General features: G+C 58.3%; 3 protein-coding genes across 10 annotated transcripts; 2 read left to right on the top strand and 1 right to left on the bottom strand.

Annotated features, from left to right (window-relative positions):
• Positions 1–439: 439 nt before the first annotated feature.
• LOC144930134 (uncharacterized) lies at positions 440–9,075 on the bottom strand. The gene is made up of 4 exons (XM_078851220.1): positions 8,847–9,075; positions 5,550–5,651; positions 1,156–1,281; positions 440–978 (listed from the first exon to the last, which is right to left on the bottom strand). Exons 1-4 carry the CDS (start codon positions 9,000–9,002, stop codon positions 838–840), a joined length of 525 nt encoding a protein of 174 aa, XP_078707346.1. The 5' UTR covers positions 9,003–9,075; the 3' UTR covers positions 440–837.
• A 671-nt stretch (positions 9,076–9,746) lies between these two features.
• On the top strand, positions 9,747–19,798 carry CHKB (choline kinase beta). 2 transcript variants are annotated; one of them, XM_073329048.1, is made up of 11 exons: positions 9,747–9,995; positions 12,239–12,347; positions 13,513–13,626; positions 13,979–14,112; positions 14,692–14,796; positions 15,213–15,271; positions 15,623–15,710; positions 16,022–16,130; positions 17,358–17,464; positions 17,799–17,880; positions 18,506–19,798. In XM_073329048.1, the coding sequence occupies exons 1-11, from the start codon at positions 9,814–9,816 to the stop codon at positions 18,629–18,631; spliced, it is 1,215 nt and encodes a 404-aa protein (XP_073185149.1). In that variant the 5' UTR covers positions 9,747–9,813; the 3' UTR covers positions 18,632–19,798. The 2 variants fall into 2 exon arrangements, with proteins under 2 accessions (XP_073185149.1, XP_073185150.1); XM_073329049.1 differs by having other exon boundaries at positions 9,799–9,995; positions 18,529–19,798.
• A 13,786-nt stretch (positions 19,799–33,584) lies between these two features.
• CPT1B (carnitine palmitoyltransferase 1B) lies at positions 33,585–71,870 on the top strand. Of its 7 annotated transcripts, none has more exons than XM_073329046.2 (19): positions 33,589–33,738; positions 38,987–39,146; positions 40,015–40,154; positions 40,539–40,710; positions 41,129–41,230; positions 49,221–49,358; positions 50,364–50,441; positions 50,702–50,809; positions 50,939–51,023; positions 51,435–51,630; positions 51,907–52,092; positions 54,304–54,409; positions 58,408–58,524; positions 61,504–61,668; positions 62,223–62,357; positions 63,057–63,206; positions 67,862–67,975; positions 70,002–70,094; positions 71,500–71,863. In XM_073329046.2, exons 2-19 carry the CDS (start codon positions 39,006–39,008, stop codon positions 71,587–71,589), a joined length of 2,316 nt encoding a protein of 771 aa, XP_073185147.1. In that variant the 5' UTR covers positions 33,589–33,738; positions 38,987–39,005; the 3' UTR covers positions 71,590–71,863. The 7 variants fall into 7 exon arrangements, with proteins under 7 accessions (XP_073185145.1, XP_078707345.1, XP_073185144.1 ...); XM_073329045.2 differs by having other exon boundaries at positions 33,590–33,738; positions 63,054–63,206; positions 71,500–71,839; XM_073329043.2 differs by having other exon boundaries at positions 33,587–33,738; positions 51,435–52,092; positions 71,500–71,870.
• The last annotated feature ends 50,026 nt before the right edge of the window (positions 71,871–121,896 follow it).

The following is a 121,896-nucleotide window of genomic DNA, read 5'->3' as shown; positions in this document are numbered from 1 at the left end:
TGCCAGAGCATGGCATGGGGGCAAGGCATCTTGCTCCTTGTGCCTCCAGCCCCACTCCCCCTTCCCTACCCCTCTCCTGCAGCTGCTGTCACCCTGTGAGGCTTTGGGGGCAACCTGGGGACTCTACTCCCTGCCCGCTCTGCATGCAGCCCCCCATGGACTCAATGGCTGAGGAAGGGCCCTGGATGCAGAGCGGAGGGTCCCCCTCAGGGGCCTGAGAATGTATATGCTGGTTTGTACTTTACAGACTCTCTCGGATCCAGACTCCCTCTGCCAGGGTCCTTTTTGAGTGAGGCAGGGTGGACACTTGCTTGAGGCCACAAAGGGAGGCAAGGGCAGGCACAGAACCCAGGTGTCCTGGCTCTCAGTGGCAGGACTCCTACCCCAGCAGCCACCAGGCTCCCCACTGGTTATTTCAGCTCAAGCAAGAAGACAGATCTGTTGTACCAGGGTGGTTTATTAAGGACAGGGAGCCCCTCCTCAGGCCCCTTGTCCCAGGTAAGGTGGACATGGGGTCCACCTTGCTGAAGGAGACTGCCCCCATAACACCACCTCACTCAGACAGGCTGAGCAGGGGAGGGGAGTCCCCTCTAACCCCGCTGCAGGGGTGGGGAAGAGCAGTATCTGTGGTCCGGCCACAAGAACGAGCAGAGGGAGATGAGGGCAGAGGACTCTTGCTTCACCCCTTGGAGGCCGCATTCTTTCCCAGTCTCGGGGGCGGAAGGTTTACCTCCCTGTGCCCCAGGGGCAGGAATCCCCATCAGGTTGCATGTAGCTGATGAGTGGGGTATAGGCTAGGAAGTGGGGGGCAAAGACGATGAGCAGGGGCGCAGGTTCCTAGGTGGGACTCCCTCCTGCTAGGAGAAGGTCTAGGTAGGCCCCAGGGACCAGATCCTCCTCCTGGACTCCCAGCTCCTCCATCAGCCTCCGGGCCACCCGCTCGCCGTCCTCGGGGCTCTGCTGCTCACTCAGCACCACCTGCAGAGGGCACACAGGGCTCGGGTCAGAGCAGGGTGGCAGGGAAAGCCCCTGGAGGGAGAGTAGCACTCCACCCCAGACACAGCTGCATTCCGATAGCAGGCGAGGTGACCCCTTCACAGCCTGTGGGGTGAAATGCAGGATCCAGTGCCTGGCCTGGCCCTCACTGTCGCTCACCTCCAGCTCCAGGAAATCACCCAGCCCTTCTACACGGTCCAAGTGCACACGGGTCTGTCCCACCATGTAGAGACGACGCTCCTTCTTCACCACGCCCTGTACTCCAAGCGCCTCTGACAACACAGCCTGCAGAGACATCAGGGCCGGGACAGCTCAGCCAGCTGCCCCCTCCCCCCAGTTCTCTCTCCCCCGGTCCATGAACTGATGTCCCTATGACACTGCCTGGGGCCACCACGGGGTCAGCACGAAGGGACTGGGCCCTGGCCATCCCTCCGACCTGCCTGGGTCCCAGCCTCACCTACCAGGGAGCGTTGGACTCATCTGTTGGTCCAAGGGGCCATGGCCAGGGCCCTCGGGGTTTTCCCTGCAGCACTGTGATTCCAGGCAGGGCTGGCAGGAATCCATCTCCTCTGTGATCTGGAGCATCCCAGCAGAGGTGTGGCAGCTCTTACCACGGGGTTGGCTGCGTGGACGGGGGCAGCCAGAGTTATGGGGAGGGACTCTTACCACCAGACCCAATGGTCCAGTGGGAGGGTCTGTCCAGCACCATGCCTGCAAAGGGAAATGGTGTCCCACTGATCTACTACAATTCTCCGGACATCTCAGTGAAGTGGGGGGCGAAGCAGCACCGGCTGACATAACTGGGTTAGATTCCCAAAAGCCTTTGACAAGATCCCTCCAAAGAGGCTCATTACGTGGTGGGAAGCAAAGCTACTGTCACGGATCAGAACTGGCCCAGAGAGAGAGAAACAAAGAGCAGTGTGAAACAGGTCATTTTCATCCCGTCAGAAGATGGGAAGAGGGGCCTCACGGGTCTGTACTAGGTCCCATGTTTATTTATTACCAATCTGGAAAGGGAGTGAGCAGTGAGGTGGCAAAGTTTGCAGAGGACACAACATTCGGGACCAGAGAGGACTGTGAAAAACCAAACCCAAGCAAGCCAGGGAAAGGGCAACACTGTGGTTGATGAAATTCAGGGTCAGTAAGTGCAAAGTAATGCACATTGGAGGGGAAATTTAAACTACTCACATACCTTACAGGAATCTAATTCAACTGTACCAGCTCAAGAAAGGGGCCTAAGCATCAGTGTAGACAGTTCAATAGAGACCTCTGCTCAATCTGTGGTCAAAAAAGCACACAAGCTGTGGGGATGCACTTGGCATGGGATGAAAAGGGAGACGGAGTTCAGTCTGGTGCCTGCCTATAAATCAGGAGTGCAGCCTCATCTGGATACTGCATGCAGGACGCGCCTGCCCAGATGACACAGAAAGGACCATAGCGATCATCTAGTGTGAGCTCCTGTATAACACAGGCCATGGAACTTCCCCACATAATTCCTGTTTGAACTAGAGCAGATCTGTTAGAAAACATCCAATCACACAATGTAGGGCTGGAAAGGACCTCGAGAGGCCATCTTGTCCAGCCCCCCGCACCAAGGCAAGACCAAGTGACCCTAGAGCCCCCTGACAGGTGTTTGTTCAGCTTGTTCTTAAAACCCTCCAGTGACAGGGATTCCACAGCCTCCCTTGGGAGCCTGTTCCAGAGCTTCACTGCCCTGAGAGTCACAGAGTTTCTGCTAATATCTGACCTAACTCTCCCTTGCTGCACATTAAGCCCATTGCTGCTTGTCCTGCCTTCAGCAGATATGGAGACAATTGATCATCATTCTCTTTATACCAGCACTTGACATTTTTGTAGGCTGTCCTCAGGTCCCCTCTCAGTCTCTTTTCTCAGGACTAAACGTCCCCAGTTTGACCTTTCCCCATGGCTCAGGTTCTCTAAACCTTTCATCATTTCTGTTGCTCTCCTCTGGACTCTCTCCTGTTGGTCCCCATCTTTCCTAAAGTGTGGGGCCCAGCCCTGGACACCGTATCCAGCTGAGGCCTCCCCAGTGCCAAGCAGAGCGGGACAGTTACCTCCTGTGACTGACGTACCACCCTCCTGTTAATACGGCCCCGGGTGATATTATCCCTCTTCGCAACCACATCACATTGTTGACTTGTATTCAACCTGCGATCCACTCGAACCCCCAGCTCCTGGGCAGCAGTGCTCACACCTACCCATCATTCCCCATTTTGTGGCTGAACATTTGACTTTTCCTTCCTGAGCATAGTGCTTTGCACTTGTCTTTACTGAATTTCATCCTGGTAATTTCAGACCAGTTCTCCAACTTTGCAAGGTCATTTTGAATTCTAATCCAGCCCTCCAAAATGTTAGCAACCTCTGCCAGGTTGATGTCATCCCCAAATTTTATGAGCATCCTTTCCATCTTATTATTCAAGTCATTTATGAAGATATTGAATAGTACTGAACCCAGAATAGATAATCTCGATTTAAAAACTGCCAGTGATGGAGAATCCACTACCACCTTTGGTAAATTGTTCCAATGGTTAATGACCCTCACTGTTAAAAAGCTATGCCTCATTCCCAGTCTTTGTCTAGCTTCAACTTCTAGCCACTCAATCATGTCAGAGCTTTTTCTTCTAGACTGAACAGCCCATGAGCCCCACGTATGTAATTTACAGACTGTGATCAAGTTACCCCTTAACCTTCTCTTTATTACGATAAACACCTGTCAGGAATCGGGGCCTGCATCAGCTCCGATCTCCAGGCAACCGAATGAGCACAGCTGGCCTGATGGGCAGGAAGCGTCAGCAGACTAGCTCTCTAGCCCAGCAGCAGTTCAGTGACTGCTCAAAGATTCGCCCATGACTGTGATAGCCCCTATGATTGCTGGTTCACAGCACTGCCTCACTCCCGGTAACCTGTCTCTGAACCTGGGCTCTGACATCTGACCCCCGACTCTGGCTCTAATCATCAGGCCTCACTGGCCATAACCAGGTCTCTGAGTCTATCACTCTAAGGCAGGTTTTCTAATCCTTTAATCGTTCTCGTGGCTCTTCTCTGAACCCTCTCCAATGATCAACATCCTTCTTGAAGTGTGGGCACCAGAACAGGATTCCAGCAGCAGTTGCACCAGTGCCAAATATAGAGGTAAAATAACCGCTCTGCTCCTGCTTGAGATTCCCCTGGTTATGCACCCCAGAACCCCACTAGCTCTTCTGGATCCTGCATTGCACTGGGACCCCATGTTGAGCAGATTATCCACCACGATCCTAAATCCCTGCTTCCCAGGACAGAGTCCCCCATCCTGTAAGCGTGGCCTGCGTTGTTTGTCCGAGATGTACACGCTTACATTTAGCTGTATTAAAATGCATACTGCTTGCTTGTGCCCAGTGTACCAAGCAATCCAGACTGGTTTCAGTGACCTGTCCTCTTCATTATTGATCACCCCCCAATTTTTGTGTCATCTGCAATCTCTTTCAGCGATGATTTTATGTTTTCTTCCAGGTCACTGCTAAAAATGTTAAATAGCATAAGGCCAACTACCGATCCCTGCAGGACCCCACCAGAAACAGTCCCACTCAATGAGCCCTCATTTACAATTACACATTGAGACCTGTCAGCCAGTTTTTAATCCATTTCATGTTACTGGGCATTGCAGAACTAGAGGGGTTCACAGAAGAGAGACAAGGATGATCAAGGACTTCAACAAACTCTCACATGAAGCAAGATTGAACAGATTGGGATTGTTACCTGGGAGAAGGGACATGGTTAAAAAAAAAAAGGTCTCGAGAAGGGAGATTGTGAGTTTCCGTTCTCTGTCTCAGCACAAGAACAAGGGGTTGAGCACTGAAACTGGAAGATGGCAAATTCAAAATGGATAAAAAGAAATACTTTTCCTGCCACACAAATACAACACATGCAACTAGATTGTGGAACTCACGGCCACTGGAAGTTGGTGAGGCCAAGAGCTTCGCAAAAGTCAAAGAAGGATTGGACACAGATACGGGTAACAAGACTGTCCACTTAAAATAGTTAATGCCACAAACAATTCCGGATCGGACACTGAACATCCTATTTCAGGGCTTTAGTCAAACTAATGATTAGAGAGCAGGGTTAGATTTAATGTGAGGGCAAACTATCCCACATCTGCTACTGCAAGGTTCTTAGCCCTAGACTACATTTCAACAGTTCACATAGGTACGGCACTCTCACCCGAGTACCACAGCTAGGCTAACAGCTAAATCGACGGGAGAATTCTTCCATCGACTTAGTTGCTGTCACTTGGAGAGGTGGCCGACAGCAGGGGACTAACCCTTCCGTCACTCTAGTCTGCGTCTGTGTGTGGATGTGGTCATGCTGCTGTAGCGTTCCTAGTGTAGACATGGCCTTACTCCTTGCTTTGTGGGGTCTGGCACTGGCCACTGTTAGAAACAAACACTGGACCAGAGAAGCCTGGGGGCTTCTCCAGCCTGCTCAGACCGATGTTCCTGGGAGAAGGGCTGTGTGCACCTGTGTGCAGACGATCTCAGGCGGGGAAAGGCTCTTACCACCAGGCCTGCAGGGTCGGCTGTGGGGGAGATGGAGTAATGAGAAAGTTTGGGACCTTCAGAGTCAGGACGCTCATAAAATATCAGCTGCCCCTGGCCATCCTGAAAAGGAAACGGAGAAGGGCGTCAGCGCGGGAGGTGGCTGCTTGGTTCCCCGGCCGGCAGGCCAACAACCCACAAACTCGAGCGAGTTCAGGAGAGGCCCAGAAACGCTCTGGGGACGGAGGGAGCGACTAAGGAAGAGACGAAAGGCAGATCTGTCTGTTTGGCTCAGACATGCTGGTGGGGACCTAAGAACACCCTTGCAGTTATACAAGGGTGTGAGCCCCATCGAGCGAGCTCCAGGCCGTGTAACCAGGGGAATCGGCAGGGTAAGGCTAGAGAGTCGAGTCTGTAGGAAATGGATCTACATTAGGAGAGGTTTGCTAGTAAGTTCCTGGTTGTACAGGTGTAGCGCCCTTGGCAAACCCCGCTCCTAGTGCGGCCCAGCATACACCGGCACACGAGCGCCGCCCGCTTCCAGCCGCAAAACAAGCTAGGGAGAGAGAAGGCCCTTGATGCCAGGATAACTACAGCAGGGCTTGGGCCGATACAAAGACGCCCTCACCTCCCCGGGGCATTACATCAAGTGTGCAGCACCCAGCCAGCCCCACACTCCGCACGCCCCGCAGAACACGACAGCAGGGACCGGGGATGCATGGGAAAGGAGCTGCCAACCCCCTGGGATGGGACAGCAGGGGCCGGGAGAGGCTGTCCTCCCCGGCCACCCTGCGGGATGCGCCGAGCAGAACCCGCAGCCTGCAGAGCCAGCTCCGGGGCTGGGGATTGGGATGCAGGACGGGACAGGCTCAGGGCTGGGGGGCAGGCTCTGGGAGGGAGTTGGGGGGCAGGAGGGGACAGGCTCAGGGCTAGGGGTGGGGCTCTGGGAGGGAGTTGGGGGGCAGGAGGGGGCAGGGCTGGGAGTGGGGCTCTGAGAGGGAGATTGGGGGCAGGTTCAGGGCTGGGGCTCTGGGAGGGAGTTGAGGGCAGGAGGGAGGTGGGGGTCAGGCTCTGGGAGGGAGTTGGGGGGCAGGAAGGGGCAGGCTGGGGCTCTGGGAGGGAGTTGGGGGGCAGGAGGGGGCAGGGCTGGGGTGGGCCTCTGGGAGGCAGTTGGGGGGCAGGAGGGAGGTGGGGATCAGGCTCTGGGAGGGAGTTGGGGGGCAGGAGGGGACAGGCTGGGGGTGGGGCTCTGGGAGGGAGGTGGGGGGCAGGAGGGGACAGGCTCAGGGCTGGGGCTCTGGGAGTTTGGGGGCAGGAGGGCACAGGCTGGGGGTGGGGCTCTGGGAGGGAGTTGGGGGGCAGGAAGGGGCAGGCTGGGGCTCTGGGAGGCAGTTGGGGGGCAGGAAGGGGCAGGGCTCTGGGAGGCAGTTGGGGGGCAGGAGGGAGGTGCGGATCGGGCTCTGGGAGGGAGTTGGGGGGCAGGAGGGCAGGCTGGGGGTGGGGCTCTGGGAGGGAGGTGGGGGGCAGGAGGGCGCAGGGCTGGGGTGGGGCTCTGGGAGGGAGGTGGGGGGCAGGAGGGCGCAGGGCTGGGGTGGGGCTCTGGGAGGGAGGTGGGGGGCAGGAGGGCAGGCTGGGGGTGGGGCTCTGGGAGGGGGGTGGGGGGCAGCAGGGCAGGCTGGGGGTGGGGCACTGGGAGGGAGGTGGGGGGCAGGAGGGGGCAGGCTGGGGGTGGGGCTCTGGGAGGGAGGTGGGGGGCAGGAGGGGGCAGGCTGGGGGTGGGGAGTTGGGGGGCAGGAGGGCAGGCTGGGGGTGGGGCACTGGGAGGGAGGTGGGGGGCAGGAGGGGGCAGGCTGGGGGTGGGGCTCTGGGAGGGAGGTGGGGGGCAGGAGGGGGCAGGCTGGGGGTGGGGCTCTGGGAGGGAGTTGGGGGGCAGGAGGGCAGGCTGGGGGTGGGGAGTTGGGGGGCAGGAGGGCAGGCTGGGGGTGGGGCTCTGGGAGGGAGGTGGGGGGCAGGAGGGGGCAGGCTGGGGGTGGGGAGTTGGGGGGCAGGAGGGGGCAGGCTGGGGGTCGGGCTCTGGGAGGGAGGTGGGGGGCAGGAGGGCAGGCTGGGGCTGGGGCTCTGGGAGGGAGTTGGGGGGCAGGAGGGCAGGCTGGGGGTGGGGAGTTGGGGGGCAGGAGGGCAGGCTGGGGGTGGGGCACTGGGAGGGAGGTGGGGGGCAGGAGGGCAGGCTGGGGGTGGGGCACTGGGAGGGAGGTGGGGGGCAGGAGGGGGCAGGCTGGGGGTGGGGGCCAGGAGGGAGCTGGGGGGGCAGGAGGGGGCAGGCTGGGGGTGGGGCACTGGGAGGGAGGTGGGGGGCAGGAGGGGGCAGGCTGGGGGTGGGGAGTTGGGGGGCAGGAGGGCAGGCTGGGGGTGGGGCTCTGGGAGGGAGTTGGGGGGCAGGAGGGGGCAGGCTGGGGGTGGGGCTCTGGGAGGGAGTTGGGGGGCAGGAGGGCAGGCTGGGGGTGGGGCTCTGGGAGGGAGTTGGGGGGCAGGAGGGGGCAGGCTGGGGGTGGGGCTCTGGGAGGGAGTTGGGGGGCAGGAGGGGGCAGGCTGGGGGTGGGGCTCTGGGAGGGAGTTGGGGGGCAGGAGGGGGCAGGCTGGGGGGGGCTCTGGGAGGGAGGTGGGGGGCAGGAGGGGGCAGGCTGGGGGTGGGGCTCTGGGAGGGAGTTGGGGGGCAGGAGGGGGCAGGCTGGGGGTGGGGCTCTGGGAGGGAGTTGGGGGGCAGGAGGGGGCAGGCTGGGGGTGGGGCTCTGGGAGGGAGTTGGGGGGCAGGAGGGGGCAGGCTGGGGGGGGCTCTGGGAGGGAGGTGGGGGGCAGGAGGGGGCAGGCTGGGGGTGGGGCTCTGGGAGGGAGTTGGGGGGCAGGAGGGCAGGCTGGGGGTGGGGCTCTGGGAGGGAGTTGGGGGGCAGGAGGGGGCAGGCTGGGGGGGGCTCTGGGAGGGAGTTGGGGGGCAGGAGGGGGCAGGGTGGGGCTGGGGAGTTGGGGGGCAGGAGGGGGCAGGCTGGGGGTGGGGCTCTGGGAGGGAGTTGGGGGGCAGGAGGGGGCAGGCTGGGGGTGGGGCTCTGGGAGGGAGTTGGGGGGCAGGAGGGGGCAGGCTGGGGGGGGCTCTGGGAGGGAGGTGGGGGGCAGGAGGGGGGCACGTCTCTGGGGCCCCTTGGGGGAGGGCGGGGGCTCCACGCGCTGCCGGGTCCCGCCGCGGCCGGCCAATGGGAGCTGCGGAGGCGGCGCGCGGGGCGGGCGCGCGCGCTGACCGTTACCCCCCCCCCCCCCGGCTCGCACCCCGCAGTCGCGCAGCTTGAGGCGGCCGCGCGGCGCGCGCAGGAAGGTGTCGGTCTGGGTGAGCGCGCGGCCCGCGCCCCCGCTGAGCCGCTCGGCGACGCGCTCCGCGCGCGCCAGGTCCCGCGCGCGCGCCTTGAGCTCCACGTTCCGCGGCATCCTGCGGCGCCTCGCCCCTCCCGCGGCGCACTGGCTGCGCTGCCCTGGCCACGGCACTCTCGGTCCTGATTGGCTGTCACTGGGGCAAAGGCTCCGCGGCGATTGGCTGATTTAGGCTTCCCCTTCCGGGCTGGTCTCGCCAATCACAACGGTGAGTCCGCGAGCCTCGCTGACACCAGACCAATCGCGCTGCCAGCGGCGCCGCGAGGACAGGGCGCTGATTGGCGGAACGTGCGACCCGTGAAGGCGGCAGGCGGCGCGGCGATTGGCGGAGGCCGGCGGGGGCGGGCGGCGATTGGCGGAGGCGGAGCCGGGCCGGCGGCGATTGGCGGAGGCCGGCGGGGGCGGGCGGCGATTGGCGGAGGCAGAGCCGGGCCGGCGGCGATTGGCGGAGGCCGGCGGGGGCGGGCGGCGATTGGCGGAGGCGGAGCCGGGCCGGCGGGGCCGGCGGCGATTGGCGGAGGCCGGCGGGGGCGGGCGGCGATTGGCGGAGGCGGAGCCGGGCCGGCGGGGGCCGGCGGCGATTGGCGGAAGCCGGCGGGGGCCGGCGGCGATTGGCGGAGGCGGAGCCGGGCCGGCGGCGATTGGCGGAGGCCGGCGGGGGCGGGCGGCGATTGGCGGAGGCGGAGCCGGGCCGGCGAGGGCCGGCGGCGATTGGCGGAGGCGGAGCCGGGCCGGCGGCGATTGGCGGAAGCCGGCGGGGGCGGGCGGCGATTGGCGGAGGCGGAGCCGGGCCGGCGGCGATTGGCGGAAGCCGGCGGGGGCGGGCGGCGATTGGCGGAGCCGGGCCGGCGGCGAGCTGGAGCTGGCGATGGAGGCGGCGGCCCCCGGCGCGCGCTGCCCGGGCGATGGCGAGTGCGCGGGGCCCGGCCCCCCCCGCGGCCCCGCCGTGCCCGGCCACACCCGGCTCCGCGCCTTCCTGTGGTGCCGCGAGTTCCTGGCCGGCGCCTGGAAGCTGCTCGAGCCCGAGGAGCTCGGCATCAGCCCGGTCAGGTACCGGGGCGGGGCGGGGGTCCGGTCCGGGAGCCGGACCGGGCGGGGGGCGGGTGGGGGCAGGGCCTGGGCTGGGCGGGGCCGGGAGCGGGACCGGGTGGGGGCGGGGCCTGGGCTGGGCGGGGCCGGGAGCCGGACCGGGCGGGGCCTGGGCTGGGCGGGGCCGGGAGCGGGACCGGGTGGGGGCGGGGCCTGGGCTGGGCGGGGCCGGACCGGGCGGGGGGCGGGTGGGGGCGGGGCCTGGGCTGGGCGGGGCCGGACCGGGCGGGGGGCGGGTGGGGGCGGGGCCTGGGCTGGGCGGGGCCGGGAGCGGGACCGGGCGGGGGGCGGGTGGGGGCGGGGCCTGGGCTGAGCGGGGCCGGGAGTCGGGCCGGGCGGGGCCGGGAGCGGGACCGGGTGGGGGTGGGGGCGGGGCCGGGAGCCGACCGGACGGGTGGCGGGTGGGGGCGGGGCCTGGGCTGAGCGGGGGCGGGGCCGGGGCGGGGCCTGGCCTGGGGGGTGGTGCGCAGGAAGCGGGGTCCGGGTTGCGTCCGAGGCAGGGATCAGCCGGGTAACGGGTCTCCGAGCCAGCACTGCCGGGTAGTCATTAGGGTCCAGAGTTAACGCCGCTCTCCGAGCTCCGGGCGGGCGGGGGCCGCTTAGGGCCGAGCTGGGGGGCGCAGGAGCCGGGAGCCGGACCGGGCGGGGTGGCTGGTGGGGGGCTGGCCTGGAAGGGTTGGGCTGGGGGGGGGGTGGAGTGCAGGGAACGGGGTGCTTGGAAGCGGGGTCCGGGGTGCGTCCGAGGCAGGGATCAGCCGGGTAACGGGTCTCCGAGCCAGCACTGCCGGGTAGTCATTAGGGTCCAGAGTTAACGCCGCTCTCCGAGCTCCGGGGCGGGCGGGGGCCGCTTAGGGCCGAGCTGGGGGGCTCAGGAGCCGGGAGCCGGACCGGGCGGGGTGGCTGGTGGGGGGCTGGCCTGGAAGGGTTGGGCTGGGGGGGGTGGAGTGCAGGGAACGGGGTGCTTGGAAGCAGGGTCCGGGGTGCGTCCGAGGCAGGGATCAGCCGGGTAACGGGTCTCCGAGCCAGCACTGCCGGGTAGTCATTAGGGTCCAGAGTTAACGCCGGTCTCCGAGCTCCGGGGCGGGCTCGGGCAGACCCTGGGTCGCGCTGGCAGGTGGGCGACAGGCCTGCAGTGTTTCCAGTGACCGCGCAGCGTCTGGAGCCTGGTTGTGGGGCGAGGGGCCCACCTCTCGGGTGGGCTGTTGCTGCAGCGCCCCCAGGAAAGCTGCCTTGGCGCAGACCCCTAATGTAGATGTGCTTCACCCCCATAAAACCTGGCTTCTCATCGCCCCGGGGCTCCACTGGCGAGGGGGGAACTCACGGGCCACACGGGCCCTGTCCTTAGTTGGGCCTGGGGGTGCCTCTGCCGGGCGGAGACCTGTGCAGGGCACCCTCCCGCTCGCGGCCCTGGCTGGGTGCGGGGCAGCCGGAGCTGAGCGTCTCCGAGCGCCCGCCTGCGAGCTTTGCCCCCGCTCGGTGCCCGAGTCCCTGCTGCCAGCCCAGCCCAGCCACACGGCTCGGAGGGGCGCGAAGGTCCCAGTGCGGCTCCTGCTACCCCCCCACACCCCGGCTCCGCAGCCGTGCCCAGGCCGCGAGAGCCCTGCCCGGTCAGGGGCCAGCCTGCTGCTGCTTCCTCTGCCCCCCCGCCTCGCAGGGGCTCCTCTCTCGCATGCCCGGGGCTCCTGGGTCATCCCCTGAACGTGCCCTCGGGCCTGGTCTGGCGTAGCGCGCGCAGCTAGGCTTTGGGAAGCAGACCCGTGCCTGCCGCCCGGGGTGAGGCTGGTACAAGCCGGAGAGGAATGGAAGGGGGGTACTCCCTGTCCCCTCGCTCTGGGGCAGGCCCAGGGCCATGCTGGAGTTCCCAGCAGGGTCCTGTCCCGGGCACGGCCGCGGTCCTGTGGGGGCCTGTGCCCAGGTCTCTCCCCATGCAGGCGTAGGAGCCTGGGGCTCTGGGGCACACGCAGCCGGCCCCTCGGCCAGGGCGTGCTCAGGGGTGCTGGAGGGGCCCGGTTCACGCCCACGGCAGGATCTGGGCAGGAGCTCGCTTGTGTGGGCTGAGGCTGAACTGGCCAGGGAGGGATCCGCAAACCTTCCGGGCTGTGCCCCGTCTCCTGGCCTGCCCAGTGCTGCCCCCCAGCGCCTGGGCTGCGTCCCAGTGCACTGGGCCCCGTGGCCTCTGATCTGGGCTCTGCTTCCCTTTGCAGTGGGGGGCTCAGTAACCTGCTGTACAAATGCAGCCTCCCGGACCACATCCTGAGTGTGGGCGATGAGCCCCGGCAGGTGCTGCTGCGCGTCTACGGGGCCATTCTGCAGGTGAGGCTCCCCCGCCTGGCAGCAGGGCACAGGGGTGGGGGCGACCAGGGACCCACCGAACGGCTTCCTGCGCTGCATGCGATGGCCTGGCAGGGGTCAGTGTGTGGGTGAACTGGCCCCACCCCACCTCGTCAGCGACCGGCTCCCTGGCAGCCACGCACTGGGCCAGCTGTGCCCCCTGTCACCGGCCAGCTGTCGGGGTTATGCAGGCCTCTTCAGGGAGTGTAATCGACCCCCCCGTGGTGAGGGCCCAGGTCAGCCCTGCCCCCTCCCAGCTGTGCCAGTGCCCCGCAGCCCCCTGCCCCCCAGCTCTGCCAGTGCCCCATAGTCCCCACCTGCAGCCCCCTGCTATCCCAGCTCCGCCCCCCAGCTCTGCCAGTGACCCACAGTCCCCACTCATAGCCCCCTGCTATCCCAGCCCTGCCCCCCAGCTCTACCAGCGCCCGTAGTCCCCACCTGCAGCCCCCTGCTCTCCCAGCTCTGCCAGTGACCCACAGTCCCCACTCATAGCCCCCTTCTATCCCAGCCCTGCCCCCCAGCTCTACCAGCGCCCGTAGTCCCCACCTGCAACCCCCTGCTCTCCCAGCCCGCAGCCCCCTGCTTACCCAGCCCTGCCCCCAGCTCTGCCAGTACCCCAAAGTCCCCCCCCGCAGCCCTCTGCTATCCCAGCCCTGCCTCCGCTCTGCCAGTACCCTGGAGTCCCCACCCGCAGCCCCCTGCTCTCCCAGCCCTGCAGCACCCTCCGGGCTAGAGAAATGGCTCTGTCCAGCTTAGCTGCTGCTGGGTGCTGACTCTGGGGAGCTTTTTGCACAGGACAGCGAAGGGTTCAAGGCTGAGGGGGTTAATGCCATCCTCCCTTCTCTGGTGGGCTTCTCAGACCCTCGAGGGGCCCCTCCCATGGGTGGTGGGGGTTCCTTTGTGAGGTTCCCCATGACTGTGCACTGGGGTGGGCTGTGGATTGTGGGTTTGCTGCCTCCCCACCCTGGCATCAAGCAGCATCTTGGGGTCACTCCCCCCCATATTGTGCAGGGTTGGGGGGATCCCAGGGTCACTGCCCCACACCCTGCACAATCTGAGGGGGAGGGGCACTCAGGGTCACGGCCCTTTCCCCGACTGCACAGATTTGGGGGTGGCTGCCCCTCACCCATGCCTTCTGTCTCTGCAGGGCGTGGACTCGCTGGTTCTGGAGAGCGTGATGTTTGCCATCCTGGCAGAGCGGGCACTGGGGCCGCGGCTCTACGGGGTCTTTCCCCAGGGGCGGCTGGAGCAGTACATTCCGGTACGGGCCTCGCTGGGTGGCCTACCCTCTACCCTTCCCCCATGCAGGATGCCTGGCCCCCAACGGGCTGGCCAGAGTACCTCCCTGCCTGAGTTCAAGGGCTGGTGGGGCCCAGATGGCTGCTGTGCATGGCAGGTGCCTGGGGGTGCCCCGGCTCTGTGCCCCTCCTGGCCAGCTTGCTCCTTTGTGCTGTCGCTTGGCTCAGACCTGTGGGCTCCCGGGGGCGCTGAGAGGGCTCTGTCCCTCCGCTGGCGCTGGAGGCCCCGTGCCAGGCCAAGCGAGCCCCGGGGTCCCTGCCGCCCCCATCCCATTCCCTGGAGGCAGGTGTCTCATGCCTGCCGCGTGTCCCCAGAGCCGGCGTCTGTGCACAGAGGACCTGCAGGACCCCAACATCTCCAGGGAGATAGCGATGAAGATGTCCCGCTTCCACGGCATGGTGATGCCCTTCAACAAGGAGCCCAAGTGGCTGTTTGGGACCATGGAACGGTAACACCTGCCCTCGCACTGCTCTGGGCTACTCTGGCCTGCGGGCTGCAGGGGGGCAGCACCAGCTGTGTCCCCCTGGGGGGGCCCTTCCCCTGCAGGAATGGGGGCCTGGATTGTGCCTGGGAAGGAGTCACCTCCCATCACTTCGCAGCAATAGTTCTGAGGGGAGTGCACCCCCACCCCGATGCAGTGCTGCAGGGTCTCTGCCCATAGGTGTCCTCTGCCGTGGGGCCAGGAGGGAGAATAATGGGCCCTGTCTTGCTGTGAGTGGAGGGGTCCCTCCCCATCTCACTGCTGGGGTGGGGGACTGAGTGACAGGGTCCCTCCCCATCTCACTGCTGGGGTGGGGGACTGAGTGACGGGGTCCCTCCCCATCTCGCTGCTGCGGTGGGGGGACTGAGTGACGGGGTCCCTCCCCACCTCACTGCTCCCAGGGGAGGCAAGTGGGGGTCTCCTGGAGGAGGGGAGTGAGTGTTGGGGGATTCCCATCTCCCTGCTCCTGGGGAGGGGGTCTCCCTTGCTCCCAGGGGAGGAGGCCGGGGCCTTGGCCTGTGGCGGTGACAGGACCCTGCGCTCTAGGTACCTGAAGCAGATTGCCGAGCTCACCTTCCCTCAGGAAGCCCAGCGGAAGTTGTTCAGCCAGCTCAGAGCCTATGACCTGCAGAAGGAAGTGAGGAGCCTCAGGTGAGCGCAGGGCCCGAGGGGCCGCCATGGACACGTGGGGGCGGGGAGGGCGAACTGCCTTAGAGCCTGGGCAGAAAGGTGCCCCTCCCCCCCCAGCGCCGCAGGGGTGCCCCTCGCTGCTGCTTCCTGCTAGCTCTGCACTGCAACAGGCCCATGCGCTCACCCCCCGTCTCCCATCCGGCTCCGGCTCCCCCGCAGCCGGCTCCGGCTCCCCTCCCCGTGTCCGCGGTCAGCGCCAGTTTTCCTACCCAGAGGTGGGCGGGTCTCTGCTCGGCACCGCGAGTGGCAGAAGCTAGAAGCGTCAGAGCCTGCTCTCCTTGGGGCTCCCTCTCGCAGTGCACCCTGCTGGAGAGGCCTGGGGGAGTGGGAACGATGAAGCAGGCTGTCTACTGATGTCTCTCTCCCCTGAATTCCAGGGAGCTGCTGGAGTCCACGCCCTCCCCTGTGGTCTTCTGCCACAATGATGTGCAGGAAGGTGAGTGGCAGGGGGGTGAAATGCCCCCATTGTCTGTTGGCGGTCGCCATTGCCAGCCAGAATAGCCCAGCCTTGGGCCCACTGGGGCCTGAGCCACCACTACAGCGTGGCTCCCCTCCCCACAGCCTCTCTGGGGTTAGGTCGGGGGACCTCGCTGGCCTGAGCGCAGCTTGTCCCGGGGAGCAGCCTGAGCCCTGCCTGGGGGCCAGTCCTGCTTCGGCTCCGGGGCAGGGCTACATGGGACCTGAGGGGCTCCCCCAGCTCCGACTCCTCCACCCTGCCTGTGTCGCTTCCCCCAGCCCCTGCAGGCTCCCCAAGGTAGCTGCTCTCACCTGTCCTGCCCCTTTCCAGGGAACATCCTGCTGCTGGCTGGGCGCGAGTCACACCCCAGCGACAAGCTGATGCTGATTGACTTTGAATACAGCAGCTACAACTACAGGTGGGTGATGGGAGGTGGGGTCGGCCGTGGGGAGCAGAGCTAATGGGGGGCAGGGTGGGGTGTGGTGCCGAGCCGTAAGCTGGTGTGTATAGGACATCCACTGCCCAGCCCGGTGCTCTCCCTGGGCTGTGCGACCCACGCGGGGCTGTCAGGCCGGCTCTGAGGATGGCTGTCCAGCCTGGTGCTCTCCCTGGGCCATGCGAGGCTGTCGGGGCAGCTCTGCTGCGGATGCCCAGTGGGGTGAGGTCGGGGCCGCGAGGAGGCTGGAACCCTGTGAGCATGGAAGCTCCTAACCCCCCCTCTCCCTGCAGGGGCTTTGACATTGGCAATCACTTCTGTGAGTGGGTGTACGACTACACCCATGACACGTGGCCCTTCTACCAGGCCTCCATGGAGAACTACCCCACGCGTCAGCAGCAGGTAACGGCCGCCTGGCTGGGGGAGCCCCTGGGGAGGCCGGAGGGCGGGCGGGCAGGCAGGCAGTGAATCCAATCCTTGCCAGGCTGCTGCCCTGTGGGGTGAGGTGCTTGCGTTCTGGTTGGTGGGGCTGTAGCTGTTGGGATTGTTGCTGGGTGTTGGGCCCCTTTCTGAGCCCCCTGCCCCAGGAGCTCCCCTACTCCTCATGGGGAATTCTGTGCCAAAAACTTAAATTCTGTGCAGAATATTTTAAAATTCTGCATATTTTGTTTGTCAAAGTAACATAGTATAATCACGCCAGTTTCAGTTAATTTGGTAACTGATTTCAGAATACCTGTCAGCAATTGTCTGTAACAGTACAGACAACAAAAAACCTTCAGGAAATGTTTCTTGACAAATAGATCCTCACTAGGCATGTTAATACAGACCTTTGAGTAATTCATTTCTACTGTAATACAGAACCGGATTCCCACCCCCCTCAGAAGCAGTGCAAAGGCTGGGGAGAGACGGGGAACGGAGGAGCTGAGGGAGAAGGCAGGAGCCTGGGAATGAACCTGGAGGGTTGGTGGGTGTGGCTGGGAGAAGTATGGAACAGGGTTGTTTTGGGGCGGGGGGGGGCGAGATTGTTAGTAAGTTGGGGAGCCTCCCCCATGCAGGCCCTGGCTGACCCCTAGCCTCTTCCATTCAGCCAGGAACATCTGCCCCCGTCCCCTGTGGCCCTGTACTCCGCTCCCATTCAGCCCCTGGGTCAGTGCTGCCACCCCACCAGCTCCCGTGCCCCCACCCTAGTCTGTGCCCTCCACTAGCCCTTCTGAATCTATGTGGCCGCCCGCAGCCCTGTGTGCCCCGTGCTGCCCCCCTCCCAATATCCCATGCCTCCTCGCCTGGCCCCATGGGCAGGGCGCTGTGAGGAATGCAGCCTCTTCACCTCCCTCTCTGTAGCGGGCTGCTCCGGCCCTGGCTCAGCCGCCCTCTCTTCTGGGTCCACAACAGTTTCTGGTGCATAAAAGGGGTAACTGCAGCACCTCCCTAGCAGAATTTATAATTCTGTGGGGAGGAAAAAAAAAATCTGTGGGGGACATGAATTCTGTGCATGCGCAGTGGTGCAGAATTCCCCCAGGAGCATCCAACTCACTCTGGGCCTCGCCCAGAGGGGCAGGGAGGCAGAGCCTTGGTTTCCCCATCCTGCGTTTGGGGCCTGAGGCTGAGACTTGCTCGTCCTGCCCGCAGTTGCACTTCATCCGGCACTACCTGTGGGAGGACTCGGTGCGGTGCGGGGACACCACGCAAGAGGAGCAGGCCCGCATCGAGGAGGAGATGCTCACCGAGATCAGCCGGTGCGTGAATGACGGGGGGCGGCAAGGGGAGACCCCCACCCCTGTTTCCCCCACAGAGAGCGGGTGTAGGGGGCTGGCATGGGGGGACCCCCACCCTGCTGCCCTCCCCAAAGACAGATCTTCTCTTTAAAGAGCCCTTCAGTGCAGTCAGGCATCTGTTGCAGGCTCCTTCTCCCAGCCTTGCTGCCCAGCCTGGGGGTGCCTGAGGGGCTCTGAAAGGGGAGCCAGGTGCCCTGGGGACTGGGGAGGCTGTGCAGGCTTGGGGTGGAATCTGGGACATGGCACAGTTGGGGTCTCTCACAGCGTCTCCCCAACGGCTGCTCTCTCCCCTCAGGTTTGCTCTGGCCTCTCACTTCTTTTGGGGCCTCTGGTCCATCCTGCAGGCGAAGATCTCCACCATTGAGTTCGGCTACCTGGTGAGCACAGGGCACGGGCGACCCTGCCCCTTGGCTCCCACAGGGCACTGCCCAGGGCTGCCTGCTGAGACAGGGCATAGGTCAGGGGGCGCAGCCTGGCAGCCTGGATTCAGCGTCCTGAGGGGCGTCTCTCCTAAACTGTCCCTTTGCAGAGGACGGGAGGGACCTGCCCAGCTGAGCACTGTGGGTACCTGCTGCCTCCCTGTGCCCAGCCCTCAGTGCGACTGCACATGGGGTCCTTATGTTCTGGCTCTGCCCCCATGGCTGGGGGTCTGTGTGGGGTGATTGGGTTCCCCTGCCCCCGCAGCTGGGGGGCTCCGTGGGATGTGAAGTTACAGGGCTCCCCTGCCCCCATGGCTGGGGGGCTCTGTGGGGATCCCTGTTCTGGCCCTGCCCCCACGTCTGGGGGGCTCCATGGGATGATTGGTCTCCCCTTCCCTCATGGCTGGGGGGCTCTGAGGGGTGTGAAGTTACTGGCCTCTCCTGTCCCCATGGCTGGGGGACTCTGAGGGGATCCCTGTTTTGGCCCTTCCCCCACAGCTTGGGGGCTCCATGGGATAACTGGTCTCCCCTGTCCCCACGGCTGGGGGGCTCTGAGAAGATCCCTGTTCTTGCTCTGCACCAGCCTGATGCTGTCTCCCTGCCCAGGATTACGCGCGGTGCCGTTTCGAGGCCTACTTCCAGCAGAAGGCGCAGTGCCTGTGACCAGCCCGGCTCTGCCTGCCCCGTGCTTGCCTGCCTCCTGCCTTAGGACCCCGGCCTCGCCGTGCTGCAGACATGTGGGGCCTGGCTGGAGCAGCGGAGTGGCCCCTCCCCGGCCAAGGGACAGCAGCTGGCAAGGACCCCAAGGGACCAACGCCCCCAGACCAGCCTCCCTTGCCCCCCGGGTGGGGGCGGGGGGGATGCCCTGGCTGGCTAGTGAGCAGCGGTGGGTGCTGGGGGTCTGGCTCACTCCAGGGCAGGGATCTCCTTGCAGGGTGTTTGGGGGCAAGGCTGGGCTGTCGGGGCAGGGAAACGGTTAATGTTCCGGTTTGGGGAGTGAAGGCATGGGCTGCCCTCCCCCAGTGTGTGTTAGGATCCCCACCCTCTCCAGGGTGGGTTGTGTGGGGCCGGCTCCCCCTGTACCGCCTCTCCGCACTGCCCATTGTCAGATGGTTCTGTGTGGCCATGGGGGTCCCACTGAGCAGGGCGGCTGCAGCCTCGGTCCCCTCCCTGGGGCAGGAGGGGCTCAGCTCCCCTGGGTTCCCTTCGAGTGCACTGGGGGCTGCGCTGGGCATGTGCAGGGGTCTCCGCTCTGGGAGATGGGGCCTGGGAGCTGAATGTGCTGCACGGGCATTTGCCTCTGCCCCACGGTTCTGTCCTTGCGTCTCTGCCTCCCCTGGCCTGGGGCGCTACCCAGCTCTGCTGCCCCACCCTTCTGCCCCAGTGCCCTTCCTGCACCCCATACACCCGCTTCCTGCAGGTGTGGGGGGCTTGGGGCTCCGTGAGTGTGGGCTGCATGGGGGAGACCTGGATGCTCTGCCCCTGCCCCCGGGAGAGCCCCTCCTGCTGGCCCCTTTTCTGGAGAAGCAGGGGGAGTGTGTAGGTGTGTGGCCAGCCCGGGATGCTGCCCCCGCAGGCAGTGCTGGCCTATCTCCAGCGCCGCTCACGGGATGAAGGTGGCAGCTGCTGGCAATGGGGGATGGGCTCTAGCAGGGCCCCCTGCTCCGGCTGGGGGAGTTGGTGGGGGCCACCTCCTGCAGCCCCGCCCCAAAGCGCCTCCCCGCCTGGGCCCTGTGACCGGGGCTCTGCACTCGCTTTCTCTGCCAGCCCCCAGCATCTGCTGCCCCCTGGGAGCCGAGCCCCCGGGCGGGGCCCGCCGCTGCCTAGCGAGAGACTGTGAACTCTGCACTCAGACCAATAAATGCCTGGCACTGTCTGCCTGTGTGTGTGTGTCTGTCCCCCTCCTGCCCTGGGCACTCAGCGTCTCTGCCTGGGTCTGTCTGTCTGTCTGCAGAGCTGCGAGGGTCCCCAGGGCAGTGGGCACTGAGGCCTTGGCCTGCTTGAGGTGATGGGATCTGTGCTCCGTGGGGGGGCACGGACGCTGGCAGGGGGAGGGGAGGCTGGTGCCATCAGGCCCTTAGCATGCTTGGGAGAGGCGCAGCCCCGCCCTAATGCCCCGGCCCCGGTGGGGGCAGCGCCCTGGCCCTGGCAGTGTGGAAGTGGGGAGCGCGTTTGGAGGCGTCGCGGCCCCCGTCAGCCACGGGGCCGTGCTGGTGCTCCCCGGCTACCCGCCGGAGCGGCGTGTCCGTGTTCTGTCGCGCTGCCCCCGCCTGCCTGGGGCAGGCTCCGCAGCCATGTCCTTCTGTCCTCCCAGGCCTAGCCCTGCTGCTCCAGGCTGCATCTGTACAGCAAGGCCAAAGGCTGGGGTGCCTCCGCAGTCCGCTCTGCCTGGCCCCGTTCCCTCCCCCAGGGCTCTGCCTGGCCCCAGTGCCCTGCCTGCAGGAGCCGCTTCTGGCCGGGGCAGCCTCACCGAGCTGGCTGGAGCCTGGGCGCGCCCCTTCCTCTGCTCCTCTGCTTGGCCGGGGCCCTGCTGCTTCCGCCCTCAGCTTGGCCGAGCTGGCCCCGGGCGCCGATGGGCTGGGTCCTAGGCGGGCTCAGCTTTCCCGCTCGCTGGCTGGCAGCAGGTTACAAATAGCTCTGCCCTCCTGCCTGCTCTGAGATTCCTGTGGCGGCCCCGGCCCGGGCCTGCGGTGCCCAGAACTCCCCGCGCGGCCGGCGGCCCCAGGACGGGCCTGCAGGAGCTGCCATGGGCCAGGCCCCGCGGGGCTCTCTGTGCTACTCTGCGCAGCCGGAGGTGGGGGGGCGAAGGCTTCTGGGCTGCAGCCTGGCACGCCGTGACTCGCTCCCCGAGGGGTGCGGCTGGCTGGGCTCTGAGCTGCCTCCTGAGCTTCCTTTGCACTCTGACCAGCTTCTTCCTGCTGCCCAGCAAGGGGCCGGGCAGCCGGGCACCACGGGCAGAGCCCTGGGAGAGCAGCCCTGAGCAGAGGGTCTATAGGAGCCAAGGGGCAGGGCTGCCCCTCATTACCATCCAGACAGATCCCTGTGCTTTCCAGGTATGCTGCTGAAAACGCCACCTTCCTGGAGGGCTGTGCCCGTCGCTGCCAGAGCCTGCTCCCCCATGGGGCCCTGTGGAGCCGGGGTGGGGGCACCCCCCTAAATGCCACTGCACAGGCTGCGTGTTACTGCTTGGGGGCCTGGGCGTCCTGCTGGGCTGGGTGCAGTCCGGGGCCAGGGCCCCGTCACCCGTGAGCCGAGCCCTGCCCTGTGGGTGCATGCAGCCCGCCATCTGTCTGCGCCTGGTGGAGCAGAGCGTGCCGCGAGCCCCTCCCCATTGACGCGAAGGGGCTGGGTCTCCCCCCAGGGCTCTGTGCCCAGCAGCTTGCAGCCCAAAGCACCCCTTGGGTCCCCTCTGCCCCTGTCCCTCGGTGAGCCAAGGTGCCCTCAGGCTGCAGGTCCCAGCCTCCAGCCCCAGGGATTCCTGCTGGCTGTCGCCCCCATGGGCCAGGCCTGGGTCTCCACTGGTGCGGGCCGGGTCACTTCTGCAGCCCCACAGGCCTGTGGCCGTGGCTCATTCCAGCCCGGGCCTGGCTGGGACCACGGAGGCCTGTCTCTGGCCAGACGAGCAGCACGGGTGGGTCTGCAGACCCTGCCCCGGAGATGCCCCCCTTGCGGGAGGTGGCAGCTGCCCAGCAGCGCTGTGGGGCGAGGCCTGGGCTGCGCTCAGTGGCTGCGTCCAGTGCAGTGTCGGGTTGGGGCCCTGGTCTGGGGTGATGAGACCAGGGCTAAGGGCCCTGTGGCACGGAGTCCCCAGGCGATGCTCTGGAACTGCTCCCCATGAAGCCAGGCAGGACTCTGGGGCAGTCGCCTTTCTGTGAGCAGCCTGTCTTCAGGACACACAGCTCACCCAGCTTCCACCTTCCTGGGTCTGACCTCGGAGCATTCAGCATCCTCTGCCCCTCCGTGCGCTTCCCCCCAGCGAGTCTGCTCAGGCGGGGCTCCTGGGGAAGCCAGAGGGTCCTGGCCCCCAACTTCGCAGTCAGACGTGACTCTCAGCCAGCCAGTAAAACAGAAGGTTTATTAGACGACAGGAACATGGTCTAAAACAGAGCTTGCAGGTGCAGAGAACAGGACCCCTCAGCTGGGTCCATTTTGGGGGGCAGGGAGCCAGACAACCCCGTCTGCCCTTCACTCCATGTCCCGGCCAGCCCAAACTGAAACTCCCTCCAGCCCCCCCTCCTCTGGGCTTTGTTCCTTTCCAGGGCCAGGAGGTCACCGGATTCCTTTGTTCTCCAACCCTTTAGCTCTCACCTTGCAGGAGGGAAGGGCCCAGGCCATCAGGTGCCAGGAAACAGGGTGTCGGCCATTCTCTGTGTCCAGACCCCTGCACACACCTGCTCTCTAGGGCTCTGCAATGATCATACACCCTTACCCCACCCTCTAGATTCTTAAGAACTGCATAGGGGAAACTGAGGCACCCCCACAGTATTCAGAGGAAACATTAAGAACAGTCCCACTTCGTCACACCCTGGTATCCCCGAGCTACCCCCTCCCACCTGGGAGCAGCTCCCCGTGCCCAGAGCCTGCAGAGCCGGGGGCAGGGATGAGGGGAGACCCAGCCCAGCAGACAGGTTCCCTGCAGGAGGAGGCTGGGGCAGGCCGAGCCCTACGGGGGGCCTGGCACCAGCTGGGGATAACATGGCCAGGAATCTCTACATGTGTTGCCCCGAGGGAGCTGTCGTCCCCCTGCCCTGGGCCCTGACTCCTCCCTGCCCGAGCTGGGCCAGGCCCTGCTTAGCAGCCCCGGGTCTCTTGGTGCCCGCAGGTGACGCTGGCCTGGCCGGCTGGCGTGTATTCCGGGGTGCTGGCACGATCCCAGATGCAGGAGGCTACGGAGGGGCGGCTGGTGCTGGAGCACGTCCCATCGGGCGCCTTCCGCGCCATCCTGGAGTTTGTCTTCCTGGGGCACTTCGGGCTGGGTGAGGAGGAGCTGCTGCCCGCCGTCCAGGCTGCCAGCTACTTGCTGGTGCCCTCCTTCCTGGAGCCGTGCTGGCTGGCCCTGCGCCCCTCCTGCGCCCGGCAACTGCCTGTCCCACCTGCGCTTTGCCGAGGCCACCGGCTGCCCGGAGATGCCGGCCGTGCTATGCCAGTTCCTGAGCGCCCAGCTCCTGGAGCTGGTGCCCGTCACGGGCAGCTGGCCCCGCCGCTGCAGGAGGAGCGGCATGGCTCCGGACGCGGGGCCCCCAGCAGCTGCGTGTGCTCCGCAAGGAGAACCTGAGGACCCCGGCCACCCCCGACATGGAGCCCCTGCGCGGCCTCTCCTGCCTCCCCCCCGGGCCAGGGGGCACCTGGCGCCGGGCCACCGGGCTGCCCTTCCGGGCCCACAAGTGGAGCTTCGGCACTGCCCAGCTGCTGAACCACCTGTTCCTCATCGGCGGCTACCGGGAGCGCCGCGGGGCCCGCGGGTTCGCCTTCCGCATGGCGGCCTTCCGCTACAACCCGCTGGCTGGCTGCTGGCAGCCCACCGCCCCGCTGCTGCAGGCCACTGCCCCCTGCCCTGGTACCTGCCCCCCCCCCGCTATCGCTCCTTGACCCACTGCTTCCAGCCCACCGCCCCGCTGCTGCAGGCCACTGCCCCCTGCCCTGGTACCTGCCCCGCCCCCGCTATCGCTCCTTGACCCACTGCTTCCAGCCCACCGCCCCGCTGCTGCAGGCCACTGCCCCCTGCCCTGGTACCTGCCCCCCGCTATCGCTCCTTGACCCACTGCTTCCGACCCACTGCTTCCAGCCCACCACCCCGCTGCTGCAGGCCAGTGTCCCCTGCCCTGGTACCTGCCCCCCCCCGCTATCGCTCCTTGACCCACTGCTTCCAGCCCACCGCCCCGCTGCTGCAGGCCAGTGTCCCCTGCCCTGGTACCTGCCCCCCCCCCGCTATCACTCCTTGACCCACTGCTTCCAGCCCACCGCCCCGCTGCTGCAGGCCACTGCCCCCTGCCCTGGTACCTGCCCCCGGCTATCGCTCCTTGACCCACTGCTTCCAGCCCACCGCCCCGCTGCTGCAGGCCACTGCCCCCTGCCCTGGTACCTGCCCCCCGCTATCGCTCCTTGACCCACTGCTTCCAGCCCACCGCCCCGCTGCTGCAGGCCAGTGTCCCCTGCCCTGGTACCTGCCCCCCGCTATCGCTCCTTGACCCACTGCTTCCGACCCACTGCTTCCAGCCCACCGCCCCGCTGCTGCAGGCCAGTGTCCCCTGCCCTGGTACCTGCCCCCCCCCCCCCGCTATCACTCCTTGACCCACTGCTTCCAGCCCACCGCCCCGCTGCTGCAGGCCACTGCCCCCTGCCCTGGTACCTGCCCCCCGCTATCGCTCCTTGACCCACTGCTTCCAGCCCACCGCCCCGCTGCTGCAGGCCACTGCCCCCTGCCCTGGTACCTGCCCCCCGCTATCGCTCCTTGACCCACTGCTTCCAGCCCACCCGCCCCGCTGCTGCAGGCCACTGCCCCCTGCCCTGGTACCTGCCCCCCGCTATCGCTCCTTGACCCACTGCTTCCAGCCCACCGCCCCGCTGCTGCAGGCCAGTGTCCCCTGCCCTGGTACCTGCCCCCCCCCGCTATCGCTCCTTGACCCACTGCTTCCAGCCCACCGCCCCGCTGCTGCAGGCCAGTGTCCCCTGCCCTGGTACCTGCCCCCCCCCCGCTATCGCTCCTTGACCCACTGCTTCCAGCCCACCGCCCCGCTGCTGCAGGCCAGTGTCCCCTGCCCTGGTACCTGCCCCCCGCTATCGCTCCTTGACCCACTGCTTCCAGCCCACCGCCCCGCTGCTGCAGGCCAGTGTCCCCTGCCCTGGTACCTGCCCCCCCCCCCCGCTATCGCTCCTTGACCCACTGCTTCCAGCCCACCGCCCCGCTGCTGCAGGCCAGTGTCCCCTGCCCTGGTACCTGCCCCCCGCTATCGCTCCTTGACCCACTGCTTCCAGCCCACCGCCCCGCTGCTGCAGGCCACTGCCCCCTGCCCTGGTACCTGCCCGCCCCCCCCGCTATCGCTCCTTGACCCACTGCTTCCAGCCCACCGCCCCACTGCTGCAGGCCAGTGTCCCCTGCCCTGGTACCTGCCCCCCCACCCGCTATCGCTCCTTGACCCACTGCTTCCAGCCCACCGCCCCGCTGCTGCAGGCCACTGCCCCCTGCCCTGGTACCTGCCCCCCCCCGCTATCGCTCCTTGACCCACTGCTTCCGACCCACTGCTTCCAGCCCACCGCCCCGCTGCTGCAGGCCACTGCCCCCTGCCCTGGTACCTGCCCCGCCCCGCTATCGCTCCTTGACCCACTGCTTCCAGCCCACCGCCCCGCTGCTGCAGGCCACTGCCCCCTGCCCTGGTACCTGCCCCCCGCCCCCCGCTATTGCTCCTTGACCCACTGCTTCCAGCCCACCGCCCCGCTGCTGCAGGCCAGTGTCCCCTGCCCTGGTACCTGCCCCCCCCGCTATCGCTCCTTGACCCACTGCTTCCAGCCCACCGCCCCGCTGCTGCAGGCCACTGCCCCCTGCCCTGGTACCTGCCCCCCGCCCCCCGCTATCGCTCCTTGACCCACTGCTTCCAGCCCACCGCCCCGCTGCTGCAGGCCACTGCCCCTGCCCTGGTACCTGCCCCCCGCCCCCCGCTATCGCTCCTTGACCCACCGCTTCCAGCCCACCACCCCGCTGCTGCAGGCCACTGCCCCCTGCCCTGGTACCCCTGTGCCTGGTACCCCTGTGCCCCTGTGCCCTGGTACCCCTGTGCCCCTGTGCCCTGTGCCCTGCCCTGGTACCCCCCTGCCCTGGTACCTCCCTGCTGCACCCGCTGGCTCCCTCCTGAGGGCCCCTGGCACACGCCGCTGGATGGGATGTGGGACCCGCTGCCCCAGGCGCCGAGCCTCCCAGGGCCAGGCTCCCGCCCCCAGCTCTCAGCCTGGAGCCCCGGCTATGCGCTGCCCCCCCGCGTGGCGTGGGGCGGGGCTCGGGCGGCTGCCCCCAGGCTCCGGGGTGCGAGGCTCCGGGCGGGGTCAGCTCTGAATCCCCCCGCTCGCCTCGCAGCGCCGGTGGGGCAGCGGATTTACGCCATCGGGGGCTGGTACCTGGGCACGCTGCTGGCGCCGGACGGCGGCACGGCCCCCGGCGCGACTCCTGGGCCTTGGCCTCCTCACTGCCCCTCACCGGCTTCGCCTTCGCCCTCTCGCTGTCCCGCGACCTGCCGCCCTGCGCGGCTCGCGCCGGGAGCGTCTACGCCCTGGGCCGCGTGCAGGGGATGGGCGAGACGCTGCTGCTGCGTTACGACGTCAGGGCAGGGGAGCACTGCCCGGGGAGAGAGCCCCGGCCCCCACGCAGCCCCATCTCCAGCCGCCCGCTCCTCCCTGCGGCTGGGCTGTGATCAGAGACGCTGCGGGCGGACGGACGGGAGTCCCCGGCCCGCGCCCCCCGTCTGCTGGGCCGTCTCAGGGAGCCTTCCAGCTCCCAGGCTGATGGGCCTCGCGGTGTGGGGAGGGAAGGGGGAGGAGACTGGGGGGCACAAGGGGGGCTGGGGCAAACATGGGGGTGAGGATGGGTTGGGCATGGGGAGTGGATTGGGATGAAAGTAGGGGGAGTTGAGAGGGGGATGGGCTGGGGTAGGGTGAGGTCCGGGCAGGGTGAGGACAGGTGGGGGCGTGGGCAGGGGTGAGGTGGGCAGGGTGAGGATGGGCATGGGGGTGGGCGGGGTGAGGCTAGAGGGGTGGGCAGGTGAGGACAGGCATGGGGGTGGGCAGGGGTGGGGTGAGGGGGTGGGCAGAGTGAGGACGGGTGTGGAGGTGGCCTGGGGTGAGGGTGGGCAGGGAGAGGACGGGCATGGGGATGAGGCGATAGGGGTGGGCAGCTGAGGGTGGGTGTGGGTGTGGGCCGAGGTGAGCTGAGGTCCGGGCTGGGTGAAGGTGGGCAGGCAGAGGATGAGATGCGGGGGTGTAACGGTGCTGCCCGTGGGAGCCCGCTGAGGTCAGGGTGAACTGCAAACAGACCGGGGCAGACAAACCCCAAACGCTGGTGGCTATTCCACTACAGAGTTTGTGTGTGTGTGGGCGGGGGGGTGAGAAAACTTGGATTTATGCTGGAAATGGCCCACCTTGATTATCATGCACATTGTAGGGAGAGTGGTCACTTTGGATGAACTATTACCAGCAGGAGAGTGAGTTTGTGTGTGTGGTTTTTGGAGGGGGGTGAGGGGGTGAGAAAACCTGGATTTGTGCTGGAAATGACCCACCTTGATTGTCATGCACATTGTAAAGAGAGTTGTCACTTTGGATGGGCTATCACCAGCAGGAGAGTGAGTTTGTGTGGGGGGGGGTGGAGGGTGAGAAAACCTGGATTTGTGCTGGAAATGGCCCAACTTGATGATCACTTTAGATAAGCTATTACCAGCAGGACAGTGGGGTGGGAGGAGGTATTGGTTCATATTCTCTGTGTATATATAAAGCCTGCTGCAGTTTCCACAGTATGCATCCGATGAAGTGAGCTGTAGCTCACGAAAGCTCATGCTCAAATAAATTGGTTAGTCTCTAAGGTGCCACAAGTCCTCCTTTTCTTTTTGCGAATACAGACTAACACGGCTGCTACTCTGAAACCTATTCCACTACTGAGATTTGCCCAGCCAACCCAAACCAGCTTCTATAGCCCCTCCCTGGTTACTCAGCCGTCCAAATAATGCTGTTCCCTTAAAGTGACCAGCCTCCGGCCTCCCTCCAGACACACCTGTCAGATACGATGATGATCACTGAAAATCTTCTCTCATCATATTCAAGAAAAGGTGCTTCCAGTCCCAAAGGTCTGGGCCTTGGGTCAAATTATAACTTAGATCTTACCCAAATACACAGTTACGGCCAATTCTTATCAACTGAACTAAAATGTATTTGTCACGGAGTCCCCGGGCGATGCTCTGGAGCTGCTCCCCATGAAGCCAGGCAGGACTCTGGGGAAGTCTCCTCTCGGGGAGCAGCCTGTCTGCAGGACACACAGCTCACCCAGCTTCCACCTTCCTGGGTCTGACCTCGGAGCATTCAGCCTCCTCTGCCCCTCCGTGCGCTTCCCACAGCGAGTCCGCCCAGGCCGGGTCCTGGGGAAGCCAGAGGGTCCTGCCCCACAACTCCGCAGTCAGACGGGACCCTCAGCCAGCCAGGAAAGCAGAAGGTTTATTAGACGACAGGAACATGGTCTAACACAGAGCTTGTAGGTGCAGAGAACAGGACCCCGCAGCTGGGTCCATTTGGGGGCCAGTGAGCCAGACAACCACATCTGCCCTTCACTCCATGTCTCAGCCAGCCCCAAACTGACTCACCCTCCAACCCCTCCTCCTCTGGGCTTTGTCCCTTTCCCCGGGCCAGGAGGTCACCTGATTCCTTTGTTCTCCAACCCTTTAGCTGTCATCTTGCAGGGGGGAAGGGCCCAGGCCATCAGTTGCCAGGAGACAGGGTGTCAGCCATTCTCTGTGTAGATGCCATCACACTGGCCCTCTGCTCTGCAACAATCACCCCCCCTTATCCAAGCCCCTAGATACTTAAGAACTGCATAGGGGAAACTGAGGCACCCACACAGTATTCAGCGAGAACCTTAAGAACAGCTCCACTTTGTCACACATAGTAATAGACAAGACTTGTTTGCTTACATCACAAGACCTGAGCAAACAGCTCCCCTTCTATCTCTAACAATGCAGGCTGCATTTCAGAGCTCTATTCATTTACAGATCTTCCTAACAAGTCTTTAAAGGTTTCAGAGGGGTAGCCATGTTAGTCTGTATCAGCAAAAACAAGGGGAAGTCCTTGTGGCACCTTAGAGACTAACAAATTTATTTGGGCATAAACTTTCATGGGCTAGAACCCACTTCATCAGATGCATGGAGTGGAAAATATGATACCAATGTGATCTATGCCATCATGTGCCAGCAATGCCCCTCTGCCATGTACATTGGCCAGCCTGGACAGTCTCTACTCAAAAGAATAAATGGACACAAATCTGACATCAGGAATTTATAATATTCATAAACCAGTCGGAGAACACTTCAACCTCCCTGGACACTCAATAACAGACCTAAAAGTGGCAATTCTTCAACAACAAAACTTCAAAAACAGACTGCACCATGAAGCTGCAGAACTGGGATTAATTTGCAAACTGGACACCATCAGATTAGGCCTGAATAAAGACTGGGAGTGGCTGGATCATTATAAAACCTAAACCAAATTTCCCCCTATTGTTACTCCCACCTTGTCAACTCTCATTACCATTGCAGAAGTTATTTTCCCTCCCTTGGTATCTTGCTGTCAATTGAATTGTCTCGTTGGCCTGACCTCACATGAGATAAGGCAACTCTCAGCCTTTCGTGTATTTATACCTGCTCCTGTATTTTCACTCCATGCATCTGATGAAGTGGGTTCTAGCCCACAAAAGCTTATGCCCAAATAAATGTGTTAGTCTCTAAGTCTTTACAGTTTGTCCATGGGTCAGGTCAGTCTGTGAGTTAATTAACTCTTTCTGGCCTGGTGTCACCTTTCAGTGAGATATCACATTGCACTCACAATGTCACAGGGGGTGCCTGGGGTGAGGGACCTGGGGTGAAGGTGGGTCTGGGCCAGGTGGGATGAGGGTGATGGGTCGAGTGAGGACGAGTGTGGGGGTGGGCGGGATAAGGGTGAGTCCAGGCCGGGTGGGGCAAGGCCCAGGCAAGATGAGGACAGGTGTGTGTGTGGGGTGGGCTCGGATGAGGATGAGGGGTGGGGATATGCTGGAGTAAGGTTAGGGGTGGGTAGGGGTGAGGGGGTGGGCAGATGAGGACGGTCATGGGCCTGGGCTAGGGTGAGGCGAGGACGGGGCTTGGTGAAGGTGAGGAGGGGTGTTGGGTGGGCAGGGTGAGATGCACAGGGTGAGGATAGACGCGGTGAGGACAGGTGGGGGGAGTGGGGTGAGGGTGGGCAGGGGAGTGGGCAGAGTGAGGGCAGGCAGAGTGAGGATGGGGGTGGGCAGGGTGAGGACGGGGGGACTGGGGTGAGGGCAGGCAGGGGAGTGGGCGGGGTGAGGATGGGTGTGGGGGTGGGTGGGGTGAGGATGGGGGAATGGGCGGGGTGAGGATGGGGGTGGGGGTGGGCGGGATGAGGGTGGGGGGACTGGGGTGAGGGTGGGTGTGGGGGTGGGCGGCATGAGGGGGACTGGGCTGAGAGCAGGCAGGGGAGTGGGCGGGGTGAGGGTGGGTCCGGGCCGGGTGGGGCAGGGGCTGGTCCGGTGCGGGGGTGTGAGGATGTGACGCAGCAGGGAGGGGGGAGTGTTGACCTGGGAATGTGCCCTGGGGATGGGAGACCTGAGAGCCTGTCACCTGAGCCGGGACGGGGAGGGGGAGGTGACACCTCTGCCCGGGAAACTGGACAAAGGCTGCAGGAGGGAGCCTGCTGGGGGGGTTTAGTTTCAGTTTGGGGCTGGGTGGAGGAACGCAGGGAACCCCAGGGCTGGGGTCTAAGCTCCCTGCTCCCCCAGAAGGACGTGACTGAGGGGTCCTGGTTGTACCCACAAGCTCTGTTTTGGACTGTGTTCCTGTTCTCCAATAAACCTTCTGTGTTACTGGCTGGCGGAGAGTCTCAGTGGATCCCAGGAAGGGGGGTGCAGGGCCTGGGCTCCCCCACACTCCGTGACAGGGGGCGACGCCCGACTCCCCCACGCTCTCTCGTTGCAGACACGTGGCAGGAGCTGTTCCCAACGCTGACGCGAGCCGACGCCAACCTGCCCGGCCTCTATTTCCTGGGGGGCTCGGAGCCCCTCTACGTGGTGGGGGGCAACGCCCAGGAGAACGTGGTGATTTCCTTCAGCCCGGGGGCCCGGCGCTGGGGCCTGGCGTGGAGCCTGCCCAAGTGCAGCCGCCTCTACATGGTGGCGCCGGAGCTGGGCTCGCTGGCCCGCTGCCCGCTGCCCGCCCCGCCCTTCCCCCTCTCCTACGAGGCCCTCTTCTTCCTGCACTTCCCTCTGCCCCCACCCCCGGGTGGGGAGCTGGGCACTGAGCGGGGGCAGGTGGGCGCCAGAGGGCCCAGGAGCCAGCTGGGGCAGTGAGGGGACCCCCCGCCCCCGGCTGGCAGGACCCCGTCATGGGGAGCCCGGGGTTCACCCCCTGCCACGAGCGGTGTGCAGCGTGGGCCGGGGGGGCTCGTCTGCCTACTGATGACTCGCTGCCTCGTTAAGGTCACTGTGAGACCCGGACCGGTGCCACGTGGGGGCTGTGGCTGGTTCCCGGCGCTGTGCGGGGCTCTCGGGACACATGGCGTTTACACCTGCCGCAGGTTCTCCCCGGGCAAAGGCTGGACCGAGGCTGACGCGGCAGCCCGGGGGGACCCTTTGTCTGGATCGGAGGCTGCAGCAGGAAGGGGGGTCCCCGTAGCCGTCCTGGAGCCTGCCGAGCTGGGGCTGGGCGCCTGTCACAAGCCTCCAGGTCCCTGGGGTGCTGAACGGTGGGGGAGGAACTCGCAGGGGGCCCCCCGCGGGCACTGCCCATTCCCGGAGGTGGGGGGGGGCTGAGCCTGGTGCCTCGTTTGTCGCTGCCGTTTCCCACCCCCCCCGGCTCCCAGCCCCCTCCCGCCTTATTTGTCCCGTTGCCCTTTTACCCGTGTACCGGCTGCTATTTCCGGGGCTGGCTCTGAGCCCAGGGCCAGCTGCCGGGTGGGCACCGGGCATGGCCAGGGGCACCATGGGGTGCGCCTCGGGCAGGGGGGTGTCCCAGGCCACACCCAACAGCGTCCCTGGCTCAGCGCCATCTCCCTCCTCCTGCCCAAAGCCAGGGCACGGCACCGGGTGCTGGGGCAGGCCTGGCCCCTCCCCACTTCCTGGCTGGTGCCCCCTTCCCGTGGCCCAGCCTGGCAGGGGAGGGGGTGGGCTCTGATTAGACCCAGATTTGGGGACCCCCCTGCACCAGGGGTTGCTGAGTGTCTTGGTGAGTTTGTCGCCTTCCTTCGTGCGGGGAGGGAAGGGAACAGGCCTGGCCCACTCAGCCCTTGTGCCCGTGCCTGGAGCACGCCTGGGCACGCTCACACACATGCAGACACACACACACCCTCCTGGCATCCCCCCCGCCCCCCCCGAGGCCGTGTCCCCCGGGGCCGTGCCCCACTCAGCTGCCCTCCCGGGCTGCAGCCTGGGCAGAGCCCTGCCGGGCGCAGGGAGGCCTGGGCCGGGGACTCTCCTCCAGGTGCCCTTGTGGCGGTGGAGGGAGGGGGCCGCGTGCTGGCGGCTGGCTCCAGGCCGCTGGCAGGGAGCTGGCTCGGTGGGGCTCTGGCCCGGGGGAAGGACACAGGGCCAGGGGGGTTGGCAGGGGCTGGGGCACCTTGAGGCCAGGGCGGCTCGTCCACTTCAGCCCAGCGCTGGAGCAGCCGAGCTCCCCTGCACACCAGCGAAGGGGCAGGCCCCTGGCTGCCCCCTGGCTGGGTGGGCGTCCAGCCCGGCCCCAGCCTCCTGCCCCCCGTGACATCGTCCCCTCCAGTACCGGGGTTGGGGGGGCACAGGCAGGGCTGGTTTTGGGCCACGTGAGGTGCGTGCAGGGGGCATCGTCAGACTCCCCATCCCAGGGCGGCTGGGGGCTGGGAACAAGGCAGAGCCAGTGGCCCTGTGTCAGGACAGCGGCTCCCCTTCGGCCAATGCGGGGGGTCACGGTGGGGGGCTGTCCGGGGCCAGGCAAAACGGCGAGAGGGAGAGGCCCAGGTAGGTTTGGGCCCTGGGAGAAGCTGAAGGCAGAACAGCAAGGGGGACAGGGGGGCTGGTGAGGTCTGAAGGCCAGGGTGCAGTGGAGCAAACTGGACCCATAAGAGCCATGGGGGGGAGGGGATTGGGGAGGGAGGAGGCTCCCCGGTAAAGGGGCTCTCCCGGGCGAGAGGCTGGGGGCTCCTCGCTGGGCAGAGTGGGGTAACACTGGGGAGGCTCTGCTGGTACAAGGACAGGGCAGGAGTGCCAGGGAGTCCGGGTGCTGGTGTGTGAGATGTTGTGGCGGGGGGGGGGGTGTTGTGCGCCGGGATGTTGGGTGATTTTGCAGGAGAGAAAGAACCGATGTGTGGGACGGTCCGCGCAATGCCTGATAATAAACCATCCCCATGGAGGGTATTGGTGAGGCAAGACAGTGTGTGTGGAGTTATTGGGGACTCAGAAAGGGGAAACTGAGGCAGGCATGCCTGCCATGCTGCGGCCTGCTGCAGGAGGGTGCCCTGGGCAGTGGCTGCCCTCTGACACCCACCCACCTAGGTCCCCACCTCCCCCCGTGCAGGGCAGGGAAGGGCAGCATGGCCAGGCCCAGTTGTGCCCCTGCCTGGCTTGGGTGCTGCCCTGGGGCTGGAGTAGCTGTCTCTGGTGAGAAGCCGCCATTCTCCGGGAAGAGCAGCCGGTGCTAGAGCCAGGAGGGGTCAGGACAGGCAGCCACGTGCTATAGCTGGCAGCTGCCTGGAGGGGCAGAGAAGGGGCATGGGGGGCTAGGCGGGAGTGGGGGCATCGTGGGCAGGGGTGGAGTGAGACACTTCTGTCCTTGGCCCTTTGCTAGCCAGGGCCTCAGGCAGGCTGCAGGCAGGCAGGGGCGCGGGTGAGAGGGGGAGGCGGGGGTGGCCCGCGGGGGCAGGGTCCGATTTCAGGATGCCATGTAGGGCCGCAGGGAGGCCGGATGCCAGGTGTCCTGTTACAGGCAGCGTGGAGCGGGGCAGGCAGGGGACGCAGAGCAGCGGGTTTGAAGGACGCAGGAAGCACCGTTCCTAGGGGCTCTGCCAAGGGCGGACGTGGCGCTGACGCCCGGAGTCTCGGCACCTTCTGAGCAGGTACCAGCGTCTGCGGCTCGGCTCCCCAGGCAGGGCAGGGCCTGGGGCTGGGGCTGGGGCTGCCCACCCAGGATGGGCCTTGCAGGGCCAAGGCTGCGCTTTGCCTCAGTTGGCCGCCAGCCAAGTCCCCAGCCTGTCCAGCTGACTGCCTCCCAGTGCCCTGGCTAGGGTGCCCGTAGGCTGGCCTGCAGCTGCTGGCCATCCTGGGCGTAGTTCGGGCCGTGCTGACCCCTGTGCTCCACATGTCTGTAGCGTGTTGCCCCCTGCCCTCCGTGTGTCCTTGGCATGTTGGGGATGCGCTGTCCCTTTGTGTGGTACGTGCTCCTGCTGGGTTTGGGGTGCAGATGGTGGGTTTGGATGAACACTCCCCTGTGGACCATGGCTGGGCTTGGCTGTGGGGGTGGGGTGTCCACAGCACATGTAGGGGTGCACTGTCCCTTTGTATAGGCCTTTGGGGGACCTGGGGCTACGGGGTCTGGGGTACCCTGCCCATTTGCAGCCTGTGTTCCCTGGTGTTTGGGGTACACCATCCCTGTGTCGGGGTGTCACGGGGTCCCTGGGCGATGCTCTGGAACTGCTCCCCATGAAGCCAGGCAGGACTCTGGGGAAGTCTCCTCTCTGGGAGCAGCCTGTCTGCAGGACACACAGCTCACACAGCTTCCACCTTCCTGGCTCTGACCTCGGAGCATTCAGCATCCTCTGCCCCTCCGTGCGCTTCCCCCAGTGAGTCCGCCCAGGCGGGGTCTTGGGGAAGCCAGAGGGTCCTGCCCCCCTCTGAACTTCACTCCTTGTCCCCAGCCAGCCCCAAACTGAAACTCTCTCCAGCCCCTCCTCCTCTGGGCTTTGTCCCTTTCCCGGGCCAGGAGGGCACCTGATCCCTTTGTTCTCCAACCCTTTAGCTCTCACCTTGAGGGGGGAAGGCCCAGGCCATCAGTGGCCAGGAAACAGGGTGTCGGCCATTCTCTGTGTCCAGACCCCTGCACACACCTGCCCTGTAGGTCTCTGCAACCATCATACACCCTTACCCCACCACCTAGATACTTAAGAACTGCCTAGGGGAAACTGAGGCACCCCCACACTATTCAGAGGAAACATTAAGAACAGTCCCGCTTCATCACACGGGGGTCTCTTAACACGCTGGGTTTGGGGACACGCTCGAGGTGCTGGCTCCGCAGGGGGTGCACTGGCCCTTGCTAGCTGGGCCTTGCCTTGTTGGGGTCCCTTCGCCTCTTGTGCTTTGAGTGCAAAAACGCTGTTCCTCTCCTTGACCTTACCTAGCATTTAGCACTCGCTAATGTGGGTTCGCTCATCCCAGATCCTGGCTGCATGCGTCAGCCCAGGGGGTGTCTGTATCCGTCCGTGTGTCTGTCTGCAGCCGGGTGTGCCAGCCCAGGGCGTGTCCGTGTGTCTGTCTGCAGCCGGGTGTGCCAGCCCAGCGCGTGTCCGTGTGTCTGTCTGCAGCCGGGTGTGCCAGCCCAGGGCGTGTCCGTGTGTCTGTCTGCAGCCGGGTGTGCCAGCCCAGGGCGTGTCCGTGTGTCTGTCTGCAGCCGGGTGTGCCAGCCCAGGGCGTGTCCGTGTGTCTGTCTGCAGCCGGGTGTGCCAGCCCAGGGCGTGTCCGTGTGTCTGTCTGCAGCCGGGTGTGCCAGCCCAGCGCGTGTCCGTGTGTCTGTCTGCAGCCGGGTGTGCCAGCCCAGGGCGTGTCCGTGTGTCTGTCTGCAGCCGGGTGTGCCAGCCCAGGGCGTGTCCGTGTGTCTGTCTGCAGCCGGGTGTGCCAGCCCACAGGGGAGTTGGTGCCCGCGGCTGGCCGTGTCTGTCTGTGCCTCTCTCTGCTGCTCCGAGGAAGCTGGGTAGCTCTGACCCTTCCCTCACTTGGCCCATTCCCAGCTGCATGTGATGGAAACAAACCCTGGGAGCCGTGGCCAAGCTGCCCGTCGGCGTGACGGCACCACTGGCCCCCAGCCCAGGGAATGTCACAGCTGCCGCAGGACGGCGTGCGATTGGCTGGCAGGGCCTAGTGGGGGGTGGGGGGGCCACACGGGTACTGTGGGGAGCCGTGTGAGGGCAGCAGGGCCTAGAGTGGGGTGTCTCAGCGGCCTGCACTCCGTGCTATGCCCCAGCCTTCAAACAGTGTGTAGGAGGGACCCCTTCCCTGCGCCAGCCCCACAAGGGGTCCCACAGCCTCGCCGCCCCCGAGGCCGAGCCGCTGGGTTCCAGCCCCCCGACTTCACCCCGTGAGCTCTGCCCAGAGAGTCCTGCTGAGCCAGACGCTGGGTCAGAGCCCGTGACTCTGCAAGGTCCCGGCACCTCAGCCGGTGTCTGCAGTGCGTCCAGGCAGCCGGGTTTGGGACTCATCTGGACACCGCGTCCGGAAGTCCTGAGGTCAGCAGCTGTGGAGGAAATGAAGGGGACGACAGAGATCAGCCTGGCCAGTGCCAGGCCCCCTTGAGCCAGGTGCTGCAGGAACCAGCGGGGGCTTCTTTTTCTCTGCCCTCTCCCTTTGTCTTGCCCTCAGGCGTCCCGGATTCACAGGGTCGGGGTTACAGCTCCAGCTCTGGCCCAGTCTCTAGGAGGGGCCCATCCGTGGGCCAGACCCCCGAGGGGTCTCACACTTCCTCCAGGGTCAGCCACGCGGCCTCACCGCCTCCGGAGACGGGGCCTCTGGGCCTGCAGCCGCCCATTGCACGCCATGAGCTCCGGCTGAGCCAGACCCTGAGGGAGGCTTGGCCAGGCTGCCGGGCCTAACGCACCTCGCCCAGCATCTGCCGTGACGCCCGCCCAGCGCGGGCCGAGCAGCCGGGTTGCCAGCTGGGCACTGTGCGGGACAGAACGCCGGGTACAGCCTCGTCGGCTCTGCCCGCCCAGCTCCGGGTGGCGCTCCCTGTCTGATCTCCATGGGCAGACTCCAGGCCAGCACCCCGACTCCTCCCAGCAGCCGGCTCTGGCCCCCACCTCCCAGCCCTTTGGTCTCAGATGGGATGGTTGTCCGCGGGTTGGGGGGGGGGATCCACATCCCTCTGGGCCCTTGGGCGCTGGGGGTCTCTGTCTCTGGAAGGCCCTGGGTCGCGGCGGCTCTGGTCAGCACGGCCGACCGGGCCGTTAAAAGTCCCATCGGCAGTGCTGCCCGGCTAAGGCAGGCTAGTCCCTACCTGGCCCGGAAGTGGCCAGCAGCAGGTCTGGCTCCTAGGCGAGGGGGCCACGGGGCTCTGCACTGCCCCAATCCCAAGCACCGACTCCACACTCCCATTGGTCGGTTCTCGGCCAATGGGAACTGGGGGGGCGTGGTGCCTGCGGGCAAGAGCCATGCTGAACTGCTTGAGTGCCTCTGCCGAGGAGCCGGACCTGCTGCTGGCTGCTTCTGGGGCGCAGCGCGGTCCGCAGCGCCAGGACAGGTGGGAAGCCTGCCTTAGCACCCCCGCTGCACCGCTGAGAGGGAGCTGCCCGAGGTAAGCCTGCGCCCCAAGCCCCTGTCCCAGCCCTGAGCCTCCCCAAACCCGGCGCCTCCTTCTGCACCCGAATGGCCCATTCGTAGTGCCCCTGAGAAAACACAGCATGGCTCCTGTTTGCCCCACTTGCACCCTTCGAATCTCCACCCGCTGGGTACCAGTACCAGGGCCACAGGGGCAGCGTCAGCCGACTGGGTCGTCTGAAGGGTACAGGCAGTTCCCACGGCAGGGGGATGGCCCCCACGGGGGTGGAGGGCAGGGCTGAGACCAGGGGCTGGGGGGTGGCCCCCTGGAGGGGGGAAGGCAGGGCCTAGAGTTGGGGCTGAGGGCCAGTCCCCTGTGGGGCAATGGGGCCTGGGGTGGAGGAGCAGTGGGGCTGAGAGTTGGGGACTGGTCCCATGTAGGGGGTCGGGGCTGGGGAAATGGCCCCATGGGGGGGCAGCAGGGCCTAGAGCTGGGGGTCAGTCCCCTGTGGGCGCAATGGGCCCTGGGGGTGGGGGGGCAGTGGGGCTGAGAGCTGGGGCTGAGGGCCGCCCCCTGAGGGAGGGGTGCCTGGGAGTGATTCCCTGTGGGAGGACAGCAGGGCCTACAACCTGGGCTGGGGGGAGTCTCCTGTGGGGGCAGTGGGGCTGGGGTTCCCCTCTCTAGGAAGTCCTCTGTGGGGGAAGCCCCTGGAGGGCTCCAGTTCATGCCAAGGCTGGGGCTCAGGAGTCCACTGTGGGGGAGGCAGGGGTTGGGGCTGGGGAAGGGGGTGCCCTCTCTGGGTCTGGAGGGTTCCCCTGTGGGAGAGGCAGGGCCTACAGTTGGGGCTGGGGTAGGAGGTGGGGCTGGGACAGCGGGTGCCCCCTCTGGGGCGGGAGTGGGGCAGGGGCAGGGGGTGCCCTCTCTGGGGCGGGAGTGGGGCAGGGGCAGGGAGTGCCCCCTCTGGGGCGGGAGTGGGGCAGGGGCAGGGGGTGCCCCCTCTGGGGCGGGAGTGGGGCAGGGGCAGGGGGTGCCCCCTCTGGGGCGGGAGTGGGGCAGGGACAGGGGGTGCCCCCTCTGGGGCGGGAGTGGGGCAGGGAGTGCCCTCTCTGGGGCGGGAGTGGGGCAGGGCACTGTCTGGGCTCTGCCGGAGCCGGCGGTGGGGCCGGGGCTGGGGGTTCTCTGGCAGTTGGGGCGGGGGGGCGGAATCGATCCCCAGGACGTCCGGCGCCAGGGTCAGGAGGCCGGCGCCCTGGGGCTGCCCCGCGCGGCCTGGGCCCCCCGTGTTGGGTGCTGCCCAAAGGCAGCCGGAGAAGCTCACGCTCCATCTCCACCCGTCCCTGTCGCTCTCGGGGGTCAGGGCCGGAGCCGTCGCTGCCGGGGGGCAGGGGTTCCTCGGGGCATCGGGCCCCGGCAGCAAGCTGGTCCCTGGCGGGTTGCAGCACCGGGAGCCGAAGAGAGCGGGGCCAGGCCTCCTGGGCTCTGTTTCCAGCCCCCGGGGAGAGCCGGGGCTTGTTCCTGCGTGTGCAGGGTCCGGAGGGGCCCCGCAACCGCCCCGTGGCCCAGTCTCGGGGTCCCCTTCCCTCCGCGCCCTCCAGGGCTGCCTCTGTCTGCCCCGGCCCGGGCCCTGGGCTGGGGTCGGGCGCTCCCCGTGGGGCGGGGAGGTCCTGTTTCCCGGGCAGGGGGTGGCTGTTGGGTCCTGCTCAGGGGGAAGACGGGGGCAGCGCTGCTTTGCGGGCCGCGTGCAGGGGTGTCAGGAGGAGCCGATGCCGGGGAGAAGGGGGGGGCGAGTGCCCGTGCTCAGCGGGGACCCCAATGCCTGCTCTCTGCCCCTCCCCCGGCAGGCAGCGCAGGGCCCCCAAGATGGCGGAAGCGCACCAGGCCGTGGCCTTCCAGTTCACGGTGACCCCCGAGGGCGTCGACGTCCGGCTCAGCCGGGAGGCCCTCAAGCAGATCTACCTGTCTGGGGTCGCCGCCTGGAAGAAACGCTTTGCCCGCATCAGGGTGAGCTGGGCCCCAGAGGGTGGTGGTGCGGGGGTGCACTGGGGGAGGGTGCCAAGGGGCACTGGGGGGGTGCCAAGGGGCACTGGGAGGGGGCTAGGGGGAGTGCCGGGGGGTGCAGTGTGCGTGTGTGGCTGCACTGTTGGGATGGCCGTGCCCAAGGGGTCTGGGGGATGCAGTGCCGGGGGGCAGGTCTGGGAGGGCACTGGGGCGGGGGGCGGTGCTCGAGTGTTGGTGCAGAGGTGGTACTGGGAGCTGTCAGACTGGGGGGTTTGGTGCCTGAGGGTGGCGCTGGGGGCCCCAGGTTGTGTGGCCCCAGAGGGTGGGGGGGCTGGGGGGTGCAGTGCTGGGGTGGTTACAGGGGGCACTGGGAGGGGAGTGTGATGCTGGGGGGGTTTGGAGGGGCCCCGGGGTCGGTGGCAGCAGAGGGTGGGGGGCTGGGGGGTGCAGTGCTGGGGTGGTTACAGGGTGTGCTGATGGGAGGCCCTGAGGGCTTGTGTTGCTAGTTGGGGGTGCCACGGGGTGGGGGTTGGTGGTGCCATGGGAAAGGGTGGGGCCAGGAGGCACTTGGGGGTGCAGTGCTAGGGGGTCATGGGGGGCACTGGGAGAGGAGTGCGGGGCCAGGGGGGCCCCGGGTTGGGGTTTGCAGTGCCGAAGGTTGGGGCTGGTGGGCACTGGGGGTCTGGGGCGAGGACACTGCCGGGTGTGGGGCCAGCCCCCGTGGGGTCCGTGGCCTCGGGCTGGGGAGCCTTGCAGCGCCGGCGGACAGGGCGGGAGCGGGGAGGCATGCCGGGGGTCACGGGGATGTGCCGGGTGGGCAGCGCCCTGGTGCCCCTGCCCCGCGTGGCCCTGACTCGCGCTCTCCCCCCAGAACAGCGTCCTGACCGGCGTGTACCCCGCCACCCCCTCCAGCTGGCTGGTGGTTGTCATGGCGACGGTGAGCTCCATGTACTGCCGCATTGACCTCTCCATGGGCCTGGTCTGCCACATCAGGCGCTACCTGCCCGGCTGGTGAGTGTCAGCCCCTCCGCCCGCCTGGGCGCCCATCACCGCGGCCTCCGGGCCTGCCAGTCTTTCCGGTCTGTCACTCCCTGGGGCAGCTGGGGCCCAGAGGCGAAGTGGCTGGCCCAGGTCACACAGGGAGTCTGTGCCAGAGCAGGGACTTGAACCCAGGGCTCCCCACTTCCAGGCCACACTGGAGCCACTGGACCACACTTCCCTTGAAGTCCACTGGGACCCCCCTGCCTTTCCCCTGGTTTCCCACTGGTGCTGCTGCTCCCTTCCCAGCAGCCCCCAGTGATTCCCGGAGCCCCTGGTGCCCCCGTGCTGCTCCGCGGTGCCTGGGGGTGGGGAAGGCTGCCCCGGCACTGAGCTTCCTCTTCTCATTCATGGCAGCCGCTACCTGAGCTTCCAACACCGGACCCTGCTGAGTGCCGCGCTCTTCTCCACGGGGGTCTGGCTCTCGGGGATCCTGCTCTGCCGGCAGTCTCTCAAGCTGCTGCTCTCCTACCACGGCTGGATGTTCGAGCCCCATGGCAAGATGAGCCGGAGCACCAGGGTCTGGGTGGTGAGTGTGCCAGGGCAGCCCATTGCTGGGCATGCGTGCGACAGGGAGGTCAGCAGTATATCTGCGTGGCGCAGAGGTGGAAGTAAGCCGGTCCGGTCTGGCATACCGGCTCGGCCTGGCTTCCCCAGGCTGGCGATTTAAAGGGCCTGGGGTGCCTTGCAGGGGCTGGAGCCCCGGGTATTTAAAGGCCCCGCCTCTTCCGGTTGAGGCCATGCCCCCTGCTCAGGACTCTGGCGTACCGGTAAGTCCTTTAAGTTCCTTTCACCCCTGGCGTGGTGGGAGGGTGGTTCATGGCTGTGGAGCGGGGTACAAGGCTCTGTGTGTGTGTGTTGGGGTGGTATGGTTAATAATGCACCAGGCAGAGTGTGGGGGCTCAGTCCCCTTCTCCTTCACTCCAGCCTCTTCCTTTGCTTTTCAGGCTCTAGTGAAGGTGATGTCTGGCCGCAAGCCCATGCTCTACAGCTTCCAGACCTCTCTGCCCAAGCTGCCAGTTCCCAGCGTGGAGGCCACAATCCACAGGGTAAGAGGGGGCACAATCTTACTTAGTGACTCGTCTCACCACCGTCCTGTGACAGTGAGTGGACTCAAATGGACTCATGATTAAGGTTAAGATTTTGACATGGGTATTTTGAGTAAAAGTCACAGACAGGTCATGGGCAATAAACAATAAATCATGGAAGCCCGAGCCCCGCTGCCCGGGGCAGAAGCAGCAGCCCATGCCCCACCGCCTGGGACAGAAGCCGCAGCCTGAGCCCCGCTGCCCGGAGCTGACCATTTGCCTTTCCTTGTATCTGTTATAGCTCAGTGTCCCCAACTGCCCCTTGTAGTTCTCTTATGGGACTGGCTGTACCACACCTGCCTTTTCTAAGAGCAGCACCTGCTGGCACTGGATGGCAGATGATGGCCACTTCCCCAGCGAAATGGAATGCTAATCTGTATTCTATTGTTCAGCCCCTTAGTGGCACTGTGTGTAAAACACCCTACTGAAATGACCTCTGCCGTACCTGGCAGCTTATTAAAGGATCTTATGCTGAACACATCTGGTGCATATAAGCCATAGAATCATAGAATATCAGGGTTGGAAGGGACCTCAGGAGGTCGTCTAGTCCAACCCCCTGCTCAAAGCAGGACTCATCCCAATTAAATCATCCCAGCCAGGGCTTTGTCAAGCCTGACCTTAAAAACTTCTAAGGAAGGAGATTCTACCACCTCCCTAGGTAACGCATTCCAGTGTTTCACCACCCTCCTAGTGAAAAAGTTTTTCCTAATATCCAACCTAAACCTCCCCCACTGCAACTTGAGACCATTACTCCTTGTCCTGTCCTCTTCTACCACTGAGAATAGTCTAGAACCATCCTCTCTGGAACCACCTCTCAGGTAGTTGAAAGCAGCTATCAAATCCCCCCTCATTCTTCTCTTCTGCAGACTAAACAATCCCAGTTCCCTCAGCCTCTCCTCATAAGTCATGTGTTCCAGACCCCTAATCATTTTTGTTGCCCTTCGCTGGACTCTCTCCAATTTATCCACATCCTTCTTGTAGTATGGGGCCCAAAACTGGACACAGTACTCCAGATGAGGCCTCACCAATGTCGAATAGAGGGGGACAATCACGTCCCTTGATCTGCTCGCTATGCCCTACTTATACATCCCAAAATGCCATTGGCCTTCTTGGCAACAAGGGCACACTGCTGACTCATATCCAGCTTCTCGTCCACTGTCACCCTTAGGTTCTTTTCCGCAGAACTGCTGCCTAGCCATTTGGTCCCTAGTCTGTAGCTGTGCATTGGGTTCTTCCGTCCTAAGTGCAGGACCCTGCACTTATCCTTATTGAACCTCATCAGATTTCTTTTGGCCCAATCCTCCAATTTGTCTAGGTCTCTCTGTATCCTATCCCTCCCCTCCAGTGTATCTACCACTCCTCCCAGTTTAGTATCATCCGCAAATTTGCTGAGGGTGCAATCCATGCCATCCTCCAGATCATTTATGAAGATATTGAACAAAACCGGCCCCAGGACCCAGTCTATAGCTGGTACAGAAGTACATGACATGGTGTCAGGAGTAAACTAAGAACAGAAACAGAAGGAACCAAGCAACAAAGGTTGCAGGATTGCATCAACATACCACCCTTCATTGCCCCAGAGAACTTCAGCTTTGACAAACCTTCCCAGTGGACAGAATGCAAACAGTAGTTTGCAAGACTTCAGACTGCAAACAAACTCACAAAGAAGGTTTTCTGAACTTGGGCCAGTTTACCACAGAAATAACATACACTCTGAATACATAGCTTTTGATCAAAGGACCACCGACCAACAGCCTTCTCAGCTGCAGTGTGGCACCAGGATGAACCTAGTGAGAAAAGTGGAGGAACTCAATGGAATATTTGGTGATATTAGACTTCTGAAAGGAGATCCAGTACAAATCACCTTAAGACATGATGCTGAACCATACAGTGTACATACACCTTGAAGGATTCCTATCCCCGTATTTCATACAGTGGAAACTGAGTTAAAGAGAATAGAGCGGATGGGCATAATTGAGGAAATCTCTGAGCCAATAGCATGGTGTGCCCCAACGGCACCGGTTATAAAGAAACATGGAAAAATCCAAATCTGTGTGGATCTTAAAAGACTTTATGAGAAGAGGAAGGTAAGAGAAAAATAAATCCTCCCACCCCTGGCTGACTTCCTGCCCAAAGTGAAAGGAGCTACAGTATTCTGCAAGGTGGTTGCCTCCAGCAGATTCCTTTAGCCAAAGAAAGTGCTAAACTGACTGCATTTGTCACACCCTTTGGGAGATTTTGCTTTTGTAGATGACCTTTTGGGATCACCAGTGCACCTGAAATTTTCCAAAGACTGATGGCAGAACTCTTAATGAACCAAGTGGAGCTGAAGGTTTCCTGGATGGTATTCTGATTGATGGATCTTTGAAAACTCTCATTACAGTCCTGGGCCTGATCAGTCAGTCTGGGCTGAAGCAAAACAAGGAAAAATGGTTTCCGCCTCACCCTCCAAATTGAGTGGATCAGTCTTAGCCCTGAGTAAGAGCAATTCAAGAATCGACAGCACCAAGTCACATACCAGAACTGAGACGTGTACTGGGGATAGTCAGTTACTTTGGTTGATACCCACAAGTCATTTACACCTGCACCGAACGAACTGTTAAAGTCCAACACACCGTGGCTATGGGGCCAAATCAACACATTGCCTTAAAAAGGCAAAGGAAATTATCTCAGCAGCTCCAGTTCTCGAGTTCTGTGATCTGAGCAAACCCACAATGGGGCCAGAGCGGATGCAAGCAGCTGCAGCCTCCGTGGTGTCGTGTTGCAACAACTGGGCTCAGAGTGGAAGCCAGATGCACTTGGCTCTGGCACACTCACCGAAGCAGACAGTCGATCTGCACAGATTGGCAAGGAGGGCCTGGCAGGCGTGTGGGCTTGTGAGCACTTTTACAGATCCTTGTGCGGCCTGGATTTGTTTACACTGATTGATAACAGACCCGAAACTGCTTGTAAACCTGATCAGGGAAAAGACCTGGGTCAAGCACCCCCTGAGATGCCAGTGTCTATTGCTAAGGTTAATGTGATCCCAATTGCTGGATATGTTCCTGGGAACAATCTGGAAGTAGCGGACACTCCGTCATGGAGCCCGGCATCGCACCCAACTACCCGTGAGCTCGAAGGTGACGTAAAGGCGTATGAGGATGCTGTGGACACACACAGACCAGTGTCAGGAAGGAGACTACTTCAGCTACAAAAACAACCCTGATAGACACAAAACTTCAGGACGTTCTAAGTTACACTGGGGCGGCTGCCCGAGTATCTAAAGGGCGTTAAGGAAGTGATGAGAGGCTACTTTGAAGTGTGGGAACAAGTAAGTGACTCAAATGGACTCATGATTAAGGTTAAGATTTTGTCACCGGTATTTTGAGTAAAAGTCACAGACAGGTCGTCGGCAATAAACAATAAATAATGGAAGCCTGAGCCCTACTGCCCGGGGCTGAAGCTGCAGAGGTCACCCGGAATCCGTGACCTGCGTGACCAACTCATAGCCTTGCTCATGGTTAAAGGCAATTGCGTTGTAATTCCAAAGGAAATGAGAGGAGAAACCCTAAACCTTATCTGTGAAGGGCATCACGGATTAACTAAATGCTGTGAATGGGCCAAGCAGTCAGCGTGGTGGCTGGGCATCAGCGAGGACATAAAGTATCTGCATGTGAACCTTGCAGAACTAACAGACCATCACAACACAAAGAAAATGAATAACAACAACCCTACCAGACAAACCTGGGAAGAACAAGCTGCAGATTTATGGGACATCATGACCTCATCTTCTTAGACTATTTTTCCAGGTGTACATGTAACAGCGACAGACCCCAGTCGTCGACGGGCAGGATTGAACCTGGGACCTTGGGAGCTCAGGGCATGAGCCTCTGCTGCATGAGCTAAAAGCCGTATGGCTGCTCTCTCTCTCTCTCTCTCTCTCTCTCTCTCGCCGTCTCAGTGCCACTAGGTGGGACAGAGCACCACACCCAGGAGGTGTGTGGGTTACAGTTGGCAATAATGAACTTGAAAGACATGACATCAACGTCACGTAGTGTTATAGAGAAAGTGATGTGCACTTTTGCTCACTTTGGCATTACAGAACAAACATCGACAGACAATGGACCACAATTCACTGCAGCAGAATTTAAGTCCTTTTGAACAAAATATGATTGTGATCATATTACTGGCAGCCCACATTACTCACAAGCGAATGGAGAGGCTGAGAGAGCTGTCCAGCTGTTGTAACGAAAAAGAATTCAGAGCCCAGATTGTACGGGATTGCGACCGACAGTGGAGAGTTCAACAGAAACCACTGACATCTGCAATTCGATCCTCAGAACAATGAACAGAACAAGAAGAGGACGACTCCACAACGCCAAGCTGACCAAAGCCCATCCTTGTAACTAATGGACAGCCTGAGGACCAAGTTGTTACACATTCAGGTCATGTAATTAGCAAACCAGGACGATTCAGACACAGACTGATCCATACTGAACTTGAAAGCCACAGATTGTCCATGGCAGGAATGGAGCGTTTAAAGAGGGCGATGTGATAAAAGGCGAAACTGTCTGAGCCGGTTCAGCCGCCAGGTGGTGCAGTCAGACTGGAGAGTTCTGGGCACCGGGGATGGAGGCTGTGCCCAGCCGGACGCTGACCCGAGTGTTACGATTCTGGTACCTTCTGCCCGTCAGAGTTGGCAGCAACAAGGGCCGGGTTCAGTATCTAGGGGATCCATTCCAATAACACAATGCAAACCGGCTCGAGCCCCCACCCAGTGACCTGGGACAAATATATACCACCCCCGCTGGGCGCCTCCAAGAGGCGATACTTCCCCTCTCGCAAGCACATAGTCTGAGTGTAGCAAAAGCCTTTTAATAACAGAGAGAAACAATGTGGCATTATGTTGGGGAAACACCACCAGGATTCATAACACAACCCATGAGCAAAAACCCACCCCAAGCAAATTGGGGCATGCCCTTTCCCTTTGGTTCTTGAGTCCAGCAATCCAAAATCACCCAAAGTCCCAAAAGTCCAATGACCCAGAAGTCTCTGTCCCTGGTCAGGGCAGCCCCAGAGTTCGAAAGTTTATCTGCAGAGTTTTACCTCCCAACCTGGGTGGAGATTGGGGGGCGGGGGTTTAAGGGGCACCTTACGTGGTCCAAAGCTGTTGGCCCCACCTCTCCATGGGGCCCCGCTCTGCCATGAGCTGCTCCAGGCATCCGACAAACTGCTCTGCCCCACCAGCCACTCTGCTCATCGTCCCGCAAACTGCAGTGCTCTGCTCTGCCAGCCGTCCCACAAACTGCTCTGCTCCACAAGCTGCTTTGCTCACTGTCACGGAGTGTGGGGAGCCCAGGCCCTGCACCCCCCTTCCTGGGATCCACTGAGACTCTCCGCCAGCCAGTAACACAGAAGGTTTATTGGACAACAGGAACACAGTCCACAACAGAGCTTGTGGGTACACCCAGGACCCCTCAGTCAAGTCCTTCTGGGGGAGCAGGGAGCTTAGACCCCAGCCCTGGGGTTCCCTGCGTTCCTCCACCCAGCCCCAAACTGAAACTAAACCCACCCAGCAGGCTCCCTGCTGCAGCCTCTGTTCACATTCCTGGGCAGAGGTGTCACCTCCCCCTCCCCCTCCTGGCTCAGGTGACAGGCTCTCAGGTCTCCCCTCCCCAGGGCACATTCCCAGGTCAACACTCCCCCCTCCCTGCTGAGTCACATCCTCACACTCACCATCCCACAAACTGCTCCGCCATATCTCTTCAGGCTCCCCCACTACTTAACACAACACTCAGCAATTTCAGCTGTTAGTAAGTTTAGCTCTTTTGTGATTTCAGCTTGTAGGAGGAGAGCCCCAGGGCTGGTGCACCATTGGCCCAAAGTGAATTCAGCTCAGCAGCCTGTAACTAGACTCCTAATGGAATCAAAAGTATCTCTGATATTCCACCGTGGAGAGAGGAGAAAGTGCAATTAGCATGTAAGGCCCTCACGGGGGGGGGGCCTATACCACCAAATATTAATACCTGTCCCCAGCCTTTCTTCATTCACTGGGTTTTGGAACCCATGACCCTTGCCTAGCGAGTGCCACTTAGTTGATGGTGAGTCCCTCCATCATAACAAAAGGCCAAGTACAGCTCCACTGTCCTTGAGTCACATAATCAGGATAGGTTTCAGAGGAACAGCCGTGTTAGTCTGTATTCGCAAAAAGAAAAGGAGTACTTGTGGCACCTTAGAGACTAGCCAATTTATTTGAGCATGAGCTCTCGTGAGCTACAGCTCACTTCATCAGATGTTTACAGTTTATTCCTGCCCCAATAACAGAGAAACTGGGGCTCCTACAGCAGCCAAAGTGACCATCTAGGCGGGGTGGGTGCCTATGCAAGTGAGATCGGCCCCTGAAGTTCTTTTCCACAACCCGCCACGACTCGCCACCAGATGTCAGAGTGGAGCTCATCCTGGCTGTGCTCACACGACTCTTCTGTCAAAGATTACAACTGAACAGGGACTTGATGCGGCTCAGAAACTTCCCTCTGCAGAAGAAAAATGCTGCTTGTAGCCGCCGTAACTGAAACGAAACAAGCCCAGACACAGCTCCCTGACCTCATCACATCTCTTTTTAACTCTTCCGTTAGCCGGTTAGCGGTTCACGTTTAACACAGCACTGTCCAGAACTTGCTTTTCTCCCTTCCACTCTGCCCGATTGCGCACGTCCGGGTCCACACGAGGCTTGACTGGCCAGTTCGTAACTCTGAGACGCGACTGTGTTATTTACACAAACCTCGGCCACACCTGGCCAAGCATCAAAAGGCATTACGGGGTGCGTAAGGTGGCTCTGCGGCCAGTCTCTAGCTGGTACTGGGGCATGGCACCCGCAGGATCTCTGGCTCGTGGGCTCCCCACTGCCAGGGCCTGTTAGAAGAGCTCTGTCCTGGGAAGGAAACGGGTGTGGAGCGGGGCTCCAGTAACGGGGCCAGTCCTGCCTGCGGGCGCAGTGAAGCAGCGAGTGGAGTCGCTCTGACCCTGACGCTGCAGAAGAGCCTGGATGGACTGAAGTGTCTGCACCCAGTGCTGGGAGCAGGGAGACGGGCCAGGAGGGCGAGGAGGCCAGGCGAGGGCCAGCGTAAGGGGGCGCTGGGAGGCTGTGGCTCGTAGCCGGGCTGGCAGGCTGGGGCGGGGGGCAGCAAAGGGGTGAGAGCTCCAGGGAGCTGCAGTTGGACAGCGCAGGATCCTTGGTGCTAGGGCATGGGGAAAGCAGCACAGGACAGACACGCCTGGGGCCATCCGCTGCAGGAGCAGAGTGAGCCAGACCCCCTGGCCTGGCCGTGGGAACCCCTGGATGTCACTCTTGGCTGGGTGGCTGTCTGTAGGGGAACAAATGCAGTCCAGTGGGCACCCTCAGGAGCTCTGCCCTGCAGCGTGGGCACACGGGGGGCAGCGTGGAAACCCCAGTAGGGTTCAGCAAGGCAGACTCCGGAGGGGCTGGCTGGGGGCGTGGGAATGGGAGAAGCCAAACTGGCCTGGAATGAGGTGGGGACATGGCAGCTGAGTGGGGGAGGCCCAGGGAGGGAGCGGCTCTGTTGGGGGGATTCCAGGGCGTGGAAAAGGGAGAAATGGGGGAATCAATGCAGGAAATGTGAAGCCTGGTTTCAAGAAGCGGGTCCTGGCAGGGAGCTGGGGGACTGTCTTCCAGGAGAAGGGCTTCGGGGTGGGGGCAAAGGAGGGCATTGCTTCCTGACGTGGGTGGAGCTGGCTGGGAACTGTCCCCAAGGAAAGGGCTGGGGCATTCAGAACTGCTGCTTGAAGCGGGGCTGGTGAGGGGGCAGCTCAGATCCACAAGGCAGAAATCCTCTCTTTGCTCTGAAACGACGCGAGCGCCCGCTCTGAGCCCTGACAGCGGTGCCCCAAGACCATGGAGGGCTGAGACGGTCCCCGCAGGGAGCCCGGACTCAGGCTGGCCGTGTCTCCGCAGTACCTGGAGTCTGTGCGCCCCCTGCTGGAGGATGAGAAGTACCTCAAGATGGAAGCCCTAGCCCAAGCCTTCCAGCAGCACACAGCCCCCAGGCTGCAGAAGTTCCTGGTCCTCAAATCCTGGTGGGCACCCAACTATGTGAGTTCCCCTGTGTCACCGAGTGCCCGGAGCCAGCAGCCCTCCCGCTCCACTCTGCACCAGCTCCTGTCTCTCCCGCCTTCTCCCGGGCCCCGCCCAACTCCCCCCCAGCCGGGCTCCAGAGCTGGCGGGCTGCGGGCTCTGGGGTCTGCGGTGCCCAGGCTGGCCCGGTGCGGATGGCAGGGCGGGGGAGCTTGCGGTGGGAGCTCGTGGTGAGCCTGCCTGCTGGCAGGGGCTGGCTCTGCATGGGGGACGGCTGCCCTGGGCTTGCCCCGGCAGTACCCCACCCCATCCTGCCAGCCCCAGGGCAGGAGTGTGGCTCTCAGGCCTGTGACAAAAGGAGCTACAGCCCGTCTGCCTGACACAGCCGCGCGGCTCCGTCTGCCTCGGCTCTGCCTGTGTGCACCAGCGCTGGCCCCGCCCAGCTCCTGGCCCCGCCGTGGGCAGCAGCTGCTCCAGCATCAACGCAGTGCGAAGCGAGGACGGTTGGGCCCCCGCCACCCACCCCGCTTGACTGGGAGGGGGCCGGTGGGGAGCCGCGGAGAGGACAAGGATGTCAGAGGCTGGGGAAAGGCTAGCACAGGCTCAGAAGTGGCCGGCTCTGGCTGGCGTCCATGGGAGCCCGCAGGTCCCTCCCAGGCCTAACCAGCATGGCAGCATGCCCAGTCTGTCGCGGTGGGGGGGAAGCAGCAAGACTCAATCCTTGTGAATCAGGGACCCCCGGCCTGCCCCCCTCAGGAGCTTGGGGGCTGCGGGGGGCAGTGCAAGGACACAACTCTGCGTGTTGTTCCCAGCCCCTCTTGCAGGAGGCAGGCACAGCCCAGCGGTCCCAGAAGGGGAGGTGGGAACCTGAGACCAGCCGCTGGGACTTGCCCTGGGGTTTATGCAAGGCAGAGGCAGCATGGAGGAGTCGGGAGGCCCCTGCCAGCCCTGGCCTCTCCCGCAGTCCTTGGCTGCGCTTCCCGCTGGCGGCTGCTCGCGCTCATGGCGCTCTCCCGTTGGCAGGTGAGCGACTGGTGGGAGGAGTTCGTCTACCTGCGCGGACGAGGCCCCATCATGGTCAACAGCAACTACTACGCCATGGTGAGGGCGCAGGGCCAGCGAGGGGGGCGGGGGGCTTCAGCCTGTTCTCTCCAAAGGGCACCCAGTGGAGCGGCCAGAGAGCCTGACCCCCTTCCCCAGAGGGGCCCAGTGTGTGTGGGGGGGTCACCGCTGCTGCCAGACCCCAGCCACCCCTGTACCCCCAGAGCCTGAGCAGTGCCCCCAGCTCAGCCCCAGCCTCCCTCTTCCAGGGGCTCGGCTCGGGGCAGGCTGTGACCCTCCTCTCTCTCCCCATTGCCCAGGATTTCCTGTATGTGACACCCAGCCCCTTGCAGGCAGCCCGGGCTGGCAACACCGTGCACGCCATCCTGCTCTATCGGCGGAAGCTGGACCGCGAGGAGATCCCCCCGGTGAGTGTCGGCTGCCATGCTGGGAGGGGCTGACACGTGGGGGGATGGCCTGAGCGGGGCGGGTGGGCGCTGAGGCTGTGGGGGGCCGGCAGGGACCGTGTGTGAGTCCTCTCTGTGCTGTACTGCTAGGTGAAGGCGCTCGGCATCGTGCCCATGTGCTCCTACCAGATGGAGAGAATGTTCAACACCACCCGCATCCCCGGGATGAAGTCGGGTACGTGGCACGGGGGGAAGGGGGAACAGGAACCCGGAGCGGCTGCTCCCTCTCCCTCTTCCCAGAGCTCGTTTGCCCTGGGCATCGTGGCTCTGTCCCCCCGGAGCCAGGACCCGGAGCTCCTACCCCCCCGGCACAGCGACTCTGTCCCCCCGGAGCCAGGACCCGGAGCTCCTACCCCCCCGGCACAGCGGCTCTGTCCCCCCGGAGCAGTGTCTGGAGCCCATACCTCTGCGGCTCTGCTCTGCAGCTGGGCTCTTTCCCCGCGCTCCCAGGTGCAGGGCTCCGTGGGCCCTTCATTAACCCCCAAGGGCTGCCCTGCCTGCCCGGGCTGGATCCCCGCAGCCTAGTGCCCTGGCTGCAGTGAGCAGTGGAGAAGGTGACTGTGGCCGGTGCGTCTCCTGCCCGCAGACACCCTGCAGCACGTGTTGGAAAGCAAGCACCTGGCCGTCTACCACAAGGGCCGCTTCTACAAGCTGTGGCTGTACCAGGGCGGGAAGCTGCTGAAGCCGCGGGACCTGGAGCTGCAGTTCCAGAGGATTCTGGACGACCCGTCGCCCCCGCAGCCTGGGGAGGAGAAGCTGGCGGCCCTCACTGCTGGAGAAAGGCGGGTACCCAAGGAGTCAATGCCAGGGGCTGGTGAATGGGGCACTGTCAGCCTTGGGGATCCAATGCTGGGAGGTACTGGCCCAGCGAGCTGCAGATGGGCATCACCAGCTGGGAGACCGCCCAAGTGCGGGCATGGCTTAGGGCGGGGAGGGGACCTGGGCCTGGCCGGTGGTGGAAGGGAGGAATGCCAGGGGGGACGCATCAGGATCCTGGCATGGGTCTGCCCCAGCCTCTTGATCGGCCTCAGTAATATGCCCCCCTCCCATCTGGCCAGGGTCCCGTGGGCCGAGGCCCGGGCCCGGTTCTTCAGCCAAGGGAAGAACAAGGTGTCGCTGGACGCCATCGAGCGGGCTGCCTTCTTCCTGGCGCTGGATGAGGAGGCGCAGGGGTACGAGCGGGACAGGGAGGATAGCATGGACCGCTACGGCAAGTCCTTGCTGCATGGCCGCTGCTACGACAGGTAGGGGACAGCACCACCATCCCGCACCTCCACCCTGGCCCTGTCCTGGGCACCGGCCTCTCCAGCCTTGACTCCAGCCTCTTCCCGTCACTGCATCCCTCCCCGTTCCCTCGCACGCCCGTGCCAGCCGCGGGTCTCGCGCCGTGTCCCCCACCCCCTTGTGATCCCCACCGTGCCAGCCACGGGTCTCGCGCCGTGTCCCCCACCCCCTTGTGATCCCCCCCGTGCCAGCTGTGAATGTCTCACCCCATGTCCCCCGCCCCCTTGTGATCCCCACCGTGCCAGCCGCGGGTCTCGCGCCGTGTCCCCCACCCCCTTGTGATCCCCACCGTGCCAGCCACAGGTCTCGCGCCGTGTCCCCCACCCCCTTGTGATCCCCACCGTGCCAGCCACGGGTCTCGCGCCGTGTCCCCCACCCCCTTGTGATCCCCCCCGTGCCAGCCGCGGGTCTCGCGCCGTGTCCCCTGCCCCCTTGTGATCCCCCCCGTGCCAGCCGCGGGTCTCGCGCCATGTCCCCCGCCCCCTTGTGATCTCCCCCGTGCCAGCTGTGAATGTCTCACACAGTGTCCCCCGCCCCCTTGTGATCCCCCCCATGCCAGCCACGGGTCTCGCGCCATGTCCCCCACCCCCTTGTGATCCCCCCTATGCCAGCCACGGGTCTCGCGCCGTGTCCCCTGCCCCCCTTGTGATCCCTCCCATGCCAGCTGTGAATGTCTCACCCCATGTCCCCCGCCTCCTTGTGATCTCCCCCGTGCCAGCCGCGGGTCTCGCGCCGTGTCCCCCGCCCCCTTGTGATCCCCCCCGTGCCAGCTACGGGTCTCTCGCCATGTCCCCCGCCCCCTTGTGATCCCCCCCGTGCCAGCCACGAGTCTCGCGCCGTGTCCCCCGCCCCCTTGTGATCCCCCCGTGCCAGCCACGGGTCTCGCGCCATGTCCCCCGCCCCCTTGCGATCTCCCCCGTGCCAGCCGCGGGTCTCGCGCCGTGTCCCCTGCCCCCTTGTGATCCCCCCATGCCAGCTGTGAATGTCTCACCCCATGTCCCCCGCCTCCTTGTGATCTCCCCCGTGTCAGCCGCGGGTCTCGCGCCGTGTCCCCCGCCCCCTTGTGATCCCCCCGTGCCAGCCACGGGTCTCGTGCCATGTCCCCCGCCCCCTTGCGATCTCCCCCGTGCCAGCCGCGGGTCTCGCGCCGTGTCCCCTGCCCCCTTGTGATCCCCCCATGCCAGCTGTGAATGTCTCACCCCATGTCCCCCGCCTCCTTGTGATCTCCCCCGTGCCAGCCGCGGGTCTCGCGCCGTGTCCCCCGCCCCCTTGTGATCCCCCCGTGCCAGCTATGGGTCTCTCGCCATGTCCCCCGCCCCCTTGTGATCCCCCCCGTGCCAGCCACGAGTCTCGCGCCGTGTCCCCCGCCCCCTTGTGATCCCCCCGTGCCAGCCACGGGTCTCGCGCCATGTCCCCCGCCCCCTTGCGATCTCCCCCGTGCCAGCCGCGGGTCTCGCGCCGTGTCCCCTGCCCCCTTGTGATCCCCCCATGCCAGCTGTGAATGTCTCACCCCATGTCCCCCGCCTCCTTGTGATCCCCCCCGTGCCAGCCGCGGGTCTCGCGCCGTGTCCCCCGCCCCCTTGTGATCCCCCCCGTGCCAGCCACGGGTCTCGCGCCATGTCCCCTGCCCCCTTGCGATCTCCCCTGTGCCAGCCACGGGTCTCGCGCCGTGTCCCCCGCCCCCTTGTGATCCCCCCGTGCCAGCCACGGGTCTCGCGCCGTGTCCCCCGCCCCCTTGTGATCCCCCCCGTGCCAGCCACGGGTCTCGCGCCGTGTCCCCCGCCCCCTTGTGATCCCCCCCGTGCCAGCCGCGGGTCTCGCGCCGTGTCCCCTGCCCCCTTGTGATCCCCCCCGTGCCAGCCACGGGTCTCGCGCCGTGTCCCCCGCCCCCTTGTGATCTCCCCGGGCCAGCCATGGGTGTCTCAGGCTGTGTCCCGGCCCAGTGCCAGCCATGTGCATCTCACAAGATGCCCTCCACCCTCTCACTGGCCACTGTGTGTAACTCATGCCATGTCCTCAGTGGCCTCGCGCCCGCCAGTGCCAGCCAGGTGTGCCCCTCCTCCCCTTCCCCCCATGCCAGTTGTGTGCATCTCTCGCTGTGTCCCTGCCCCTTGCACTCTCCCCCGTCTCAGCGTCTGCCAAGGATGTCTCATGCTGCTCCCCTCCCCCAGGTGGTTCGATAAATCCTTCACCCTGGTTGTGTATAAGAATGGCAAAGTGGGCACCAACGCGGAGCACTCATGGGCCGACGCGCCCATCATCGGGCATCTCTGGGAGGTAATGGAACGGGGAGAAGGGGACCATCCATGGCCCGCCTGGGGCAGGGGCCAAGATCCCACCCTCAGTTCAGAGAGGATAGTGCCAGAAGATGCTGTTTCAGGGTGTTCATCTGCAGGCGGGTCTGAGCCCTGGTGATGCGGGGGTGATGCCAGCGGGTATGTGGGCACAGAGACAGGAGGTTTTGTGAGTTCCCAGTGCAGGGGTGATGCCAGGGGGTACATGGGCAGAGGGTCTGGCTCTGTGGGCAGAGGGATTTGAGTTCTTGGCCCCAGGGTTGTGTGGACACCCCCAGGAGGGTTCATGAGTTCCCAGCCCTTGGGGTGCAAGGGTGGTGCCGGGGGTACATGGGCACAGGGTGTGACGATGTGACTCAGCAGCAGTCTGACCCCTCCCAGCCCGGTCAGGCCCCAGGGCCCACGCTGCGTCCCCCGGGCAGCTTCCCTCAGGGACAGGGATCGGGTCATCCAAGCGATCCCTCTCCTCCAGCTGGGCAATCAGCTGTTCCTTGGTGGACCTCCCGATGCGCAGCCCCCTCTGCCTGCACAGCTCCACCAGGTCGCTCTTAAGGCGTTTAGCGTACATCTCCCTGCTGGCCCCTCGCAGGCCGGGCAGCTTCCCACGGTTTCCAGGAAAAGCCCCTCGTGTGCCGGTCCTTCTTGAGGTCACCGACTCTTTGCCAGGGTCGAGCTGCAGACTCCTCCGCCCCTGGGACCGCTCGCTGCAATCCCCCGGGGGACCCTGTTACTGCAACAGTCCTTCTCTCTGGTCACACACTCCCAGGGGTTAACCGCCCCCCGAAACCGTCTCTCTCTGGATCTTCAGCACGCCTGGTCCCCGTCAATCCCCCTTCCTTTTACTGCTCCCCAGTCACTTACTGCAGGAAGCGCCGTTCACGGGGTGCAGTAGATCCCACCTCTGCCACCAGTTGTCACGGAGTGTGGGGGAGTCCAGGCCCTGCACCCCTCTTCCTGGGATCCACTGAGACTCTCAGCCAGCCAGTAAAACAGAAGGTTTATTGGACAACAGGAACACAGTCCACAACAGAGCTTGTGGGTACAACCAGGACCCCTCAATCACGTCCTTCTGGGGGAGCAGGGAGCTTAGACCCCAGCCCTGGGGTTCCCTGTGTTCCTCTCCCCAGCCCCAAACTGAAAACTAAACCCACCCAGCAGGTTCCCTGCTGCAGCCTCTGTTCACATTCCTGGGCAGAGGTGTCACCTCCCCCTCCCCCTCCTGGCTCAGGTGACAGGCTCTCAGGTCTCCCATCCCCAGGGCACATTCCCAGGTCAACACTCCCCCCTCCCTGCTGAGTCACATCGTCACACAGGGATAGGAGGGGCTGTGGGTTCCTGGCTCCAGGGGGGTGTCGTGTGGACGTGGGCCCAGGGACAGGAGGGTCTGTGGGTTCCTGGCTCCAGGGGGGTGTCGTGTGGACGTGGGCACAGGGACAGGAGGGTCTGTGGGTTCCCGTCCCCATGGGGAGTATCGGGGGGACGTGGGCACAGGGACAGGAGGGGCTGTGGGTTCCTGTCTCCGGGGGGGGTGTCAGGGGGATGTGGGCACAGGGACAGGAGGAGCTGTGGGTTCCCGGCCCCAGGGGGGTGTCGTGTGGACGTGGGCACAGGGACAGGAGGGGCTGTGGGTTCCCGTCCCCATGGGGGGTGTCGTGTGGACGTGGGCACAGGGACAGGAGGGGCTGTGGGTTCCCGGCCCCAGGGGGGTGTCGTGTGGACGTGGGCACAGGGACAGGAGGGGCTGTGGGTTCCCGTCCCCATGGGGGGTGTCGGGGGGACGTGGGCCCAGGGACAGGAGGAGCTGTGGGTTCCCGGCCCCAGGGGGGTGTCGTGTGGACGTGGGCACAGGGACAGGAGGGGCTGTGGGTTCCCGTCCCCATGGGGGGTGTCGGGGGGACGTGGGCCCAGGGACAGGAGGAGCTGTGGGTTCCCGGCCCCAGGGGGGTGTCGTGTGGACGTGGGCCCAGGGACAGGAGGGTCTGTGGGTTCCCGTCCCCAGGGGGGTGTCGTGTGGACGTGGGCCCAGGGACAGGAGGGTCTGTGGGTTCCCGTCCCCAGGGGGAGTATCGGGGGGACGTGGGCACAGGGACAGGAGGGGCTGTGGGTTCCTGTCTCCGGGGGGGTGTCAGGGGGATGTGGGCACAGGGACAGGAGGAGCTGTGGGTTCCCGGCCCCAGGGGGGTGTCGTGTGGACGTGGGCCCAGGGACAGGAGGGGCTGTGGGTTCCCGTCCCCATGGGGGGTGTCGGGGGGACGTGGGCCCAGGGACAGGAGGAGCTGTGGGTTCCCGGCCCCAGGGGGGTGTCGTGTGGACGTGGGCACAGGGACAGGAGGGGCTGTGGGTTCCCGTCCCCATGGGGGGTGTCGGGGGGACGTGGGCCCAGGGACAGGAGGAGCTGTGGGTTCCCGGCCCCAGGGGGGTGTCGTGTGGACGTGGGCCCAGGGACAGGAGGGTCTGTGGGTTCCCGGCCCCAGGGGGGTGTCGTGTGGACGTGGGCCCAGGGACAGGAGGGTCTGTGGGTTCCCGTCCCCAGGGGGGTGTCGGGGGGACGTGGGCCCAGGGACAGGAGGGTCTGTGGGTTCCCGTCCCCAGGGGGGGTGTCGGGGGGACGTGGGCCCAGGGACAGGAGGGGCTGTGGGTTCCCGGCCCCAGGGGGGTGTCGGGGGGACGTGGGCCCAGGGACAGGAGGGTCTGTGGGTTCCCGTCCCCAGGGGGGGTGTCGGGGGGACGTGGGCCCAGGGACAGGAGGGGCTGTGGGTTCCTGGCCCCAGGGGGGTGTCGGGGGGACGTGGGCCCAGGGACAGGAGGGTCTGTGGGTTCCCGTCCCCAGGGGGGGTGTCGGGGGGACGTGGGCCCAGGGACAGGAGGGTCTGTGGGTTCCCGGCCCCAGGGGGGTGTCGGGGGGACGTGGGCCCAGGGACAGGAGGGTCTGTGGGTTCCCGGCCCCAGGGGGGTGTCGGGGGGACGTGGGCCCAGGGACAGGAGGGTCTGTGGGTTCCCGGCCCCAGGGGGGTGTCGGGGGGACGTGGGCCCAGGGACAGGAGGGTCTGTGGGTTCCCGTCCCCAGGGGGGTGTCGGGGGGACGTGGGCCCAGGGACAGGAGGGTCTGTGGGTTCCCGTCCCCAGGGGGGTGTCGGGGGGACGTGGGCCCAGGGACAGGAGGGTCTGTGGGTTCCCGGCCCCAGGGGGGTGTCGTGTGGACGTGGGCCCAGGGACAGGAGGGTCTGTGGGTTCCCGTCCCCAGGGGGGTGTCGTGTGGACGTGGGCCCAGGGACAGGAGGGTCTGTGGGTTCCCGGCCCCAGGGGGGTGTCGTGTGGACGTGGGCCCAGGGACAGGAGGGTCTGTGGGTTCCCGGCCCCAGGGGGGTGTTGGGGGGACGTGGGCCCAGGGACAGGAGGGTCTGTGGGTTCCCGTCCCCAGGGGGGGTGTCGGGGGGACGTGGGCCCAGGGACAGGAGGGTCTGTGGGTTCCCGTCCCCAGGGGGGGTGTCAGGGGGACGTGGGCCCAGGGACAGGAGGGTCTGTGGGTTCCCGTCCCCAGGGGGGTGTCGGGGGGACGTGGGCCCAGGGACAGGAGGGTCTGTGGGTTCCCGTCCCCAGGGGGGGTGTCGTGTGGACGTGGGCCCAGGGACAGGAGGGGCTGTGGGTTCCCGGCCCCAGGGGGGTGTCGGGGGGACGTGGGCCCAGGGACAGGAGGGTCTGTGGGTTCCCGTCCCCAGGGGGGGTGTCGGGGGGACGTGGGCCCAGGGACAGGAGGGTCTGTGGGTTCCCGTCCCCAGGGGGGTGTCGGGGGGACGTGGGCCCAGGGACAGGAGGGTCTGTGGGTTCCCGTCCCCAGGGGGGGTGTCGGGGGGACGTGGGCCCAGGGACAGGAGGGGCTGTGGGTTCCTGGCCCCAGGGGTGCGGGGGGTTTTCCTGACTCACACAGGCCTCTCCCTGTCCCCCTCCCCCTCCCGCTCCCCCTCCTTGTCTTCTTTGCAGTTCATGCTGGGGACAGACATCTTCCACCTGGGCTACAGCGAGGGGGGGCACTGCTGTGGGGAGCCCAGCCCAGCCCTGGCCCCTCCCCAGAGGCTGCAGTGGGACATTCCAGAGGAGGTAGGTTTAGGCCAGCAGCAAGCAAGGGAGATTCCTTTCCCCCAAGCCCGCCTGGGCTCAGCAGACCCCCTTTGCCCCAAGCAGGAGGGAGCTGTGAGTAGGGCGCTGGCTCCCCGGCTCTGCCAGAGCCCGGATTCATTGCCCCCCAGGCCTCTCTACTCTCCCTGCCTTGGGGGTAGATTTGTTATGGGCAGTGCAGGTAGCAACACCTACAGATAAGGCTGCCAGATGCTTCCCATTGCCAGAGCCTGTTTTCAGCTGCTTATAATTTTACCAAACTTCAAGCCTTGGGCTGGAATTTCCCCAGCCGGGTGTCTGCCTCGGGCTGAATTCTTCTAGAAAAAGGTAAGAAAAAACAGGTGGGCTGTTCCCAAGGGTGGGACTGGGGAAAGGATGTTATTTGTCGGGTCCATATGAAACATTCCGAGAACTGCTTTGTTGTTTTGGAGCAGAGCCTGGGGTGACCCTGCGTCAGGCGCCTCGTGTCATCCCAGTGCAGATCCCCCGTTCGGGACCTCTGAAAATCTCCGTTTGCACACGCTCAGTGGAGACTGGCAGCTGAATTCTCCCAGGTTCTGTCTGCACTGAGCACACTCCCTCTCCTCACCGCTCCAGAGCGTGACCGGACTGTGTACGTATCCCGGATCCGCAGGACTGGTGCTGTGCCCCACTGCCGGCACTGTCTCTAGGAGGAGCTCATCCGTGGGCCAGACCCCCAGGGCCTCTCGCTTCCTCCAGGGCGAGCCATGCAGTCTCAGCGCCTTGGACTGGACCTCTGGGGCTCCAGCTGTCCTGCTTCACACCACGAGCTCAGTCCCTGATGGAGCCTTGTCCCGGAGACAGACCCTGCTGGAGACTTGTCCGCTCCTCAGGGATTAAAGCACCGCGCCCAGCATTTGCATTGACACCCACACCGCTCTGTCAGAACAGCTGGGTTTATCAGTCACCTAGCACTCAGCCTAGGGCATCCTCAGGCCAGCACAGAGAGAGGCAGGTGAAAGCAGAGACCTCCTGGTTAGCCCAGAGCCCAGCCCAGCTGTGGTGAGCCCCACTCTTCAGGCTCTTCAGTCATTTCCAGGGCAGAGCCAAGATTCCTGCCAGCAGCCAGCTCCTATTCGCCCTTCCCAGCTGGGAAACCCGGCTCCCCCTGGGGCGCCGTGTCCTGGGGCCTGGGCCTGGGCCTGCCACTGCCTTCTCAGATTCTCCACTGGTACGGGGTCAGTCCTTTGTAATGACCCATTCAGGGTCAGACAGCCAGGCCACATTCCCACCCACATCTCATAGCCTGCCCTGAGAGCCAACAGTCCTTCCCCCCTTGGGGAGCCATGCAAAATGTAGGGGAAACAGAGGCACACACAGGAGTCATAACAGCATTGCAAAAAATCCCTGCGTCGTCACATCTCCTTCCCCTCACGACCGCACTGGGCAGGGTCATTTTAACCAGTGACCGGGGAAGTCCAGGGACCCCGTTTCACAGAAAGCACCAGCCAGAACGTCTGCAAGCCGTGAACGACGGCCACAGCGCAGTCCTGGAGGGTCAGGCGCCTTTCATGTAACGTAGCCAGGCCGCGGAGCCTGGTCAGGACAAACAGTAAAGCGCCACCCGAACACATATGGCTGAAGAGCCCCATGGCCAGGCATTCCTCCTCTATGGCCGCATGGTTCTGCTTCCCGGGGAATAGCTTTCTGCTCAGGGTTACAGTTGGGTGCCTCTCCCCTTTAGTATCGGCCTGCATCAGCACCGCCCTGTGTCTGAGGCATCTGTGAACACCAGGAAGGGTCTGTCAAAGTCTGGGTTTGCCCAAGCTGGACCCCGGCTTAGAGCCTCCTTCAGAGCGCAGAGACCCCCTGGCCCTGCTCGGTCCAGACCACCCTGTCTGTACAGCTGCTAGAGAGCTAACGGGGGCACAAACCTCTGGTAGTGCCCCGCCATCCCAGTGGAGGCCTGGGCCTGTTTCTTGGTCTGGGGAGCAGGCCAATCTCTGAGCGCCCCCACCTTGGCCAGCTCTGGCCTTACGCGGCCGCTTCCTATCTTGTGGCCCAGGTACGACATCTCGGCCATCCCCACCTTACACTTTTCCACCTTTACAGTCAGTCCTGCCTCCTGGATTCACACGCATTAGCATATTTCCATGACACATTATGGAGTGCAACGTCACAGTCACCATCTTTTCTTACCTCCCCATCCCAGAGGAGACGTTAACTCCTTCACCCCCATGGGCTAACAATACAAAGTGAGGGGGAACTGAGTCACGCCTATGTCCACAAAAATATTACAAGGAAGCCCAGGTTCTCCGCAGCGCTGATGTAATTAACTACTGGATCATAACACATATGCACAAGGGGAGGGTGAAGGCACCAGGCAACCTTCGTTCTGGCATTTTCTAACTCTTGAGGGCTTGGCTTTGCCATGCTAATGTTCTTCTAATTTCGTTTTGTGTGTGTAATTCTGTCTGCTCCTGATGGCTCTTCCCTCCTCTGCCAGTGGGGGTCAGCAGCCCTGGTGTTGTATGGATTGGGCACCCCGAGCTCTAGGTGGTGCCCTGAGGGGCTGGGGGACTGAGGCCTGGGCAGTGGAAGGGATAACCCAGGAGGCAGTGAGGGAACCCTCCCCCCCACCCGCCCACCTCAGCCGTTGTGCTCCGGGAAGGGTGACCTGGACTGGAGCATGACGGGGTCTGTGTCCTGCCTGGGGAGCAGCCCCTGCCCACATTGGGTCACCGACCGTGGCGCAGCCGAGCTCCCCAGCTGCTCCTCTCCCTGACTCTCTGCCTGGCCCAGACAGACATTGCTAGTGGAATTGCCCTGAGAAAGCTCTGGGTTAAATCCCAGGGAGAAGGTTTGTGAGCTGCAGTCCGGGAGCCCAGAGAGGCCCTGCGAGATCCCCCACTCCCAACATTCCCTGTCCCCGTTAGCACGATAGCCCAGCTCGGGCCCCCGCGTGCTAGCCAGGAGGGCATTAGCCGGTGCTCTCTGCAGTGCAGGAAGGTTATCGACAGTTCCTACCGTGTGGCCAAGGCACTGGCAGACGACGTCGATTTCCACGTTTTCCCATTCACCAACTTCGGGAAGGGCCTGATCAAGCGATTCAAGATCAGCCCCGACGCCTTCATCCAGATCTCGCTGCAGCTGGCTCACTTCAGGGTAAGAGCCGCCCCGTGGCCCCATCTGTCTCTCCCTTTCCCTGCATCCATGGCTGTCTCTGTCTCTGGCACCCACAGAGGTGGGTGCAGCTGGCTCGCCATTTTACTGTCATCCTACCAATAACTGGGGTGTTTCTTAAGGCCCCAGCTCCGGGAGTCCTGGGGGCGGCAGAGTCTCGGCTGTTTCTAGCCCTCGTGGCTGCAGAGGAAAGGTTGACCATGTAAAGCCCGCGTGACCCCGTCGGCTCAGACCCGGGCAGCAAAGAGCAGCTCCCAGTGCGCGAGTTACAGTCTGGGGACTGTTTGGGACCGGCAATGGTGCCGGTGGCTTGTCCGGCTCTGGCGCTGGGCTGCTCCCTCCCTGCAGCCCTCCCGGTCCCCACTGGCAGGGCGCGAGCAAAGGGCTGAGGGGAGCCTCTCGGCCAGGCCCTGTGCGCTGCTCTGCTGGGGCTCCCCCGTGGGCACGAGGGGCAGGTCGCGCTCCTCATTCGCCCCCTCCTCCATGCCCCTTCCTACCCCCCGTCCCCAGCTCTGACCTGCCCCGTCTCCTTCCAGGACAAGGGCAGCTTCTGTCTCACCTACGAGGCATCCATGACGCGCCTCTTCCGGGAGGGCAGGACCGAGACAGTGAGATCGTGCACCAGGGAGTCCACGGCGTTCGTGCGGAGCATGATGGACCCGGCCCGGGGTGTGAGTGTGACCCAGCCAGGCCCAGCCCCTGCCCCCCAGCCAGGCCCAGGGTCCCCCTGCGTCCCCCCCAGCCAGGCCCAGCCCGCACCCCCTAGCCAGGCCCAGGGTCCCCCTGCGTCACCCAGCCAGGCCCAGCCACCTCACCCCGCCTCCCTCCAATCAGGCCCTTCCCCCCACCCGCATCCCCCCAAGCCAGGCCCAGGGCCCCCCATGTGTCCTCTCAGCCAGGCCCAGTCCCCTCCCCCTGCCCCCCCCACCAGTCCCAGGGCCCCCCCTGCTTCCCCTCCAGCTGGAGCCAGGGCCCTCCTGGGCCCCCAACAGCCAGGCCCAGGGCTCCCCCTGTATCCCCCCAGAAAGGCCCAGGGCCTACCCCCCCGCCCCTCCTACCCCCCCACTGCTGGGCTAAGCAAGGGTCCTTCCCCTCTATGCTGTGCACTATTCTCTGGACACTATGCTTCTTCCACTGCGTCCAGTGGGTCCCATGGGGCTGGTAAGGGGGTGCTCTCCCCAGGGCAGGGCACATAGAAGACACCCCCTAGAGCCAGTGCACTCAGTCAGAGCCCTTGGTGGAGGGGGAGAGGGACACAGGGAGCTGCAATAGGCCAGGGTCGAGTGCCCAGCCCGTGCCCCATGGAGGGGAAGCTCCTGGCCCCTGTGTCCCGGCTCTGCCCTGAGTGCGCCCCTTTCTCGCTGCAGCAGCTGGAGCGTCTGCAGCTCTTACAGGTGGCAGCAGAGAAGCACCAACACATGTACCGGCTGGCCATGACGGGCGCCGGCATTGACCGACACCTCTTCTGCCTCTATGTGGTCTCCAGGTACCTGCGGGTGGAGTCGCCCTTCCTGGCACAGGTGAGGATTCCCTAGGCCACAGCCTGCTGGGATGGGAATGCACCGGGACGGGGCAGCAGGGGCTGTACAGACAGGCAGGGTACGGCTGCTCCAGCCCTGCTTGCCCTGTGCCTCCCAAATGGTGCCAAGTAACCGTGGCCCCTGCCAGTGCCGTCTGCTGCCCGCACGGGGGCCTGTGGTGATCTGCCTTCCACCTGTTCCCAGCTTCGAACTCGGAGTCCGGGCAGACGTGATCTCCAGGCCTGGTTCCAGCCCTGAGCGGGAGAGAGGGTATGGCAATGGAGAAAGGAACAGCAGAGGGGAGCGGAAGGGACATTAAGAGGAAAGATAGTTGCCCTGCCAGTGACCCTAGCAGCCAGGTAGGCGACACCGGCACCAGAATGACTGTGCCCAGCTGGGGGAGGAATCTGAGCGAAGCCAAGCAGAAACAACTAAGATGTCTGACTCCAAAGCAAGGAGCCTGGGTAACCAGGTGGACGAGGTAGAACGGCTGTGCAGGCGGTGAAAGCAGGTATTCTAGGGGTAACAGAAACAAGGGGGAATAGTCGTCATGAGTAAGGCTAAGATTTCGTCATGGATATTTTTAGTAAAAGTCACGGACAGGTCACGGGCAAAAAAGAAAAATTCACAGACGCTGTGACCTGTCCGTGACTTTTACGAAAAATATCCCTGACAAAACGGGTGAGGGGATCTGCGGGTCCCCTCAGTGTCTGTGGAGCAGCTGCACAGGGGCTAGGAGCCGCCTGCAGCAGCTGGGGGCTACGAAGTACCCTGCCAATGGCAGCTCCGGGGGTCCCCTGCTGCCCGCGGGGGCCGGGAGCTGTGGGGTGCCCCCGTCTCCCATGTTGGCCAGGAGTTGTGGGGTACTCCGTTGGTGGCGGTCCAGGAGCTCGGGGGTTCCTCCACTGCCCGTGGCAGCCGGGGGCTTGGGTATTCTTCCCAGACAAGGTCAGCTCCCAGACGGCTGCACCGGGCAGCACAGCATGGGGAGGAGGGGACCAGCCCTCTGTGGAGAAAGAAGTGGTTCGGGACTATTTAGAAAAGCTGGACCTGCACAAGTCCATGGGGCCGCATGCGCTGCATCTGAGAGTGCTAAAGGAGTTGGCGGATGTGATTGCAGAGCCATTGGCCATTATCTTTGAAAACTCGTGGCGATCGGGGGAGGTCCCAAACTACTGGAAAAAGGCAAATATAGTGCCCATCTTTAAAAAAGGGAAGGAGGAGGATCCGGGGAACTACAGACTGGTCAGCCTCACCTCTGTCCCTGAAAAAATCATGGAGCAGGTCCTCAAGGAATCCATTTTGAAGCACTTGGAGGAGAGGAAGGTGATCAGGAACAGTCAACATGGATTCACCAAGGGCAAGTCAAGCCTGACCAACCTGATTGCCTTCTGTGATGAGATAACTGGCTCTGTGGATGAGGGGAAAGCGGTGGACGTGTTGTTCCTTGACTTTAGCAAAGCTTTTGACACGGTCTCCCACAAAAACAACAAGGAGTCCAGTGGCACCTTAAAGACTAACAGGTTTATTTGGGCATAAGCTTTCATGGGTGAAAAACCCACTTCTTCAGATGCATGGAGTGAAAATTACAGATACAGGCATAAATATACTGACACATGAAGAGAAGGGAGTTACCTTACCAGTGGAGAGCTAGTGCTGACAAGGCCAATTCAGTCAGGGTGGATGTGGTCCACTCCCAATAATTGATGAGGAGGTGTTAATACCAAGAGAGGGAAAATTGCTTTTGTAGTGAGCCAGCCACTCCCAGGCCCTATTCAAACCCAGACTGATGGTGTTAAGTTTGCAAATGAATTTTAGTTCTGCTGTTTCTCTTTGAAGTCTGTTTCTGAAGTTTTTTTGTTCAAGTACAGCTACTTTCAAATCTGTTATTGAGTGTCCAGAGAGATTGAAGTGTTCTCCGACTGGCTTTGTGTGTTACCACTCCTGCAAATACTCACCAGCAACTACACGCCACAGAAACACTAACCCAGGAACCAAGCCCTGTAGCAAACCCCGTTGCCAACTCTGTCCCCATATCTACTCTAGCAACACAGGTGTTTGAGGTGGGACTAGGTGACTTCCTGAGGTCTCTTCCAACCCTAATCTTTTATGATTCTATGATTCCCCCACTGCCCACCGCAGCCGAGGGCTCGGGGGCCCTCTGCCAGGGACTCGGGGATTCTCCCGCCACCCACGGTGGCTGGGGGATCAGGGATTCCCATGCTGCCTGTGGTGGCCGGACCTCAGGGGTTTCCCTGCTGGTGGCCGGGGGTCCTCTGCCGGTGGGGGTTTGAGGGTTCCCCCATTGCCCGCAGGCGCCAGGGACTCAGGGGTTCCCCCACCGTCTGCAGCAGCTTGGAGCTCTGGGGGCCGCCAGAGGTGCTGGGGGTACCCCACAGCTCCCTGCCTCCGCTGGGGGTGGGGGACCATGCAGCTCCCGACCACCGCAGGCTGAGGTCACGGAGGTCACTGGAAGTCATGGATTCTGTGACTTCCGTGGCTAAATCGTAGCCTTAGTCATGAGTGGAGCACAGGTATTGATGGGCACGTGCTGTTCAGCAGAGGCAGAAACAAAGGCAAAGGTGGTGGAGTGGCACTGCGTGTTGATGATGAGTAGGCTGTAAAGAAATGGTGGAGTGAGTACCACAGAGTCGAGGTACAGACCGGAGGACAAGCGCTACTAATAATGGCAGAGCCCAGATATTCCTGGCTGTGGTGGCTGACAGGTGTCTTCACCAGGTACTCACTGAACCCACAAGAGGTGATGCCATTGTAGATTTTGTACTGGGAGGTGGCTCACGGAAGAGCTGGTTGCAGGGGACGACCTTCGTTCGAGTGATCACAAGCTAATTCATCTTAAACTAAATGGAAGGATAAGCAAAAATAGATCTGCAGCCAGGGTCCTTGATTTCAGAAGATCAAGCTCTAAAAATATGAAGGGAATGAGTCAGGGAAGAGGACTGGACTGAAGAATTCAAGGATCTGAATGTGCAGGAGACCTGGAATCACTTTAAATCAAAGTTGCAGAAGCTCTCTGAAGCCTGCATCCCAAGCAAGGGGAAAACATTCGTAGGGAAGAGTTGCAGACCAAGCATCTCAAACAGGTGATTAGAGAAAGCTGAAAGCTTACAAGGCGTGGAAGAAGGGAGGGATCAGCAAGGAAAGCTGCCTCTTGGAGGTCAGGAAGTGTAGGGATAAAGTGAGAACTGCCAGCAGCCAAGTAGAGCTGGACCCTGCAAAGGGAATTAAAACTGATAGTAAAAGGTTCTCAAGCCATATAAATAAAAAAAAAACAAGGGAAGAAGAAGTGGGACCGCTAAGCACTGAGGATGGGGTGGAGATTAAAGAGAATCTAGGCCTGGCCCAACACCTAACAAATACTTTGCCTCTGTTTTTAATGACGGTAATGAAGAGCTTAGGGGCAGTGGCAGGCTGGCTAATGGGAGGGAGGATATGGAAGTAGAAATTACCACATCCGAGGTGGAAGTCAAATGCAAACTGCTTCATGGGACTAAATTGCGGAGGGCAGATAATCTCCATCCAAGAATATTAAAGGAACGGGCACATGAAATTGCAAGCCCAGTAGCAAGGATTTTTAATGAATCTATAAACTCGGGGGTTGTACCCTATGACCGGAGAATTGCTAAGATAGTTCCTATTTTTAAGAAAGGGGAAAATGATTTGGGAAACTACAGGCCTGGAAGTCAACTGCATGTGAGGTCTCGGAAAAAATTCTGAAAGAGGAAGTAGTTAAGGACATAGAGGTAAATGGTAACTGGGATAAAATACAACCTGGTTCTACGAAAGGGAGATCATGCCAGACCAACCTGATCTCCTTCTGTGAGAAGACACCTGTTTTTTTAGACAAAGGAAATGCAGTAGATCTAATCGACCTGGATTTCAATATAGCATTGACAGGTGGCTAAGGAACTGTTTAAAGGGGCGTCTACAAGGGGTCACACTGAAAGGTGACCTGTCAGGCTGGAGGGAGGTTACCAGTGGAGTTCCTCAGGGATCGGTCTTGGGTCCAATCTTGGTTAACACACACACGCACACCCTAGCATGCCTTACACACAGCACCATGCACACCCCTCTCTACACACGTGCACACCCTACCCCACCTGACAAGTGTGCAAACACCCTCTCACCCACGCTCATCTGGTAACGCCCCACAAACCAAGTGAGCTCCTTCTCCTGGAGGCTGGGAAGAGAGGGCTGGAGCCGTGTTGGTCTCTTCGTGTTCACGTACTCTGGCAGGAGGCTGCCTCTGGACCGGGATAGACAGAAGCTGACCCGGCCTGTGAGCTCCCCTCTGGCGTCTGCCTGCCCCATTCAACCTCCCCCCCGTGCGAAACTGCTCGTGTCCATTTCTGCCCTTGTGGCACTGGGGGCTCTTACAAAAAGCCAGAAAAGAGCCAAGAGCCGAGACTCAGCCGGGGATCCAGGCGTGAACGCCCTTTGTGCCGGGGCTGTCAGTCTGGGCCCTGGGCTGTGGCTATGGGCTGGCAGCTTGGCTCTGGGCAGTGCTGGGTTCTGGAAGGGGGGGCCCTGGGCTCCGTGCCCAGCTCAGGTCTCTGCAGAATTCGGAGCCCCGCGCTGGAGGGGAGGTGGGGCTGGCAAGGGCATGGTGCTCACCGGAGAGTGGTTCTGTGCAGGTGCTGGCTGAGCCCTGGCGTCTCTCCACCAGTCAGACTCCCCAGCAACAGATCAAAATGTTTGATATGGAGAAGAACCAGGATCACGTCTCCTCCGGAGGCGGCTTCGGCCCAGTGAGTTTTACTCCCACCCTGGGGCTCCCGTGCTGTGTCTGGGCAGGGTATGAGCATATGGGCTGCAGCTGGGTGGGTGGGGAGGGTACGTGGGCAAATGTAGGCTAGGAAGGGCACTTCAGGGGGTGCAGGGGCTGGGCGGGCAGGTGCCCTGGGTACAGCAGGGGGGGACAGGGCAAATCTGGTCTCTGCAGCGGCTGGGCGGGCGGGTGCCCTGGGTACAGCAGGGGGATGGGGCACCTCTGGTCTCTGCAGGGGCTGGGCGGGTGCCCTGGGTACAGCAGGGGGGACGGGGCACCTCTGGTCTCTGCAGGGGCTGGGCAGGTGCCCTGGGTACAGCAGGGGGAATGGGGCACCTCTGGTCTCTGCAGGGGCTGGGCGGGCGGGTGCCCTGGGTACAGCAGGGGGGGACGGGGCACCTCTGGTCTCTGCAGGGGCTGGGCGGGCGGGTGCCCTGGGTACAGCAGGGGGACGGGGCACCTCTGGTCTCTGCAGGGGCTGGGCGGGCGGGTGCCCTGGGTACAGCAGGGGGACGGGGCACCTCTGGTCTCTGCAGGGGCTGGGCGGGCGGGTGCCCTGGGTACAGCAGGGGGACGGGGCACCTCTGGTCTCTGCAGGGGCTGGGCGGGCGGGTGCCCTGGGTACAGCAGGGGGGGACGGGGCACCTCTGGTCTCTGCAGGGGCTGGGCGGGCGGGTGCCCTGGGTACAGCAGGGGGACGGGGCACCTCTGGTCTCTGCAGCGGCTGGGCGGGCGGGTGCCCTGGGTACAGCAGGGGGGACGGGGCACCTCTGGTCTCTGCAGGGGCTGGGCGGGCGGGTGTCCTGGGTACAGCAGGGGGGACGGGGCACCTCTGGTCTCTGCAGGGGCTGGGCGGGCGGGTGCCCTGGGTACAGCAGGGGGGACGGGGCACCTCTGGTCTCTGCAGGGGCTGGGCGGGCGGGTGCCCTGGGTACAGCAGGGGGGGACGGGGCACCTCTGGTCTCTGCAGGGGCTGGGCGGGCAGGAGTCCCACTGGGACAGTTGGTGGAGCGAGGCTGCTCCGTGCGAGTGAGGGCAGCAAGCGAGACCCTACTGTTTCTCAGGGAGTCTGGCATTGCTGCAGCTCGCGGGGTGTCGGCCCGTGAACACGTGTCCAGCCCAGCACCCAGCTACCAGCCCCCCCGCCTGTGCTGGGACTGGGCAGGGTCTGAGTGGCACATATATAAATGTGAGTCAACAGTGTAACGCTGTTGCAAAGAAAGAGAACATCCTTCTGGGCTGTATTAGCAGGAGTGTCGTAAGCCAGACACGAGAAGTAATTCTCCCGCTCTGCTCCGTGCTGATTAGGCCTCAGCTGGAGCATTGTGTCCAGTTCTGGGGGCCACATTTCAGGAAAGATGTGGATAAATTGGAGAGAGTCCAGAGCAACAAATATGATGAAAGGGCTAGAAAACATGGCCTATGAGGAGAGATTATAAAAATTGGGTGTGTTTAGTCTGGAGACGAGAAGACGGAGCGGGGAGATGAGAACAGTTTTCAAGTACATAAAAGGTTGTTACAAGGAGGAGGGAGGAAAATGGTTCTCGTTTAACCCCAGAGGGCAGGACAAGAAGCAACGGGCGTAAATTACAGCAAGGGTGGTTTAGGTTGGACATGAGGAAAAACATCCCGACTGTCAGGGTGGTCACGCCCTGGGATAAATTGACCAGGGAGGTTGTGGAATCTCCCTCATTGGAGATGTTTAAGAGCAGGTTGGACAAACGCCTCTCAGGGACGGTCTAGCTAATACTTAGTCCTGCCAGGAGTGCAGGGGACTGGGCTAGATGACCTCTCGAGGGCCCTTCCAGTTCTCTGATTCTGTGATGACTCCAGCTTGCTGAGCACAGAGCCGGGCACAGGGCACCCACCCTAAGGCTGTTCCTGAGTCTGGCTTGCCGGGTGGCCCAACTGAGGTTGCACCACCCACAGTCAGTGGCTCCAGCCCCTTCCTCCAGGCTGCATTCCCTCTTGGTGCTCCATCCGCCTCTCTCTGACTGTCCCTGCAGGTGGCTGACGACGGATACGGCGTCTCTTACATCATTGCTGGCGAGAACCTGATCACTTTCCACATCTCCAGCAAGTTCTCCAGCCCCGAAACGGTCAGAGTCCCCCCCAGGCCTGGCTGCGCACAGACTGCCTGGCCGATAGGTGCCAGGCTAGGAACCCCTCCTGGGCCTCGTGGCCCATCAGCATTCATGACTCTCCCTAGGAGATGAGCCCTGGGGTTCACCTAGCCAGCCGGAGGGCAGCCCTGAGAGGAGACACGGGGTCTGAGAGCCCTCCCTGGGGCATGCTGTCTTTTAGCTAGTCACTATCCCCAGTTTCCACTGCCACACACAGCCACATGGGAATTGGCAGTGTGGATCATCCCCAGGGGCCCATCTTGCCCCGTCTCTGATGGGCCAGGACCAGGACCTTCAGAGGGAGGGGCAAGGATTCTGGAATAATGTGCCCTGGGAGAAGTGTCTCCCAGCCTGTTCAGTTGTGGGCTGGCTCGTACCTGTTGGCAGGTCTTCCCTTCTGTGTTTGTCAGGCCTATTCTAAGCAGGGATGTTTCTGTTATCCAGGCCAATGCCTGACCCTTGTTTGAACCTCACGAAGTTGTACTCTCTCTGGCATCTTGTGGCAGTGAGTTCCACGGGTTAATTATAACATGGTGTAAGAAAAGCATTTCCTTTGATCTGTGTAAATGTGCTGCCCGTCTGTGCCCTTGTGTGTCCCCTGGCTTCTCTGTTTTGGGACAGCACATGAGAGCATCCTGCCCCTGCCCATTTGTGTCCTTTCAGCATTTCCTACCTCTGGCACATTGCCTCTTCTTCGGCTCCTGTCTAAACAGCCAGACTCTCCAGCCACTAAGAGATCTTGCCACCCGTCCCTGGCCCCTCAATCCCTGTGGTTCCCTACCAGATGGGCGAGCATGTAGCTCCTTCCCCTGGCCCTGCAGTCTGTGGGCATTGTCCCTGTGACTCGTCTGGGGGCCAGATCTCCCTGCTGTCCCAGCAGACATCTATCTCTGGACGCCCCGTCTTCTGTGGGTGCTGCACATGGGGTGGGTGCAGCCCTGGGGGCTGGGTTAGGGTCAAGCCTGCCGTCCGGGGCATGAGAGCGCCAGTCAGGCTCTCCCCACTAATGCACGCTGGCCGAGGGTCGGGAGGGTTTGCAGATCACTCCCCGAGTGGGGCTTAGAAGCTGCTGTTGCAGGACCCGCCTCACCCTGCCGCTGAGGTGTGTGCGGGGGAGGGGGAGCTCTGTTGGGGCCTCCGACTCCCTCCTGTTCCACTGACCCTCGTCCCTGTCCCGCCCCGTCCTGCTGTAGCACCCCCACTTCCAGAGCAGGATGGGCCCCTCCACATCCAGCAGCCCCCCCGCCCCGCAATGCCATGGGCCTGAGAACTGTGCCCGCCTGGGGCTTCTCAAGCTGCCCCCCCGCTCCTGCCCCCTGCTAACCCATGTCTCCAGCTGGGACCCGTGTTAACCAGTACCCCATCTCCTCTCCCACCACAGGACTCCAGACGGTTCGGGAGGAACATCCGCCAGGCCATGCTGGACATCGCAGACCTCTTCAACCTTCCTGCCAGCAAGGTGGCCAACTGACCCCGCACCGTGGGAGGGGCGACGGCCGCATGAGGCTGGCCCCAGGGACGGGAACGCCGGGCGAGCTGGCAGGGCTGCCCCTCCAGTGCCAGCGTTCGCCCTGCGGCGGGGCCGGGCCTGTCGGAGCCCAGCCAGCCGCGGGGACCTGGGGATGCACAAAACCACGGGAGCGGGTGAGGGAGATTTCCTCCCTCAATGTTACCGATAAAGAAGGCTCTTTGTGTAATGCCAGCCTGGCTGCCGGGTGATGCACTCCGCCTGGGACTGGGGGGGACAGACAGAAGGAAGCTCCTGGAGAAAGATGGGCAAGCGTCCCTGTCACGGAGTGTGGGGGAGTCCAGGCCCTGCACCCCTCTTCCTGGGATCCACTGAGACTCTCCGCCAGCCAGTAAAACAGACGGTTTATTGGACAACAGGAACACAGTCCAAAAACAGAGCTTGTGGGTACAACCAGGACCCCTCAATCACGTCCTTCTGGGGGAGCAGGGAGCTTAGACCCCAGCCCTGGGGTTCCCTGTGTTCCTCCACCCAGCCCCAAACTGAAACTAAACTCACCCAGCAGGTTCCCTGCTGCAGCCCCTGTTCACATTCCTGGGCAGAGGTGTCACCTCCCCCTCCCCCTCCTGGCTCAGGTGACAGGTTCTCAGGTCTCCCATCCCCAGGGCACATTCCCAGGTCAACACTCCCCCCTCCCTGCTGAGTCACATCGTCACATCTCTCCCCCCTTTGAGACTGAACTGAGCGGGGTCACGCTGACCAGTGACCTGGGGAAGTTCGGGGCCCCCTCTCCGGGACAGCGCATCCGCTATCAGGTTGGCACTTCCCTTCACGTGGACCACGTCCATGTCGTAATCCTGCAGGAGCAGGCTCCATCTCAGGAGTTTGGCGTTGGCTCCTTTCATCTGGTGCAGCCAGGTCAGGGGAGAGTGGTCGGTGTAGACGGTGAAGTGCCGCCCGAAGAGATAGGGTTCTAGTTTCTTGAGGGCCCACACCATGGCCAGGCACTCCTTCTCGATGGCCGCGTAGTGTTGCTCCCGGGGTAGCAACTTCTTGCTCAGGTACACGATGGGGTGTCTCTCCCCCTTTTCATCCTCCTGCATTAACACCGCCCCCAGTCCCGTGTCTGAGGCGTCGGTGAACACCACAAAGGGCTTGTCAAAGTCTGGGTTTGCCAGAACTGGGCCACTGACCAGAGCCTTCTTCAGCGCCCGGAAAGCCACCTGGCACTGTTCGGTCCAGACCACCTTGTCTGGCTTCCCCTTCTTGCATAGCTCCGTGATGGGGGTGGCGATGGCGCTAAAGTGGGGCACAAATCTTCGGTAGTATCCTGCCATCCCAATAAAGGCTTGGACCTGCTTTTTGGTGTGGGGAGCGGGCCAGTCTCTGATCACCTCCACCTTGGCTGGTTCCGGCTTTAGGCGGCCGCTCCCCACCCGATGGCCCAGGTAAGATACTTCCGCCATCCCCACCTTGCACTTCTCCGCTTTTACAGTCAGCCCAGCCCCCTGGAGTCGGTCCAGCACTTGTCTAACCTGGGACACGTGGTCCTCCCAGGTCTGGCTAAAGACACAGATGTCATCAATATACGCCACGGCAAAACTCTCCATCCCCCTCAGGAGCTGGTCCACCAGGCGCTGGAAGGTGGCCGGTGCTCCCTTGAGGCCGAAAGGCAGGGTCAGGAACTCATAGAGCCCCAGAGGGGTGATAAAGGCCGATTTCAGTCGGGCATCTGCATCCAGCGGCACTTGCCAGTAGCCCTTTGTAAGGTCCATGGTGGTAAGGTACCGAGCTCCTCCCAGCTTGTCTAGGAGCTCGTCCGGCCTGGGCATGGGGTAGGCATCAGATACAGTGATGGCATTGAGCTTCCGATAGTCCACACAGAACCGGACCGACCCGTCCTTTTTGGGGACCAGCACCACCGGCGAGGCCCAAGGGCTGGCAGATGGCTGGATCACCCGCAAAGCCAGCATGTCCCGGACCTCTCTTTCCAGGTCCTGAGCAGTTTTCCCTGTGACTCGGAAGGGGGAGCATCTTATTGGCGGGTGTGACCCTGTCTGCACCCGGTGGACAGTCAGATTAGTGCGTCCAGGCTAGTTGGAAAACAGCTGTCGGTACGGATGCAGCACCTCCCTGACCTCAGCTTGCTGGGCAGGGGTTAGCTGATCCGAGAGGGGAATTGTTTCCAGGGGGAAACCAGCTCTGGTCCCAGGGAATAGATCTACTAAAGGGTCATCTCCCTGCTCTTCCCACTGTCCACACACGGCCAACACCACATTCCCCCTGGCATAATATGGCTTCATCATATTCACATGGTACACCCGGCGGTGGTGCGCCCGGTTCGACAGCTCCACCACATAGTTTACCTCATTGAGCTGCTTGACGACCTTGAAAGGGCCCTCCCAGGCGGCCTGTAGTTTGTTCTTTCTCACTGGGATGAGAACCATCACCTGATCCCCGGTGGCGTAGGCACGGGCCCGCGCCGTGCGGTCATACCAGACCTTCTGCTTCCTCTGGGCTCTGGCCAGATTCTCCCTGGCCAGGCCCATGAGTTCAGCCAGTCTCTCTCGGAAGATCAGGACATACTCCACCACTGACTCTCCATCGGGAGTGGCCTTCCCCTCCCACTCGTCTCTCATCAGGTCCAGGGGGCCCCTCACCCTCCTGCCATATAACAGTTCGAAAGGCGAAAATCCGGTAGACTCCTGGGGCACCTCCCTGTACGCGAACAGCAGGTGAGGTAAGTACTTGTCCCAATCCTGTGGGTGCTGGTTCATAAAGGTTTTCAGCATCATCTTTAGCGTCCCGTTAAACCTCTCCACCAGCCCATTGGACTGGGGGTGATAAGCTGAGGCCCAGTCGTGCCGGACCCCACATTTCTCCCACAAGCACCGGAGCAGGGCCGACATGAAGTTGGAGCCTTGGTCTGTCAAGACTTCCTTGGGGAACCCCACTCGGCTGAAAATGGTCAGGAGCGCATCGGCCACGGTGTCTGCTTCAATGGAAGCTAAGGGCACTGCCTCGGGGTAGCGGGTGGCAAAATCTCCCACCACCAGAATGTATTTCTTCCCCGACCGGGTCGTCTTGCTGAGAGGCCCCACGATGTCCATGGCCACCTTCTGGAAAGGCTCCTCTATGATGGGCAAAGGTCTCAAAGCCGCTTTCCCCTTGTCCCGGGCCTTCCCCACCCTCTGACAAGGGTCACAGGATCGGCAATACTGCCGGACCGTGGTAAAGACCCCGGGCCAGTAAAAGTTCTGTAGCAACCTCTGCCGGGTGCGCCGGATTCCCTGGTGCCCTGCGAGGGGGATGTCATGGGCCAGGTGCAGGAGCCTGCGGCGATACTTCTGGGGGACCAGCAGCTGCCTCCTGATCCCACAGGACTCTACTTCCCTTGTGGGAGCCCATTCTCGGTACAGGAACCCCTTCTCCCACAGGAACCTCTCCTGGCAGCCTCTCCTCATGGTCCGTACCACCCTGAGGTCGGCCAGGTCCCTGAGCTTCCGCAAGGAGGGGTCTTTCCTCAACTCGGCCTGGAACTCAGCGGCTGGGGAAGGGATGGGGCCCGGTTCCCTCTCGCTGGCCAGGTCCGAGGCCTCCGCCTCTCTGAGCCGTGCCCCTCGGCCCTCCCTCCCCACCAGGGTAGGGTCCTGCGCCTCCGGTGTGATACCCTCCCCGAGGTCAGGGCGCAGTGCCCCTCGCCGGCTCTGGCTACGCGTCACAACCAGGGCGGCCTGGGGCTTGCTTGGCCAGTCCTCTAGGTCTCCCCCCATCAAAACTTCAGTGGGCAAATGGTGGTGTACCCCCACATCCTTGGGGCCCTCCTTGGCCCCCCATTTCAGGTGTACCCTCGCCACGGGCACCTTAAATGGGGTCCCGCCCACCCCTGTCAGGGTCAGATAGGTGTTGGGCACCACCCGATCTGGGGCCACCACCTCGGGCCGGGCCAGCGTCACCTCCGCGCCCGTATCCCAGTATCCATTGACCTTCCTCCCATCCACCTCCAGGGGAACAAGGCACTCTCTCCGGAGGGACAGCCCCGCGCCCACCCTGTAAACTGAGCACCCTGAGTCCAGAGCCTCCAGCCCTCTGGTGGAGCTGGCCTGGGGTACTCTTCCCTCCGGGGCAGGTGGTAAACTGGTAGGTCCCCTTTCCTGGGTCGTCTGCCCCTCGTCCAGCTGGGTCCCTACCCAGTTAACCCTGGGTAGGTTGGGTCTGCTCAGTTTGTCCCTGAGCCCGGGGCACTGGGACCGTACGTGGCCTCTCTGGCCACAGTGATAGCAGCTCAGGTCACGTTGGTCCCCTCGAGCGGGTCGGAGGGGCCCGACGCCAGGCGTTCCCCTTGGGAGGGGGTTCTCCCTATTTCCCCGCTGGGAGGCCCCCTGGTGACTCTCTCTCTGCATCGGGGGGGGCCTGTTCTTTTGGGACTCCTCCCGGCTACCCCCTGACCGACTGTTCACAAACTCGTCGGCCAGCTGCCCTGCGTGCTGGGGGTTCTCGAGCTTTTTGTCCACCAACCACAGCCTCAGGTCGGAAGGGCACTGATCATACAGTTGCTCCAGTACGATTAGGTCAAGCAGGTCCTCTTTAGCTCGGGCCCCAGCTGTCCACTTGCGGGCATATCCCTGCATCCGGTTGGCCAGTTGTAGGTAGGTGACCTCAGGCGTTTTACGCTGACTCCGGAACCTTCTCCGGTACATCTCGGGGGTCAGCCCAAACTCACGGAGCAGGGCCTGTTTGAACAGTTCATAGTCCCCTGCCTCCACCCCTGTCATTCGGCTGTACACCTCCACGGCTTTGGGGTCCAGTAAGGGGGTGAGGAACTGGAGCCTGTCTGCAGGGTCAACCCTGTGCAGCTCACAGGCATTCTCAAAGGCCGTCAGGAAGCTATCTATGTCCTCCCCCTCCTTCCGCTGGGCCAGGAAGCACTTATCAAAGTTCCTTGCAGTCTTGGGTCCCCCCGCACTCACCGCAGCCGCAGCCGGGGCCCCACTGCTCCTCAGCCTGGCCAGCTCCAGTTCATGCTGTCTTTGTTTCTCCTTCTCCTGACGCTCATGTTGACGTTGTTTCTCCTTCTCCTCCTGCTCATGTTGACGTTGTTTTTCCTGATCCTCCAGTCTCTTTGGGGGCGTGGGTTCGGATCCCACTGCTAACACCAGTTGTCACGGAGTGTGGGGGAGTCCAGGCCCTGCACCCCTCTTCCTGGGATCCACTGAGACTCTCAGCCAGCCAGTAAAACAGACGGTTTATTGGACAACAGGAACACAGTCCAAAAACAGAGCTTGTGGGTACAACCAGGACCCCTCAATCACGTCCTTCTGGGGGAGCAGGGAGCTTAGACCCCAGCCCTGGGGTTCCCTGTGTTCCTCCACCCAGCCCCAAACTGAAACTAAACCCACCCAGCAGGTTCCCTGCTGCAGCCTCCGTCCACATTCCTGGGCAGAGGTGTCACCTCCCCCTCCCCCTCCTGGCTCAGGTGACAGGTTCTCAGGTCTCCCATCCCCAGGGCACATTCCCAGGTCAACACTCCCCCCTCCCTGCTGAGTCACATCGTCACAGTCCCCAACGCCACAGGCCGGGGGAATGACAGATCGGGGAACAGGGCCAGCCTGGGCCTCGCTACCCCGTCCCGATGGCCCAGGGGAGTCCGGCTCTGTCCGAGAGGGGCGGGATGGGGGCTGCAGATTCTGGCCGGGCTGGTGGAAGGAGGTCCCTGGAAGTCTGGTCTAAATAGGACTTGGCTGGGCTGGGGGTAGTTTATGGGGTGGGGGCACCAGTGGGGTATGGTATGGGGTTATGTGGCCCTGGCTGGGTATGGGGGGGTCGGTGGCATGTGGGATGGAGTGAGGGGGCTCTGGCTGGGTATGAGGGTAAGTTTTTTGTGGGATGGGGTGTTGGGGCTCTGGCTGGGAAGTGGGGAGTCAGTGGGATGGGGGATGGGGTGTTGGGGCTCTGGCTGGTTATGGGGGTCAGTGGGGTGGGAGATGGGGTGACAGGCTCTGGCTGGGTATTGGGGGACAGTGGGGTGTGAGATGAGGTGATGGGGCTCTGGCTGGGAAGTGGGGAGTCAGTGGGGTGTGGGATAGGGTGTTGGGGCTCTGGCTGCGTATGGGAGTTCAGTGGGGTGTGGGATGGGGTGATGGGGCTCTGGCTGGGTATGGGGGTTCAGTGGGGTATGGGATGGGGTGTTGGGGCTCTGGGTGGGTATGGGGGTTCAGTGGGGTGTGGGATGGGGTGTTGGGGCTCTGGCTGGGTATGGTGGTCAGTGGGGTGTGGGATGGGGTGATGGGGCTCTGGCTGCGTATGGGAGTTCAGTGGGGTGTGGGATGGGGTGTTTGGGCTCTGGCTGGGTATGGTGGTCAGTGGGGTGTGGGATGGGGTGATGGGGCTCTGGCTGGGTATGGGGGTTCAGTGGGGTGTGGGATGGGGTGTTGGGGCTCTGGCTGGGTATGGGGGTTCAGTGGGGTGTGGAATGGGGTGTTGGGGCTCTGGGTGGGTATGGTGGTCAGTGGGATTTGGGATGGGGTGATGGGGCTCTGGCTGCGTATGGGGGTTCAGTGGGGTGTGGGATGGGGTGTTAGGGCTCTGGCTGCGTATGGGGGTTCAGTGGGGTGTGGGATGGGGTGATGGGGCTCTGGCTGCGTATGGGAGTTCAGTGGGGTGTGGGATGGGGTGTTTGGGCTCTGGCTGGGTATGGTGGTCAGTGGGGTGTGGGATGGGGTGTTGGGGCTCTGGCTGGGTATGGGGGTTCAGTGGGGTGTGGAATGGGGTGTTGGGGCTCTGGGTGGGTATGATGGTCAGTGGGATTTGGGATGGGGTGATGGGGCTCTGGCTGCGTATGGGGGTTCAGTGGGGTGTGGGATGGGGTGATGGGGCTCTGGCTGGGTATGGGGGTTCAGTGGGGTGTGGGATGGGGTGTTGGGGCTCTGGCTGGGTATGGGGGTTCAGTGGGGTGTGGGATGGGGTTTTGGGGCTCTGGGTGGGTATGGTGGTCAGTGGAATTTGGGATGGGGTGATGGGGCTCTGGCTGCGTATGGGGGTTCAGTGGGGTGTGGGATGGGGTGATGGGGCTCTGGCTGCGTATGGGGGTTCAGTGGGGTGTGGGATGGGGTGTTGCCTTTCTGTGTAAAACACTGACACTGGTGACGGGAACGTGTCTGGTAGAGAATGCGGGTGCACGCAGCTGGGACCCTGCCTCTTCAGCCACAGGGTCCCACTCCCCGATCGCGCCGTCTCACTCAGGGAAAGGCACCGACCCGCGATGATTGCGCTGAGCACAGCACCATAGGCGCTGAACGCACGGCTGCTCCAGCCCCGGAGCATCCATGGCAAAAAGTGGTGGGTGCTCAGCACCCCGCGGCAGCCCCTCCGATCAGCTCCCCCCCGCCCCCCAGTGCCTCCCACCTGCCACAGATCAGCTGTTCCGCTGCGTGCAGGAGGCACTGGCGGGAGGGGGAGGAGTGGGGCAGGAAGAGGCAGAATGAGAGCGGGAAGAGGCGGGGCAGGGTGGGGCCTTGGGGGAAGGGGTGGGATGGGGCCTCGGAGCAAGGGTTGAGCCCCCCCGGGGAAACCAGGAAGTCGGCAGCTCTGTCCAGCGCTCCAAGAGTATGCCGTGGAGATTAAATGCATCAAGGGCAAAGAGAGCGTCGTGGTCAACGCCCTGGCCAGGCAAGAGGGCAGAGGCCTGCAGAGCGCTCAGTTGCTGACCCTACTGCATGAGGGTCAGGGGGCAGAAGAGCACAGACATGCCCAGCCAGGTACATGTCACCTGTGTCCGAACATCCTTCCAGGGTTTCCCTGCAGGGGGTCATGTGGGGTCTCCACCAAAAGCTAAGAACTAGCCGTTTGTCGTGGTTATGGCAGGTTTGTACGGGAAACCCCTTTAGAGCCACATACCGTGGACCACTGGGTTCCCAAACCATTGGAAGCACTCAGCCAACACTGAGAACAGGTGCCAAACCTCGGCCTGGCCCAGCCCTGGGTTTACAGGTGGAGCCAGATGCAGGCCTGAGCTCTAACTAAGCTAAAAGAACCCCGGGGCAGGACCCTGAACGGGGGACCCTCTGGACCGAGCAGTTCACGAAGAGCCATGATTGTGAAAAGGGCACAAGCTGTTATCCATTACGGGAGGGTGTTATGCTTATAAGAAGCACATGGGATCTTTTTCAGGGGAAAAGGCAGTATGCCGCATTTATTGAAGATACAACAATTAGCATATGCATTCAGTCACACACACACACAGTCCTACCACTCCGTGTTATAGTTACCGGTCCACAGTCTGGATCAATCTGGTGGCCAGCGAGGTTGATCAAGGGTAGGGAGGAGCCGAGTTCTGTCGGTCAAGACATGATGCTCTGGGGAAGTCTTGGCAGGACCAACCCAAGTTTCAAGGCAAGCCCCCCTGTTTCTATAGTGATTTTCCTCTATTGGAACCAATGAGTTTTGCACTGTCATGCTGTAATCAATTGTTGTCTGACAAGTGCTTGTTTTCTTAAATTGTCCTTCTCATCCGTTATCTTGTTCTTTCATCAGGTCTCTCAGGGAGTTACCCCAGGCTGGTTTTGATCACAGCTACCTTGTCCCTATGGATAGGTGCCTGTCTCATCTTTAGAGTCATCAATCTGCTCTCCTCTGACATTTCAGTAGGGGGCACGTTGTAATCTCCTGGCGCCCTTGCGTCTGTTCTCGGTTCCTCCCTAGAATATCTGGTTCGGCAATGGCCTTCACACTTATCTCATAGCGCACATTCCTCATTCACACACAGCACAGAACTGGTTTACACAGAACACTTTGAACAGGAACATCAAACTGCAATGCAAAAGAAAAACAATCCTGGCATTTTTTTACATATTTTAAAATGCTAAGCCAACAACAAAGTGGTGACCCTCAAAGGTCTGTTACTGCCTTGAAATCAGTCCAGACACACGCAAATTCTGGCTGATGCATCTCTACCAATGGCACATTAGGCCATTCCTTTCTGCTGTTCAAAAAGGGTGGCTGGCAGGATATGGTCAAATCAATACCTTTAATACATGCTACATTATTATCTTATTATGCTTTAGCCTTCATTCTAAATTATCAAAACACAAACATAAAATCCTACTACTACGGGGCCCTCTGCCGGGGAGCATCCCCTGAAAAGTGGGTCCCTGCACTCTGGCCTGGACACACGACCACTGGGTGACTGGACTTGTCAGTCAGTACGGGCTCCGGGCTACATTTTATGGTTCTCTTTCACCTGTAACCTCATGGTTCCCACCCTTTTCCTGTTTACTCAAACAGGACCGAGTGCTGCGTGCTCCGGAGGGGGCTGAACTGAGGCTTAGCCAGCGACCTGGGGGCTCCGCTCCCTCGGCGACAGCGGCTCTGCGTGTGGCGTGTGTCCAGAAGTCAAGTCACTGGACACTGGCGTGTAAGGCAGTGGGGCGCACAACCAGGTTGGAGGGACCTGCGCCCCGGGGCCAGAGCAGAACTGTGTCAGCCAACTGTCTCCATTGACTTAGCCACAGGCTTACTCTCTCTGCCCCAGGCCTCTCGTAGGGAGCCTGAGGACGGGGGTACGGGAATTGCCGGCTTGCGGAAGGAAGGAGTGGGCCTTGCAGAGCCCAGAGGGGGAGTCTGTGCTGCCACTGGCCAATAGCTTGGGGCGAGCTTCCCCCAGTGGGAACTGACACGTCTCCCACCTGTTGTAAGCAGGTGGCAGTGATTCACCCTGTACCCCTGGGGTAACCCCAAAAGTGGCACAGTTCCCACCCCCCCGGGGGGCGGGGGAGGAAAACCAGACACGTTTCCTTTGGGAATTTCGACAAAAATTGGAACAAAATTTTGAAGAGACAAAAGTGTGGTTTTGAACCAGGTCATTTACAGTGCGAGGGAGTCAGCCCCTGTCCCAGCTCTGGGCCCGGGAACCCCTGCAGGAAGCAGCCTTGCCTGGCCGCCCCAGCAGGCTGGGGTCACTGGGGCGGGCGGGGGCCACTGGGACAGGCAGGTCCTTCCCTTCGCTGATAGGGGCATGTGTCAGTGAGCAGAACCTGCCCTCTCTGCTCCGCTGTGGGGCTCCTCCCCCAGCTCTTCCTGCCCTCCCCATGGAGGTGCTAAGGGGAATAGAACCAGACTTGGCCTGACCTTAATTACTGAGCCCAGGGCCATGGAGTCTGGGAATCTCCCATGAGCCTCTGCATGGCCAGGCACCCTGTGGGTCCTGGGCCCCTTCAGCCTCGAGGAGGAAACTGTCCAGGATGGAACAGGCCAATACAGCTGAGAATGGGGCCAGGTCCTTACATATGATCCCTGTGGGGACAGGTCCTGGAGAAGACACTTCTGGGGAAGAGCTGACTGGCGTCTCCCTCGGAAGGGGTTATTCCCCCCCAGGTAATCAGCACCCCAGAAATAGGGCCCAGGGTGGTACAGGACGGGCCCACGGTCACATGGAAAATCCATGGCAGCCACAGATACAGAGCTCACATCCCCTGAAAGCCAGGCCAGGCTTCTGCCCGAACAGCGACTCGGAGGGAGTGCGGCTGGCACCAGGCAGGGGGAGAAATGTAGACGAGCACATCTGAGATGCACAGAGCAGCCTGCTGCAGAGAGTTTGTCATCAGCCCAGGACACCACGATTGCCGAGGGCACAAGGGGTGGGGTGGGGCCAAGCGAGACTGACCCAGAGACCCAGGGGAGAGGGGTGTGATGGAGAAGGGTCTTTGCAGCTGGGGCCAGGGGCTCTGCTGTCCGGGGGGAGCAGGGGATGGCCCCTCAGTGCAGTCACAGCAGCAGCCGAGTGGCTGGGACGTGTCTGCTAACACAGTGGCTGCTCCCTGCCCGAGGGCCCGGCTCACTCACACCCCAGGTGCGGAGCGCTCTCTGCAGGCTCAGCTCGGTCACTTCCCTGGCTGGCGTTGGTCCTGGCAGATGAATGAGCTTTGGACGTCACAGGGCTCAGCATTCCATTTCAGGAAGCCTGCAAGGAAATCAAATGACCCCGGAGCGGGACAGGCCGGGCTGTTGCTGTACATACAGTGACCTCTCTCCTGCCTCTTCTGTGCCCCTCGGAGAAGATCCCAGCTCCTGTGTGGCCCCGAGGAAGAGGAGGGTGGGATGGAGCCCTGGGCACCCCAATCTGAGACAGGCCCATCCCCCAGAGAGATGCTGTGGCCCAGATTAGCCGTATTGGCCGAGGGGCTGGACACTGGAGCCGAGTTAAAGGGAAAGCCGGTGTTGGAGACGAGATCCCAAACCCAAATCAGTTGTCAAAGGGCTGCAAATCCCTGAGAGGAACCAACAGCCCAAGGAAGCTGAACTAGCCTCATTCATGGTTAACAAGTTTTGTGCAGCTCCAGGGGTGTTTATGCACATTACTTCATGATCTAATTGGCCTAGCTGCAAATAATTTGCATATGATCCTTTAAAAAAACAGTGTGCATTGAAAGTCAGTGAAAGGTGCTGGCTTGAGCTCCTCGCCAGAGATCTCCTTGGCCAACTCTTTCAGGGCTTTTGTGTGCCAGTTATTGATTTAGAAATGTTTAGCCCTCGTAGATGTTGTCGAACATCCTATAGAATCCTAGAATATCCGGGTTGGAAGGGACCTCAGGAGGTCATCTAGTCCAACCCCCTGCTCAAAGCAGGACCAATCCCCACCTAAATCATCCCAGCCAGGGCTTTGTCAAGCCTGACCTTAAAAACTTCTAGGGAAGGAGATTCCACCACCTCCCTAGGTAACACATTCCAGTGTTTCACCACCCTCCTAGTGAAAAAGTTTTTCCTAATATCCAACCTAAACCTCCCCCACTGCAACTTGAGACCATTACTCCTCGTTCTGTCATCTGCTACCACTGAGAACAGTCTAGAGCCATCCTCTTTGGAACCCCCTTTCAGGTAGTTGAAAGCAGCTATCAAATCCCCCCTCATTCTTCTCTTCTGCAGGCTAAACAATCCCAGCTCCCTCAGCCTCTCCTCATAACTCATGTGTTCCAGTCCCCTAATCATTTTTGTTGCCCTTCGCTGGACTTTTTCCAATTTTTCCACATCCTTCTTGTAGTGGGGCCCCAAACTGGACACAGTACTCCAGATGAGGCCTCACCAATGTCGAATAGAGGGGAACGATCACGTCCCTTGATCTGCTGGCAAAATTGGTCCTCCTCAATTACTAATGGATTGGACACTCCGTCATCCTCCTCCTGCGATACGAGTACAACATCCCTCCTCTTCTGAAAGACACGTTGACCACTAGGCCTACACCACTGCCAGGATTTCATTTGTTCTTGACGTACTTGAAAAATTCCTCATTGTCCTTAGTCCTGCCAGCCATGGATTGGTACCTGATGTCTTTGGCTTCTCTTATCCATTTTTTTACGCCTCATAACTACTAGCTTATATGGTGCATGTACATGAATGCAAGAAGCCTGGGAAACAAGCAGGAAAAATTGAAGTCCTGGCACAATCAAGGGACTATGACGTGATTGGAACAACAGAGACTTGGTGGAGCAGTTCACATGACTGGAGCACTGTCATGGGTGGATATAAACTGTTCAGGAAGGACAGGCGGGGGAGAGAAGGTAGAGGAGTTGCACTGTATGGAAGAGAACAGTATGACTGCTCAGAGCTCCGGTATGGAACTGGAGAAAAGCCTGTTGAGAGTCTTTGGGTTAAGTTTAGAGGCAAGAGGAACAAGGGTGATGTCGTGGTGGGCGTATGCTATAGACCACCGGACCAGGAGGATGAGGTGGACGAGGCTTTCTGCAGACAACTAACTGAAGTTTCCAGATCACAGGCCCTGGTTCTCATGGGGGACCTCAGTCACCCTGACATCTGCTGGGAGAGCAATACAGCAATGCACAGACAATCCAGGAAGTTTTTGGAGAGTGTTGGGGACAACTGTCACGGAGTCACTGGGTGATGCTCTGGAACTGCTCCCCATGAAGCCAGTCAGGACTCTGGGGCAGTCGCCTTTCTGTGAGCAGCCTGTCTGCAGGACGCACAGCTTCCACCTTCCTTGGTCTGACCTCAGAGCATTCAGCATCCTCTGCCCCTCCATGCGCTTCCCACAGCGAGTCCACCCAGGCGGGGCTCCTGGGGAAGCCAGAGGGTCCTGGCCCCCAACTTCGCAGTCAGATGGGACTCTCAGCCAGCCAGTAAAACAGAAGGTTTATTAGACGACAGGAACATGGTCTAACACAGAGCTTGTAGGTGCAGAGAACAGGACCCCGCAGCTGGGTCCATTTTGGGGGCAGTGAGCCAGACAACCACGTCTGCCCTTCACTCGATGTCCCAGCCAGCCCCAAACTGAAACTCCCTCCAGCCCCTCCTCCTCTAGGCTTTCCCCTTTCCTGGGCCAGGAGGTCACCAGATTCCTTTGTTCTCCAACCCTTTAGCTCTCACCTTGCAGGGGGGAAGGCCCCAGGCCATCAGTTGCCAGGAAACAGGGTGTCGGCCATTCTCTGTGTCCAGACCCCTGCACTCCTGCCCTCTAGGGCTCTGCAATGATCATACACCCTTACCCCACCACCTAGATACTTAAGAACTTCCTAGGGGAAACTGAGGCACCCCCACACTATTCAGAGGAAACATTAAGAACAGTCCCACTTTGTCACATCTCTCCCTGCTTCGAGATCGAACTGAGCGGGGTCACTTTAGCCGGTGACCCGGGGACATTCGAAGCCACCAACGTTCCCATGGATGCCCCAGCATCTCTCCCATTCCTTGGTGGGAGTTACACCAGGCCCTTCCAGTTTTATGCCCTCCCTTAGGTCGCAGGTAGTCGATAGCACTCACAGGCCGCATGTGGGAAGGTTTATGCGGTCCGTGCCCTTTGGCCACCCCAAAACCCCAGGGGGTCAAACTGGGATTGGGTCTTCTCCCCAACAAGCTGACCAAACACAGCCACTTGGTTATAGGACTGTTTAACTTTCTTAACAGCTTTCACTTCATCTGAGACCTTCTCAAAGCTCTCCACACTGGATCTTTCAACAGGAAAGTCAGTGGTCCATTCACAACAGAAAGTTTCTGGCTGTTAGGAACTGAAACTTTCTTGATTAAATCACTTTCACACCCTTCAGTTGCAGTAAACTGCTTGCAAAGACTCCATGAGGATTCCTTTCCCTAGGGCTTGTCTATGCAACAATTCACCCCTCACAGAAATTCATAGAATAGAATCATAGAATATCAGGGTTGGAAGGGACCCCAGAAGGTCATCTAGTCCAACCCCCTGCTCAAAGCAGGACCAATTCCCAGTTAAATCATCCCAGCCAGGGCTTTGTCAAGCCTGACCTTAAAAACCTCTAAGGAAGGAGATTCTACCACCTCCCTAGGTAACGCATTCCAGTGTTTCACCACCCTCTTAGTGAAAAAGTTTTTCCTAATATCCAACCTAAACCTCCCCCACTGCAACTTGAGACCATTACTCCTCGTTCTGTCATCTGCTACCATTGAGAACAGTCTAGAGCCATCCTCTTTGGAACCCCCTTTCAGGTAGTTGAAAGCAGCTATCAAATCCCCCCTCATTCTTCTCTTCTGCAGGCTAAACAATCCCAGCTCCCTCAGCCTCTCCTCATAAGTCATGTGTTCCAGTCCCCTAATCATTTTTGTTGCCCTTCGCTGGACTCTCTCCAATTTATCCACATCCTTCTTGAAGTGTGGGGCCCAAAACTGGACACAGTACTCCAGATGAGGCCTCACCAATGTCGAATAGAGGGGAACGATCACGTCCCTCGATCTGCTCGCTATGCCCCTACTTATACATCCCAAAATGCCATTGGCCTTCTTGGCAACAAGGGCACACTGCTGACTCATATCCAGCTTCTCGTCCACTGTCACCCCTAGGTCCTTTTCCGCAGAACTGCTGCCTAGCCATTCGGCCCCTAGTCTGTAGCGGTGCATTGGGTTCTTCCGTCCTAAGTGCAGGACCCTGCACTTATCCTTATTGAACCTCATCAGATTTCTTTTGGCCCAATCCTCCAATTTGTCTAGGTCCTTCTGTATCCTATCCCTCCCCTCCAGCGTATCTACCACTCCTCCCAGTTTAGTATCATCCGCAAATTTGCTGAGAGTGCAATCCACACCATCCTCCAGATCATTTATGAAGATATTGAACAAAACCGGTCCCAGGACCGACCCTTGGGGTACTCCACTTGATACCGGCTGCTAACTAGACATGGAGCCATTGATCACTACCCGTTGAGCCCGACAATCTAGCCAGCTTTCTACCCACCTTATAGTGCATTCATCCAGCCCATACTTCCTTAACTTGCTGACAAGAATACTGTGGGAGACCGTGTCAAAAGCTTTGCTAAAGTCAAGAAACAATACATCCACTGCTTTCCCTTCATCCACAGAACCAGTAATCTCATCATAAAAGGCGATTAGATTAGTCAGGCATGACCTTCCCTTGGTGAATCCATGCTGGCTGTTCCTGATCACTTTCCTCTCATGCAAGTGCTTCAGGATTGATTCTTTGAGGACCTGCTCCATGATTTTTCCAGGGACTGAAGTGAGGCTGACTGGCCTGGAGTTCCCAGGATCCTCCTTCTTCCCTTTTTTAAAGATTGGCACTACATTAGCACTACAAATTCTGCTCTTACTCTCTTCACCTAGGGCTTGCTCTAGAGGAACACTTTCCTGAGCAACAACAGACTCTTTCTGGGTCTCCCTTACATCCAGAATTACCTCTGGCCCATCTGGCGGATTCCTACACAATCCCCTTTCAGGCAAACTTACAGACTTCCTAGATAAAAGGTCAGAAGCCTTCTCCTTCCCTTTGCCACACACAAGTTCAGGAATCTTTTCCTTCTTGCTACAGGTTTCCACACCCTCAGTAGGTAACACAATCACACACCTTCATGCTCTCCTTGTGCCCTAACTAGGATCTCACCCTGATCAGACAGAGTTGCTACACCCTTTCCCAGCCACACACTAGCAACAGGCAAAATACAAGCACCAGAATTGTCTGGGTTCTGGGATTTTACATAGACACTAACTGGCTTCGACCTAGTTACAGGGCCATTCTCCCGAGCAGACACAAACTTATGACCCTTCCCTTCGTGGGCTTTAGCTGGATCCAGAACCAACTCTGGGACAACTGCACAACCCTCAACCATCACAGGCTGAAAGGCCCCTTCTGTCTGCTCCACAGACAAAGAAGAGCCAGACACACTTTCTCCTTTCCCAGACCCACAGCTTGGGATCTCATTCCCCTTGTCCCAGCACACAAGGCTGGTCACAGACAACTGCTTGGAGACTGGGGTAGCTCCATCCACAGGCAAGTCAATACCCCTGACAGACACAGGCACTTTCCTTCCCTGTCGCAATTCTCCACCCAGCTAACAGGTAAGGTCCAGGGACACTCATCTTCCACTCTCCTGGCCTTCCCACCCTGCTGACTAGACAAAGGCATCATCTCACAAGGCTGCCTAGGCTCATCCAAACTTTCATAGAATATCAGGATTGGAAGGGACCTCAGGAGGTCATCTAGTCCAACCTCCTGCTCAAAGCAGGACCAATTCCCAATTTTTGCCCCAGATCCCTAAATGGCCCCCTCAAGGATTGAACTCACAACCCTGGGTTTTGCAGGCCAATGCTCAAACCACTGAGCTATCCCTCCCCCGCTTTCCTTACCAAGCACCTTGCCACTCCCCACAGATAAACTTCTGCTCTTCTCACTACCCTGAACTACTTCCAGCAAATCATATTTACCTTTTCCAGGTTTACTTTTACAAGCTGTACTAGCCAACAATCCATCACCCATCAAAAATCTACCCTTTCCTTCCTCAGTTAGGGCTTTAACCTCACCATTCACTTTAATCTGCTCCTGAGAAACATTGTCCTCAAATTTGGATAGTGTGGGATTCTGACCCAAAGTTTAATTGACCTGGTTCTGTGGATCCTAGCATGACTACGCCACTGTAATGGTGCTGGTTCAGGCGGGACCCAACTGAGAGTGCCAATTCTTCAAGCAGGGCAGTTACAGCCCAAGGTGGGGGTTTCTATGCACACCAAGTTTCAGAGGAGCAGCCGTGTTAGTCTGTATCCTCAAAAAGAAAAGGAGGACTTGTGGCACCTTAGAGACTAACCAATTTATTTGAGCATAAGCTTTCGTGAGCTACAGCTCACTTCATCGGATGCATTCAGTGGAAAATACAGTGAGGAGATTTATATACACACAGACCATGAAAAAATGGGTGTTACCATACACACTGTAAGGAGAGTGATCACTTAAGATGAGCTAATACCAGCAGGAGAGCTGGAGGTGGGGGGGAGGGGGGGAGAAAACCTTTTGTAGTGATAATCAAGGTGGACCATTTCCAGCAGTTGACAAGAACGTCTGAGGAACAGTGGGGGGGAGGAATAAACAAGGAAATAGTTTTACTTTGTGTAATGACCCATCCACTCCCAGTCTTTATTCAAGCCTAAGTTAATTGTATCCAGTTTGCAAATTAATTCCTATTCAGCAGTCTCTCATTGGAGTCTGTTTTTGAAGTTTTTTTGTTGAAGAATTGCAACTTTTAGGTCTGTTATTGAGTGACCAGAGAGATTGAAGTGCTCTCCAACTGGTTTTTGAATAATTCTTGACGTCTGATTTGTGTCCATTTATTCTTTTACGTAGAGACTGTCCGGTTTGACCAATGTACATGGCAGAGGGGCATTGCTGGCACAGGATGGCATATATCACATTGGTAGATGTGCAGGTGAACGAGCCTCTGATAGTGTGGCTGATGTGATTAGGCCCTATGATGGTGTCCCCTGAATAGATATGTGGGCACAGTTGGCAATGGGCTTTGTTGCAAGGATAGGTTCCTGGCTTAGTGGTTCTGTGGTGTGGTGTGTGGTTGCTGGTGAGTATTTGCTTCAGGTTGGGGGGCTGTCTGTAGGCAAGGACTGGCCTGTCTCCCAAGATCTGTGAGAGTGATGGGTCGTCCTTCAGGATAGGTTGTAGATCCTTGATGATGCGTTGGAGAGGTTTAGTTGGGGGCTGAAGGTGACGGCTAGTGGCGTTCTGTTATTTTCTTTGTTGGGCCTGTCCTGTAGTAAGTGACTTCTGGGTACTCTTCTGGCTAAATTGTTTAGTCTCTAAGGTGCCACAAGTACTCCTTTTCTTTTTGCGAATACAGAGTAACACGGCTGCTACTCTGAAACCTGTCTTCTGGCTCTGCCAATCTGTTTCTTCACTTCCGCAGGTGGGTATTGTAGTTGTAAGAAAGCTTGACAGAGATCTTGTAGGTGTTTGTCTCTGTCTGAGGGGTTGGAGCAAATGCGGGTGTGTCGCAGAGCTTGGCTGTAGACGATGGATCGTGTGGTGTGGTCAGGGTGAAAGCTGGAGGCATGTAGGTAGGAATAGCGGTCAGTAGGTTTCCGGTATAGGGTGTTGTTTATGTGACCATTGTTTATTAGCACTGTAGTGTCCAGGAAGTGGATCTCTTGTGTGGACTGGACCAGGCTGAGGTTGATGGTGGGATGGAAATTGTTGAAATCCTGGTGGAATTCCTCAAGGGCTTCTTTTCCATGGGTCCAGATGATGAAGATGTCATCCACAGAGCGGAAGTAGAGTAGGGGTGTTAGGGGACGAGAGCTGAGGAAGCGTTGTTCTAAGTCAGCCATAAAAATGTTGGCATCCTGTGGGGCCATGCGGGTACCCATCGCAGTGCCGCTGATCTGAAGGTATACATTGTCCCCAAATGTGAAGTAGTTATGGGTAAGGACAAAGTCACCAAAGTTCAGCCACCGGGTTAGCCGTGACATTATCGGGGACAGTGTTCCTGACAGCTTGTCGTCCATCTCTGTGTGGGATGTGGGTGTAGAGGGCTTCTACATCCATAGTGGCCAGGTGGGTGTTTAGTTTCAGTTCCTAACAGCCAGAAATTTTCTGTGATGAATGGATCCACTGACTTTCCTGTTGAAGGATCCAGTGTGGAGAGCTTTGAGAAGGGCTCAGATGGGGTGAAAGCTGTTAAGGAAGTTGAAGAGTCCTCTAGCCAAGTGGCTGTGTTGGGCCAGGTTGTTGGGGAGACCAGGTTGTTGAGAGAGGAATGTCTCCATGCTAGTTCTGTGAAGGAACAGTCTGTGGCCCAGGTTCAGAGGGACGACTGGGGAGCTGAGTCTGCGGAGCAGAACAGCTGGGCAGTTAATCTCTCGAGCGTGCGGGGGATGGCAGGTCTACTCTCATCTCTAGACACTGGATAGGACTCGTAGTCTCTCAGTGAACTTAACATCTGATTCCATGTGGAAGCAGAGCTTGGTAAGGGAAGGACCACGGAACTTGGAGTCTGGCTTGTTAGTGAAAATGGATAGTTTCTCTTTAAGACAGAGTCCAGCCTTTGAATTGGTAGCAGTTAAGGATCTGAAAACTGGTGAACTGGCTTCTGTCTGGGGTAATGCAAATTACTTGGCTGGCAGGGAGCAGAAGGACTTGCTAATAGCTGTTAGCACAGAGAGCACGCCCAATCACCCAGTGAATTCCATTAAGCAAGAGAAATCAGGGTTTGATCCTTCAGGACAGGAAGGAAAGAGACACCTTAATTTTGCAAAGGGAAGCCACAGGCTAACCCTAAAAGGCCCAAACCCAAGTGGTATTGAGCCAAAGGGGTGGCATGACAAAAATGGTTGTAAATGGACACTTGCAATGAATTTGTTGTTATTGCTAATGGTAATTCTTGTAACTAATGTGTTGCTAATACCAAAAACTGCAAAAAGGTACAATGTGCCTAATCTTTTGGAAAATCCCTTGAACATGGTAAAAGGAATACATGAGAACACACTTTGTGTTAAAAGGCCTTGTTATACTGATGTTTCACAGTTAATGCCTGTAAACAGTCTTGGAACTTTTCACAGGGGAAAAGACATTCCAAACCTGATGTGCTGTATGAAAAGGGAAACTGAGGCACACTACCATATTGCTTTCATGGCTAAAGGCCAAGATTCCTATACTATGGACAACATTAATATCTACATTGACTTGATGTTAATTGGGTTTCAAACATTTGCCAGAGATTGTATGGATAAGGTAGCTACGTTCTTTAGCTCTTGGCAAGATCACATGAGACATACAGGAACCATGCTGGAAAAGCAGATCCAATCCGCTATTGTTCTAACCAAGTTTTACCTTGAGTTTGTAAAGAGATTCATTCATGTTATTGAACATGACTTTGATGAACCATTTCTGTTCTACACTGGTACGGCTTCGAACCCAATACCAGCTGTAGTAAGACAGAACCCAGGATGGGGAGCTCTTAGGATGCAGTCAGTGACGTTTGTGTCATCCCGTCCTGCACCAATTTTGCGTTGGGGCTGTGATGTTATTGACTTGAACTGGGACCGTATAGATCATCGTTGCAACCAAGGTCCTGTAGTGGCACCAAATCTTATATAAAGGGGGTCAAATGAGGTGTCTAAGACAAGGTGATGGTTGGCTGGTTAGGATGATGCTGTCTGTGTGTGTGTATCATTTTTGTAGTTAAAGTTATGAATATTGGCTCTGTACTGTCTGTATTTCAAACCTGTGCTCTGCTTCTGGGTGATGCCCCAGACAAGTTGGGGTCAGCTCTGCCTAGCCTGCTGGATGGCCCATTAAGGACCATCAGCTACACAACTGACCCGTTGAGAGAAGGCAGACACACCTTGTGACTCAGCCAGGCATGCGGGGACCTGCCTTTTGGACAGAACTCTAAGGTTTTTCTGTGCCATGTGCTGGATAGCGTGTCCTTGGGACAAAGAAAGCGAAGACCACATGGCAAGAGACTATAAAAGGGTGATGTCTCATCTCCATCTTGTCTTCAATTCTGCTTCTTGCCTCTGGAGGAACCTTGCTACAAACTGAAGCTCTGAACAAAGGACTGGAGGGCCCATCCCAGCTGGGGATGTTCTCCAGAGACTTGATTTGAACCTGCCGTTTATTCCATCACTGCTACAAGCCTGAACCAAGAACTTTGCCATGACTGTATGTCACTGATTCCATTTCACCAATTCTAGCTCTCATCTCTATTTCTTTCCTTTTATGAATAAACCTTTAGATTTTAGATTCTAAAGGGTTGGCAACAGCGTGATTTATGGGTAAGATCTGATTTGTATATTGACCTGGGTCTGGGGCTTGGGCCTTTGGGGTCGGGAGAACCTCTTTTCTTTTACTGGGGTGTTGGTTTTCATAACCATTCGTCCCCATAACGAGTGGCCCTGGTGGTGATACTGGGAAACTGGAGTGTCTGAGGGAATTGCTTGTGTGACTTGTGGTTAGCCAGTGGGGTGAGACCAAAGCCTTCTCTGTCTGGCTGGTTTGGTTTGCCTTGGTGTGCACAGAAACCCCAGCCTGGGGCTGTCACTGCCCTGCTTGAAGCAATTTGTCCTGAATTGGCACCTCTCAGTTGTGTCCCGCCAAAACCAGCATCATTATAGGGAGCCCCCCGGACAGGGCAGCTCCTGGGAAGGGCTCACTGGCCAGGGATTGCTGCCGGCTCTGCACGGCCCCTTGGGCAGGGAAATGAAATCCAGGGCCCGGGGAGGAGCAGTGGCGATGGGAAGGTGGCGCCGGGCACTCACCTGCTCAGGGTCATAGAGCCCGATCCAGATGTCACCAGCTTGTGGGAACTGGCTGAGGTACCTGGTGTGACGCAGCAGGGTGGGGGGAGTGTTGACCTGGGAATGTGGCAGGGGAGTTTCACTGGGGATGGGAGACCTGAGAGCCTGTCACCTGAGCCAGGAGGAGGAAGGGAGAGGTAACACCTCTGCCCGGGGAAACTGGACAAAGGCTGCAGGAGGGAGCCTGCTGGGGGGATTTAGTTTCAGTTTGGGGCTGGGTGGTGGAACGCAGGGAACCCCAGGGCTGGGATCTGAGCTCCCTGCCCCCCAGAAGGACTTGACTGAGGGGTCCTGGTTGTACTGTTGCCGGCACCCAGTGCCGAGAGGCTGAACAACAGCTTGAGTGGTTCGTTACCCGGTGTGCTACACCCAATAATCACAACGGGGTGGAGAAGCAGAAAAGTTTATTTGCAGCTGCAAAAAGGTACAGGGAGAATAAAATCTCAAATCCTGCACAACAGAGCAGGAAGTTACACAGGCTTTTATACATCCTTTTTCCCAGCATACTTATCCAATAGCAAGCTGCTCCAAGTATCCATATAGCCAGCCAATCCAGTTCCCAGCTAGTTCCCTGATTCTCTGTATCATTTGTTAAACTATACATAAAGCTGCTTTATTCAGCATTGTTCTTCCATATCTCCCCTGTGTGGCCTTGCTTAGTTTCAGGCAGTCTGACTCTGCAACATACTGTTGCAGATTCTCAGCATAACTGCTGTGTGTGCCTCCAGGCGGGGGGGCCAAGGACACTTGGGCCTAGCACGCAGAGCTGCTGCGAGTGCCTCCAGGCAGGGGGGGGGGGGCAAGGACACCGGGGCCTAGTGCAAGGGGGCTTCATCGACACTCGTGGTCTTCCATCCCCTCGAGTTACCTAGTGGCCATGCCCCAGTGTTCCCAACAACTCCCCCCTTTGAGAACACTCAACAGCCTTGGCTCTGAGTTTTCTCACTTGGGCTACTTATTTCTTTACAATATGACTTTGCATAAGCACTTTGTGATAGCCCTGAAGAGAATGACTTATTAACTTTTGCAAAAGGGCCCTGACACATGATACCGCACAGCATAATACCAGTAATACAAGCAGTACAGGAAAGAGAAATTTCAATAGCAGGCTAAATAAACCACCAAGCCAGGACGACAAACCCCAGCCTGAAAACAAGGTTTGCAACCAATTGTTCTCTGGGGCAGTATAGGCATCCTGTGCTCCGGCTCGGGCCTGGGCCTCAGCCTGTACCACCTTTTCATAGATCTCAGAACTGCTATCATTTACATATACACAACATCGGGGCCCGACGGGGGCACAAACCCCTCCTTGGGATGCCAAGAGATAGTCCAAAGCCAGCCTGTTTTGGAGGGAAAACGTCCTGAGCTGCTGAACCTCTTTATTTAATGTTTTTACTGCTGACCCTAAATCACTAACCGAGTCCTCTAACTCTAAGGCCACTTTCTCAAGTACCATCTGCAGCCTTACAGTATAGCGGCCTATGCCTGCCAGGGCTGGCCCGGTAAACCGTGGCGCTATTCCCAGTACAGAGCACCCTACCAGCTTCTCGGTTGTGAGGGGATTCTTCATATTGCCCTCCAATGCCGTAGTCAGTCGCCGCAGGGTCTTTTCTCGTGACTCAACAGAGGTGTCTCGGGCATTTCTAATCTTTCCTTTGGGCAGTGTGGCAGTTATGGAAAGATGAGGAACTCCATGAGCTATATAACAGCTACCTGTCCAGTTGGCTGGCAGCACCTTGTAAGCCTTTCGGCCACATACAAAGTAGTGACCCTGTGGGGCCCAGTAAGGACTGTTTCTTAAGGGGATTTCTGGGATATTTAAGGCTGCTTTTTTAAACAGTTCATATGCCCCTAGGGGGGCATCCCATCCTTCTGATTGGGTACAAGTGGGGGCATTTCTAATTGTGCCATTTAAATTACACTCGCCATAGGGATCACTACAAACCCACCATTGGCTTGCTACATTGGAGATATTAACTGGACGGCAAGTTACATTTCCAAACCCCTTTTTTGTGGTAAGATTATTTGTAAGTGTTTCCCTAAAAGGGGAGGAACCATTACACCCACACCGTTGGCCTCCCCTGTTGGTCTTTATTTAATACCCATCAGCCCACTGTGTAATAACACAGGAGCTCTTTCCCACAGGATGCCCATAGGGATCAGATTGGTTTCGGGTAAAACATAACACTCCCTCAGTGAGTACTGCAACTGAATACTCCTGGTCCTGATAGGTGGCTTGCTGTAAAGAGGTCTTGTTCCAGAACGGTGAGTCCGTTCTTTTCTGCTCTTTGGTGGTGGCTAATTCTGCTAGGGTCAAGGGCAGCATGTCAAGGGGCATTCCCGTTTTGGGGGACAGTGGAGTTGGAGCACATACCCAGCAATCAGTCTGGTTTGTTAAAGTAGCAACATGGTGCGCAAGCAAAACAAAGGAGTTATGCTCCCGATATGCACAATTTGGAAATACCAATACAGAGAATAACAATGTTACCCAATTAATTATTACCAGAGTCTTCCCAACCCAGGGTCTCCAGTACCTGGGTGGGCCCATTTTAGCATTAAGGTGTCCGCTATTTGTGTCTTTTAAACAGTAGCTTTAGCCCGAGATCGTCACTAGATGAGGAGTCAGCAGGTTGGACGGTCCACTGTTCTGCTGACGAGGGGGCAGGTACGGCCTTCAGACGAGAGTGATGGATCCAGTTCTTGTGTCCCTCGATCTTTGCCGCTGTATGGGAGATCAGCAGGACGGTATAGGGTCCTTTCCACTTTTCCTGGAGAGGCTCGTCTTTCCAGGTGCGAACAAGCACAGAGTCACCGGGCTGTAAGGAGTGGACGGGAGAGTCCAAGGGGAGAGGCTGGGAATCCTTGGTATACCTGTGAAGAGACAAGAGAACAGCAGACAGGGAACACATATACTGTGACAAAAAAACATTACCCAACTCCCATTCCCCTGACAGAACCGGGGTGCCATTCATGGGCCATGCCCTTCCAAACATAATTTCAAAGGGACTGAGCCCTAATCTACCCTTTGGGAGAACGCGGACACGGAGTAGGACGAGGGGCAAAGCATCAGGCCATCGCAGTGAGGCTTTTTGGCCCACTTTTGAGAGATGCCGTTTAAGGGTCTGATTGGTCCGCTCCACTACCCCACTGGCTTGCGGTCTCTAGGGCGTGTGGAGTTTCCAGGGGATCTGTAAGGCCTGTGAGATGCTTTGAATGATTTTTGACGTGAAGTGTGTCCCATTGTCAGATTCCATCCACAGGGGGAGTCCAAAGCGAGGAATGATCTCCTTAACAAACTTGAGGGCCACTGTCCTGGCAGTGCAGTTACGGCATGGGAAGGCTTCTGGCCATCCGCTGAACCGATCCACTATAACAAGCAGATATTTGAACCCTTGGGTCCGGGGAAACTCAGTAAAGTCTATTTGCCACACTTGTCCGGGGCCCGGAGTGGGTTCTAGGGCAGCTGGTGGCACAGGATGTCCCGGTCGGGGGTTATTCTTTTGGCAGACTAAGCAGTCCGCTTGTACCTGGGCAGCCAGGGGTCGGAGTCCGGAAGTGATAAAGTATTTTCCATTAGCTGGATAAGTGCTTCCCTGCCAGCATGAGCATGCAGCACCCCAAAAGCATACTTTGAATCAGTAAAAATGTTGACCCGCTTTCCTTTTGACAGTTCAAGTGCACGGGTCAGGGCTATCAGTTCGGCAAGCTGGGCAGAGGTCCCAGCAGGCAAAACTTCAGCTTCCACAGTGTCATGGAGGGTCACAACAGCATAACCCGCCCTCCTTTGCCCATCTATTACAGTACTGCTACCATCAGTGTACCACTCATAATCTGCATTTGGGAGAGGTACATCCTTTAAATCCGGACGGCTGGAGTACTGGACATCTATGATCTCTAAACAGTCATGTTTCTGTTCCTCTGTTTCTGGCAAGAGAGTGGCTGGGTTAAGGGAGGGGCAAGGCTGTAGGGTGACTTCAGAGTTCTCTAACAGCTTAGCCTGGTACCGAGCAATCCGAGCCTGGGTGAGCCAGAGCCCTCCCTTTGCATCCAATAAGGCTCGGACCATGTGGGGAGTATAGATTTGCATAACCCCTCCCAATGTTAGCTTCTCGGCTTCCTCAAGCACTAGGGCAGTAGCTGCGACCGCCCGTAAACATGCCGGCCAACCCTTTGCAACCTGATCCAATTGCTTAGAAAAATAAGCCACAGGACGCGTCCATGCTCCTAACAGCTGTGTAAGCACTCCTAGGGCCACCCCCCTTCGTTCATGTACATACAACTGAAACGGCTTAGAGAGATCTGGCAGGCCCAGAGCCGGGGCTTCCATCAATTTTCTTTTCAGGATTTTAAATGCCCTGTCAGCCTCTGGGGTCCAATAGAAGGGGTCATGATCTGCTCCTTTTACACAGTCGTACAGGGGTTTAGCCCACAGTCCAAACTCTGGGATCCATATCCTGCAAAAGCCTGCCATACCCAGAAATGCCCTGAGCCGCTCACAATTATTTGGAGAGGAACTTGACAGATAGATTCCTTTCTTTTTCTTGAAAGCTGACGCTCCCCTTGCCTTAGCTGTAACCTGATCCCTCTCCACCTCAGACAACAGGGTTCTCAGGAGGATATTACAGTCGTCTCAATCGGCTTGTGACTACTGAGGCACCCCTCAAAGACTGATATAAACCTGCTTGGGTTCGTTGAGAATTCCCCAGCCTGTGTTTTAAAAGCTGCTAAGTCTATTGGATTGAACGGCACATGGGTGTAAACTTGCATAGTGGTAGCCTGACGTCCGTCTGCCCCTGGGCAAGCCACAACAGTCTCGGTAAGCAAAGGATAGAGTACCACCGAGGGGGCAATCTCTGTAACCCGAGGCATCCTACCCTTATACGGTGGGGGTGTGGGGGCCGAAGGGGACACCGGCTCTGCCATTACAGTGGGGGTTGGGGTCTGGGGACTAACATTTGTTGCTACCGAACCAGTCGGAGTCAGATTACAGTGCTGTAAAATATCTGGTCAAGTACATAAAGTCAGAAACAAATGCGCATACATATGTTCATTCCATTTACCCATTCACTGACAAAACAAAACTAATTGGAGGATCGTGTTGTAATTAATTGACCCTCCTGGTGGCCACCACTCCTGGTCCTCTAGTTGATATTGAGGCCAGTCAACTGTACAGAATCGTTTTAATTGGCTCTTAGTCATCGGATCCGCACCAAATACCTTCCAGTTTGCTAGAATGCACTCTAGGGGCGTACACCGTGCCCTAACCTCTGAGCTCTGTCCCTGTCCCATACCTACAGGGTAACTCTGGGCGTCCCCAGGTTCCAACAGAGCATATAATCCGGATTTTAAAGGATCCTACCTGATCCAAGGGACCGGTTCTTCACCGTGGCCCTGCAGCTGCTCCTCCCCCACGTCTAAGGGACCGGTTCTTCACCGTGGTCCACAACAGCTTCTCCACTATATGAGTGCGTTGCACCGTTGTGCCCTCTGGGGTCGATCAAATCGCGTCTCCTCCGAGGCCCCCGATGAACTCACCGGTGCGCGCTGGGCGTCGGTTCTCGCCGCAATCCTCGACCTCCAGGAGGGGTCCGGGCAAGGCTAAATTGCAGCCTCGAGCCCACCCAGGGACGCCAAAACCTGTTGCCGGCACCCAGTGCCGAGAGGCTGAACAACAGCTTGAGTGGTTCGTTACCCGGTGTGCTGCACCCAATAATCACAACGGGGTGGAGAAGCAGAAAAGTTTATTTGCAGCTGCAAAAAGGTACAGGGAGAATAAAATCTCAAATCCTGCACAACAGAGCAGGAAGTTACACAGGCTTTTATACATCCTTTTTCCCAGCATACTTATCCAATAGCAAGCTGCTCCAAGTATCCATATAGCCAGCCAATCCAGTTCCCAGCTAGTTCCCTGATTCTCTGTATCATTTGTTAAACTATACATAAAGCTGCTTTATTCAGCATTGTTCTTCCATATCTCCCCTGTGTGGCCTTGCTTAGTTTCAGGCAGTCTGACTCTGCAACATACTGTTGCAGATTCTCAGCATAACTGCTGTGTGTGCCTCCAGGCGGGGGGGCCAAGGACACTTGGGCCTAGCACACAGAGCTGCTGCGAGTGCCTCCAGGCAGGAGGGGGGGGGGCCAGGACACAGGGGCCTAGTGCGAGGGGGCTTCATCGAGGAGCAGCTGCAGGGCCACGGTGAAGAACCGGTCCCTTGGATCAGGTAGGATCCTTTAAAATCCGGATTATATGCTCTGTTGGAACCTGGGGACGCCCAGAGTTACCCTGTAGGTATGGGACAGGGACAGAGCTCAGAGGTTAGGGCACGGTGTACGCCCCTAGAGTGCATTCTAGCAAACTGGAAGGTATTTGGTGCGGATCCGATGACTAAGAGCCAATTAAAACGATTCTGTACAGTTGACTGGCCTCAATATCAACTAGAGGACCAGGAGTGGTGGCCACCAGGAGGGTCAATTAATTACAACACGATCCTCCAATTAGTTTTGTTTTGTCAGTGAATGGGTAAATGGAATGAACATATGTATGCGCATTTGTTTCTGACTTTATGTACTTGACCAGATATTTTACAGCACTGTAATCTGACTCCGACTGGTTCGGTAGCAACAAATGTTAGTCCCCAGACCCCAACCCCCACTGTAATGGCAGAGCCGGTGTCCCCTTCGGCCCCCACACCCCCACCGTATAAGGGTAGGATGCCTCGGGTTACAGAGATTGCCCCCTCGGTGGTACTCTATCCTTTGCTTACCGAGACTGTTGTGGCTTGCCCAGGGGCAGACGGACGTCAGGCTACCACTATGCAAGTTTACACCCATGTGCCGTTCAATCCAATAGACTTAGCAGCTTTTAAAACACAGGCTGGGGAATTCTCAACGAACCCAAGCAGGTTTATATCAGTCTTTGAGGAGTGCCTCAGTAGTCACAAGCCGATTGAGACGACTGTAATATCCTCCTGAGAACCCTGTTGTCTGAGGTGGAGAGGGATCAGGTTACAGCTAAGGCAAGGGGAGCGTCAGCTTTCAAGAAAAAGAAAGGAATCTATCTGTCAAGTTCCTCTCCAAATAATTGTGAGCGGCTCAGGGCATTTCTGGGTATGGCAGGCTTTTGCAGAATATGGATCCCAGAGTTTGGACTGTGGGCTAAACCCCTGTACGACAGTGTAAAAGGAGCAGATCATGACCCCTTCTATTGGACCCCAGAGGCTGACAGGGCATTTAAAATCCTGAAAAGAAAATTGATGGAAGCCCCAGCTCTGGGCCTGCCGGATCTCTCGAAGCCGTTTCAGTTGTATGTACATGAACGAAGGGGGGTGGCGCTAGGAGTGCTTACACAGCTGTTAGGAGCATGGAGACGTCCTGTGGCTTATTTTTCTAAGCAATTGGATCAGGTTGCAAAGGGTTGGCCGGCATGTTTACGGGCGGTCGCAGCTACTGCCCTAGTGCTTGAGGAAGCCGAGAAGCTAACATTGGGAGGGGTTATGAAAATGTATACTCCCCATATGGTCCGAGCCTTATTGGCTGCAAAGGGAGGGCTCTGGCTCACCCAGGCTCGGATTGCTCGGTACCAGGCTAAGCTGTTAGAGAACTCTGAAGTCACCTTACAGCCTTGCCCCTCCCTTAACCCAGCCACTCTCTTGCCAGAAACAGAGGAACAGAAACATGACTGTTTAGAGATCATAGATGTCCAGTACTCCAGCCGTCCGGATTTAAAGGATGCACCCCTCCCAAATGCAGATTATGAGTGGTGCACTGATGGTAGCAGTACTGTAATAGATGGGCAAAGGAGGGCGGGTTATGCTGTTGTGACCCTCCATGACACTGTGGAAGCTGAAGGTTTGCCTGCGGGGACCTCTGCCCAGCTTGCCGAACTAATAGCCCTGACCCGTGCACTTGAACTGTCAAAAGGAAAGCGGGTCAACATTTTTACTGATTCAAAGTATGCTTTTGGGGTGCTGCATGCTCATGCTGGCCTATGGAAGCAAAGGGGAATGCTGACAGCCCAAGGCTCCCAGTCAAGTACGGGCCCCAAATCCTCCAGCTCCTAGAAGCTGTACAACTCCCCTCGGAAGTGGTGGTCGTACACTGTAAAGCCCATCAAAGGGAGGATCAAGATGTGGCCAGAGGTAACGCCCGGGCAGATAGAGAGGCTAAGCATGCTGCCACCCTGCCATCCCCTCAGGCTGAGAACGCCCATATGCATGCCCTTATCCCATCAGTAGGGGAGCTTCCAACCCCTCAGTACTCTGGGGAGGAGAGACAGCTAACTGACAGACTCAGTCTCCGGGAAAAGGAGGGATGGCTCCATTCCCCAGAAGGGAAGGTCCTCTTACCAAAGGGCCTAATCCGGCCAGTGCTGCAGAAACTACATCAAACCACTCATGCTGGCAGGGAAGCACTTATCCAGCTAATGGGAAAATACTTTATCACTTCCGGACTCCGACCCCTGGCTGCCCAGGTACAAGCGGACTGCTTAGTCTGCCAAAAGAATAACCCCCGACCGGGACATCCTGTGCCACCAGCTGCCCTAGAACCCACTCCGGGCCCCGGACAAGTGTGGCAAATAGACTTTACTGAGTTTCCCCGGACCCAAGGGTTCAAATATCTCCTTGTCATAGTGGATCGGTTCAGCGGATGGCCAGAAGCCTTCCCATGCTGTAACTGCACTGCCAGGACAGTGGCCCTCAAGTTTGTTAAGGAGATCATTCCTCGCTTTGGACTCCCCCTGTGGATGGAATCTAACAACGGGACACACTTCACGTCAAAAATCATCCAAAGCATCTCACATGCCTTACAGATCCCCTGGAAACTCCACACGCCCTGGAGACCGCAAGCCAGTGGGGTAGTGGAGCGGACCAATCAGACCCTTAAATGGCATCTCTCAAAAGTGGGCCAAGAAGCCTCACTGCGATGGCCTGATGCTTTGCCCCTCGTCCTACTCCGTATCCGCGTTCTCCCAAAGGGTAGATTAGGGCTTAGTCCCTTTGAAATTATGTTTGGAAGGGCATGGCCCATGAATGGCACCCCGGTTCTGTCAGGGGAATGGGAGTTGGGTAATGTTTTTTTGTCACAGTATATGTGTTCCCTGTCTGCTGTTCTCTTGTCTCTTCACAGGTATACCAAGGATTCCCAGCCTCTCCCCTTGGACTCTCCCGTCCACTCCTTACAGCCCGGTGACTCTGTGCTTGTTCGCACCTGGAAAGACGAGCCTCTCCAGGAAAAGTGGAAAGGACCCTATACCGTCCTGCTGATCTCCCATACAGCGGCAAAGATCGAGGGCCACAAGAACTGGATCCATCACGCTCGTCTGAAGGCCGTACCTGCCCCCTCGTCAGCAGAACAGTGGACCGTCCAACCTGCTGACTCCTCATCTAGTGACGATCTCGGGCTAAAGCTACTGTTTAAAAGACACAAATAGCGGGCACCTTAATGCTAAAATGGGCCCACCCAGGTACTGGAGACCCTGGGTTGGAAAGACTCTGGTAATAATTAATTGGGTAACATTGTTATTCTCTGTATTGGTATTTCCAAATTGTGCATATCAAGAGCATAACTCCTTTGTTTTGCTTGCGCACCATGTTGCTAATTTAACAAACCAGACTGATTGCTGGGTATGTGCTCCAACTCCACTGTCCCCCAAAACGGGAATGCCCCTTGACATGCTGCCCTTGACCCTAGCAGAATTAGCCACCACCAAAGAGCAGGAAAGAACGGACTCGCCGTTCTGGAACAAGACCTCTTTACAGCAAGCCACCTATCAGGACCAGGAGTATTCAGTTGCAGTACTCACTAAGGGAGTGTTATGTTTTACCCGAAACCAATCTAATCACTATGGGCATCCTGTGGGAAAGAGCTCCTGTGTTATTACACAGTGGGCTGATGGGTATTAAATAAAAACCAACAGGGGAGGCCAACAGTGTGGGTGTAATGGTTCCTCCCCTTTTAGGGAAACACAAATAATCTTACCACAAAAAAGGGGTTTGAAAATGTAACTTGCCGTCCAGTTAATATCTCCAATGTAGCAAGCCCAAGTGAGAAAACTCAAAGCCAAGGCTGTTGAGTGTTCTCAAAGGGGGGAGTTGTTGGGAACACTGGGGCATGGCCACTAGGTAACTCGAGGGGATGGAAGACCACGAGTGTCCATGAAGCCCCCTCGCACTAGGCCCCTGTGTCCTTGCCCCCCCCCCCTGCCTGGAGGCACTCGCAGCAGCTCTGCGTACTAGGCCCAAGTGTCCTTGGCCCCCCCGCCTGGAGGCACACACAGCAGTTATGCTGAGAATCTGCAACAGTATGTTGCAGAGTCAGACTGCCTGAAACTAAGCAAGGCCAAACAGGGGAGATATGGAAGAACAATGCTGAATAAAGCAGCTTTATGTATAGTTTAACAAATGATACAGAGAATCAGGGAACTAGCTGGGAACTGGATTGGCTGGCTATATGGATACTTGGGGCAGCTTGCTATTGGATAAGTATGCTGGAAAAAAGGATGTATAAAAGCCTGTGTAACTTCCTGCTCTGTGTGCAGGATTTGAGATTTTATTCTCCCTGTACCTTTTTGCAGCTGCAAATAAACTTTTCTGCTTCTCCACCCCGTTGTGATTATTGGGTGTAGCACACCGGGTAACAAACCACTCAAGCTGTTGTTCAGCCTCTTGGCACTGGGTGCCGGCAACAAGCTGATCCAGTGCCCTCATGCTCGCCCCTGGCCAGAGCCCAGCGAGCGAGTGGGGTGCCTAGGGCATGGCATTTCTGCCAGCGCCCCGGCGCTGACGGTGATACCCAAGCCCTGCCCCCACATGCTCACTCCCTGTCTCGGACCCACCTGTCTCCTGCCTCTTGAGGCCCGTCCCCGAGGTCCCTGCTCCGAACGCTCACCTTCCAAATCTGCAAACGCCTCTGCCCTGAGTAACTGCCTGCGTGAGGCACTGCGTACCAGGGCCTCACACCCGGGCAGAGCGTGTGTGTTTGCAGCACCAGGGCGTAGATCTGAAATGAGGCCACTGGTGGGGCTAGAATCGCTCGGCAGGAGAAGGGAAGGGATGGCAGACCCGGGCACAGGGAAGCCTTGGGCAAAGCAGCTGGAGTGTGGGGAGTGCTGCTCGGGGAGGAGCTCCAGGGGGCTTAACCTCCACGTGTTCCACCTTGCCCCACGGACACTGCTAGGTTTAGGGCTGGGCCTCGCTGGGTGTCCATTTCATACATTTCTTGTGACTGTATTTTTCTTTCCTCTGCCTAATTCTACTCACCTTCCTTCTGCCCAAGTTGTCAGAAGTAAGTGCTGAGGTTTGGGATGGTCCTTCATTGCTGTAGGAGTTTCTCCCAGCCTGGGACCAGTCCCGCAGAAAGCAGGCGGAGAATCTTTACCCTGGCTGCAGACAGCTCCCTGGGGCCAGACGAGTGGGGCTGTTGCCCATGGTCTTTGTCCTGGCTGGGTCCTGGGTCACTGAGCAGCATCCTGAAGATAAGGAGCGAGACCTTGAACTTGGCCCAAGGGTCTCTGGGAGGCCAGCGTAGCGAGTGGAGGGCGGATGCGGCATGCTCGCGGTAGCCAGTGCTGTTGGGGAGATGCGCTGCAGCGTTCTGTGCCAGCAGGAGTTGTTTAAGAGCGACCAGCTTCATGCCCAGCTGTATTGCGCTGCGGCCGTGCCGCTGGGAGGTGACGAGGGCGTGAGTAACTGAGGCCAGGGCACCGTATGCAGGACGGAGCAGGGTCTCCTGGACAGACAGAGGTGGTAGAACACATTCCCTGCAGATGCTGCCATGTGTCAGGCTGCCTGGCCCGCCCTTCTAAGGGGAGACAGGTCCCAGCTGACCCAGCTGATTTGCCTCCCCAGGTGAAGAGTGTGACGGGTTACCCCTGGGGTGCCCTTGGAACTGGGGTACCACTGAGCCCTCCTGACCCACCAGCCTGGGCTCCCTTCATGCTGTACTGCTGAGGCAAGCCAGCCAAGCCCTGTGCCAGGCTTCAGAGAACACATACACACACAAACACCAGTTACTCAAGTGCACTCCCCTCTGTAGTGTAAACCCAAAATTGTCCTGCCTTGTGCTGCACAGAGAACTGTATAGCGTCGGTTCATGGAATCCGCCCCCTCCCTCGGGGTGCAGGCCGATAATGCAACAGCTTTTTGCCACCCGCCCCCCCCATCATGTTTTCCACACTCTGGTCTTAGACCAAACAAAACAAGTTTATTAACTAGAAAGGATAGATTTGAAGTGATTAAAAGGGACAGCAAACGGATCAAAGCAGAATACCCAGCAAATAAAACAAACACACAAACTAAGCTTAAAATACTGATGAAACTGTTGTTTTAGGCAGATGGCAGAGATTCCTGAAGGCCGGCTGCACTTGCTTTCACCTTAAATCTCCAGTTATTCCGTCCACAGGCCAGACACCCTCTAGCCTGGGTTCAGCCCTTCTCCTCTAGTTCTGTCTTTTTCTCCAGCAGCCTTCTTTCTTGGGCGGGGAGCCAGCGAAGGATGACCCAGGATGATGTCACTCCCCTGCCTTAAATAGTTTTTGCTTACGGTGGGAATCCTTTGTCTCCCACCCCGTTCAGTGGAAAACCACCAGTATTCTCATGGAGTCCAGTACCAGGTGACTTGGTCACATGTCCCCATAGGGCCACCATAGCCATGACTCAAAGGCTGTTTGCAGCACCCCCAGGAAGGCTCCCTCCCCACCGGGTGGGAGATTAGCATCTTCTAAGACCTATTGTTGTTGTACCAATAAAATAAAAACCAGCAGGATCTTATTAAAGGGAAAAAGGCAAAATACCACATTTATTGTGAATACAGAAAGAATCATAGTAAGCAGTTAGTTATAGCTATAACATTCCATTCAATCTCATATTTATTCTCACATTCATACAAACACACACCCACACACACATACACACCCACACACACAGGTTCTGCAAGGTTGTTATCATAGTTACCAGCCTTAGAGTTGCTCATGCCAAGCCACTGGCCAGGTGGCCTGGACATGAGGAGGGAGCAGGGCCTTGTCAGATGCTCATCTGATGCTCCTGGAAGTTGGTTTGCAGAATCAGACCCCAAAGTTCTCACTTTTTAGAGTCTATTTTTATAGGAATTTCTTCCTATGCCAGTCTATGGGAATTGCTTCATCATGCTGTTGCTGAATCAATCAGCAGATAGCACATTCCTGACGGCTCCAAGATGTTATCTTGTTCTTTGGTTCTCCCATTCTTGAGGCTGTTGGGTGGATTCCAGTCTGCCCTCCGGGGGGGGGGGGGGGTCCCCTCTGGTTATTTCCACTTGACGCCTTCTTCAGCCGATGGACACTGGATTCTTAGGCTGGCACCTCCCTGATCATTCAGTTATTATCCACACCAAGCATCCATCCACATCCATCCTCTATCTCTATTTTAATCACAATGGTTAATACAACAAAAGGGTGGGGAGTCTCTGGGTGCTGTTTCTGTTGTTAGAGTATTGCTTTGAGTCTCTCTCTCTGTGAATTGCTTTGAGAACAGACTCTGTCTTAGAATGTACTAACACAGTTAGCAGCTTGCAAGTTTCACACAGAGAGGGAGAGAAACAGCACCAAAAACCAAGAGACCTCTTAATTAGTAATACCCTGGAATTTAAACTCTGGGGAATCAAACTCATTTGTGATTTTAATACAGAACTTCTTTAATATGATCCAACATAATCCCCCTTTTGACACTAAGATTTATAATCGTCAGTGTCACTTTCTATGTAGCCTATTCAAGAGAAAGTACTGTGAGGCAATTTGAGTTTGTGATTCCAATTCATGCCACATACATGATCCTAGTGATGTATCTTTACTACAAGGTTCTGGGGCATCAGGCAAGGTGAGGCACACCCACTTTTGAGGAGTCCGTTCGGTACAACCTCTAGTGTCCAATAGCTTCCCTCCCTCCCCAGCCCACTGGCTCAAGGTCCAGGGTAGCCAAAAGGATCCCATGTGTAATATGGGGAGTGGGTTAACCTTCAATACCTTTGCCTCCAGGGACTGTTGGTGTGCAATTTTGACAACAATTTCTCCCATTAACAAGTCTGGTTTACAATACTGGAAACATATTGCATCCATTCATATTGATAAGTGTCAAACAATGATCTCTTTCTTTTTTAACAAATGCATCAAACCCTTAATATTTCCCAATATGACCCAGAACATTTTGTGTTCCAAAGTAGCTAGGGCAAGTATCTGCATTTCAGTGCATCCCATAGCTATGGCTGTGTAGTTTCCTATTTCTAATATTTTTTTTTTCTTATGGATAAGCCATGTGGTAGTATTAAGCCATTACTAAAGATTCCATTGGCCTTCTAGGTTACCCAGACCAATTTGGACCAAGTCTACATTGGCATGTACTTGTTTTTGTATCAGGCTGTCCTGTAGCTGGGACAGAAAGCTTAATTTATTTTTAAGTTCCTGCAGGTCTTCAGTATTTTTTTTTTTTTAAACACACAACAGTGCTAGCAACAACACAAAACACAAGACAAAACATAGAACACAGAACACAATTTCTATTGTGACAGTAGATTCATGGTATTGGGTTGCTTTTCAGCTGGCAGCTTTTCCTGATTTTCTGAAAGACAAAAAGAACATGTTTCTACCCCTTTTGGGGTGGCAGATTATTGCTTAAAATATTTCTTTTACAAATACCCTTGCTGATTGCAGGCAAAACAGAGAAATTGCCCCCATATTTTCCTGTTTTTGTTCTATAGGCAGGCCAGGTTTCAAAGGCTTTTATCTTTTAAGGGTTATGGGGAAATTATCCCACTGTTTAGTCATTAAATCCCTGAGTTTTCCTTCTTATACAGCAGACCAAGTTTATAATGTTTTTCCTGCTGTGTTAAGCTTTAAGTTTTATTTACAGGTAATAACTGAGAAGCATCATTACCATACGACCTTAAAGGATTTTTCCAAAAATCATACACACTATACGTTGTTACAGGGATACTTATTATCATTAAATTTATTAAAATTATCTTGTTATCCCATGCCTTTTATTTAGACAATTTGTTTGCTGACCAGGTGTGTCCTTTATCTGCAGCTCCTTTGTGCTGCTAGTTCTTTCCTTCCTTTATCATTTAGGTCATTTGCATTTTCACAGAAACTTCCTGCTTTTGGATTTAAAGCCATCAGCAGCTCAGAGACTCTATCTTAAAAGGTTTCAGAGTAACAGTCGTGTTAGTCTGTATTCGCAAAAAGAAAAGGAGGACTTGTGGCACCTTAGAGACTAACCAATTTATTAGAGCATAAGCTTTCGTGAGCTACAGCTCACTTCCTCAGATGCATATCGTGGAAACTGCAGCAGGCTTTATATATACACAGAGAATATGAAACAATACCTATTCCCACCCCACTGTCCTGCTGGTAATAGCTTATCTAAAGTGATTTCCAGCACAAATCCAGGTTTTCTCACCCTCCACCCCCCACACAAATTCACTCTCCCATGGGCTATCACCAGCAGGAGAGTGAATTTGTGTGGGGGGGTGGAGGGTGAGAAAACCTGGATTTGTGCTGGAAATGGCCCAACTTGATGATCACTTTAGATAAGCTATTACCAGCAGGACAGTGGGGTGGGAATAGGTATTGTTTCATATTCTCTGTGTATATATAAAGCCTGCTGCAGTTTCCACGATATGCATCTGAGGAAGTGAGCTGTAGCTCACGAAAGCTTATGCTCTAATAAATTGGTTAGTCTCTAAGGTGCCACAAGTCCTCCTTTTCTTTTTATCTTAAAAGGGACACAATCAACTTTCACCAGAGTTTTGATTACTTTTAACTTCTGCTTCCCAAACACACAGCAATATGAAAAAGAAAACCCAACCTATTGTGGCTCCCTTTGGAGCCCTAATAGCATTTTAATTAAGTAGCATGGTATGTTTGCATTTCTTTTGCCCCTTCTACAATAAACCCTGCACATGTTCTGGGGCAAATGCACATTCCTTCCATAGTTTAACTTCTATAACATTATCCAGATCCATTTTTACATAAGGTGTCACTATTTCTTTTTTTGCTTACAGAGTTTTCATGTACCTTTATCAAAGTGACAGTCTGATTACTCAGAGCCATTTTAAGACTCAGTGTTTCTAACATTGCTTCTTTTTGTTTTGTGCACCTCACCCCTGCTGCTGCTTCAGAGAGGCACTGTCTTTTTTAATTTTTTTTTTTTACTACAACTCTCATCTGCTATTTTGTTACAAAAACAAACAAACAAAAAACAAACAAAAAGAATCCCAAATTTTTTTTTTTTTATATTCTCCTGATTTTGACTGCCCTGCTGCAGCCACAACTTAAAAACATTTTAAATTTTGTAAAGCATTGAGTTACCTTTTAAGGGTTAAATGCCAAATCCCAAAGCCAAACAACACTAATTACCTGTGTCTAGCAAAAAGGTCTGTCAGTTTTGCAACTTTGAATTAAAGAGTCAAATGGATTTTTAGTGGCATTATTTAAAACAAAAACAAAACTAACTGGTCCTTAGAACTTTACATATTTACACACACACAGACAGATACATACACGTTTTCTTTTCCTTAACATCCCTTCCACACTGCTCTGTTTTTTACATCTTTACATTCCCTTTATACATTTGAGGCAGTTAAGTTCCAATAGAACCCTCTTATGTTCTTTCATCAAATTTGACTAAATTGTCCAGTCAAATGATTTTAATCAGATAGTTTATTTTTGCCTGGCTAATTTACAGACATTCCTTTGGAAAAGGGCCCATTTTTCTTTCAGAATGGCTGCAAAGAAACCAAGAGTGCTCTAACACTTTTCCTTTTTAACATTTTCGGTTAAAAGTTGTTTGGGTGAAATACAAAGTTTAACTGCTTAATTCCCTCCAGCCTCTGCAGAGTTAACTTTTTTTTTTTTTTTTTACTCTCTTTTCTCTTTGTAATTATGCCTGGGGGTGCCGTACATAGGACCTTCTCCCCCTTTACCTGCCTCCCTCCAGCCTCTGCAGAGTTAACTTTTTCACTCTTTTTGTATTCCTGAAGTGCCTCTTTCACTATTTTCAGCTGGCTTTGGATATTTGTAGCCAGCACCTTCCAATTGTCTGCTCCCTTTTCCATTTGTGCCTTTTCCTCTTTACATGAAGACAAGCGGAGGGAAGAATCCTTACATGCCTCCCACAACAGCCAAATTGCTGCTGCATCTCTTTTGGCAGCACTAGAAGGTTTGTATATGAGGATATACTGAGCCAATCTATCCTCTAGGTCCGAAATAGTGCAGACATCAGCTAGGGCTTGTTTAGTCCAAGGACTGTGCCCACATTTTTGAAGGATTTGTTTAAAAGGTGTAATTTCTTTAACAAAAGGTGAGGTTGGAGTTCCTTCTGACTCCATTCCTCCCTCTAGTACTGGCTTACCCTGTTTTCTTTTAAACATCTTAACATGGATATTTCAATCTCTTTGTCACTGCTGGTATTACTTAGCAAGTGACACAGCCTAGATTCTGAAATCATAGCTTAATCTATGCGGTTTTCCCCTGCTACCTTCCCGGAGGCCAGCAGGTCCCCTGCTACCCTCCCAGAGGCCAGCAGGTCCAGTTAACCTATTTCTCCCTGCTACCTTCTCGGAGGCCAGCAGGTCTGGTTAACCTGTTTCTCCCTGCTACCTTCTCGGAGGCCAGCAGGTCCAGTTAACCTGTTCTTCCCTGCTACCTTCTCGGAGGCCAGCAGGTCCTCTGCTACCTTCCCGGAGGCCAGCAGGTCTAGTTTAATCTGTTTTCCCTGCTACCTTCTCGGAGGCCAGCAGGTCCCCTGCTACCTTCTCAGAGGCCAGCAGGTCTGGTTTAATCTGTTTTTCCTGCTACCTTCTCGGAGGCCAGCAGGTCCCCTGCTACCTTCTCGGAGGCCAGCAGGTCTGGTTTAATCTGTTTTTCCTGCTACCTTCTCGGAGGCCAGCAGGTCCCCTGCTACCTTCTCAGAGGCCAGCAGGTCCAGTTAACCTATTTCTCCCTGCTACCTTCTCGGAGGCCAGCAGGTCTGGTTAACCTGTTTCTCCCTGCTACCTTCTCGGAGGCCAGCAGGTCCAGTTAACCTGTTCTTCCCTGCTACCTTCTCGGAGGCCAGCAGGTCCTCTGCTACCTTCCCGGAGGCCAGCAGGTCTAGTTTAATCTGTTTTCCCTGCTACCTTCTCGGAGGCCAGCAGGTCCCCTGCTACCTTCTCAGAGGCCAGCAGGTCTGGTTTAATCTGTTTTTCCTGCTACCTTCTCGGAGGCCAGCAGGTCCCCTGCTACCTTCTCGGAGGCCAGCAGGTCTGGTTTAATCTGTTTTTCCTGCTACCTTCTCGGAGGCCAGCAGGTCCCCTGCTACCTTCTCGGAGGCCAGCAGGTCTGGTTAACCTAATAGAAATGCCTAGCTCACTAGAGCTGGCGGTGTGCACACCAATATTTACAATAACTGAGGTTTTTTACCAATATTCCCCCTTTCGCAATTCTCCACCAAAATGTTGTACCAATAAAATAAAAACCAGCAGGATCTTATTAAAGGGAAAAAGGCAAAATACCACATTTATTGTGAATACAGAAAGAATCATAGTAAGCAGTTAGTTATAGCTATAACATTCCATTCAATCTCATATTTATTCTCACATTCATACAAACACACACCCACACACATACACACCCACACACACAGGTTCTGCAAGGTTGTTATCATAGTTACCAGCCTTAGAGTTGCTCATGCCAAGCCACTGGCCAGGTGGCCTGGACATGAGGAGGGAGCAGGGCCTTGTCAGATGCTCATCTGATGCTCCTGGAAGTTGGTTTGCAGAATCAGACCCCAAAGTTCTCACTTTTTAGAGTCTATTTTTATAGGAATTTCTTCCTATGCCAGTCTATGGGAATTGCTTCATCATGCTGTTGCTGAATCAATCAGCAGATAGCACATTCCTGACGGCTCCAAGATGTTATCTTGTTCTTTGGTTCTCCCATTCTTGAGGCTGTTGGGTGGATTCCAGTCTGCCCTCCGGGGGGGGGGGGGTCCCCTCTGGTTATTTCCACTTGACGCCTTCTTCAGCCGATGGACACTGGATTCTTAGGCTGGCACCTCCCTGATCATTCAGTTATTAGCCACACCAAGCATCCATCCACATCCATCCTCTATCTCTATTTTAATCACAATGGTTAATACAACAAAAGGGTGGGGAGTCTCTGGGTGCTGTTTCTGTTGTTAGAGTATTGCTTTGAGTCTCTCTCTCTGTGAATTGCTTTGAGAACAGACTCTGTCTTAGAATGTACTAACACAGTTAGCAGCTTGCAAGTTTCACACATAGAGGGAGAGAAACAGCACCAAAAACCAAGAGACCTCTTAATTAGTAATACCCTGGAATTTAAACTCTGGGGAATCAAACTCATTTGTGATTTTAATACAGAACTTCTTTAATATGATCCAACATTGTTCTCCCTAATGGCCCTTCCCAGCCATCCATCCAGACGGCTTGCATTCTGTCCAGTGGGCATTCTCCAAGTGTAAACACATTTGTAATAGATGCACCGACAATATTCCTAACTTCAGATACAAAAACGATCCATGCTTATGGGGAGGATAATCCTATTCAGTAAATGGAAACCTTGCCAGTGACACCTCACATGCCGTATCCTGCACAAAAGACATGGTCATTGTGCCACACTCATATCGTAACAGTATTACTATGAAGAATATGAGGCGTAATGCCACAACGAGAATGATGTAAGTCACATGATAGATGATCGTGTGACTAGACTTGGCCTGTGGAGGGGCTGGGGGTCGTAGTGAGCCAGAGGGGGGCTGCAGGCTCCTGCAGGGCTCCCTGAGGAAGGCAGTCGAGGCTGGGGAGAAAGCCCTGTCCCCAAAGGAAAACAAACTTCCAGCTAGGCTAAGCCATAGGGTTGCCAACTTTATAATTGCAATAAACTGAAGGGGGGGCTCTGGGCTGGGGCAGGGGTTTGGGGATGAGGGGTTTGGGGTGCAGGTGGGGGCTCTGGGCTGGGGCTGAGGGGTTCAGATTAGGGGAGGGGGCGAGGGCTCTGGCTGGGCGTGTCCCGTACAGTCAGTCAGCCTGTCACCACCTCCTGCTTGTGTGGGTCCATCTCCCAGCAATGGGAGAACAATTCCAGAGGGAAAAGTGTGATCATCATATCGCACAGCTTGGCGGGCAGGGTGTGTGTGTTTGGGGGGCAGTTCTCAGAAAGGGGGTTAAACCATTGTGGTGCCAACCCCCTAACTGGGACCTACAGGAAACCCACACCATGTCCCCCTGGGGGATAGATCTGCCCCAGTTCCTGCCCCAAAGCTGCCCCGATTGCCAGGCAGTGACTGAGCAGCACTATTGCCTGCCCCCTTGGTCCCTCAGGGGCCCCTCTGCACTGGGGTGGGAGTGTTGGTTCCCTTAACTATCACCACCTGGGATGATTTGCCCATTCAGCCTCTTCCACGGCCCCTCCCCCCAGCAGTGCTATGCCCCCCCGCCCCAGGACCAGCGCCCAGCACAGGCTGAACTCAAATCCCCAAGGCTACAAAACCAGACAGACGGACAGGTGAGTCCCTGCCCCCTCTTCTCCCCTCTCCCCTCCGCGCTGGGTGCTGGGCTCTCAGTGGCAGGCGAGCTCTCAGGGCCTCATGGCCATGCCCTGTGTGAGCTGCCTACCGGGCTATCCACCACCCACAGGCCTGCCCCCCTCTCCCCACCGCACATGGACGGGAGCTGAGCAGCCTGTCCCAGAGAGCGGTGCCCAGGGCCCCATGCTCCCCGGCTGGCACTGAACCGGTATCTCCCTGTTTGTGACTCCTGACACATCACCCCCTGCAGGGTGGCACCTGGCCCCCATCTCACTCCCGCAGCCCCAGAGTGTGACACTGTATGATTAAAATATGGCCATGTTTGTCATTGTTGTTACCACTGTTACAGAATTGCAACAAATCCTATAGGAAGTATGTCATGTACGGTATGGAAAAGTTACAATCAAATATGATTATCCTCTTTATATGCATGTATCATTTTTGTATCTGAAGTTATGAATATGGACTGTGTACCTGTATGTCAAATGTGTTTGCTTCTGGGGTAACACCCACAATGCAGTTTGCATCCAGTCAGGCCAGCACATTGTGAATGGACTTTTCAAGTTGACGGCCCATTAAATGACACTTGGCTTGCAGGATGGGCCTTCCTGTGGAGGCTTTAGCCAAAATATGGGTAACAGCTGCTCCTATGGCTCATCAAAGCAGGCAACGGCATGTGACTTGTTCATGTGACCCTGGACTCCATCGTGTGCCTGTAATTTCCCACAGACTAAGACTCAGAGCATCCCCTCGACATGGGAGAAGGTATAAAAGGCCCTGGAAGCATCTCCATTGGGCCTCTTTCCTGCTCTGATCTCTGCACTATGGACTTACACTAACAGGAGCATCTTGGCTATTGCTAAGGACCTTCTAATCTTTTGGAAGTTACCAGAAACGTTACAAGCCAGCAGTTTGTTACATCACTGCTGCAAACCTGACCCAAGAACCTAGCAATGATTCTCTGTATACGATTGCTTTGACCATTTAACTCTCTCCTCTATCTCTTCTTTTATAAATAAACTTTTGGATATTAGATACTAAAGGATTGGCAGTGTGATTATTGGGTAAGATCTGAGTTCTGTTGGCCTGGGTATGTGGCTGATGTCTGGGGATTAGAAGGACCCTTTGTTTGATTACACTGGTTTTAAGTAACTGCTCATCATTAAGTGCAGTGTCTGGCTGGTGAAACAAGGACTGGAATACCTAAGGAGACTGCATTATTGACTTCTTATTAGCCAGTGTGGTGAGACAGAAGTTTACGTCGTCACTGGCTTGGTATATCCTATGAAAGAATAACCACTAGTTTGGGGTGAGTCTGCCCCTATTCCTCAGCACTTTGTCTTGAATCTGGCATCCTCAGCTATGTGATCCACTGAGGCACAGTGACAGACCCTACAGCCCTGTGACAGGGTGCTGGGTACCAGCCCCCTGCCACGCCAGCCCAATTAAGGGGAGTAGGTTGGAGCTGGCTGAATAGGCCTGTGCCTGCCTGGCAACTAGCAACAGCTGTCGCAGAATTAGCCAGGGGCTATGTACTGGGGTGGCTGCCCCACTCCTATCCTAGATGGGGCTTTAGCAGGCCAGGGAGGCGGTGCAGGTGGGCGGCCAATCAGAGAAGGCCTGCTAGGGAGCCAATCAGAGGCTGAGTTAGAGACAGCCAATCGGAGCCAGACTCAGCCACATATAAAGACTGCCTAGGAAGGGAGCAGGCAGTCTCTCCCTGGTGGTCAAGGGAGGAGGATGGGCCCTTCTGCTGGAAGGGAGCATCTTGGACAGAGCAGTGCTGGGGAAGGCCAGAAGGAGCTGGGGAGCTCTGGCCAAGGAAAGGCCAGGCAGGTGCATAGGGCCAAAGGGGAAGTGGCCCAGGGACAATAGCAGGGCAAAGGGAGAGAAGGAGGGTGGAGAGCCTGCTGCTAGAGGGTCCCTGGGTCAGGACCCAGAGTAGCGGGTGGGCCTGGGTTCCCCCCCTTCCCCTTGTGCTACACTGGGCTGACGAGGAGCGTGGCCTGATCCAGGCTGTGGCTGGGCCCTGCAATAAAGGGCTAGACTTAGAGGCTGCAGCTGTCACCTACAACTGGTGCAGATTGTGGATAGCTGATAACACCAAAGCCCCGGAAGGGGGTGAGCCTGGAGCAGAGGGCACCGCTGGAGGGCAGCGTCCTGAAGAGGGTGCTGCTGAGCGGGGAGCAGTGAGGGTCCCCGAAGCAGCAGAGCAGGCCAGGGGCAAGGCACCATGTGAAAAAGCTGCTCCATGACTGGACAGAGTGAATTCCTGGTGCAAGCAGTGGGAGGCGCCAGCGGTGGTGAGTCCTAACCCCGTCACTGGCTATAAAAGGGCTGGGAGGGAGGAAGTCGGGAGAAGGGGGAAGAGAAAGGGAGAGGCCAGAGGCTTGGGTCTGCTGCATGTAAAGCCTGGCTGGGAACTAAACCTATACATAGGGGGAATGGATACAAATAAAGTGCATTGGTGATTGCATCCACCTGAGGTGTCCCTGACTGGTTTGGGCGGGCAGTGGGGCCAGAGGTAAGAGGGGCCCAGCTGCATCTTGCTACAAGCTCCTAATTCCAAATAGCCTCCATATTCCCCCCCCGATCCTTCCTCCCTCTAGCCCCCTGCCCCCCATAAGCTCCGTTTCCCCCTGTGGGGGAGGGGCTGATGCTGTGATGGGAGGGGCAGCGTCCCCTCCCTGCTGGACAGAGGGGCAAGAGGCGGGAGAGGTCGGGGCATCCAGGCTGCCCACCAGCTCAGTGCTCCTGAAGACAAACTGCTGAGACATAAGCCCTTGTTTCAGAGGCCTGGTACAAGGCAGGACCTGCTCACAGAATTTGGCAAGAACAGGGCTGATATTGCAGAAATAGACATTCTTAAGAAGTGCTAGTCACAGAGTGCTCATGCAAACACATCCTGATATCAAGTGGTACCAGAACATCCCAATATCAAGGATGATACAAAAACATTCCCCAAGCATAACAGGAACACACTGACCCCTTCTAAAAGATAAGGTCAGTATGACTGTACTTAATAGAGACATTTTGATTAAACCAAAATGTACAAGGTGATGAGCAATAACTAGCCATGTAAGGGGGGCAGTAACAACAGTACCTATGTCAGAGGGGCAGTGCTAACTTGTTTGTATTAGGGTATAAAGATTTATTTTAGAGGGAGTATTTTTGTCTAAACTCGGGAGGAACAGAAAGTCCCGCCATTCACTGAGCTGGTCCATTGTTATGGGCACACATGTCTTAGTGGTCCAGTAAAGTCTGCGGGATACTAGTACTGTGCTTTGTCGACAATAAACCTGGTCGGGTGCCTTCGTCCCTTAACGGATTTTGTGGTTATTGGGCAGTTCGCTCGAGGTCTGCAGTGCCAGCTGTCTGTGCAGGGCTGGGGTGGCACACAGAGGGAACACACACATGCAACCAAACATCTATCAACATCTAATCACAAGAGTAACATTACCAAGAGTATTGGCTTGAAAGAACCCTGGGTAACCAAGTCACCAGAGAAAGTTGAAGCTGTTATGATGGCGCCTCACCCTGAAGATATGTCACAGGTTCCTTCCTTTGGTTTGTTAACTATTACCATAAATTCTTGCCAAACCTGGCTGCAGCGTGTTACCCACTGAACCAGTTGCATCAGAAAGGGAAATGCTGGAATGGACCAAGCAATGCAGAGAGGCTTTCCAGAAGGCAAAGCAGCTAGGTATGTCTGAGCAAGTGTTAATTCACTACAACCTGGAGCTAGGAATCTCCTTGGCATGTGATGCATCATCCTATGGAATTGGAGCAGTGATCTCCCACATGATGCCTGGTGGTCTGGAGTGAGCTTTTGCTTCCAGATACCTAGGTCCAATAGAAAACAACAATGCCCAGCTAGACCCTGAGGCCTTGAGTCTGGTCTGCAGAGTTAAGGAATTTGGGCATTCTCTGTTTCCGTTTATGCTTGTGACGATCATAAAAGTGTTGGTGTCCATTTTTAGCCCCAAAGGGGGCATACCAGAAATGGCTGCTGTTCATGTTCAGAGATGGGCTTTATTTCTGGGGGCCCATAACTATGATATCAGATTTAAGGGAACTTACGTAGTGGTATCCTGTTAATTAAATTGTCTCGTTAAGCAACTCCCATCTTTTCATGTATTTATACCTGCTCCTGTATTTTCTACTCCATGCATCTGATGAAGTGGGTTCTAGCCCCGAAAGCTTATGTCCAAATAAATTGGTTAGTCTCTAAGGTGCCACAAGGACTCCTTGTTGTTTTTGCTGATACAGACTGACCCGGCTGCCCCTCTGAAACCTGTTAAATGTTTTACTAGTTCTACCCTTTAAAACTTTCTTTTACCTGAATCAATATCAGAAATCGACCTGTTTCAAAGTACCTGGTGTAATGGGACCTGAGGGCAGCTGGAGGATGTTAGGGAAACATTATGACAGGCTTCAGAGTAACAGCCGTGCTGGTCTGTATTCGCAAAAAGAACAGGAGGACTTGTGGCACCTTAGAGACTAACCCATTTATTTGAGCATGAGCTTTCGTGAGCTACAGCTCACTTCATCGGATGCATATGAATGTAGCTCACGAAAGCTCATGCTCAAATAAATAACTTGATTATGTAAAGAGTTGTCACTTTGGATGGGCTAGCACCAGCAGGAGAGTGAATTTGTGTGGGGGGGTGGAGGGTGAGAAAACCTGGATTTGTGCTGGAAATGGCCCACCTGTTGATCACTTTAGATAAGCTATTACCAGCAGGACAGTGGGGTGGGAGGAGGTATTGTTTCATGATTTCTGTGTGTATATAAAGTCTGCTGCAGTTTCCACGGTAAACATCTGATGAAGTGAGCTGTAGCTCACGAAAGCTCATTCAAATAAATTGGTTAGTCTCTAAGGTGCCACAAGTACTCCTTTTCTTTTTGCGAATACAGACTAACACGGCTGTTCCTCTGAAACCTAACCAACTAGTGAGTCATGCTGACTTAGCCTCATAATTAATTGCTTTGAACCTATGGGAAGCAGATATCGTTCACCTTTTACAGCAACAGTAATTAACCCAACTCACCAGAGATACCACAAGGTCATTAGTGGCCCAGCCAGGGCGAGCACCTAGGTCCTTAACAGCCACTTAGCCACCCTGCAGCCCTGGGCCTGCTGTCTGTGCTTGGCTATGCAGACTATCCAAGGAGGCCTGTCTGGCCAAGCCACCTCTCTAAAGCACCCTGAGACACCAGGTGAATTTGCCTAGCAAAGAACTGAGTGTGCCAGGATGTCTAAGAGCGCAGAGAGCAGTTATGGAGGAAATGGACATTACAGAAAAGAGAAATTTTCTTTGTATCAGTCTTCCCCATGGCAGTTGTTGGGCAGATTGCTGCCCTGGACCCGCTCTTTCCAGCTCATGAAGATTGGGAGGCTTGGGAGTGGCCCCAGCTTCATCCCAGTGGGAGGCACTGAGGTGGTAGGGTTGCCAACTTTCTACTCACACAAAACCGAACACCCTTGCCCCACCTGCCGCAGGAGGTCATCTAGTCCAAGCCCCTGCTCAAAGCAGGACCAACCCCAACTAAATCATCCCAGCCAGGGCTTGGTCAAGCCTGACCTTAAAAACCTCTAAGGAAGGAGATTCTACCACCTCCCTAGGTAACGCATTCCAGTGCTTCACCACCCTCCTAGTGAAAAAGTTTTTCCTAATATCCAACCTAAACCTCCCCCACTGCAACTTGAGACCATTACTCCTCGTTCTGTCATCTGCTACCACTGAGAACAGTGTAGAGCCATCCTCTTTGGAACCCCCTCTCAGGTAGTTGAAAGCAGCTATCAAATTCCCCCCTCATTTTTCTCTTCTGAAGACTAAACATCCCCAGTTCCCTCAACCTCTCCTCATAAGTCATGTGTTCCAGCCCCCTAATAATTTTTGTTGCCCTCTGCTGGACGTTTTCCAATTTTTTCACATCCTTCTTGTAGTGTGGGGCCCAAAACTGGACACCGTACTCCAGATGAGGCCTCACCAATGCCAAACAGAGGGGAATGATCACTGTTATACCAATAAAATAAAAACCAGCAGGATCTTATTAAAGGGGAAAAGGCAAAATACCACATTTATTGTGACTACAGAAAGAATCATAGTAAGCAGTTAGTTATTGCTCTAACATTCCATTCAATCTCATATTTATTCACACACACATTCTGCAAGGTAGTTATCATAGTTACCAGCCTTAGAGTTGCTCATGCCAAGCCACTGGCCAGGTGGCCTGGACATGAGGAGGGAGCAGGGCCGTGTCAGATGCTCATCTGGTGCTCCTGGAAGTTGGTTTGCAGAATCAGACCCCAAAATTCTCACTTTCTAGAGTCCATTTTTATAGGAATTTCTTCATAGGCCAGTCTATGGGAATGGCTTCATCATGCTGTTGCTGAATCAATCAGCAGATGGCACATTCCTGACAGCTCCATGCTGCCAGATGTTATCTTGTTCTTCGGTTCTCCCGTCCTTGAGGCTGTTGGGTGGATTCCAGTCTGCTCTCCTAGGGTCCTCTGGTTATTTCCACTTGACACCTTCTTCAGCCGATGGACACTGGATTCTTAGGCCGGTACCTCCCTGATCATTCAGTTATTATCCACACCAAGCATCCATCCACATACATCCTCTACCTCTATTTTAATCACAATTGTTAACAAAGCGAGATGAAAACAACAAAAGGGCGGGGAGTCTCTGGGTGCTGTTTCTGTTGTTACAGAGTATTGCTTTGAGTCTCTCTCTGTGTGAGTGGTTGTTACAAAGAATTGCTTTGAGAACAGACTCTGTCTTAGAATGTACTAACACAATTAGCAGCTTGCAAGTTTCACACACAGAGGGGAGAAACAGCACCAAAAACCAAGAGACCTCTTAATTAGTAATACCCTGGAATTTAAACTATGGGGAATCAAACTCATTTGTTATTTTAATACAGAACTTCTTTAATATGATCCAGCATAATCCCCCTTTTGACACTAAGATTTATAATCGTCAGTGTCACTTTCTATGTAGCCTATTCAAGAGAAGGTACTGTGAGGCAATTTGAGTTTGTGATTCCAATTCATCCCACATACATGATCCTAGTGATGTAACTTTACTACAAGGTTCTGGGGCAACAGGCAAGGTGAGGCACACCCACTTTTGAGGAGTCCATTCGGTACAACCTCTAGTGTCCAATAGCTTCCCTCCCTCCCCAGCCCACTGGCTCGAGGTCCAGGGTAGCCAGAAGAATCCCATGTGTAATATGGGGAGTGGGTTAACCTTCAATACCTTTGCCTCCAGGGACTGTTGGTGTGCAATTTTGACAACAATTTATCCCATTAACAAGTCTGGTTTTACAATACTGGAAACGTATTGCATCCATTCATATTGATAAGTGTCAAACAATGATCTCTTTCTTTGTTTTAACAAATGCATCAAACCCTTAATATTTCCCAATATGACCCAGAACATTTTGTGTTCCAAAGTAGCTAGGGCAAGTATCTGCATTTCAGTGCATCCCAAAGCTATGGCTGTGTAGTTTCCTATTTCTAAATTTTTTTTCTTATGCATAAGCCATGTGGTAGTATTAAGCCATCGCCAAAGATTTCATCGGGCTTTTAGGTTACCCAGACGAATTTGGACCAAGTCTACATTGGCATGTACTTGTTTTTGTATCAGGCTGTCCTGTACCTGGGACAGAAAGCTTAATTTATTTTTGATTACCTGCAGGTCTTCAGTATTTTTTTTTTTTAAACACACAACAGTGCTAGCAACAAGACAAGACAAAACAGAACACAAAACACAACTTCTATTATGACATTAGATTTATGGTATTGGGTTGCTCTTTAGCTGGCATCAGCTTTTCTTGATTTTCTGAAAGACAAGAACATGTTTCTGCCCCTTTTGGGGTGGCAGATTATTGCTTAAAATATTTCTTTTACAAATACCCTTGCTGATTGCAGGCAAAACAGAGGAATTGCCGCCACATTTTCCTGTTTTTGTTCTATAGGCAGGCCAGGTTCCAATGGCTTGTCTTTTAAGGGTTATGGGGAAATTATCCCACCGTTTAGTCGTTAAATCCAGGAGGTGGGGTACCTCAGTTTTCCTTCTTATACAGCAGACCAAGTTTATAACATTTTTCCTGCTGTGTTAAGCTTTAAGTTTATTTACAGGTAATAGCTGAGAAGCATCATTACCATATGACCTTAAAGGGTTTTTCC

The sequence above is a fragment of the Lepidochelys kempii genome, chromosome 1 (genome assembly GCF_965140285.1).
Source record: "Lepidochelys kempii isolate rLepKem1 chromosome 1, rLepKem1.hap1, whole genome shotgun sequence".
Classification (NCBI taxonomy): Eukaryota; Metazoa; Chordata; order Testudines; family Cheloniidae; genus Lepidochelys; species Lepidochelys kempii.
The sequence above is the reverse complement of the archived record's forward strand: the minus strand, read 5'-3'. Positions and strand labels throughout refer to the sequence as shown.

Bases quoted from the DNA above. Each gene is read 5' to 3' on its own strand.
- CHKB (XM_073329048.1), top strand. From the start codon at position 9,814: ATGGAGGCGGCGGCCCCCGGCGCGCGCTGCCCGGGCGATGGCGAGTGC. The intron at 14,797-15,212 runs GTGAGCGCAGGG...CCTGAATTCCAG, and splicing joins AAGGAAGTGAGGAGCCTCAG to GGAGCTGCTGGAGTCCACGC. The intron at 15,711-16,021 runs GTGGGTGATGGG...CTCTCCCTGCAG, and splicing joins TACAGCAGCTACAACTACAG to GGGCTTTGACATTGGCAATC.
- CPT1B (XM_073329042.2), top strand. From the start codon at position 39,006: ATGGCGGAAGCGCACCAGGCCGTGGCCTTCCAGTTCACGGTGACCCCC. The intron at 40,155-40,538 runs GTGAGTGTCAGC...CATTCATGGCAG, and splicing joins AGGCGCTACCTGCCCGGCTG to CCGCTACCTGAGCTTCCAAC. The intron at 63,207-67,861 runs GTGAGGATTCCC...GGTTCTGTGCAG, and splicing joins AGTCGCCCTTCCTGGCACAG to GTGCTGGCTGAGCCCTGGCG.
- LOC144930134 (XM_078851220.1), bottom strand. From the start codon at position 9,002: ATGCCGCGGAACGTGGAGCTCAAGGCGCGCGCGCGGGACCTGGCGCGC. The intron at 5,652-8,846 runs GTGCGAGCCGGG...TTTCCTTTTCAG, and splicing joins TCAAGCTGCGCGACTGCGGG to GATGGCCAGGGGCAGCTGAT. The intron at 1,282-5,549 runs GTAAGAGCCTTT...ATGTCTCTGCAG, and splicing joins CCGACCCTGCAGGCCTGGTG to GCTGTGTTGTCAGAGGCGCT.